General features: G+C 41.8%; 3 protein-coding genes across 8 annotated transcripts; 2 read left to right on the top strand and 1 right to left on the bottom strand.

Annotated features, from left to right (window-relative positions):
- Positions 1-28,162: 28,162 nt before the first annotated feature.
- On the top strand, positions 28,163-79,791 carry LOC124110851 (globin C, coelomic-like). Of its 2 annotated transcripts, none has more exons than XM_046470322.2 (3): positions 28,163-28,317; positions 74,428-74,692; positions 78,976-79,791. In XM_046470322.2, the coding sequence occupies exons 2-3, from the start codon at positions 74,478-74,480 to the stop codon at positions 79,394-79,396; spliced, it is 636 nt and encodes a 211-aa protein (XP_046326278.1). In that variant the 5' UTR covers positions 28,163-28,317; positions 74,428-74,477; the 3' UTR covers positions 79,397-79,791. The 2 variants fall into 2 exon arrangements, with proteins under 2 accessions (XP_046326278.1, XP_046326268.1); XM_046470312.2 differs by lacking the exon at positions 28,163-28,317 and adding an exon at positions 65,771-66,057.
- LOC124112347 (protein PXR1-like) lies at positions 44,105-45,221 on the top strand. The gene is made up of 4 exons (XM_046472422.2): positions 44,105-44,314; positions 44,408-44,500; positions 44,606-44,743; positions 44,988-45,221. The coding sequence occupies exons 1-4, from the start codon at positions 44,105-44,107 to the stop codon at positions 45,219-45,221; spliced, it is 675 nt and encodes a 224-aa protein (XP_046328378.2).
- Positions 79,792-90,060: 10,269 nt separating the features above from the next.
- On the bottom strand, positions 90,061-109,872 carry LOC124112901. 5 transcript variants are annotated; one of them, XM_048384020.1, is made up of 2 exons: positions 109,650-109,872; positions 90,061-91,955 (listed from the first exon to the last, which is right to left on the bottom strand). In XM_048384020.1, exon 2 carries the CDS (start codon positions 91,934-91,936, stop codon positions 90,458-90,460), a length of 1,479 nt encoding a protein of 492 aa, XP_048239977.1. In that variant the 5' UTR covers positions 91,937-91,955; positions 109,650-109,872; the 3' UTR covers positions 90,061-90,457. The 5 variants fall into 5 exon arrangements, with proteins under 5 accessions (XP_048239977.1, XP_046329056.2, XP_046329039.2 ...); XM_046473100.2 differs by lacking the exon at positions 109,650-109,872 and adding an exon at positions 106,783-106,983; XM_046473083.2 differs by lacking the exon at positions 109,650-109,872 and adding an exon at positions 101,691-101,859.
- Between the last annotated feature and the right edge of the window lie 202 nt (positions 109,873-110,074).

Here is a 110,074-nt window from a genome sequence, read left to right as displayed (position 1 = left end):
CTTGATTATCTGTTCAGAATATCATAAAATAGATGTAAATATATACAAACTTTTCTGCTCAAACTCCGCAGAAGAAAACGTTCTAGATCGAAATTCTAATCATTGATATTCGAAAACCAAAATGGGGGCACTGGTGGCCCAGTCGCTTAAGGCGCCGCGATTCGCTGTGCAGAGTTGCGTCCCTTGGGCACGCCAGAAACCCTATGATTGTGGGTTCGAACCGGTTCGCCCCGATTATGTTTCTAGGTTTGTCAGCACCATACCCGTGCTCGTGGGTTTCACCGAAGTGGTAAACGTCTGAGACCTGCATCACTTCGGGCTTTCCTCCCACATTAAGCTGACACGCCGCGATATAACTGGAATACTGTTAAAAGCGGCGTTAAACCTAACTCACTCACTCACGAAAACCAAAATATTGTTCTATCAACAAAATTAATTCGTCCTCTGTCCTTCATTGGGAAATAGGGTTATCCGGGTTATGCCGACCCTACCGGCCAATTACCACATGTAAAGACAACCTCTTGCTTGATTCATTAACAATGCGTTGCCGGTGTTGACCGAGTGCCTGTAGGCAAGATATTTACGTGCACCATCATGTCTGTCCGTTCATGTTCACTTTGATCGATACACCTGTAATTAATTATTTCTGTACAGGTGAACCCTCTATCGGATTACACATATTATTTCTTGTAGTTAATGTTTTAAATATATTTTTGTAAGGAATATGGATGGGTGTTTTTGTTGTTAGTTATGAGTATTTTCTGTTTCCAATTAGTGATATAGTATCCTAAAAACTAGAATTACGATGTTGACGGATGACGAGTACATTGCCATCAATGTTGCATTAATCAATACACCCTTAATGAAATGTAAAGCGACAAAACCCTTTCCATAATCATAAGCGTGAGTGAGTGAGTGAGTTGGGTTTAGCGCCGCTTTGAACAGTATTCCAGTTACATCACTGCGTGTCAGCTTAATGTGGGAGGAAAGCACGAAGTGATGCAGGTCTCAGACGTTTACCACTTTGGTGAAACCCACGAGCATGGCTATAGCCCTGACCAACCTAGAACCATAATCGGGGTGAACCGGGATTCGAACCCACGATCATAAGTTTCTGGCGCGCCCAAGGGACGCAACTCTGCAGAGAAATATCTGCTAGAAGCGGAGTCCACTGTACGATACCAACTATATCCTAGTCACGTGGTCATGAACAACTATGAAACACGGATGATACCAGGGACACCCGTCCCAAACACACGCAAAGGCAAACAGGTGCTCATCTGAACAAACACGGGAACATTTGGAACAAATCAAACCAGGCAATTGCATCTGACCTTTGTTTGTGTGACTGATGTGTGACTATTAGGACGGTGGTGTTGTACGGTGGTTAAAGGGAGGTGAAGGGGGTGGGTGGGTGGTTTTGGTGATATTTCAGGGAGGGGACACCAAGAATGGGGTTCACACATTGCACTGATGTCGTGGACCGAACTTGTGCCTTCAGTGTGGCGAACAAAGGCTTTAACTACTAGACTACCTCAGCGCATCTTTTCAGCGTGGAACATACATTATATGAATTGCGAGAGTGATAAAATAGGAACACTATATAATTAAGTAACCAAATCCACTGGTGACATTTAAAAGGTATTATATTTCTTAAAGTAAAGATTACTACGGAAGTCTTCTAGGGCAACATAGCATCTTGAAATTTCAACTATCTTGAATTTCCAAAAGTAATGGAATGGAATGTTGCATGACTCCACTGTAAACTCCATACAGACCGATCCATCCGCATATAGTTAGGTGAGGTGAGGTGAAATGGGGTTTAACGTCGCGTCCAAGATTATTGCACTTATATAGCGACGTGCATGCACGTGTGTGTGTGTGTGTGTGTGTGTGTGTGTGTTGCTGCTTGTACTAGTCCTGACTGATGCCGATTTATAGTGCTAGCTCACTGAGATACCATGCCGCAGTTTAACATGAATACCCCACTCAGACACAGTATACTGACTCCGAGCCGACCAGTCCTTGTTTTATCCCCTTAATGCCGAGCGCCAGACAGGGTAACAACAAGTACCATCTTTTAACGTCTTTTGGTATGACGCGGGCGGGGATCGAACCCCGGACCTTCCGCTCTCCGGGCGGACGCTCTACCACTAGACCACGGAGGCGGTCCCGCATAGAGTTAGTACTATAGGACGTCCATTGTTCCATGTTGAGAAAAGTGTTATTATGGTTATGATGTGATAGTCATGTGAACTAGTGAAACTATATATCCAGATCCAATATGGATCACTTCCAAATGTTACCCGAGATAAACTGAGGGTAGCCGATTGCGACGAATTCCTATTCGATGACTGTCATCGTTTCCGATTTGTGTGGATCGATGCTCATACAATAATGTCAATCACTGGCTTGTCTCGTTGATTATTTACTGTGAGTACATTACGCCGCTTTTAGAAATATTCCAGCGATATAACGGTAGGGAACACCAGAAATGGGCTTCACACATTGTACCAATGTGGAGAATCGAACCCGGGTCTTCGGCGTGACGCGCGAACGCTTTAACCACTAGGCTACAACTATAGTGGGCGAACTGTTGACGTTAAATAACAAACAACATAAGAGTTGTGATATTTCCTTCGTTTGAAGTATGAATAAGAAGGAAATTGTTTGCTCCTAGCGGCGTGCAGCTGTAATCAAGGGATTGTGTGCCCAGCTAGGTGGCGTGGTTTAGGGTATATAAAGGGTAGGTGAATTTGAATTCTTCTCTCTCGCTTCATGTGCAAGCACGGCCAGTTTACTTGTTATATATTGTAGAACTAAATAATGCACCGTAATATTGTCATATCATAATCTAATTCCCTTTTCGTGTGTTTCAGATTGTTATACTGAATATGTGGAGGCCCATGTGGGACGAGGCTCCTGTGTTTAGGATGGAGAGCCGCTAATGATCCCGTTTTTCGTATTAAAGAATACTTTCTGCTGTTCGCATTCATGTTTTGACACGTTGTTGAGCTGACAAGTCATTATAATCCTGTAATTCATTTTCTGGAATGAATATTGGTTGAAATATCGCTATCATTGATTTGATAGGTAGCGACTTGTCGTCGCTGTTGGTGAAATTGTGAACCATCGCTGATGAGCCGTTATTATACTTGCATTTTGTGCGAATTGTGTTTGCTAATTTTTCAACTTCATGTGTGTTATGTTGTAAACCCTCCGGTATTATCGCTGTTGTATTCGTTGAGGGAACACGGTTCCAGAGCTTTTCTTACAAAATGTTTTTACCTCTGGTTATACGTGTCGGACAACAGTGAGGTGTATGGGTGTACGAGTATCTTGTGATTGGTGATCACAGCCGTATGCCAGTCGGGGACTATTATGTTGTGATAAATTCCGCCGTGTATCACAGCGGCTTGTGTTGTGATTCGGTGTAACGGTTGGGTAAAGGAGAACTATGTTTTGTATTGTTGGCATCCGTGACCATTTCGTGTTATTTCAGAAAGCCTTCTGAGCACAAACGAATGACCAATTCGTGTAAATTCCGGGGGAAAGACGCGTTTAAGGAATGCCTGTGGTGTGGCAGAACGTATGAGCAAAAACTCTAAATGGATCTCAAAATGACGAGAATTGTGTGAGTGTATGTTGTATATATGAATGTATTTCTCCCCGCCAGTAAATGAACAAAATCTTCTTTAATTTATAACTATTTACATAACTACACCAGACAGTCATTACTCTCTGCGTGTTCAGACGCCAGCCAGACCAGTCGTGTTTCTCCGTTTCTTGTTCACTATCGAGTACATTCTTAACGACACAATAGCATGTCGTGGTCGTGTCATCTGTCAGGTAACACAATGCACGGTGGCTTGGAAGAACATTCCTTCAGTTGACTCTGTGTATAGAATGTAGGTCAACGATGACGTCACCGGAAGATCGACAATCAGGTGAGGTGAAATTGGGTTTAACGTCGTGTCCAAGATTTTTGCACTTATATAGCGACCTGCATGTACGTGTGTGTGTTTGTGGCTGCTTGTACTAGTCCGGACTGATGCCGATTTATAGTGCTAGCTAACTGAGATACCATGCCGCAGTTTAACATGAACACCCCACTCAGACACACTATACTGACTCCGAGCCGACCAGTCCTTGTTTTAGCCCCTTAATGCCGAAAGCCAGGCAGGGTCACAACAAGTACCATATTTTAACGTCTTTTGTTTTTACGCGACCGGGGATTGAATCCCGGACCTTCCGCTCTCCGGGCGGACGCTCTACCACTAGACCATGGAGGCGATCGGTCCGGTGATCACAGATATAAGGCGATCTGGGATCACAGAGAACATGCTGATGTGGGCTGCAATTATGCAGGGACATTTGGGTATGCTTCGTAGATAGACTGTAGTGAGTGAGCTTGTTTATGATCTCTTTTAACAATATTCCAAGAATTGCTTTGTACATTGCACCCATGAATGGACTCAAACTCGTTAATTCTGCGTAACGAGCGAACGCTTTAACCACTGGGCTAACAGGATACTGGTAGTCTGGTTTATGCTGGGGTGTTCATATATATGTGCTCCAGTTTTGCTATAAAGTACTAAAACCTACAGGAATGGTTCTTTGAGACGTCCAATGCCTGAATGCAACGATGACGACACGAGAGTTTGGGTTGTTATATTTAACTACACCGTCAGGCCAGTATGTGTTTCAGAGGATGGAGGAATTATTGGCGGTCATCAACCCATACAAAAACATCGAAAGGATGCCTCGGTGTCTCAGGACCTTTGTTCCTTTGTCAAACCCTCGAATTCGTATGATGGGGCTGCGTGACTGTGCATGAATTTCCCCTTCGATTTGGTCTGATTCCTGAATTGTTCACACCAACATTGCATAACAGTCCGTCACAATGTCAATATCACACTGCCACACTGCATAGCTCTATCTCTGTACAAGATGCGTTATATATTGTGAGTGTAAAATAACATATTATTAACGACTCACTAGTAATCTATTTAACGATTACTGAGTCTCGGTACTCCCGTTTCATGACACCTGGTTAATAGGCTTAAACCGAGCCCTTATGAAGACCAATGTGTTTCATCGAGATACAACAATACTCGGAGATTTGCGGTAGTTGGTTCTGTCTCGGGTGAATGGAGTGGATTATCCTCGGGAAATTAATGTTGTTCCCGTCACATTGCACAGCATCGACCTGTGCAGTATATTGTATACAATAAAGTGATTGTGAAGTGGAATAATCATTATCAACGAACCCGGGAAATACGGTATAGTATTCCGAGAATGAATGTGGTTGCATGACCCACACCACTTTATTCCATCAGTTGACGGACGTCCTCCGTTATTCCAACCGTAGATATGCTGTACAGAATTTAGTGACCGACAGGAAGAGTCGTATCATATAGTTGTCTCGTATTGGCAGTGTCCGGAAGTTCTAGGGGACCGACCATTTGATATTCGGAGGTTGTGGCCGTGGGGATGTTATCGTGAAAAATATAATTGTCCCCGAATATTCTTGAAAAAATATTTTTGCTTCAGACTGTTGAAAAAAAGAAGAAATGTCTGCCACAAAAATAAATTCTTAGGCTTATAGTTTTAATTAAAAAAAATATCTAGTCTGGGGGGTATAATTGTGTGTGCGTGCGTGCGTGCGTGCGTGCGTGTGGCTGCTTGTACTAGTCCGGACGGACTAAAGCCGCTTTTATGATGCTAGCCAACTGTGATACCATGAAGCAGTTTAACATAAATGGTAAACCTTCTCCGCGTTTGTGTAGCCCTGTGAGGGTTTTTTGAAATGGTTGAACTCCACCACAGAACGGATTAGTTTAAATGTAATCCCTTGCAGATGGATTTACAATGAAAAGTCGATGAAAAGTTGTTCAGTTTTACATGTCATGATTCCAGCTGGTCCATGCTGCACGTGTTTTTTCTCTCGCACGCTTTGATCGACTTCCTTTTATACGGCGACACACTGGTATTGTTTCACTATAAGGTATCTCGATGTTTTCTCATTATTTATGTGATGAGTCGCTTTATAATTGGACAAAGCACTTCTCCTAGGAATCCCTAATCCCTAGGAGAAGTGTTTTCTCCTTTACTATCCTACTCAGACACAACTTACTGACTCCGAGCCGATCAGTTCTTGTTATAGCCCCTTAATCCCGAGCGCCAGACAAGGTAACAACAAGTACCATCTTTTAACGTCTTTTGGTATGACGCGGCCGGGGATCGAACCCACGACCGTCGCTCTCCGGGCAGACGCTCCACCACTAGCCCACGGGGGCGGTCTGGTCCGCTGTAGAGAAGCACTTAGGATCTGACAAGCAGTGTACATCAATGATACGATCAAGTAGAGCACTTGTTCCGTTGCCCATCACATTGCCAGCACGTAAACTGATGAATTGGACAGCAAGTGTTATTAAGACCCAACACTGATAAAAGCCTCTAGTCCGACATTGATGGAATGCGGTTTTCCGACCCGCTTCACTTCATCAAAACAATAACTCGGTCATTACAGGATTAGGACCGATCAATGCTAATATTTTTGGAGCAGTGTGAGTGTTGCTTGTTTTAAGGAGCTCTCGCTCTCTCTCATCAACGCCTATGGTCGTCGATGCTGAAAGAATGGTTAATTTTAAGTTTTGGTACAAAGAATCGGGTATGTGATTGGAAACTATTTTGTATACTTGGATTGGGATACCACGCTATGCAGACACGAAGCCTCGAATCAGTCTTCCTGTTGTTTGTTGGTTGTTTAACGCCGCACTCGGCAATATTCCAGCTATATGACGACGCTCTGTAAATAATCAAGTCTGGATCAGCCAATGTAGTGATTGACATTATGAGCATCGATCAACGCAATGGGGTTACGATGACATGCATCAACCAAGTCAGCGAGCCTGGTGTTGAATGACCCTGTGGTAATGTAGGTTTCAGGGCTATCTGAGGAGAACCAGCCAACTCGTCCCCTATTATAACTTTGGGACAGAGGTGGCAAAGTCGTCTAAGGTGCCGCAGTTTGCTGTGCAGAGTTGCGTTCCTTAGCTGTACCAGACTCCTGTGATCGTAGGGGCCAATACATGATTCACCCTGGTTATTTCACCATGATTCACCCTGATTTGTCAGCAATATCACGTGCTCATTGGTTTCACCAAGTGGTAAACGTCTTATTATTTCCCTCCAATATCAAGCTGACAAGCCAGGGTATAATTGAAATACTAATCTCTACTCACTCACTCACTCTAACCACACTACTCCAACCCTCAAATGCAATGACCGTTTAGATTTACGGCGCCTTTGCGTGTACTTAGCTTTGCGTGTCCTAGCTTCATTCGTAACCTTAAGTTGCAGTCGCTGAACAAAATGTGGTCCAGGAACGATTGTCCTCTTTGTTATGTTGTCAAGGACTCTGTATTGGTCTCTACTCTTAATAGTTACATCAGGGGCGGTGGGGTAGCCTATTGGTTAAAGCGTTCGCTCGTCATGCCGAAGACGCGGGTTCTAGTCCATAACCAGCTGGATATATCTTGATTTACTGACGCAGCAATGATGAACTACCCATGGCAAACCACAAATTACCCATACCATTCATATTCAACACATGGTTCAAACCCATATTTCCCACTGGGTCCTCACGTTTGGTAGCACCTGGCAGTGCACACGTAAACATCCGGGATACAAAAGGTCTTCAGCAACCCATGCTCGCCATGAGAGGCGATTATTCTTGTCGTAAGAGGCGACTAACGGGATCGTGTGGTCAGGCTCGCTGACTTTGGTTGATGCATGTCATCGTATCCCGAATGAGTAGACCGATGCTCATGATGTCAATCACTGGATTGTCTGGCCCAGACTCGATTATTTACAGACCGCCGTCATATAGATGGAATATTGCTGATTGAAATAACAAACAAACAAACAAACGACACAAACAAACCTAGTGGTGATACTGCGCTCACTCGCATAACGGTTCAATTGGCACAGTGGATATGAAAATATCAGTTGTTTTCTTGTTGTCATGGTTATCTTGTGCCTTAATCAGTAGCGATTCTGATGATGAAAATGTATTAAATCAATTTGTTTTAATATTGTCTTCGGAGCCATTGTCTCTTATTTAAAGAGATCAAGAGGTTGTCCGCCCAGTGGTTAAAGCGTTCGCTCGTCACGCCGAAGACCCGGGTTCGATTCCCGACATGGGTACAATGTGTGAAGCCCATTTATGGTGTGCCCTGCCGTGATATTGCTGGAATATACTAGCAGCTAAAAGCAGCATAAATCAAACACACTCACTCACTCACTCACGAGCTCCGGATCACAACCCAACACTGGAGACTTTATGTGTACGTTGTAAATACACCTGGGCCCACTTGCACAAAGCGATCTTAGCGCTAAGATGATCGTAACTCCCATGCTTTAACATAGGCTTACAATAGTCGTAGCGCTAAGATCGCTTTGTGCAAGTGGGCCCTGAACTAAAACAGTAGGTGATGTTTACATTTGGAAGAAATAGCAGACACTCACTTGATCGCCTGATGTCTCCGGATGGATGAGATGAGTCTTTTACCAGAGTTTGAAGTGGTTTCTTCTTTGAAATCCATGATTAATATTTAATATTCACAGCAAAATAAAATGAGGAAATACGAAAACGGATTTTTGAGGGGGGCACCGAGAACGCACATCACTTTTATGGATAATTGAACCGATAAGGGCTCAGTCATATATTCAGGATTTTTACTGCCGTCTTTAGGATCATTCCCGATTACAATTTGTCAAAAGTCTGATCAAGATCCTGTGATTCGTGGCGGAAAATTCATAAACAATCACAAGGAAGTATCCCGATTCTCCCGTTCTCGATCCGAATCTGATCCGATTTGTATCTTCCGCATGGTAAATCTGTCCCGACAGCGTACCGATTCTCCTGTATGCGATCCGACAGAGATCCGACAGTGACCGGACAGTGAACTAACAAAGACGGGTTCGCATTCGGCAAGATCTGGACGCAATCTGCACTCGATCGACAAGAAACGGCAATGAACAATTCATGCCCGTTCATCACGACAGCGTCCCGATCCACAGGACAACGTCCAGACAACACAGGACATTGTTAAGATTTTGTTCCGATACAGCAGAATCTGTCACGACATAGTCACGATTGTAGTCATACTGTCGGGAGTGCTTGGCCGACCTCTTTGGACCTTTCCAGATTCGTACGAACGTATACGACTGCGTTCAGACACTGATAGGTCATTCCAGATCATTGAGGGATAGTAATACGACTTTTTCACTTTTCGTGTCGTAGCGCTGTCTGATCTCAAACGGGAGCCATAATCGGCACTGTGTGAACCTGGCCTAAGAGATCGCTTTAACCACTACCGGGAACATCTAGTATTCAAGCCCCGGGCTAATATCGCTTCCTCATTTATAATACATGTATGTTGTCCGAAATTAAGCCCAGGGCTCAATTTCGGTACCGCTAACGCTTTCGTACCTAAATAGGGGACGCCTTCTACTGACAAAATCAGTAACTGTTAAGTTGTTTTAACTGAGGAAATATACAACATGAAGTTTAAACGGGAAATAACTTCATAGAATGCAAATCTTGAACCTGCACTTGTTAAATGTACATTTAGATTTGATCGCGCTGTGCATCGCCACGTATTAACTTTCGATAGGAGTTAAGTTATGAATTTGAGGAAGATCACTCCTAAATTAATATCCGAATTTAAGTCCATGGGCCTAAATACAGAATTATAGCCGTTTTTTAGGCCAATTACGCGGGGGCCTAAATACGGGAAGTCCCGGTAGGCCACGATAAGGGGCGATTGGGTAGTCTAGTGGTTAAAGCGGTCTCTCGCCACGCAGAAGACTCCGATTTTATTCTCAATATGTCCCATTTCTTGTGTCCCCCGCGGTGATATTGCTGGAATATTGCTAAAAGCGGCGTAAAACCATACTCACTCACTCGTTTTGTCAGGAAGCGACCTATATAATGAAAGTGGCAGCCTACACCAGAACGCCCAAGCGTTAATCTTGGCGAGTCAGTTGATTCCCCGAAGACCTCAAAAGACTCAGCAGATTATGATGTTGATCATATCGATCGATACAAGGCAGGTATAAACTATTGATTAGACCGTGTTGACGTCTATAAGTGCTGAGATGTTCTTTCTTTGAATGGCTATGTTTCAATACTAAGGCTTTATCGTCATGTTTATACCTACTGTTGTAAGATCATCACGAATGTAGTATTTCGGGGTCTAAGGCTTTGCCAACCTCATGCATAACGTTCGATTAGTGTATTCGTGTTGAGGAGTACATATAGGCAATTTTAAACATTCATTTCTCAGTGAGTTTTTCGAAAGCTGCGTCTCCGATCTGTCGCCACTGCACATCCCACCTTTCATTCTGGCGTAACCCAAATTTCTCTGGCGATGATGAAGTGTTATCTGATGTCATCTTACCCTCCTCCATCCACACACACCTTCAACCACACCCACACCCTCAACCACACCCTCATCCACACCCTCCGCCCACGTCTGCCGATCCACGTCAAGGGTGCTGCCACCATACACTTAATCTACAGTAATAATTTCACGTTGTGATTTGTTTTGTCAGCCGCTTACATAATTCTGCAACCTTGACCTTATCAGTCAGTCATAGTTTCACATCTATCACCAAGGATATGTAAAAGAAACAAGCTGGTTAGATTCGTTACTGAGACGGACCAGATATGATTATTATCTATTAATAAGCATGATTTGAGCACGTGTATTGATTATTACAATAACAAGTATATGGTTTTAATATCAGCATAGAACCTGCCAGTAACGTGACAAGGACTTCACCCTGGCGCTTTCTTCCCAGAATGTATTCTATCTAGTTGTGTGGACATAGTCTTATTGCGGAGATAAAAATAAACAACAAAGTTATAAGATAAAGAGGTTTCAAATGATATGTTGAAAGTGCAGCCGGGAGCTGCTAATTCAGGAAATAACACTCTGGCATCATCAATGACGCGTTTAGAATGGGCTCAATTTCGGTACCGCTAACGCTTTCGTACCTAAATAGGGGACGCCTTCTACTGACAAAATCAGTAACTGTTAAGTTGTTTTAACTGAGGAAATATACAACATGAAGTTTAAACGGGAAATAACTTCATAGAATGCAAATCTTGAACCTGCACTTGTTAAATGTACATTTAGATTTGATCGCGCTGTGCATCGCCACGTATTAACTTTCGATAGGAGTTAAGTTATGAATTTGAGGAAGATCACTCCTAAATTAATATCCGAATTTAAGTCCATGGGCCTAAATACAGAATTATAGCCGTTTTTTAGGCCAATTACGCGGGGGCCTAAATACGGGAAGTCCCGGTAGGCCACGACAAGGGGCGATTGGGTAGTCTAGTGGTTAAAGCGGTCTCTCGCCACGCAGAAGACTCCGATTTTATTCTCAAAACGTCCCATTTTTTGTGTCCCCCGCGGTGATATTGCTGGAATATTGCTAAAAGCGGCGTAAAACCATACTCACTCACTCGTTTTGTCAGGAAGCGACCTATATAATGAAAGTGGCAGCCTACACCAGAACGCCCAAGCGTTAATCTTGGCGAGTCAGTTGATTCCCCGAAGACCTCAAAAGACTCAGCAGATTATGATGTTGATCATATCGATCGATACAAGGCAGGTATAAACTATTGATTAGTCCGTGTTGACGTCTATAAGTGCTGAGATGTTCTTTCTTTGAATGGCTATGTTTCAATACTAAGGCTTTATCGTCATGTTTATACCTACTGTTGTAAGATCATCACGAATGTAGTATTTCGGGGTCTAAGGCTTTGCCAACCTCATGCATAACGTTCGATTAGTGTATTCGTGTTGAGGAGTACATATAGGCAATTTTAAACATTCATTTCTCAGTGAGTTTTTCGAAAGCTGCGTCTCCGATCTGTCGCCACTGCACATCCCACCTTTCATTCTGGCGTAACCCAAATTTCTCTGGCGATGATGAAGTGTTATCTGATGTCATCTTACCCTCCTCCATCCACACACACCTTCAACCACACCCACACCCTCAACCACACCCTCATCCACACCCTCCGCCCACGTCTGCCGATCCACGTCAAGGGTGCTGCCACCATACACTTAATCTACAGTAATAATTTCACGTTGTGATTTGTTTTGTCAGCCGCTTACATAATTCTGCAACCTTGACCTTATCAGTCAGTCATAGTTTCACATCTATCACCAAGGATATGTAAAAGAAACAAGCTGGTTAGATTCGTTACTGAGACGGACCAGATATGATTATTATCTATTAATAAGCATGATTTGAGCACGTGTATTGATTATTACAATAACAAGTATATGGTTTTAATATCAGCATAGAACCTGCCAGTAACGTGACAAGGACTTCACCCTGGCGCTTTCTTCCCAGAATGTATTCTATCTAGTTGTGTGGACATAGTCTTATTGCGGAGATAAAAATAAACAACAAAGTTATAAGATAAAGAGGTTTCAAATGATATGTTGAAAGTGCAGCCGGGAGCTGCTAATTCAGGAAATAACACTCTGGCATCATCAATGACGCGTTTAGAATGGGCTCAATTTCGGTACCGCTAACGCTTTCGTACCTAAATAGGGGACGCCTTCTACTGACAAAATCAGTAACTGTTAAGTTGTTTTAACTGAGGAAATATACAACATGAAGTTTAAACGGGAAATAACTTCATAGAATGCAAATCTTGAACCTGCACTTGTTAAATGTACATTTAGATTTGATCGCGCTGTGCATCGCCACGTATTAACTTTCGATAGGAGTTAAGTTATGAATTTGAGGAAGATCACTCCTAAATTAATATCCGAATTTAAGTCCATGGGCCTAAATACAGAATTATAGCCGTTTTTTAGGCCAATTACGCGGGGGCCTAAATACGGGAAGTCCCGGTAGGCCACGACAAGGGGCGATTGGGTAGTCTAGTGGTTAAAGCGGTCTCTCGCCACGCAGAAGACTCCGATTTTATTCTCAAAACGTCCCATTTTTTGTGTCCCCCGCGGTGATATTGCTGGAATATTGCTAAAAGCGGCGTAAAACCATACTCACTCACTCGTTTTGTCAGGAAGCGACCTATATAATGAAAGTGGCAGCCTACACCAGAACGCCCAAGCGTTAATCTTGGCGAGTCAGTTGATTCCCCGAAGACCTCAAAAGACTCAGCAGATTATGATGTTGATCATATCGATCGATACAAGGCAGGTATAAACTATTGATTAGTCCGTGTTGACGTCTATAAGTGCTGAGATGTTCTTTCTTTGAATGGCTATGTTTCAATACTAAGGCTTTATCGTCATGTTTATACCTACTGTTGTAAGATCATCACGAATGTAGTATTTCGGGGTCTAAGGCTTTGCCAACCTCATGCATAACGTTCGATTAGTGTATTCGTGTTGAGGAGTACATATAGGCAATTTTAAACATTCATTTCTCAGTGAGTTTTTCGAAAGCTGCGTCTCCGATCTGTCGCCACTGCACATCCCACCTTTCATTCTGGCGTAACCCAAATTTCTCTGGCGATGATGAAGTGTTATCTGATGTCATCTTACCCTCCTCCATCCACACACACCTTCAACCACACCCACACCCTCAACCACACCCTCATCCACACCCTCCGCCCACGTCTGCCGATCCACGTCAAGGGTGCTGCCACCATACACTTAATCTACAGTAATAATTTCACGTTGTGATTTGTTTTGTCAGCCGCTTACATAATTCTGCAACCTTGACCTTATCAGTCAGTCATAGTTTCACATCTATCACCAAGGATATGTAAAAGAAACAAGCTGGTTAGATTCGTTACTGAGACGGACCAGATATGATTATTATCTATTAATAAGCATGATTTGAGCACGTGTATTGATTATTACAATAACAAGTATATGGTTTTAATATCAGCATAGAACCTGCCAGTAACGTGACAAGGACTTCACCCTGGCGCTTTCTTCCCAGAATGTATTCTATCTAGTTGTGTGGACATAGTCTTATTGCGGAGATAAAAATAAACAACAAAGTTATAAGATAAAGAGGTTTCAAATGATATGTTGAAAGTGCAGCCGGGAGCTGCTAATTCAGGAAATAACACTCTGGCATCATCAATGACGCGTTTAGAATGGGCTCAATTTCGGTACCGCTAACGCTTTCGTACCTAAATAGGGGACGCCTTCTACTGACAAAATCAGTAACTGTTAAGTTGTTTTAACTGAGGAAATATACAACATGAAGTTTAAACGGGAAATAACTTCATAGAATGCAAATCTTGAACCTGCACTTGTTAAATGTACATTTAGATTTGATCGCGCTGTGCATCGCCACGTATTAACTTTCGATAGGAGTTAAGTTATGAATTTGAGGAAGATCACTCCTAAATTAATATCCGAATTTAAGTCCATGGGCCTAAATACAGAATTATAGCCGTTTTTTAGGCCAATTACGCGGGGGCCTAAATACGGGAAGTCCCGGTAGGCCACGACAAGGGGCGATTGGGTAGTCTAGTGGTTAAAGCGGTCTCTCGCCACGCAGAAGACTCCGATTTTATTCTCAAAACGTCCCATTTTTTGTGTCCCCCGCGGTGATATTGCTGGAATATTGCTAAAAGCGGCGTAAAACCATACTCACTCACTCGTTTTGTCAGGAAGCGACCTATATAATGAAAGTGGCAGCCTACACCAGAACGCCCAAGCGTTAATCTTGGCGAGTCAGTTGATTCCCCGAAGACCTCAAAAGACTCAGCAGATTATGATGTTGATCATATCGATCGATACAAGGCAGGTATAAACTATTGATTAGTCCGTGTTGACGTCTATAAGTGCTGAGATGTTCTTTCTTTGAATGGCTATGTTTCAATACTAAGGCTTTATCGTCATGTTTATACCTACTGTTGTAAGATCATCACGAATGTAGTATTTCGGGGTCTAAGGCTTTGCCAACCTCATGCATAACGTTCGATTAGTGTATTCGTGTTGAGGAGTACATATAGGCAATTTTAAACATTCATTTCTCAGTGAGTTTTTCGAAAGCTGCGTCTCCGATCTGTCGCCACTGCACATCCCACCTTTCATTCTGGCGTAACCCAAATTTCTCTGGCGATGATGAAGTGTTATCTGATGTCATCTTACCCTCCTCCATCCACACACACCTTCAACCACACCCACACCCTCAACCACACCCTCATCCACACCCTCCGCCCACGTCTGCCGATCCACGTCAAGGGTGCTGCCACCATACACTTAATCTACAGTAATAATTTCACGTTGTGATTTGTTTTGTCAGCCGCTTACATAATTCTGCAACCTTGACCTTATCAGTCAGTCATAGTTTCACATCTATCACCAAGGATATGTAAAAGAAACAAGCTGGTTAGATTCGTTACTGAGACGGACCAGATATGATTATTATCTATTAATAAGCATGATTTGAGCACGTGTATTGATTATTACAATAACAAGTATATGGTTTTAATATCAGCATAGAACCTGCCAGTAACGTGACAAGGACTTCACCCTGGCGCTTTCTTCCCAGAATGTATTCTATCTAGTTGTGTGGACATAGTCTTATTGCGGAGATAAAAATAAACAACAAAGTTATAAGATAAAGAGGTTTCAAATGATATGTTGAAAGTGCAGCCGGGAGCTGCTAATTCAGGAAATAACACTCTGGCATCATCAATGACGCGTTTAGAATGGGCTCAATTTCGGTACCGCTAACGCTTTCGTACCTAAATAGGGGACGCCTTCTACTGACAAAATCAGTAACTGTTAAGTTGTTTTAACTGAGGAAATATACAACATGAAGTTTAAACGGGAAATAACTTCATAGAATGCAAATCTTGAACCTGCACTTGTTAAATGTACATTTAGATTTGATCGCGCTGTGCATCGCCACGTATTAACTTTCGATAGGAGTTAAGTTATGAATTTGAGGAAGATCACTCCTAAATTAATATCCGAATTTAAGTCCATGGGCCTAAATACAGAATTATAGCCGTTTTTTAGGCCAATTACGCGGGGGCCTAAATACGGGAAGTCCCGGTAGGCCACGACAAGGGGCGATTGGGTAGTCTAGTGGTTAAAGCGGTCTCTCGCCACGCAGAAGACTCCGATTTTATTCTCAAAACGTCCCATTTTTTGTGTCCCCCGCGGTGATATTGCTGGAATATTGCTAAAAGCGGCGTAAAACCATACTCACTCACTCGTTTTGTCAGGAAGCGACCTATATAATGAAAGTGGCAGCCTACACCAGAACGCCCAAGCGTTAATCTTGGCGAGTCAGTTGATTCCCCGAAGACCTCAAAAGACTCAGCAGATTATGATGTTGATCATATCGATCGATACAAGGCAGGTATAAACTATTGATTAGTCCGTGTTGACGTCTATAAGTGCTGAGATGTTCTTTCTTTGAATGGCTATGTTTCAATACTAAGGCTTTATCGTCATGTTTATACCTACTGTTGTAAGATCATCACGAATGTAGTATTTCGGGGTCTAAGGCTTTGCCAACCTCATGCATAACGTTCGATTAGTGTATTCGTGTTGAGGAGTACATATAGGCAATTTTAAACATTCATTTCTCAGTGAGTTTTTCGAAAGCTGCGTCTCCGATCTGTCGCCACTGCACATCCCACCTTTCATTCTGGCGTAACCCAAATTTCTCTGGCGATGATGAAGTGTTATCTGATGTCATCTTACCCTCCTCCATCCACACACACCTTCAACCACACCCACACCCTCAACCACACCCTCATCCACACCCTCCGCCCACGTCTGCCGATCCACGTCAAGGGTGCTGCCACCATACACTTAATCTACAGTAATAATTTCACGTTGTGATTTGTTTTGTCAGCCGCTTACATAATTCTGCAACCTTGACCTTATCAGTCAGTCATAGTTTCACATCTATCACCAAGGATATGTAAAAGAAACAAGCTGGTTAGATTCGTTACTGAGACGGACCAGATATGATTATTATCTATTAATAAGCATGATTTGAGCACGTGTATTGATTATTACAATAACAAGTATATGGTTTTAATATCAGCATAGAACCTGCCAGTAACGTGACAAGGACTTCACCCTGGCGCTTTCTTCCCAGAATGTATTCTATCTAGTTGTGTGGACATAGTCTTATTGCGGAGATAAAAATAAACAACAAAGTTATAAGATAAAGAGGTTTCAAATGATATGTTGAAAGTGCAGCCGGGAGCTGCTAATTCAGGAAATAACACTCTGGCATCATCAATGACGCGTTTAGAATGGGCTCAATTTCGGTACCGCTAACGCTTTCGTACCTAAATAGGGGACGCCTTCTACTGACAAAATCAGTAACTGTTAAGTTGTTTTAACTGAGGAAATATACAACATGAAGTTTAAACGGGAAATAACTTCATAGAATGCAAATCTTGAACCTGCACTTGTTAAATGTACATTTAGATTTGATCGCGCTGTGCATCGCCACGTATTAACTTTCGATAGGAGTTAAGTTATGAATTTGAGGAAGATCACTCCTAAATTAATATCCGAATTTAAGTCCATGGGCCTAAATACAGAATTATAGCCGTTTTTTAGGCCAATTACGCGGGGGCCTAAATACGGGAAGTCCCGGTAGGCCACGACAAGGGGCGATTGGGTAGTCTAGTGGTTAAAGCGGTCTCTCGCCACGCAGAAGACTCCGATTTTATTCTCAAAACGTCCCATTTTTTGTGTCCCCCGCGGTGATATTGCTGGAATATTGCTAAAAGCGGCGTAAAACCATACTCACTCACTCGTTTTGTCAGGAAGCGACCTATATAATGAAAGTGGCAGCCTACACCAGAACGCCCAAGCGTTAATCTTGGCGAGTCAGTTGATTCCCCGAAGACCTCAAAAGACTCAGCAGATTATGATGTTGATCATATCGATCGATACAAGGCAGGTATAAACTATTGATTAGTCCGTGTTGACGTCTATAAGTGCTGAGATGTTCTTTTTTTTGAATGGCTATGTTTCAATACTAAGGCTTTATCGTCATGTTTATACCTACTGTTGTAAGATCATCACGAATGTAGTATTTCGGGGTCTAAGGCTTTGCCAACCTCATGCATAACGTTCGATTAGTGTATTCGTGTTGAGGAGTACATATAGGCAATTTTAAACATTCATTTCTCAGTGAGTTTTTCGAAAGCTGCGTCTCCGATCTGTCGCCACTGCACATCCCACCTTTCATTCTGGCGTAACCCAAATTTCTCTGGCGATGATGAAGTGTTATCTGATGTCATCTTACCCTCCTCCATCCACACACACCTTCAACCACACCCACACCCTCAACCACACCCTCATCCACACCCTCCGCCCACGTCTGCCGATCCACGTCAAGGGTGCTGCCACCATACACTTAATCTACAGTAATAATTTCACGTTGTGATTTGTTTTGTCAGCCGCTTACATAATTCTGCAACCTTGACCTTATCAGTCAGTCATAGTTTCACATCTATCACCAAGGATATGTAAAAGAAACAAGCTGGTTAGATTCGTTACTGAGACGGACCAGATATGATTATTATCTATTAATAAGCATGATTTGAGCACGTGTATTGATTATTACAATAACAAGTATATGGTTTTAATATCAGCATAGAACCTGCCAGTAACGTGACAAGGACTTCACCCTGGCGCTTTCTTCCCAGAATGTATTCTATCTAGTTGTGTGGACATAGTCTTATTGCGGAGATAAAAATAAACAACAAAGTTATAAGATAAAGAGGTTTCAAATGATATGTTGAAAGTGCAGCCGGGAGCTGCTAATTCAGGAAATAACACTCTGGCATCATCAATGACGCGTTTAGAATGGGCTCAATTTCGGTACCGCTAACGCTTTCGTACCTAAATAGGGGACGCCTTCTACTGACAAAATCAGTAACTGTTAAGTTGTTTTAACTGAGGAAATATACAACATGAAGTTTAAACGGGAAATAACTTCATAGAATGCAAATCTTGAACCTGCACTTGTTAAATGTACATTTAGATTTGATCGCGCTGTGCATCGCCACGTATTAACTTTCGATAGGAGTTAAGTTATGAATTTGAGGAAGATCACTCCTAAATTAATATCCGAATTTAAGTCCATGGGCCTAAATACAGAATTATAGCCGTTTTTTAGGCCAATTACGCGGGGGCCTAAATACGGGAAGTCCCGGTAGGCCACGACAAGGGGCGATTGGGTAGTCTAGTGGTTAAAGCGGTCTCTCGCCACGCAGAAGACTCCGATTTTATTCTCAAAACGTCCCATTTTTTGTGTCCCCCGCGGTGATATTGCTGGAATATTGCTAAAAGCGGCGTAAAACCATACTCACTCACTCGTTTTGTCAGGAAGCGACCTATATAATGAAAGTGGCAGCCTACACCAGAACGCCCAAGCGTTAATCTTGGCGAGTCAGTTGATTCCCCGAAGACCTCAAAAGACTCAGCAGATTATGATGTTGATCATATCGATCGATACAAGGCAGGTATAAACTATTGATTAGTCCGTGTTGACGTCTATAAGTGCTGAGATGTTCTTTCTTTGAATGGCTATGTTTCAATACTAAGGCTTTATCGTCATGTTTATACCTACTGTTGTAAGATCATCACGAATGTAGTATTTCGGGGTCTAAGGCTTTGCCAACCTCATGCATAACGTTCGATTAGTGTATTCGTGTTGAGGAGTACATATAGGCAATTTTAAACATTCATTTCTCAGTGAGTTTTTCGAAAGCTGCGTCTCCGATCTGTCGCCACTGCACATCCCACCTTTCATTCTGGCGTAACCCAAATTTCTCTGGCGATGATGAAGTGTTATCTGATGTCATCTTACCCTCCTCCATCCACACACACCTTCAACCACACCCACACCCTCAACCACACCCTCATCCACACCCTCCGCCCACGTCTGCCGATCCACGTCAAGGGTGCTGCCACCATACACTTAATCTACAGTAATAATTTCACGTTGTGATTTGTTTTGTCAGCCGCTTACATAATTCTGCAACCTTGACCTTATCAGTCAGTCATAGTTTCACATCTATCACCAAGGATATGTAAAAGAAACAAGCTGGTTAGATTCGTTACTGAGACGGACCAGATATGATTATTATCTATTAATAAGCATGATTTGAGCACGTGTATTGATTATTACAATAACAAGTATATGGTTTTAATATCAGCATAGAACCTGCCAGTAACGTGACAAGGACTTCACCCTGGCGCTTTCTTCCCAGAATGTATTCTATCTAGTTGTGTGGACATAGTCTTATTGCGGAGATAAAAATAAACAACAAAGTTATAAGATAAAGAGGTTTCAAATGATACGTTGAAAGTGCAGCCGGGAGCTGCTAATTCAGGAAATAACACTCTGGCATCATCGATGACGCGTTTAGAATGTGCGTTTAGAATCTACAGTATGAAAATAGATGCAGCTGATATTTAAAACCCAGCTCTTGTTATTTACAAAGCGTCAAACCGACATACTCTCCATCTGTCTGCCTCTTGAACATTTTGAATGCATAGACAAACATGTTGTCGGGATTGCGACAGTGTCTGTTAGGAGTCAAGTATTTACAGACAATGTGCAAAATGGCCCGGACATTTTCACTGAGGCAATTTACAAAACGCCAAAATATATCAGTTATTTTACAATTATTTTCCCATTTATTATATTATGATAACGAATTCCAAACATCTTTATGATCTATTTCATCACCCAGTGACTGAAAATGATGGGATTAAAAGAAAAGGAAAGTCAATGTATATAGTTTAAATTGTTTGGCTTCTAATCCATAATTAGTGTATTGTGATGTTTGTATACCCCTTTAAACGTCGTGATAAATTTAAATCAATTTGAGAGGAAATTAATTGTAATTAACTGTACACCAAATGGGTCAAGCTTAAAATTTCCCTGATGTCTCGAACCCCGGATAACTCGAACTTTTTCCCAGGTCCCCACGAGTTCGACACAACGAGGTTCGACTGTAGAATGGGAATATAATACATCATGTTTCCGTCCCCGCACAAATGGGCTTAGTGAGACAAATAGCCTTGTAGCTAAACATGCATACAAACACACTTGTTGTACCGCCCTACCTGCCTGGGTGTTCTACGTGGCTATTTTGTAAAAATGACTCGGTTGCCATTTACCATTTCTTGCTATTCAGAGACCATTCGGCTTGTCCCGGAATAACACGAGTTGGTCACGAATGTTCAGAGACGTGTCTTATTGCAGGTTACGGAAATTGGCGAGAGGTCACGAATGTGTTTCCCAGTCGCCTGCATGTTGTTTCTTTCAATGAGCTCCATCACACATTTACACAGTTATGCATTAAGGTACAGGATAAGAGTTTCAATGTGAGACAGCAGTCTTAACATTTCGCTGTGTCAATGGAATGTTTTGTTACGCAGTACGCTAAATAGTATACGTTGTTTACTTCGTAGGAATGTAGGCAATCGCCCAAATTCACAGCATAAAATTACACAGTAAAAACGTGATGTACAGAGAAAAATGAAGAAATGCAGAACAAAGGTTATATCCTAAGTCTATTGGCATGAATAATGTATATGGCAAGGTTTTTAAAAACATGATCCGCCGATCGTAGGTTGGAACCCCAGCTACTTCCCCATTGTGATTTTTGTTTTCTCCGCACTAGACAACTGAACATGGTCGTCTACGACCTCAATCACCTGGGCGACAGTCAACTGAACATGGTCGTCTGCGACCTCAATCACCTGGGCGACAGTCAACTGAACATGGTCGTCTGCGACCTCAATCACCTGGGCGACAGTCAACTGAACATGGTCGTCTGCGACCTCAATCACCTGGGCGACAGTCAACTGAACATGGTCGTCTGCGACCTCAATCACCTGGGCGACAGTCAACTGAACATGGTCGTCTGCGACATCAATCACCTGGGCGACAGTCAACTGAACATGGTCGTCTGCGACCTCAATCACCTGGGCGACAGTCAACTGAACATGGTCGTCTGCGACCTCAATCACCTGGGCGACAGTCAACTGAACATGGTCGTCTACGACCTCAATCACCTGGGCGACACACACTTACACAGGTAACAGAAGACTGGTCGTATTGCTACCTACCTGTTGGTCATGTAATATACTAAACAGTAATTCGTCATTTATTCAAATATGGCCCAAAATATCGCGAACTGCCTTCTGCCAACTGGGAACACATCTTTAAAATCATTATGGATGCTGTTGAAGCGTATGTCACAAAATGGGCCAACAGTGAAGATAAGCCTGTTGAATATCTTTCGGGTGGGTTACGTCAGTGCGTGATGTTGTCATTGGCAGAATGTACTAACTGAAAACGAGGAGACAGAACTGGAATATGCCCATTCTAACCAAGCTGTCATCCAAAGTCTGCTTGCCCAACAGTTTGTAACCGTTTCCTCTGTCCAGGACTCGGATACCATAACCCATATAAATTGATGTAATTGTAAGCATCAGAAACAGAATGTGTTTGAGACAAGTGGAAAAAAAATAAAACATTGTGGATTCTCAAAAACGCAAACCATTTTCTTGGATTCTTGCAATCTCAGAAAAGAACCAAGTTAAATTTGTCAAAATCCAGATTTTTCCACTATCCCGCAAGACAAACTGAAGGCAAGATTTCATTCCTAGGTGCCCACAGATATACCTCCATCACTATCTTCAGGACAATCTCTGTCTCATCTGTGTCATCATGCATAGGAATCGGAATTTCTGTCCGGATTGACAAACTATATATATATCTCGATGATCTGATACCCTTCAACAACGGTTCAATATATATATATATCGATGATCTGATACCCTTCAACAACGGTTCAATATATATATATCGATGATCTGATACCCTTCAACAACGGTTCAATATATATATATATCGATGATCTGATACCCTTCAACAACGGTTCAATATTTGCCGAATAGCCAATCCCCTTACACTGATTTACCTACTTGAACTGGAATGAAAGAGTTCAATGAAACCACCGCACCTGTTTCATACTTAGATCGATCTATGCTTAAAGTGAGTTCGTGAGTGACAAAACTCTCCACAAAAGTGTATGACAAGTGGGATGACTTCAACTTCCCCTTGACGACGAGGAATGTCCATTTGTTGTCTCCATTTCACAACTTCCGAGAAACAATCGAGACTGCTCATTCTTCGTAGACTTTAACGGGCGTCACACAACTCTTGCTCGAAAGTTGTTGGCTTACAAAAAGTCTTCGGATAGACATTTCCAAATTTGACTCAATAGCAAACTGATGTCCGATGCAATTCGCTATATGTTCTAGTGTTTACATTTGTTCAGGTGAACACTTGACTTACCTTTTTACGGGTATCACGAGTGGGCAGAATACCCTTACCTTTTCGCGAGACCTGTGAAGATCTGTGTTGGAATAGGTCTTCAGCAACCCATGTTTGTCGAAAAAGGCGACTAACGAGATCGGGTGGTGAGGCTCGCTGACTTGTTTGATGCATGTCATCGTATAGATGCGTAGATCGCTGCTCATGACGTCAATCACTGGATTGTCTGGTCCAGACTCGATTATTTACAGACCACCGTCACATAGGTGGAATATTGCTGATTGTGACCTTAAACAACAAACAAACAAACATTCAAACCTTTTCGCGAACACCTGGCTATCCTCACTATTTGATGGCCATTACACATGCTTATGATATACTCGGAATTGTACAACAGAGGTTTCTGATTAATATGATAATGGCATCGCTGTTATTGTCCATAAGAAACGCAGGGTTTCCTCTATCGCCACCAGTGTCCAATGGCGTGTTTCAAAGATGGACAAGGTACAGTCTCCCATTGTTCCTGTACATCAGAACACGAGAATACATCAAACATTCCCTGTAAAGAAGTAGTCCCTCAAACCGACTAGATCAAACGATTCTTTGTATCAAAGTGACGGAAGTGTTTCCTTACAGCCAAGCGACGTCAGGCTGATCAGAACAGATTGTACTATTTCAGTTCAATAGTTAATTGTACACAAAAGCATTCAATAAGCCTTTGAGGCACCCAGTACATTACTGTACAGATTGAACACAGCACGACTCTAGGTAAATGTCGATATGTAAACCACGTCCCAGTGCATGCTTGTCTTAAAGAATTCATCTGTTTGTAATCATCTCCTCAAGACATCGACAGTATTCATGGGAAGCAAATAGTTAATAAAGCAAATACAATATTTCGCGATAACTCGCATTTGCTATATTGGGTGTATGGCCTTCATTCTTCTGGCCTTCTTCATCGATTGCCGATGTTGAGAACAAACAGGTCCGGTACAGGAGGCTCAAATGACCCCCCCCCCCCCCCCCCCCCCCCCCCCTCCCTCTTAGGCTCTTAGGGGGAGTAGTTTGAGCCTGATATCAAAGAATTGGGTATAGAATAGGGGGAATAGTTTGAGCCTGATATCAAAGAATTGGATATAGAACAGGGGGAGTAGTTTGAGCCTGATATCAAAGAATTGGATATAGAATAGGGGGAGTAGTTTGAGCCTGATAGCAAAGAATTGGGTATAGAATATGTTGAGTAGTTTGAGCCTGATATCAAAGAATTGAATATAGAATATGTTGAGTAGTTTGAGCCTGATATCAAAGGATTGGGTATAGAATATGTTGAGTAGTTTGAGCCTGATATCAAAGGATTGGGTATAGAATATGTTGAGAAGTTTGAGCCTGATATCAAAGAATTGGATATAGAATAGGGGAAGTAGTTTGACCCTGATATCAAAGGATTGAATATAGAATAGCGGGAGTAGTTTGAGCCTGATATCAAAGAATTGGATATAGAATATGTTGAGTAGTTTGAGCCTGATAGCAAAGAATTGGGTATAGAATATGTTGAGTAGTTTGAGCCTGATATCAAAGAATTGGATATAGAATAGGGGAAGTAGTTTGAGCCTGATATCAAAGAATTGAATATAGAATAGCAGGAGTAGTTTGAGCCTGATATCAAAGAATTGGGTATAGAATATGTTGAGTAGTTTGAGCCTGATATCAAAGAATTGGATATAGAATATGTTGAGTAGTTTGAGCCTGATAGCAAAGAATTGGGTATAGAATATGTTGAGTAGTTTGAGCCTGATATCAAAGAATTGGATAAAGAATAGGGGAAATAGTTTGAGCCTGATATCAAAGAATTGAATATAGAATAGGGGGAGTAGTTTGAGCCTGATATCAAAGGATTGGGTATAGAATATGGGGAGTAGTTTGAGCCTGATATCAAAGAATTGGATAAAGAATAGGGGGAGTTGTTTGAGCCTGATACTCAAGAAATTGATGTAGGACACAGGGAATGTTCTGAAAATATATTATAGGTTAAGAAAAGTATAGTGATTAAAGAGAGAGGCACCTGGAGTTTTCCAAATAAAGTTAGATATAAAACTGTAATAAAATAACTGGTACTAAACATCTGACACACAATATTTGGATTGTTCTTAATCTGACATTTCAGAATAGAAAATGAGAAAGAGGGGTTGAAAACATTTATAATACATGATATGTTGGGGGAGTTATTTGGGCCCAGTAGGGGAGTTCGCCGGAGCTAGAGGGAGTGTTTTGAGCCTGGCCATGTGAGCCTAGGCTCAGATGACATTAGAGTCAAATTTAGGGAAGTCGTTTGAGCCTACTACACTGGAACACATACCAACTAGAACCAGGTTTTATAATAGGTGATAGATATTGTTGAGAATTTATTCACTAGTGTTACATCTAATGTTATTTACGTTTAAGGTGTTCTTATTTATTTGTGTTTATCAATAAGCTAAGACCTTGTGCTAATGTAACCAAAGTTTTCTTCGGGATAATTAAGTGTTATCTCATATTATCCATATCCATAATCCATATTATGTAGTATGGAGATTATCATTTACAATTACTCTTTAAGGAATATATTTGTTTGTTGTTTAACGCCGCACACAGTAATATTCCATCTATATGACGGCGGTCTGTAAATAATCGAGTCTGGACCAGAAAATCCAGTGATTATATCATGAGCATCGATCGACACAATTGGGATACGATGACATGCATCAGCCAAATCAGCGAGCCTGTCTATTCGATCCCGTTAGTCGCCTCTTACGACAAGCATAGTCGCCTTTCACGGCAAGCTTTGGTTGCTGAAGACCTATTCTGCCTCGGATCTTCACGGGTTCTCACTTCTTGTAACCATACAGAGTCCAATGGCGCTCACAAACTACACATATATTTCACCAAACAGGCAACTGCTGAAACATTTCCACTGCTACACGTCGAACTGGCGTGACCTGAAATTAAAAACCTGAGTGTACCTTGGCATGTTTACCTGATATGGTGTAATTTTGTAACCATTTCAGATGTCGTCTGCTACAGAATAGCACGGGAAAGCAAAGGGCTGACCAAAGGGAAACAATATTGCAGCTTCGAAAAGAAAGCTAACCCAAAGAAATGTTGCAGATATTATGATTATAGTGTAGATGTTATTGTAACCTACAAATATGTCCCCCAAATAATAATTTGTAACGTGAGCGCATGAAAAGGAATTCGATATTTGTGTCACTGTCGGGGAGTAGAGGCTTAACGAGGTGAATGTTCTTGTACACTGCTCGACCGTCGTACACAACTCGACCGTCGTACACTGCTCGACCGTCGTACACTACTCGACCGTCGTACACTGCTCGACCGTCGTACACTACTCGACCGTCGTACACTACTCGACCGTCGTACACTACTCGACCGTCGTACACTACTCGACCGTCGTACACTACTCGATCGTCGTACACTACTCGACCGTCGTACACAACTCGACCGTCGTACACTACTCGACCGTCGTACACTACTCGATCGTCGTACACTACTCGACTATCGTACACTACTCGACCGTTGGTCTCGGACATTCAGTTCGTAACAAGTCTGACACATGTAACTTACAGTATACATAAATGTATATCACACTAATTGATGAAGGCATGTACCAATAGTTAACTCTCGGACAAATCCAAATTTGTAAAAGTCCATTTTACAAAAGGTGAGCGCATCCTGCACCACCGGTGCATTGCACCTGTCACAAACACATGCAAAGGTAAGTTAATTATTCACATGAAAATAACACGGGAACATAATGTTTTTAGTACGATTCAAAATAGGAAATTCCATCTAACATCATTTTGGCCACTGAAGTGTCATATTTGGAAATGTCTCCCATATGTCCACCATAATGTCCTGTACCATTGATAGACCACACGCGTGGCTGGTAGTGTTGAACTCCGTCATCAGTTCTTCATCCACACTCACGAACTTCTGTTCCCCGATGGACAAGTATAGGAAGAGTCACATGCAGGAAGAGTCCAATTGTTGCTTGCAATTTGGCGATTAGCGTGGACACAACAATACTGAAATAATCAACACAACTGTGAGAAAGTGAGCGGTGAGCGACATAGATGCTTCTAAGTAGATCTGGCAGACGGACTCATTGCCTGTTCAAGAGTTCAAGATGCATATTAGTTTGTTTGTTGTTTAACGCCGCACACAGCAATATTATAGCTGTATGACGGCGGTCTGTTAATAATCGAGTCTGGACCAGAAAATACAGTGATTAATATCATGAGCATCTATCGACGCAATTGGGATACGATGACATGCATAAACCAAGTCACCGAGCCTGACTACCCGATCCCCTTAGTCGCCTCTTACGACAAGCATAGTCGCCTTTTACGGCAAGCATGGGTTGCGGAAGACATATTTTAACCCGGATGTTCACGGGTTGCATATAAGTTGGAATGAGTGCAATTCAACAGCTATGCAAGTTACTGAATCAGACAAACCAACGTTTGATCGGAGCAGTGTCCAGTACAGTCACATCAATAAGTCAGATCGCACATTTTCAAACACCCCTTCCTAAATATATTCGACAATATTAAGAGCATTAAGTACACTGGAACCGGAATGCAACGAAGTCAATCCAGGTTCGTCGTCGGTGTACGAAGCAATCACGGAGATTACCGAGTCGACACGAAAATGTGTTGTACCTCCACAGCGAAGCAGGGGCGTATATATGTATACCTCCACCTGGAATAGACCTGCATCTCGTGGGGATGCCTGACTACATTGCTGCAAGACGTGCGTATACACAGTTCCACGCCGTGCTGTCAGATATCGACCGTGGCTTCGGATCTGGATTTGTGTTTCTGCTGTGCGAGCAGACGACACGAAACTAGGCAGACGACAGCATGAAGAAGATTCAGCTCTCATCAGAGACAGGTAGGTAGTCTTTTTTAAACAGCTTACTTTGTGATTTGCAATCTGATACCAAAGCCATAGCTTGTTCATGGAAATTGGTAGTTGTAAATATGTTCGAAGTGGATGTGTTGTAAAAAGATAGTCAGGCCTGATCTGTGCAGGCGAACGTTTGGGGTAAGGTATCCCTTGGAACTCGTACACAACTCGCCTTCGTTCCAACCGTGACATAGTCAAGTGTTTACATGTCAGTAAGAACGTCCGGGTTTGATTCCCAAATACAGTATTGTGACGCCCTGTATGTGTATGTCCTTGTGTATGACAACAAGGGACGTGTAACTAAACAGAGTGCGCGTATATGGATGAAACTACCTGTAGCTGGGTGCACACATACAACTTCAAACTCTTTGTCGTAAATAAGTAAAGAAGGGTGTTGGGGTGGTGGGATTTTATTAAAAAAAAGACATTGTCCGAGAATATACCTTTAACAAATTATGCTTCAGTCTATAGGAAAAAAATGAAATTGCCTGCCTCAAAAATTACGTTGTTGCAAGTATGCAGCGGTATCTGAAAAATAATGCTTAGTCTCCATACAAAATCCCCCCCACCCCGAGTAAATCATTTGTATTATAATTTTCAATATAAGCAGGAATATATATATAAACCAAATGATCATATCTGTGTATAGATTGATTATCATCGATAGTAACAATGCATCTATCTGCAGGTAGAAATAATCGAATGATAATCATCAGGTTCCTTTGTTTACAATCTCAGTGTGTGGATAGATTTGACAATACCAGTTGATTATCGGATACGAAATAGTTAATCCCTAATGTGTCTGATGTTAAATCTACGAGAAGGTAAAACATAACACTACGATCGACACCACCACTTCAACCGAGGTGCACTAGGGCAAACCGGGTTCTACGTCCGTACGATCTCCTCGCTGTCTGTGCATGTCACTACTCAGACTGCAATGCAGTTGGGAAAACCGGGGTCTGATTCCGTACGATCTCCTCGCTGTCTGTGCACGTTGTACAGGTATAATGGAAGTAGCTATAGAGTTTCTTTGAAAGGAAAATACTTAGCATAATATCGATTAACATCAAATACTTTCACTGTCCTCAAGAGTAAGGAGGACGGAGTGATGCTCAGTATAAATTCTACGTGCTTATCTACATCAAGGTTATTTTAGTGGTGAGCTATATGGGTATATATGACATGCGTGGTTTATTCTTGAAAGCGTCTTCAGACACGTGTTTTATTACGCTATTATTGTGTGCTATCAACCTCAAATTGAATGTCTTATTATAATATTCTCGTGTTGAATACAAGACCTTAGTTGAATATTTGTTCTTTCCAAAGGGAAGGGCGATTCATTTTTAGAAATACCAACATCGATTTGTTTTCGACTTTAAGATTTAGATTTTTTTCTTAAAAGATGTTAATATTTCATATGCTGATAGACTATCAGTTTTTGTCTGTCAGGTTTGGGTAGCAATTTATGGCCCAACAGCTATATTTTCTAGTACATCATTAAATACTTAACACGATAGCATCTTTTTATAATCAGAATGTACAAATCAAACTGTTTTTAAAGAAGGCAGGATAGGCCGAATGTACATTCAAAGTACACCGAATGTACACTAACTAAAACTAAATGTACACTAAATGTACATTAAATATTGGCTGAATGTACGCTAAATGTACACTGAATGTACACGTTGTGTACACTGAATGCACGCTAAATATTCACTGAATATACACTAAATGTACACTAAAAATACAATGAATGGACACTTAATGTACACTGAATATACACTAAATGTACATTGAACGTACACTAAATATTCACTGAATGTACACTTAATGTCACGAACTGTGGAGATAGAGCTTTTTGAAAAGTATTGTGTGTTACCACACTACTACCTACAAAAAGAACTGCCATTTTAGCTTTTTATGGTGTTTATGTCCAACATATGTTCGCATACGTCATATGTTAATAGATGATCACAGTCGTACTATGTATGTCGCCTATCAAACTCACGGACATAGTGGCTTCGACGTCAGTCGTCGGATCTTGCCACTCACGTTATGTCATATTTGGAAATATTGACAGAATCAGATTCAGAATAATTCATTTCTCGTAAAAACAATAAACCGTGGTGTATGATAAAGTGCAAAGACAACGAAAAGTACAAGAAGATGTTATGAAAGTGGACATGTGACTTCATGCACCGACGGCAGGACAGACTGTCAGGCGCACGTTGTGTCATGCCATGGTTCACTATGGACCCACTCTTATAGTCGCCGTTGTTTGTTCTGGTTAAATGTTGAATCCATACAAGAAACGCTTGTCAGTTGATTATATATTGTTGTGAGCAGGACATGTTACACCGTAATATGACGCAATGAATTGGTCGTGAAGTACAATGTCTTACTGATTTATGAAAATCTATTACGCTCCCAAGTTTGATGGGTGTCTATTCACGAAGCTGGCTTAACTTAGATAATCTTAGCGACTTAGTACATAAAATACGACAATTTCCTTAAACATGCATATGTGTCTTGTCCGCCCTCTTGCTCGTTCAATCCTAGGACAGTTCCTCCTACCTTAGCGGTAATACAGATTCGGGGGCAAAAATGTTCTTCCCAGGACATGACATGATCGCGTTGTCATAGCACTTCATTCAGGCTAGTCAATCAAAGAAATATAGTAAACACGAAACGGTCGCTTATCGTAATATCAGCGAGCCTGGCCATCCGATCCCGTTAGTCGCCACTTACGACAAGCATGGGTTGCAGAAGACCAATTCCAACCCTGATCTTCACGGGTCTGATACTATTACTATAATGTGGTAGATACCCTTGTGCGCCCAGCAGGCCTATCCGCTTCACTGCAGATTACCAACTTCCGGACGTAGACCATCGTGTGGCATAGGTCATTAATCCCATTGTGATTATAAGATTTACAAGATTTACAAGATTCACCGACAGCTCCACAATTGCAGAATTTACAAAATCGTTCTTCAGAGTGAATTACAGGGCGAGAAGACCTATCTAATTCAGTTTGCTAATGGAAAAGTTCCACATCGAAACTTATTAATATATACGACGCTGCGACCAAATCTTACTGACCATCTGTTTGTATCACTAAATATTCCGCTTTGGGTTACCGACTGTAACTTTCACCAAAATGTAAAATTTCTTCTTGTAGTTTTGGTTTTGTGAAAGGCGAAGCCCAGCCTATGTCACCTCCCACTTCTAAATTTGGAGTCTCATTACCAAATGCAAGAAATTTTGGCAAGCATGATTTTGAACAGTGGTGATGCATTTAAATTGCTTGGTGTCCCGTGGGGACCCGGGCTACAATGTACCCCCAGCACCCCATTGCTGGTCGAAGGAGACGACCGAATTGGACAACCAGTGAAGATCCGGGTTAGAATTGATCATCAGCACCAAATGATTATGGTAAGAGGCGACTAGGGTGGTCCTGCTCATGATTGATGCTCACGATGTCAATCACTGGATTGTGTAGACCAGGCAGATTATTTACAGACCGCCGTCATATAGCTGGAATATTGCTGAGTGCGGCTTTAAATAACAAACAAACAAAAAATGAACATGAAATTGTTTTACAGTACAGGATCGGTACTGTTAAGCTCAGTTATATTTGACATAAGCGATACACAGGAAAATACTATAATTGCCATATTTCTGCTGATAGTTAATTTCGTAATAGGCCAATACCCAAGTATTCGTTATAGACGGGGACGGTTGGGTATCCTAGTGGTTAAAGCGTTCACTCACGCCGAAGACACGGGTTCGAATTCCCACATGGGTACAATGTGTGAAGCCCATTTCTGGTGTCCCCCGCCGTGATATTGCTGAAATACCGTGATATAACTGGAATACTGTTAAAGCGGCGTTAAACCCACCTCACTCACTCACTCACTCACTCACTCACTCACTCACTCACTCACTCACTCACTCACTCACTCACTCACTCACTCACTCACTCACTCACTCACTCACTCACTCACTCACTCACTCACTCACTCACTCACTCACTCACTCACTCACTCACTCACTCACTCACTCACTCACTCACTCACTCACTCACTCACTCACTCACTCACTCACTCACTCACTCACTCACTCACTCACTCACTCACTCACTCACTCACTCACTCACTCACTCACTCACTCACTCACTCACTCACTCACTCACTCACTCACTCACTCACTCACTCACTCACTCACTCACTCACTCACTCACTCACTCACTCACTCACTCACTCACTCACTCACTCACTCACTCACTCACTCACTCACTCACTCACTCACTCACTCACTCACTCACTCACTCACTCACTCACTCACTCACTCACTCACTCACTCACTCACTCACTCACTCACTCACTCACTCACTCACTCACTCACTCACTCACTCACTCACTCACTCACTCACTCACTCACTCACTCACTCACTCACTCACTCACTCACTCACTCACTCACTCACTCACTCACTCACTCACTCACTCACTCACTCACTCACTCACTCACTCACTCACTCACTCACTCACTCACTCACTCACTCACTCACTCACTCACTCACTCACTCACTCACTCACTCACTCACCCACCCACCCACCCACCCACTCACCAAACATGTGCTGGCGATCTATAACAGAAATATTTGCTTCCTTGCATCGAAACATATTTTGGATCAGCACATGACACCAACTGAGACACTCTTCTGTGTTAATGATAATTCACGTGCTTCCTGAGTGAAATTAACCATGACGCGAAGTATCGACTAGAACTGCCTTTTTCATTGCCTGTTGGCGGACACTTACGTGTTTAGATCGCATGGGCGATGAGATAGACGCTGCATAAAACTAATAATAACTGGCCTCTGTTTTCATAAGCCTTGTACGAGACTTTCCAATCAGATCAATCTTATTATCATCGATTCCTCGTCGATTTGACACACAAACAAACATTTGCTTTGTGTATCAGTAATGATTGATATTATTGCTTTTTTTAATCCCGAGTAAGCACTAATAGGGATCGTGGATACCAAAAGACTAATTAGGTCGGAAGTGGTGTTAAGCATTGTAAAGAGATTAGTTAGCAAGTACATGTAGTCCCCCAATAGTCAGTTCATTGGCGTAACTTGAACCTTTTCTTGTCGTATACGAAAGCTAGATTGTACCGTTTGTATCGAACAAGTCATGTTTCATTATTTCTAAGTAATTTTACCCGTTGTTTTTCCGATAATGGACAGAAGATTCTGCAGGAATGTCATTCTTATTCTTCCCAATATATGACTTGTGGGCGCATTCTTGACGTTTTTGTTATGACGTTGATATAGCCTAATTATTTAAGTAAATGTTGTCTTCCGCCGTATTTTTTCTGGTGTGTCTGTGTGTGTGTGTGTGTGTGTGTCTATGTCTATGTCTATGTAGTATCGTGGACCAATACAAGCGTGGAGTATCGTGGACCAATACAAGCGTGGAGTACCGGGGACCAATACAAGCGTGGAGTACCGGGGACCAATACAAGCGTGGAGTACAGGGGACCAATACAAGCGTGGAGTACCGGGGACCAATACAAGCGTGGAGTACTCGGGGACCAATACAAGCGTGGAGTACCGGGGACCAATACAAGCCTGAATACCGGGGACCAATACAAGAATGAATACCGGTGACCTGCACGAGCGTGGAGTAACGGGGACCAATACAAGCGTAAATACCGGGGTCCAATACAAGCGTGGAGTACCGGGGACCAATACAAGCGTGAATACTGGGGACCAATACAAGCATGAATACCGGGGACCTAATGTGACGCCGAATCCCTACCGGATTCCTCAATTAAAGGAAGCCACAGGAAGATACCCAAAGGCAGGACCACTTATGTAGCATGTGACCTACATACGTCATAATGTAATTTCCCTTATGCACCAATGTTATAACTACCAGTACAACACGTTGATTGTAAAACAAAGACTGAGGGTCACAAAAATTACTTGATCCTAAAAATAGTACAATAATATAAAGCTGGTTTGCATTAAGCAGTGCTTGGAAGGTACACTCGATAATGTACTCCCTACCCGGTTAGTCTCCCCTTACGACAAGCGTAGTCGCCTTTTACGACAACCATGGGTTGCTGAAGACGTATTCAAACCCGGATCATCACTTCAGAAACGAAGCTTTGATGGGTTCGGGGTATTTATCCTCATAAAAATGGAGATTTAGTACCCTGAATAACGAGGATGATGTGGTTATGGATGGAACTACATGGGTGTGTATCAATGATGTATGGTCGTTTATAAGGTTAATTTGTCCTGCTGTTGATGTGCCATTATTTCCGATTTGCCCTTATCAGATCCGCGTCCGTCGACGATTAATCAATACAGACATTAGTCCTTGAACGCTATATAGCTGGACACCCGCCTACGCTGTCATACAAAACAAGGCCCTGACTATCCAGTCGAACATTTGTATACAGTATGTTTAAAGGTTCTACTACACCAAATCAGAACCAGCCTTCAGTGCAGATCGAGAGATATCCGTAGGCTGTGATTGGAGGATATTCTGTAAGATTTTTATGTCTTTCAAATGTACATCCATCCAGTTATTAAAACTGACCATGTTTTTTCTATATTTAGTACTGTCTTTTTCAACATGATGACTTATGCTGAATGTGACCACAGCTATTTTCAAGTAGGTGACATTTGGTGCGAAACTGGGAGTGGTGCGTTTAGCTTCCTGTACTCGGAAAAGGAGCTGGCTAAGGTAGTCATGTTTTATTTTTTTTATTGCTGCTCTAAGGCCAAACTGTTCACACACGTACAGGAAATAGCTGTTGAATGCTTAGTTATTTTAAAAAAATATGTAACGTTACTATAGAAGTCTATTGGAAAACATTTGGTTGTGTGTAACCTAAAACAATACCAATTCAGTCTCACCAGGTATCTCATCTAAATATGTTACCTCTCCCTAGCCGTGTTATAATATTCATAAGCCTTAACTCTTTGGTACAAGCGACCTTGCTCTCGTCCAAAAGAAAGACAATGACAGACGATGTGCTATAGAAACACACATGGCTAGGTCATGTATCTGTCGCACGCCTGGGTTTGTTTTGTGTGGGGTCAATGGAATCATTGATTTGAACCAAGGCCATTTTGGTGTGCACTTCAGACAGGAAGATACGACAAAGTGGCGGAGACGCGCATCAATGTTTTACAACACACTACCACTTCGTGATCTATACCGTAATAATGGCATTATTGAATTTGTAGACAACGCTGTTGCGGAGCCTAATGCCAGCCGTCATAAGTATAATCAAACAAACATTTCTAAAAACTAAGTCTATTTGGCAAGTTAGGTTACTGTCGTTTAGAGTGGACATTTCAGATCACGACGTGGCATCTACCAGGTGCCTACAAAGGATAGGCAGAGGCCTTCAGTAGGGTTGTAGATTGTCTTGACCGTGATGGTGATGGTGATGGTGTGCATTTGCTTACTTATCATGACTATCTTCATATCAAGGATCATTGTAAGACAACTGTAGTAGTTTTCATCTTGAAGAAATCCCGCAGGTAACAGACAGGACAAGTACAACATTCGAGTCTGGAGGACGGGAATGGCTAATCAACAACGATATCAATTATTTATTGTTTTTATGCTTCAGTTTGGAATGAGACCTTATCGTAATTGATAATAGAGTACCAAACAAATTTATATAAGTGTTTCCTTCCGACAACACCTCCACTGTTTTCTATGAGTGTCCTTTCCGTCCACGTGGTATTGAAGGTCACGGGTGAATACAAGTGCAAAATAGGACATAGCCAGACCCTAGACAATAAGTCAAAATGAACCCAATTCAAGTCTAGAATGATGTGGTAAGTCTAGATTGTCTCGGCGTTGTTCTGGGCTCGATATGGATTTTATATTATTATTTATTTACTTTGTGGATACATATTTTTAAATAATATCACTCTCAACTATATTTCTGGAACTAAATGTTAGTATAAATTGCAAGACATGACGATACATGGGCACATAACAGGGTTATAAAATCCAAGTTACGCGATTGTTTTTCGAACAAATAAATCGAAAAAGTAAACAAAAAAGATCTGGTAGATTGCATGTGTTATATTTAAAAATGGATATGCAATTTCACTTGGTGCGTCTTTCGGGGTACTTTCGCCGTCAGTGTCATAGGATATGATTGTAACACATCTATGTATGGGTCCAGAAAATACTGGAATAACCGTAACTTGAGCAGAAGGTACTAAAATAGCTGACGGCTGTACTGTGTTGTAAGGAAACTATCACATTGCATTTGACGAATATTATTACTAAGACTATAAACTGGTCGCACTGTAGGTTCACCAGCAAGGTTAACGCGTTTCACTTCGCCTGCAGTTTGTTTCCATTCAGTACTGAAGACCAATGAGAAGTCAGCCATCGCCTGCCTACTTGTTTAGGTGGACATGAGCCCAGTCCAACGTCCATGTTTCATTCTAGTCTACGAGACTGCGTATCTCTCATCGTATTATATACATCGCACAGTAAGACGAATCATCAGACAGGGAAGGGTGCAGTAAATTTAGAACTGCCGTATGTCTGTACACCAAGACATGTATGATGGCTTCATGAGGAAGGATTGCCTGTTTTCATGAATGATATCGGGACGTAATAAAAGGTAGCCAACGATCGCTCAGTCCAAGCGCTGCTCCATCCCACGACGACGCTTTCGTTATATTTAGCATCACTTGATTTTTCAACACATCCGTACTAACTGAAGACTAGTGGGACTCGCGTGGTATCGCTATTCACTGTGAAGAGTTGCGTCCCTTGGGCGCACAAGACTCCTTGGACTGTGATTTCGAATCCTGGTTCGTCCCGATTATGTGTCAAGGTTTGTCAGCACCGTACCCGTGCTCGTGGGTTTCACCGATATAGTAAACATCTGAGAACTGCATCACTTCGAGCCTTCCTCCCACGTCAAACTGACACCCCGTGATATAACTGGAATACTGTTAAACGCGGCGTTAAAAACCCAACTATTAACTCACTCACTGTAACACTGGTGTCGTGTGCATCAAGGAATTTAATTTATATCCTTCACTATGCTACTTTAGTACTTTGAGCCTTTGAGTATAAGTATTAGGAAAGACAGTATCGGACAACACAAGCACCTTCAGACAACACAGACAGCGTCGGAAATTCTGAAAATGAAGAATCAATTCTTGAACAATCAGACAGACAAGTTATTTTCTAAATTATTAATAAACATATTAATGAAATTGTAGGAACCATGTGGCGTTACAACGGGGTTACGCGCTACAGGCAGACACATGTATGCCTTCATGTTCGGCCACTGGGAGGGGCTCCTTCAGTGCTGTTGCAGGCTCACACTAAGCTGATGACAAATGTTTGACAGGCCGCGGACACAAGCGGCAAGTGGAAGACAGTTGACCTCGGACACGTGTCAGAGCAATGGTGATACATTAGAGCAGTTGTATTATAATGACTTTGTAGTGTAGTGTTTGCTGAGAGGATAAACGTCAATAATGGATGTCTACTTTTTTGTGGTATTGATTTGTTTAAGGATTTTTCTTTCGGAACTTTGGCTCGCTGGCTACGACTCACTCCCTCTCTCACTCCCTCATTCACTCACTCCCTCATTCACTCACTCAGTCACTGAACCATCTACCTGTCGATTATAAATGTTCCCTCTGTAAGAGTGGTTTATTAGGTGACTACCTATGCGTTGAATCAAACACGCGTTTGTCTAACAGGGAAATAACATAAGAATACCATATATACTCACCGGCAAAAGAAACGCGAACCATAGAAACATACAGAGACGTATTTTACGTAAAGAAGAGATGTTTCCGATGTGTACCGATTAATGACGAAACTAACAATCATACACGTGTCTTTATTCTTATCAGATATGCTACACGTGATTTCTAAACTTTACACGCTGATCCTGCACGAGACAAATGGTGCATCTAGAGTCATGGAAATGACGTCACATGGGATACGTTCATTAGCGTCGGTTCGCACAACATACCAGAATTTTGTTTTGTGCATCGAACCAATCTAATATCTCTTGAATGTGAGTAATACTTCATATATTAACCAACATGTATTTGCGTATCTTTTGTCGATGAGTATACATCAAGTTATACTGACATTTCTCTTAACACTGGGAACTTGACAAAGACCCTATCACATAATGTACATCCGCCGCGACTCACGAGACGGCGTTATGTAGTGGGCGGAGTGTGTGTCGGTACCGGAGACGTTACCGAGTCTTTTTATTGCCGCAAACCTCATCGACCCATATCGCCGTCACAGTTGCTGATTACACGACAACGTCGACAGGTGTGGTGAAGGCTGGATACTTACCTGATATGCCAGACAAGTCTCAGATGTATTGATTTGACCATTTGTGGAATATCATAAAGAAGTACTGTTTTTGCATATCTTTCTCCAGGCCTGATTTGTTTAGTAATATGAGGTGAAATGGGGTTTAACGTCGCGTTCATACAATACTCTACTCCAACTCTGACTCCATCCTTAAAGCTGAATGATTCATTTATGTAGTTTTTAATTTATATATTTTAATTATTATAATTAACTAGGAATTGATGGCATTCTGTATTCTGTATATTCGTGAGGGACATTTAACGTATTGATGTTTTAGAATCAATAATACAAGTTGATGATGAGTTTGCATCTCTGATTGATGTTCTACGCGGTAGTCTGAACTTTCTTCTCGTTTTATATGCAGTAAATAGAAAAGGTACAATGACAACAAAGTACCTTTTCACCTCACAATAGTGCGTTTATAGCAATGCACATGGCAGCCATTTTGTTTTATACTAAGGTTGCATTTATCTGTTTTATTTATCCCTGGTTCCCCGAGAGAGTGACCCTTTGTGTCATCCTGGCTGGTCAGAATTGTACAATGACCACTGGCTCACAGCTGGAGTGACCATGACCATGTGACCATGTGTTTAGCCGAAAATGTGAAACATGAAATATCTTGTAAGGCGGTCAGTTTGTGCGTTAGCTTCATTGAATTTACTTTAAGAATAGTCATATTAGTTTACAGAAATAACTTGATTAAAATATATTTTCTAATACGAAATTGGTGTCATAAGAAAGCTATGACACTTGGGTAACTGGTTGACTCAGTTCACTCCAATGTTAATAATGACACGCAGGTATTGCTGTGTCAATATTGCTGTGACGATTCATGCACACGGTACGTGTTGGGGATATAGCCTGAGATTATCCAATCATCGGCTAGATGTTCCCAGTACCCTATGGGCGAAGATACTGTTAGTGATCATTTTCTAATTTGAATAATAGGCTTAAATATCGTTATTTCTGACGCAAGATTCCATCGAGATAATAATGCTATTACGTTTGCCGTCTAATTTTAAGTTGCCATGGTTACTAAACAGTTCCCAAATGAAACACCTGGTGCACGACGAAGTAGAAGATTTACGCTTTCTGTCACAGATGAAAAGTTCAAACATGAAGGGGTGATTTGACGAACCGTAGTGTGAACGTGCTTCACCTTAAGCTGTATGAAGTATTGGGGATGTTAGCTGGGGTTGTGTTGGGGGGAATTTCCAAAGCTCTATAACAATGCACCAAATCCCTTTCTCGAAGATTAACCGTAATCCGCAATGGGGCAGGATACGTTCACCTTTTAGCGAACACCTCGTATCATTAACTTGTTGAGTGTGATCCATGAACAGGTGCTCATCACATGATACGAATCGTACAATTAACTGATCTTTTAGCAGAGATTTCTTATGATTATGTTTTTTGTGGCTTTTGTTCATGTTCGCGCTGATTTATGTCCACAGAATTGCTGACATCAGCGTACATCAACACACCTCATTTACCTTCGCCAGTATTCTGTTTGATTTTCACCTCCCTAGCGTGTGTTAGGTTCGATATAACTACAGGCAGTAGCAAGCATTGAATGCATGTAGCAATGTCGCAGGGTAGGCCACTAGAATTCCCAACGCTCATAATATAATGTAACTACCTGCATGGTCACACAAAGAGACATTGAGTTGGTTCGAATTCGTGTTAAATCTCCAAGGAAATCGTTCTGAAGACCTCCCAAGGTTATCGTATCTTTTGATACATTTTAAGGATTTCTATATATATATATGCATTTAGACACCTACCTCGTCCATGTCAGATGTTGGTAATTTTTATATGGAAAGTTCCCCCTGTCTCCAACATCTGAAATGGAAGAGGTAGGTGTCTAAATGCACCGTAGTCAGTAAGGACCTCTGAGCCCAGCTCATGGGGGAGAGACATGTTTCTGAAACATAATTAATTAAGGAACATTTTGAAGCAATTCCACGCATACTGTATCAATGGAGATATTGTTTTTATCGAAATATCCATATTAGTTTCTCTTTTGATTGATGTAGGTTTCGCCAAGGAAGCGGTCCGTCATATCCTGATCAATCCCATTCATTCAATCTCATTCAAATCAGATCTAAGATCTAAGAGACATTTCTTTACGGTTCATGTCAGAACGACCTTTCAACCGACCATTCAGAGCGTCGCTTACCAAACCGGGGCAGTAACAGTAAGAATACGTTTTCTAATCATACAACCTCGAAAAGGCAAACACAGGATATTCCGAAAGACAGTTACCAGCTGTACAATTTTGAATGCTAGACATCGTCTGTCTTTCGCTTCAATGGGATAAACATTTGAAACGAAAGGCTTTTCATAGCCCGTGGGAAGTACTTTTATCTAATCATACGTTACGTAAGATTTTTCTCTTTGTTCAGTTTTTTCAAATCGAGAACTGTGTCAAAATATTTTTCAAGCCTAATCTGAAATGGAACCACCATTTTGAAACTGGTGCCGTAAAGCTGGAGAAAGCTGCTTTCTGATTGGATAATGTGGAGCTTCCTGTTAGTCCATTCTTTGGTCGGTCAAAGTTTGTCAAAGGTCTTTCTGACGAGAACTGTGTCATCATATTTTTCAAGCGTAGTCTGAAATGGAAGTCGCCGGGTTGAAACGAGTGCCGTAAAGCTCGAGAAAGCTGCTTTCTAATTGGCTGATGTCGACTTCTTGTTAGTCGTTTCAGTGGTCCGTCAAAGTTCGCGAAAGGTCGTTCTGACGTGACCCGTTATTGGATGTCCTCAGATCTTTGTTTAGCGGCAGCGAGAACTTAGATCTGATTGTAATGAGATTGCCTCTCACATAATTTGACCGTGAAAAAATGTCACGTTGTCGCATTGTTGCCCTTGGGTAAAAGTCACACCAAGTACTCAAAAAGAGACAATGTTACAAATGTCGCTTTGTCGCGTTTTGGTTAAGTTTGACCCTTTTTGTTTGTTTTTGTAACGGTGATAACGCGAGAATGTCCCTTCTAGGATCCCATATTAAGCTGGTACGCCATGATATATACCGTCCAAGGTTGGCATTTAATCCCAGCTGACTGGCGTCGCCTAATCAGTCTGTTGACATTAAGTCTCCTTGTTCCAATTTTTTTGTGGCATTATCGAGTCTTACCAGACAGAAAACGGTCATTGCATAACAGGATCTGGTCCCGGTCGTTGGAATCGTGTCAGAACACCCTGTAGCTGTGCAGAAGGTTAGGGAACAAAGCCCGTGGGGGTTGGCAGTCACAGTGTCACGGCATTATCAATGGCTGTTTATACAGATTGTCACGGCTTTTGAGTTTCGATTTCTTGGGACCTCGTTTCTTCTCATTTAACTTTTTATTGTGTACAGATCTGGTCAATAATGGAATAGCCATGTTTTTTGTCACCGTAAATCAAACCCAAAGGTGAAGAGTGTTTGGTTCACATGATGTTTGTAACTAGGACTTATAAAAGGTTTAGTGGTACGAAGCTTATCAATATTCCTGCGGTTCCTGGGTTACACCCATTGTTGCCTGGCTATTGCGTCAGTAGGTTGCCTATGTTGGCTGGCTTTTGGTGGATGACTGAGTTGGTTAGTTGCCTTGGTTGTCTTTGCGGATTACCTACTATTTTAAGGGGTGCATGTCTTGATAATTTTGCTTTGGTTTTTAAGGGATACATGTCTTGGTTGTTTAGGGGTGCATGTCTTGATCCTTTTCCCTTGGTTTTTAAGGGATACATGCATTGATAATTTTGCCTTGTTTTTTGTATGGTGTACATGCCTTGATCATATTGTCGTGGTGTTTATTGGGTGCTTGTGTTGCCATTATTGTCTGTGGTGCCATCGTCTATGGGGTGCTTGCCTTGCCTTGGTTTTAAAAGGGTGCTTGCGTTAGCAATATAGCTTCTGGAGCCTTCGTTTTTATGGGGTTCTTACGTTGCTCGTTCTTCCTTTGTTTTCATGAAGTGCATATCTTGATGACATTGCCTTGGTTTTTCTCGGACGCTTGCGTTGCTTATGGTGCCTTGGTTTGGGATGCCTAGTAGTACCGTTTGCTACGTTACATTGATTGTATAGGCATTTTCGCGTTCGTTTGCTTCTTGCTCTGCCTTTGTTGCCTATATCTTGGTTCGGTTGCCTAGTTTGTCTGTAATTGACGTTACAAGAATCCGAATAGAATGGAATGGCTATGTAGACACTTCCTGCAGTATGTATGTGAAGTGATGTGATGTAGTGTCTTTGATTATTACGATGGAGCACTGAAGAACGCTGCCTGCATTTCATTATCTGCTTGTCTGCATTGTGCATCATCTGAATCACATGAAGGCCCTACCATTTCCTTGAGACGTGGTATTCATTAGAAAATACAAGGCAAGTAGGGACAAGATTAGCTTTCGTCTCATTGTAGTATCCTCGGATTTCCATGTTCCGGACTGGTGTATGGTTACCTTCCTTATCAGCGGCCAGTGATGTCGGATTTGGTCATAATCGTCTCCTATTGCTTTCCTTCGAGACCGTGAGTTGTATAGTTATCAGCCGATCATACGTCACTTCCTGTTCCTATCTCGCCTGAAGTAACCAATGAGATCCCAATGGGGCCATTGACCTACGTGCACTGAATACTACATTAGTTGATGTGGAGGCCGAGCGGTCATTTGTATGGATGACCATACTATAAGAGATTACAGATACCGAACATAATTGATTTTTCCCAGTGGGTTTTATAAACATTTATAATTGATCAACCTTTCAGATGACCACAATTTATTAATCAGTAAATGCAAACCGATTGCAACAGTGTTTTTTCATTCATACATTCGGTTTCACGCTGTAATTAAGCCCAATGAATAGAACATGTTGTATCTTTTCCCGATTACTACTGAGTTCTGAGTAAAAAACTTTTCGAACAACGATACAATGATAATTTTTGCAAAATTTCTAATGTACGTGTTCTCAACACACACAAAAGTATCAATTAGGTCACTCTTAGATAAATATAATGTAAATGTATTTTGTACCATGGGTCAAATGGCCTTATACAAATAAATCTGTCTGTCTGTCTGTCTGTCTGTCTGTCTCTTGGGTAAGATGTTAAACTCTACAACTTAAGTAACTGGTCGTGACGAAGAAGAGGAATTAGGAGGAGAACAAAAAAAGAAGAAGAAGGAGTAAGAAAATTAGATGACGATGAAAAGGGAGAAGAGAAGGAGGTGGAAAAGGAGAAGACAGATGGGAAAAGGAGGGGAAGGCGAGGAAGAGGCGAGGAAGATAATAAAAGGGGGCGGGAGAAGAAAATACGAAGGGTATTTAATTATATAATTTGAACGAAGAATGTGGAGGAGGAGAAGAAGGTGGAGGTGGGGAGGAGATGGGGAAGAAGTTTGTAGGACGTGAAGAAGGTGGGATGCAGCAGGTGAAGGTGGAGGACGAGGAGAAGGTGGAGGAGAAGAAGGAAGTGGAGAAGATGGAGCAAAAGAAGGAGGTGGAGAAGGTGGGGCAAAAGAAAGTGAAGAAGGTGGAGAAAAAGAAGGAGGTGGAGAAGCTAGAGGAAAAGAAGGAGGTGGAGGAGAAGAAGGAGGTTTAAAAGGTGGAGGGAAAGAAGGAGGTGGAGAAGGAAGTGGAGAAGGTGGAAGAAAAGAAGGAGGTGGAGGAAAAGAAGGAGGTTTAGAAGGTGGAGGGAAAGAAGGAGGTGGAGAAGGAAGTGGAGAAGGTGGAAGAAAAGAAGGAGGTGGAGGAGAAAAAGGAGGTGGAGGAAAAGAAGGAGGTTTAGAAGGTGGAGGGAAAGAAGGAGGTGGAGAAGGTGGAAGAAAAGAAGGAGGTGGAGTAGGTGGAAGAAAAGAAGGAGGTGGAGGAGAAGAAGGAGGTTTAGAAAGTGGAGGGAAAGAAGGAGGTGGAGAAGGTGGAGGAAAAGAAGGAGGTGGAGAAGGTGGAGGAAAAGAAGGAGGTGGAGAAGGTGGAGGAAAAGAAGGAGGTGGAGAAGAAAAAGGAGGTGGAGGAGAAGAAGGAGGTTTAGAAAGTGGAGGGAAAGAAGGAGGTTTAGAAGGTGGAGGGAAAGAAGGAGGCGGAGAAGGTGGAGGAAAAGAAGGAGGTGGAGTAGGTGGGGGGAAAGAAGGAGGTGGAGGATGAGGTGGAGCAGGAGAAGGTAGAAGGGAATGTGATGAGGAATGGAGAAGATGGAGGAGAGGGAGATGGAAAATGTGGAGGAGAAGAAAGAAGTGGAGAAGGTGGAGGAAAAGAAGGAGGTGGAGTAGGTGGAGGAAAAGAAGGAGGTGGAGCAGGAGAAGGTAGAGGAGAAGGTGGAGGAGAAGGAGGTGGAGAAGGTTGAGGAGAAGAAGGAGGTGGAGCAGGAGAAGGTAGAGGAGAAGGTGGTGAGTGGAGAAGGTGGAGGAGAAGAAGGAGGTGGAGCAGAAGGAGGTGGAGGAGGAGGAGAAGATGGAAGTGAAGCAGGAGAAGGTGAAAGAGGAGGTGGAATAGAGGGAGTGTAAACGGTGAAGGGGAGAAGAAGGTGGAGGAGAATAATGAGGAGATGGAGGTTGAAGAGAAGGAGGTGGAGGGGGTAGGAGAAGGTGGAGGAGAAGGTGATGAGGAGTGGAGAAGGTGGAGGAGAACATGGAGGTGGGGGAGAAGGAGGTGGAGAAGGTAGAGGACGAGAAGGTGGAGGAGTAAAAGGTGGAGCTGGAGCAGGAGAAGGTGGAGGAGAAGGAGGTTGAAGAGAAGAAGGAGGTGGAGGGAAGGGGAAGGTGGAGGGGGAGCCGGGGAAGAAGATGGAAGGGAGCAGGAGAAGGTGGAGCAGGAGAAGAAGGAGGAGAAGGAGGTCGAAAAGAAGAAGGAGGTGGAGACGGTGGAGGGGAGGAGAAGGTGGAGGAGAAGGAGGTGGAAGAGAAGAGGGAGGTGGAGACGGTGGAGGGCAGGAGAAGGAGGTGGAGATGGAAAAGGAGAGGGTAGTGGAGATTGTTTAAGTTACGTAGGGCATTAAAGGCGAAATTAATTTCCAACAGCGTTGTTACAAATTGTACATTTTCCTTCACAGTTTCAATAGTGAGCCAAATGTTGGAGTGCGTGAGTGAGTGAGTATGGCGTTTCGCCGCTTTTAATTATCAAAGCGACCAAATCAATTTCTATAATCGTAAGAATTCTCGACTAAAAGCATGCGACTATATCATAAGCATGTGTTTATGAAATACATACCAAATGATGATGATACCAGGCTTTCGCTAAAAGATGAGCGTATCCTGCTCCACATGTAAGCTCATGTCACAAACACATGCAGAGGCAAGTCAATAGTTGGCATTGTCACTGATGCGTCAAGTTTGGAAAGGTCATTCACATGTCTATCATGAAGCCTTTTGAAGGCTTTTCTGACTCCTTGAATCTTTGAACCTGGATCAAACAACTTTTGAGCAAAGCTCTTTGAAATCTTCGTAGAAAGAGCATGATCGATTGTATCTCAAAAGTTGTAAGTTAGTGGCACCAAAGCTGAAGCTGCTGGAATATTGCTTCACGTAGACCGAAAGTTGACTATTGGAAAGTTGAAGTAATCCCTCTTTTCATACAGTCTTGTGGATAGTTTTTTACTATGAATCTTTATAGCTAGATCTAAACGAATCAATGGATTGCAGCGTATCAAAAGTATGTTTTCTCCTCTATTTGTAAGAACCATGCGGGCATACTGTTGTCTAATTGGAACTTCGAAATGCTGTACCATTTGTGAACTCTTGTCATCACTTCTCAGATGCTATTATATCGATACAACAATAGTTGAAATAAATACCTTTTCCGAAACGCAGCGATTGATTAATGCCATTTGAACCAATAATGCTTGTGTTAGATCGCCGCCATGTCGTTTGTCGTTTGTCACCCGAAAGTATTTCAAGACAAATGTATGTTTTAAAATTAAAACGTCTCTTCAAAACCTGAGCAATAAATGTCATCCGTGCAACCACGTATTATTCAAATTCCAACTCGTCTTTTGAAAGAAAACAAACGTATGCATGTCGATTTATTGCTGAATCGGGATATTGAGATAGGATGGATTTCCCACTTCCCCCAAGGAAAACATGCGAATGTTGGTCAATCAATTCTGCTAATCTTCTCTGCGATTTTCACACTGAGATAAATGAGAAATCAATATGCACTAAAGAGATTAGTCAATATCGTCACAACCGCTTTCACTCATAATGGGCAGGATATACGTGCCTTTGTGGTACATAACAAACTGTGTTCAAATGGCTGCTTTCTGCTAACATATGTACAACAATAGATATCCATATTTGAGTTTCTTTTTTAAAATAAACAACACCAACTGATGTAATGTTGCCTAGGGATCGTCGTCATAACAGCCTGCAGGGATCTATGCCGATATTTCTTCACTCTTGATATCTTTGGACTGCCACAATGTAATCTGAATCATCTGGACGTCATCCCTTAACATGTTAAAAATATTAATTCCGTGTTAAATATGTCATCATCTGTGTTTCGTTAGCCAAAGTTGCTCCCTGCGTTATCAGCATACTTCATCACAGTTTCATCACAATGTTTACGTCATAGAGCCAGATCAACATCCCCGTGCTTCTGTGTTTCATCAGTCATATACGTCATAGAGCCAGAGCAACATCCCCGTGCTACTGTGTTTCGTCAGTCATATACGTCATAGAGCCAGATCAACATCCCCGTGCTACTGTGTGTCACCATAGTCATATACCTCATAGAGCCAGATCAACATCCCCGTGCTTCTGTGTTTCATCAGTCATATACGTCATAGAGCCAGATCAACATCCCCGTGCTACTGTGTTTCGTCAGTCATATACGTCATAGAGCTAGATCAACATCCCCGTGCTACTGAGTATCAGAGCTAGATCAACATCCCCGTGCTACTGTGTTTCGTCAGTCATATACGTCATAGAGCCAGATCAACATCCCCGTGCTACTGTTTTTCGTCAGTCATATACGTCATAGCGCTAGATCAACATCCCCGTGCTACTGAGTATCATCAGTCATATACGTCATAGAGCCAGATCAACATCCCCGTGCTACTGAGTTTCGTCTGTTATATACGTCATAGAGCCAGATCAACATCCCCGTGCTACTGTGTTTCGTCAGTCATATACGTCATAGAGCTAGATCAACATCCCCGTGCTACTGAGTATCAGAGCTTGATCAACATCCCCGTGCTACTGAGTATCATCAGTCATATACGTCATAGAGCAAGTTCAACATCCCCGTGCTACTGTGTTTCATCAGTCATATACGTCATAGAGCCAGATCAACATCCCCGTGCTACCGTGTTTCATCAGTCTTATACGTCATAGAGCCAGATCAACATCCCCGTGCTACCGTGTTTCATCAGTCAAAGAGCCAGATCGCCAGATTCATATTTTAGCATGAAGTGTTATCGGCGTTCAAGGTCCCTGTACTAACTCACGCGCTGGGGATAAAAAAAATAACTACCTCGAGGTAATCAGGTGTTTCAAGATAACAGAACCTGGTTCTCGTGGTGGGTTTGCTCGTCATTTAAAATCACCAAACGTAGTTTATGTTGCCCTTTAAAGTGATGTCACTTTTGGCTTCCATGTGGAAGTGTAGTCAGTGTATTACGCGATTCGGAACTTGATGAAGTCTAGATTGAACCCCATTTCACCCCCACTACATCAGCTATGTTTCTGTGACATTCAGCAGCGATATGATCCATGCCAGCCAGCCAGGCCCCTAGGACTGGCAGTTTATACTCACTGGATACTTAGTTTATCAACATGTCATATTGTTACCTGTAGACAGTGATGGATACTTTACTGCTTACATTTTCCACCGTGGTACCCTCTAAATTGTTGATATAGGAATGTTTGAATAATGTGTTCCGCCCCGAGGTTTAGCTACGTGAACAGAATACTGTTTGTGTAGTAACATTCGACCAATGTTTGTATATACTGAAACAAAATATACAGACATGTTAGTGAAGGAAGCTACGTGCTTACTTCAACCAGACACTAGGTGACCAGTTAGCATCTGGCATGTCTATAATGCATAAACAAAGGCTTGTCATCATAGGTATACACACAGTACCAATGCCAAACCAAAATAATTCCCGTTATATATGTTCCACTATTTCATTCTGTCAGTTTAATTCCCATTTACATTTGTTCTGCTGTGTATTTCTGTCAGCAAATCTCCTTTAGGTTCAGTAAACTACGGTTATAACGAACTCAAAGGGACCACTAACTTTAGTTCGTAATAACCGTAGTTCGGTATAAGCATATATACAGTATACATGTATATACAGCAAATGGCCTGGACTAAGAAATAAGTTCGTTTTATCGGTCAGTTCGTTATAAGCGTGTTCGTTATAAACGTAGTTTACTGTATGTTCCTTTATTTCTTTCTCAGTATAATCTCCTTTATGTATGTTCCCTTATTTTTTTCTGTCAGTATAATCTCCTTTACATATGTAGCCTTATTTCTTCCCGTCAGTATAATCTCTTTTATGTATTGATGTTTCCTTATTATTTTCGATTTGTTTTTGAGTGAGATATATTTTATTCAGTGGTATCCTTTACAAATGTCATATTTCTGCGGAGTTAATTACCTGAAGTAAACGTGTATGTCAGATTGTCATTTCTCCCTCATTAACATAACAGGACGTGGTATAAATGAAATAATGTTAATGTGCGATCCATAACGCGTTCATTTCTTGTTGGTTTTCTGAGATCTGCGTGTGTTCAATCCGTTTCTTCTTGATTAACAACGTTGTATTACATACAGTCTACAAGGTGTCATGACATTGCAGGTTTATGGCGGAGTGTTACCCTGGAATGTTTTTCGGAGAATGTCATACGACTCCGGGTTACAGCTTTTAAGGCGTTGGTTAAGTTTCTAAACGATTTATGGTAGACTTGGGGGGATATTTCCAAACAATTGGAATAACGTTGTTTTTTTTCTTTTACAACTTTATGTTAGACTGCGACCCATGCACACATGACTATAGAGAGCGATACCCTCATTGTCGCCCTAACAAAGGGTTGGAGCACCATTGTCAACCATAATTTACAACAGAGAATCGCCTACGTTGTGTTTTATAATCTAGCCAGCAAAGCTGAGAACCTTATCTCTTCAAGACAAACAGGTGAAATGGGGTGTAATGCTTTCAAGATTATTGTACTTATATGGCGACGTGCATTTGTCTTTTTGTATGACGCAGCCGGGGATCGAACCGCCGACCTTCCGCTCTCCGGGCGAAAGCTATATCCACTAGACCACAGAGGCGGTCGATACAAACAAAACATGACAGTAATAATCATGACTTTTTATTCGCTCATTTATCACTTATATAGCAAAGCTTTCGCAATAATTATCAATATTGAGATTTCTTAATGAGCTCACATCTCGAATTCCTCCGCGTTTCAATGACGGTGCATCATCTCGGAGTCTGACGTCACAGCTGTATGGTCTCGTTACCAACTTACACTTCCGACGTGGTGATTCCATCAAAATGCAAAGAGGCTTTGGGTAAATGGTCTTTTGTCTTAACACAATTGCAAGTCTATTCTTCCGAACACAAGGTAACGTTTTTAATGGCGTGTTCATGAAGTAATCTCTTGGTAATGACGACCCAACGTCCAGAGGGACACTCGAGAGTACCTTCTGAAAAGATTGACATTAAATTCTTAAAACATTGACTTGCTGCCATTGTTGGCCGGACTCGCCGGTATGAAGTGATGTGTTCACACAATGCAAGTACGATGGTGGATCTATATGTGTAGATGTGGCTTCGTACATTATTGAGGTTGTGGCTAACGTTGTGGTGGTTGAGTACGTCGATGTGGTTGAGTAGGGCCTCTGTGATTGATTTTGCTGGTAATTCGTGACAATGAATATTCCTTTATGTTCTTAGCCATGTTTTAGAAATGGTCCTTTTCCATGATATGCACATGTGAAGATCCAGTTTTAATTGGTCCTCAGCCACCCATGCTTGTCGTAAGAGGTGACTAGCGGGTTCGGCTGGGAAGGCTTGCTGTCTTGGTTGATGCCTGTCATCGTATCCCATCTGCGTACATCGATACTCATGATGTCATTCACTGGATTGTCTGTTTCGGACTCGGGTATTTACAGACCGCCGTCACAAACCTTGAATATTGCTGAGAGATGGGTTGTAGTAGCATTTTCATTAAGGGAAAAGGTGGGCCAAGAACAGGACTATTTTCACCCAGCTATAGATACTTACAATCGGGTTAACGCCCTTCAGTGGGCGCATGTTGTTTTACACCGTGGTCAGGAGTATTCATGCTCCAAGTGATTGAAAACATGAGCAACAGTCAGGGCAGTTATGGCACAAAACCAGACAATGACACATCGTAGCCACCCGATCCTCATTAGACGTCTCTTACGACAAGCAAACTGCTCTATTCTGACCCGGTAACCCAACTTGACATACATTTGTTTCTGGAATACACTGCTTAAGAGATTTACATTGTTGAAAATGGTTATGGGACACATGTAGCCTCGAACTACGCCATCAGACAAGAGGTGGTGTTACTTAATTTACTGATCCGTCGACCAAGCATTAAAAAATGTGGTATGACAAATGTTTCTTCCGTCGAGTCTGTTGATAACTTGCTGCTATAAACCCCATGAGAATTCACTATAGGAAGGACCTCGTCAATACTCCAAGAAGTTCGTGTCTTTCAATTCATGTTTTACCTTTACTCTGTTGTCCTCACATTTAAGATATCATTTAGAAAAATGCCTTTGGAGTTCGCATGTTGTTTTAACAAAACATATTTTAAACGTATCAATAAAAAAATCCTTGCATACTCATAGGTAAACCATGCGCTCAAATATGCGGCTGACTTTCACACGGCTGATGTTTCTAACACGCATATTCAGTGTGTGAGTGAGTTTGGTTCAAACTGTTTTCAACAGTATTTTAGTTGCCACACTTATTCGTAGACGAGGCATTTTGGGTGTGTGAGCAAGGCGTGTTGTTGTAAATAACTTGATATGAATTGGCTTATCCAATGAGGATTTGAATTATGAATGTTGGTAATTTCGTGTGTTGGTTTACGAGCCGTTACGCGTTAATGTCTAGCTACAGGACCAACAGGTGGTAGCCTTGGTGAATACATGCCTCGTGGACGATTGTAAGACTCCTGTTGTGGGACCATTAGTAACCGTAGATGCACTGCTGGTGTCGATACTGCGGAATATTTGATTCCACCCCACGCCAAGTTGGCGTTCCGCCAGTCTCAACGTTGTCCGTTGCTAAGCGTGACTACCGTCATGGGCGTTGTCTGACAATATGAATGGGTTTCCTTGAATGCTTAACGCCTCATCAGCATTCTTGCAGCCTTTCTGTCAGTATGACGTCGTGGCAGCATGATGTGTGGAGACGTCCCAGACTAAAGCTGTACACAAACCTAGGGTCTTGATCGGGAAGCGGGACCTGGCCGATTAACAGACGTTACCTTGTTTATTGTACTTTCAAGGTTATCTGTCTTCAAAAGTTATTTCTTCGCTATCGTTGCGCAAAGCTTAGACATTGCTGGTAACGATACAATATATGTAATTGCGCCTATGACGAGTCGTGGGTCTGCTTAACGTTGTATCAAAACCCTTTGTATAGTCAAAATATGTACATAAACTGTACATACTAAAACCTGATCACCAAGGAACCTCTGACTTTCACTCGTTACAGACTGAAGAGACATCATAGGGACTTGTAGCGATAGGATCAGTTCGCAAGCTAATAGGCTATCAATATACTTGTTTTAACAGTCTACCTAATGAAGCTGTTATATCGACGCAAGAACAGTTGGGCGACCAATAATGAAGATTCTGGAACCCATTAAGTTCCACAGATTCCTGTCACAACAGTTTCTAAGTGCCAATCGAAGACTTCAAAGACATCCCGGAAATGACCAGCAGTTACCTCACGTGTGTATTTCCGAATTGCAGTGCTAAGTGTATTTCATTTTCGTCTTGATGTCCGCGAAAGGTGTCTGGGATACACCTTTTAATACAAGGACGTGGGTGACTTTACTAAGGCTGGGCTAGTTGATACAATCTAGGCTTTTGTTGGCCTGGTTGACATTTTGAGTTTCTTTTTACCCATTTGATGTACTTTGAGCTTCGATGTAGAAACATTCGATGTAGTTTTCTGGTTTTGTAGGACCAATTTATGCATTCTTAACTTTTGTTAAACCATTTGATGACTTGAAGCTTCTGTTCGACCACTGCTTCCGCGATTCAAATTGGACCCTGCAATGTCGGATATAACAACAGACAGTGATTACTAAAGTCCCTGGGGCGCCGCGATTCGATGTGTGGGGTTGCGTCCCTTGGGCACGCCAGAAACCTATGATTGTGGGTTCGACTCCCAGTTCGCCCCGATTATGTTTCTAGGTTTGTCAGCACCACATCCTTGCTCGTGGGTTTCACCGAAGTGGTAAACGTCTGAGACCTGCATCACTTCGGGCTTTCTTCCCACATCAAGCTGACACGCCGTGATATAACTGGAATACTGTTAAAAGCGGCGTTAAACCCAACTCACTCACTCCTTGGGTTTAAGTCTATTTCAGAACCCGTGGCAAGATCTGTTCCTCAGTTATGATTACGCATTTGAAGCTGATTAATCTCGTGTCACAGCTGGAGCCAGGGGATACAATGAAGATACCGCACACATAATGACAGACGGAAATGGTCTACCGTGGTCTTTTGTATTTCCGACCCTGTGGGTCACGTCTGGCGCTGTTGTTAATAGGTGGCACAGAGTGTGAAAGTGTGTCACACAAGCAGACACATAGCAACGTCTATGTCATTCCGCTATATGACTTTTGGATGGCATAGCAACCACGTTATTATTGACAAGTTCAATCACACAGCATGTTACAGAAGACATCCGTCAAGATACTTACAACATACAACCACCCTTACCCCTGTGGGAGATCTTGGTTCAAATGTATCACAAGAATTGAAATAACATGATTATCCTACTCTGGCATGAATGATACATAGTTGATTCCACAAATCAGGACTGGCAGTGAAAGTCTCATCCATGTATATAACGTCTTCAGTCTCTACAGCTCACGGGTGTGCATCAGTCGCAAAGACCACCATCCTGTCTTCATCACCATCTATAAAAAGCAAGAACCTGTCTCCGTCAAGAGTTTCTGTCCACTTCTCCTCCAGTTCAGCATGGGCACGGCTCTGTGGCAGTGTGGGCACGGCTCTGTGGCAGTGTGGGCATGATGTGGCTTCTATGTCTGTGGCAGTGTGGGCATGGTGTAGCTTCTATGTTTGTGGCAGTGTGGGCACGGCTCTGTGGCAGTGTGGGCATGGTGTAGCTTCTATGTTTGTGGCAGTGTGGGCACGGCTCTGTGGCAGTGTGGGCATGCTGTGGCTTCTATGTCTGTGGCAGTGTGGCCATGATGTGGCTTCTATGTCTGTGGCAGTGTGGGCATGCTGTGGCTTCTATGTCTGTGGCAGTGTGGCCATGATGTGGCTTCTATGTCTGTGGCAGTGTGGGCATGATGTGGCTTCTATGTCTGTGGCAGTGTGGGCATGATGTGGCTTCTATGTCTGTGGCAGTGTGGGCATGCTGTGGCTGCTATGTCTGTGGCAGTGTGGCCATGATGTGGCTTCTATGTCTGTGGCAGTGTGGGCATGATGTGGCTTCTATGTCTGTGGCAGTGTGGGCATGATGTGGCTTCTATGTCTGTGGCAGTGTGGGCATGATGTGGCTTCTATGTCTGTGGCAGTGTGGGCATGATGTGGCTTCTATGTCTGTGGCAGTGTGGGCATGCTGCGGCTGCTATGTCTGTGGCAGTGTGGGCATGATGTGGCTTCTATGTCTGTGGCAGTGTGGGCATGCTGTGGCTTCTATGTCTGTGGCAGTGTGGGCATGATGTGGCTTCTATGTCTGTGGCAGTGTGGGCATGATGTGGCTTCTATGTCTGTGGCAGTGTGGGCATGATGTGGCTTCTATGTCTGTGGCAGTGTGGGCATGATGTGGCTTCTATGTCTGTGGCAGTGTGGGCATGATATGGCTGCTATGTATGTGGCAGTGTGGGCACGATGTGGCCTCTATGTCTGTGGCAGTGTGGGCATGCTGTGGCTGCTATGTCTGTGGCTGTGTGGGCATGATGTGGCTTCTATGTCTGTGGCAGTGTGGGCATGATGTGGCTTCTATGTCTGTGGCAGTGTGGGCATGATGTGGCTTCTATGTCTGTGGCAGTGTGGGCATGATGTGGCTTCTATGTCTGTGGCAGTGTGGGCATGATGTGGCTTCTATGTCTGTGGCTGTGTGGGCATGATGTGGCTTCTATGTCTGTGGCAGTGTGGGCATGATGTGGCTTCTATGTCTGTGGCAGTGTGGGCATGATGTGGCTTCTATGTCTGTGGCAGGGTGGGCATGATGTGGCTTCTATGTCTGTGGCAGTGTGGGCATGCTGTAGCTTCTATGTCTGTGGAGGGCGCTGTCGAGGGATTGATGGGATGGAAGTGGAGGTGTGTCCTGTAGACCGTACTTGAGCACTTCGTCCTGGTAGAGGGCTGGCACGGGCAGGGTCGGTTCTTGTCCGGCTCGTTTCCTCATTGTGCTGATGAACGTGGCACGGGTTGTGTCAGCTGACGAATGGCTGTGTTCACTGTGACTCTTCACAATGTCAACGACTGTCGTGCATTTCCCTGTACACGTCTTAATTGCGCATCTCCAGTGAACACATACTTTCCTAATCTTGTTCTTGCAGTAGAGGTGATGTTGAAAGAGTTCTTGGGGCGTACCTCTCTGCGATGTTACAAAGTCAACTTTCTGCAAACCTGTCATGTTTGAGACAAATTCAGATATCCCTGCCAATATATACACCATTTAGTGAAAACATATAAATTTAGAAAACTCAACATTGTCGTGAGAAGCTGAAGTGAGAACTGTGGAGAACTTACAAATTTAAGTTGTTTTCATGATAGAGTGCTTAATTAGTTCAACCTGCACCAGTAGAAAATATATCCGAGTAGATCAATTATTAACATTAACTTCAAAGGTCTTTATTTACAAGGAGTGAGTGAGTGAGTGAGTATGGTTTTACGCCGCTTTTCGCAATATTCCAGCAATATCACGACGGGGAACACCAGAAATGGGCTTTCATTTATAAGGATCATAAGTACATAGAGGGTTAAGTCTAGTATGACTGGTCCACTACCACCTCAGGGAAATATCATATGTTTTGATAAACCATCTCTACTCCACTATCTAACAACTGGGGTGTCTGACAACTGGGCTGTCTGCCATAAGGGGTATGACCCGCCGTCCAGCTGTAACAGGTGGTGTGTTCCGATGTCCCTGAAACAAAGTTTGATTGGCGTCGTCGTAATGGTATACCTTTATTAGACTTACTACCCTCTGTGTATCAGGACAGCTGTATATTAGTACTGACTCGTTTACTGTCACTGTTGCTAACTTGAGTACGTTCGCCTGACAGACGTATCTCACGGTGTGAGTTCAACATGTATCCGCTCACTTAAAGCTTTAATACTTTATTTTATTGCTTAGTGTCCAGATATCCTTGAACTTCAGTTTGGTTTCAATGCACCTTACTGCAATCGGTCTGTCTATTTATGTTTTATCTCAAGCACACAAGTACGTACGCTATTTAGATAACTGAATGTTGTTGAAGTGTCGAATCGTTAAAGACCCGGTTTCGATTCTCCATTTCTGTACAATTTGTAAATCTTGTTCTTTGTCTCACCCAGCTGGAATATTGTTAAAAGCGGCGTTAAACCAAACTGACTTGCTAAGTGCATATCAATCTTTAAAAGCAGCTCTGCCAAAATACTTCTTTACACTTATGCTCCTCAAGATAAAGTCATTGATATTTAATTCAAATATTTGAAGAACGAGATGGTGTGATCAGACCCCACCGGTCTCCATGCAACTAAAACATTGCATCCCAACACAACGGTGAGACACGGCTTGTTTGACAACCATTCATCGACAGCATCCTCTAATCGATACTCATAGGCGGTACACTTAGGTAGGTCTTACATCCGTCATTCCTTGCCCGTATCCAATGGTAACCATGGTCATCCAGCTTCTATAATCAAATGTACCTTGAGAATCATTCCATATGCGATTACCTGTGTAATTGGGACCTCTTCCTCTAGTTGAAAGATTGTGTTCAATTAAGACGACTGCAGGATGCTAGACGTCAGCGTAACAGAACGTCGTCATCCTAAACGTCAATATATCATGCCGCTGCTGCACGCTGGACTTTGTTTAATGAATAGTGTATTCAGGTGAGACCAGTGTCCCTATTATTGACGGTGTTGTGGCCAGGTGAGGCAGTGTCTCTGTCACCGGGGGTATTGTGGACGGGTCAGGTAGTATCTCTAGCGCTGAGGTTATTGTGGACGGGTGGGATAGTGTCTCTAGCACTGAGAGTATTGTAGACGGGTGGGACAGTGTCTCTAGCACTGAGGGTATTGTAGACGGGTGAGGCAGTTTCTCTAGCACTGAGGGTATTGTGGATGGGTGAGGCAGTTTCTCTTGCACTGAAGGTGTTGTGGTTCGGTGAGACAGTGTCTCTAGCAATGAGGGTATTGTAGACGGGTGAGGCAGTGTCATTAGCACTGAGTGTATTGTAGACGGGTGAGGCAGTGTCGTCTCTAGCACTGAATGTATTGTAGACGGATGGGACAGTGTCTCTAGCTCTGAGGGTATTGTAGACGGGTGAGGCAGTGTCTCTAGCACTGAATGTATTGTAGACGGGCGAGGCAGTGTCTCTAGCACTGAATGTATTGTAGACGGGTGGGACAATGTCTCTAGCTGTGAGGGTATTGTAGACGGGTGAGGCAGTGTCTCTAGCACTGAGGGTATTGTAGACGCTTGAGACAGTGTCTCTAGCTCTGATGGTAGGGTGGCTGGATGAGGCAGTGTCTCTAGCACTGAATGTATTGTAGACAGGTGAGGCAGTGTCTCTAGCACTGAATGTATTGTAGACGGGTGGGACAGTGTCTCTAGCTCTGAGGGTATTGTAGACGGGTGAGGCAGTGTCTCTAGCACTGAGGGTATTGTAGACGCTTGAGACAGTGTCTCTAGCTCTGATGGTAGGGTGGCTGGATGAGGCAGTGTCTCTAGCTCTGAGGGTATGGTGGCTGGGTGAGGCAGTGTCTCTGTCACTGAGGGTATTGTAGACAGGTGAGGCAGTGTCTCTAGCTTTGAGGATATGGTGAATTGGTGAGGCAGTGTCTCTATCACTGAGGGTATTGTGGCTGGCCTGCACGACGTCCTGTGTGGTCAGACATCAGCGTATAACTGGGATGTTACCGTGTGACATTCGGCTAGGTAGTCTTTCTTTGTTTCCCTAAGTGAGTTATTACTATAGCTGGCTGTAGAGAGTTCTTGTGTTGGACGTATGTTGTAGTTATGGTGACCTGTATTGTACTTGTTGCTGGAGTATGTTGTAGTTATGTCGACGTACGTACTTGTGGGCGTATGTTGTAGTTATGTCGACGTATATTGTTACTTGTGGGCGTATGTTGTAGTTATGTCGACGTACGTTGTACTTGTGGGCGTATGTTGTAGTTATGTCGACGTACGTTGTAGTTATGTCGACGTACGTTGTACTTGTTGTGGGCGTATGTTGTAGTTATATCGACGTACGTTATAGTTATGTCCACGTATATTGTTACTTGTGGGCGTATGTTGTAGTTAGGCTACCGTGCGTTGTAGTCATGTTGCCGTATGTTGAGCTATGTCGACGTATGTTGTAGTCATGTTGCCGTATGTTGTACTTGTTGTGGGCGTATGTTGTAGTTATATCGACGTACGTTATAGTTATGTCGACGTATGTTGTAGTCATGTTGCCGTATGTTGAGCTATGTCGACGTATGTTGTAGTTATGTTGCCGTACGCAGTAGTTATGTCGACGTATGTTGTAGTCAAACACTGTCACCGGCACACAAACCGGCACACTGTCAGGTCTTAAGCGTGTTAAGAATGCAAGAACATGTCGAGAAGACAGAACACACCTTGAATATTTCAGTTGCATGGACGTCGCGCACGGTGTCCCCTCAGCCACCATGTTGCTCTACTCATTATTTAACACAAAGGGGAAGCGAACACTGTCGCCGAGACCCCTCACATTATACGCCATGTGTTCAAGTGGTCGGTATTGTTTAATTATTCATTGTGATGGCAAACACCACAATGCCATGTTGTTATCGGAAAGCTAATAATACAAACATTGTATTGGATCTCTGAATCATTGATATTTCCAATACTGTTTAGCTGTTCATGCATACATACAAACAAACAAACAAACAAACGCGAAACGTTACCGGTAGAACAGGACAAGCTTACCTTTTCGCGTGGACCTGGTATCATCACTTATTTTCAGTGATTCATTCATACAACTTCCTACGTTGCCTTATTTATTCTCTGGCGTCGACGTTGTTGTTTTAATATAATGTATAATTGGTTCTCGTCTTTATGTATCCGAAATATTGCGATGTTCTGACGCATATTAGCAGTTCTAATTACCCCACAGTTAAATGTTTGTAAAATTAGCATTGTTGAAAAAGCAATTCAGGTAAATGTTTGTCAAGTGAACATTGTGGAAACTTAATTCAGCTTAATGTTAGTCAAAGTGAACATTGTTGAACTTGTAATTCAGCTAAATGTTAGTCAGAGTGAACATTGTTGAACTGGTAATTCAGCTAAATGTTAGTCAGAGTGAACATTGTGGAAACTTAATTCAGCTAAATGTTAGTCAGAGTGAACATTGTGGAAACTTAATTCAGCTAAATGTTTGTTAGAGTGAACATTTTTGAACTGGTAATTCAGCTTAATGTTAGTCAGAGTGAACATTGTTGAACTGGTAATTCAGCTAAATGTTAGACAGAGTGAACATTGTGGAAACGTTAATTCAGCCTAGACATACTGGCTTAGACAGAGTTCAATGCATTCAGAATGTTCACGTCTAATGCTAATAAAGCCATACTCTTTGCTCCAACATATATTGTCGGTCTGGACAGAATGACAAGTAGTACTATAGTAGTACTCAAATTCCCGTTTTGGACAAAATTCACTCATAGTTTACTCATATGGATTTCAAATCGTTTATTATCATTTCACTTTTTGTTTTCGTTGTTGTAAGGTGGGTCGATGCACAATCGCGTATTTCTTGTTAAGACCGACCTATGCCCCCGGTTTACAAAAGTGCCTTAGCTGTACGTCTGTCTTAAGACGTAAAGACACGAAGAAACAACAACAAATCTGATTTTGGAAACGAGGGCATAGTCACGAGAATGTCGCGAATGTGATTCGACATATGGACATGTGCCATTTCTCTCAGATTTACCTGGTGGTGTATGATTCACCGATTTACTACTATTCGCAATTTATGGAAAATTACAGGAGAAACCATGGTAACAATAATACAATCTTTGTGAACATGAAGGACCAACGTGAATGACATGATTTAGAAAAACAAGGCCTTTCCCCATAATGTGGTAGTAATAACCGGAAGTTGATAGTTTTGGATAGTGAGAGCTATTGCTGCCATATGCATAGAACCAATTATAACATTACCATAAATAATTGATGTTTACAAAAGACACGCAGCCTAGCATCAAGGGTCTCCTCCTGGTTGTATGTGTGATGGAGTTATGAATGAAACCATTGCCAACGTGTAATTAATCTGGTCGGATGTGTTTGTCGTGGAAGCCGTAGGCGAGAGCCATGAAAAGGCTGTACATATCAGGACTGTTGATTAGATTGGTTTTTACCTGTAATTAATGAAGCATTATGCTTGTACAATCAGCAGCGACTGCAGATCCGTGACGACTATCAATGAGCCATCCACCGCCAGTCTGTGTGTTCTAAGGTATTGGTGTCCTTTTAACCCTAAAATATACTCTCTATCACCAAACTTGTCGTGGTTCGGGGTTATACTAAATCTTCAGAGGTTTTTTGTCAGAAGATGTCCACGCACACCCATCGCGGATATTGAAATTGAGTGTGTGAATGAGTGAGTATGGTGTTACGCCTCTTTTAGCAACATTCCAGCAATATCACGGCGGGAACACCAGAAATGGTACCCATTGTACCCATATGGGGAATCGAACCCGGATCTTCGTCGTGACGAACAAACGCTTTAAGCGCTAGGCTATCCCATCACACGAAAAACGGATAGAGATACCTCGACCTTTTAATGACAGACAGTGTTTGAGGGTGAATGAATTACCTACCTGTGAAGGAAAACTATACCAAACGCAACTAAAATCAACTTTGGGTCTGCAAACTGCCCGGCAAAGGAAAGTATACACCTGGAAATTGGATTAGACCAAACGATATCAAAATGTGTTTAGGCTTGTCAACATTCGCCGAAACACTGCAAACGTAAGGTCCAAAACGCATCTGTGATACCCGTATCATATACTTCACCATCAATTAACCATATCTTGTTTGTTTAATTTTAAGCCACCATCAAACATGGGTATATATTTTCTTTTGCTGGGCACTCTGTTTTCATACACTAAATTTCTAACGTGGCATATAATATTATTATATTTCTGATTCATTTCACTTAGTTGAATTACCATCGTACCTTTGACCGGAGTGGAAAAATAGAGTTTAACAGAGGTTAAGACGTGAAAAGAATCCCGGGGGAAAATAAGTGTAGAGATAATTGTGAATGTGACCCTGTATAGTAGAACTCAACTGATACCCGATTCACAAAGAGACGTTAGTGCTAAGACGATCGTAGCTCACATAGTTTAACATGGACTACGACAGTCGCGGCCGTAAGATCGGTGTGAGGGGCTGTGCCCGTATGTTATAGTGTTGGATTTCACCCCGACGGAGTTCGCAGAGAGTAGTGCTGTGTCGGGCACTGATGTTACTGTTACTATGATATTATGAAACTTATGTCTGTGTCCGGCCCTATGGAATTATTACGTGTGTCCAGCTGCTATAAAACTTATATCCGTGTCCAGCTGTTATGAAACTTATATCCGTGTGTGTCCAGTTGCTATGAAACTTATATCTTTGTCCGGCTGTTATGAAACATATATGTGTCCAGCTGCTATGAAACTTATATTCGTGTCCAGCTGCTTTGAAACTTATATCCGTGTCCAGCTGCTATGAAACTTATATCCGTGTCCAGCTGCTATGAAACTTATATCCGTGTCCAGCTGCTATGAAACTTATATTCGTGTCCAGTTGCTATGAAACTTATATCTGTGTCCAGTTGCTATGAAACTTATATCTGTGTCCAGCTGCTATGAAACGTATATCTGTGTCCAGTTGCTATGAAACTTATATCTGTGTCCAGTTGCTATGAAACTTATATCTTTGTCCGGCTGCTATGAAACTTATATTCGTGTCCAGTTGCTATGAAACTTGTATATGTGTCCGGCTGCTATGAAACTTATATTCGTGTCCAGCTGCTATGAAACTTATATTCGAGTCCAGCTGCTATGAAACTTATATCTGTGTCCAGTTGCTATGAAACTTATATCTTTGTCCGGCTGCTATGAAACTTATATTCGTGTCCAGTTGCTATGAAACTTGTATATGTGTCCGGCTGCTATGAAACTTATATTCGTGTCCAGCTGCTATGAAACTTATATTCGAGTCCAGTTGCTATGAAACTTATATCTTTGTCCGGCTGCTATGAAACTTATATATGTGTCCAGTTGCTATGAAACTTATATCTTTGTCCGGCTGCTATGAAACTTATATCCGTGTCCAGTTGCTATGAAATATATCTGTGACCAGCTGCTATGAAACTTATATCTTTGTCCGGCTGCTATGAGACATATATCTAAGTGCAGCTGCTATGAAACATATATGTGTCCAGTTGCTATGAAACTTATATCTGTGTCCAGTTGCTATGAAACTTATATCTGTGTCCAGCTGCTATGAAACGTATATCTGTGTCCAGTTGCTATGAAACTTATATCTGTGTCCAGTTGCTATGAAACTTATATCCTTGTCCGGCTGCTATGAAACTTATATTCGTGTCCAGTTGCTATGAAACTTGTATATGTGTCCGGCTGCTATGAAACTTATATTCGTGTCCAGCTGCTATGAAACTTATATTCGAGTCCAGCTGCTATGAAACGTATATCTGTGTCCAGTTGCTATTAAACTTATATCTTTGTCCGGCTGCTATGAAACTTATATTCGTGTCCAGCTGCTTTGAAACTTATATCCGTGTCCAGCTGCTATGAAACTTATATCCGTGTCCAGCTGCTATGAAACTTATATCCGTGTCCAGCTGCTATGAAACTTATATTCGTGTCCAGTTGCTATGAAACTTATATCTGTGTCCAGTTGCTATGAAACTTATATCTGTGTCCAGCTGCTATGAAACGTATATCTGTGTCCAGTTGCTATGAAACTTATATCTGTGTCCAGTTGCTATGAAACTTATATCTTTGTCCGGCTGCTATGAAACTTATATTCGTGTCCAGTTGCTATGAAACTTGTATATGTGTCCGGCTGCTATGAAACTTATATTCGTGTCCAGCTGCTATGAAACTTATATTCGAGTCCAGCTGCTATGAAACTTATATCTGTGTCCAGTTGCTATGAAACTTATATCTTTGTCCGGCTGCTATGAAACTTATATTCGTGTCCAGTTGCTATGAAACTTGTATATGTGTCCGGCTGCTATGAAACTTATATTCGTGTCCAGCTGCTATGAAACTTATATTCGAGTCCAGTTGCTATGAAACTTATATCTTTGTCCGGCTGCTATGAAACTTATATATGTGTCCAGTTGCTATGAAACTTATATCTTTGTCCGGCTGCTATGAAACTTATATCCGTGTCCAGTTGCTATGAAATATATCTGTGACCAGCTGCTATGAAACTTATATCTTTGTCCGGCTGCTATGAGACATATATCTAAGTGCAGCTGCTATGAAACATATATGTGTCCAGCTGCTATGAAACTTATATCTGTGTCCGGCTGCTATGAAGCTTATATTCGTGTCCAGCTGCTATGACACTTATACTCGTGTCCAATTGTTATGAAACATATAATGTGTCCAGCTGCTATGAGACATATATCTATGTGCAGCTGCTATGAAACGTATATCTGTGCCCGGCTGTTATGAAACATATATGTGTCCAGCTGCTTTGAAACTTATATTCGAGTCCAGCTGCTATGAAACTTATATCTGTGTCCAGCTGCTATGAAACTTATATCTGTGTCCGGCTGCTTTGAAACTTATATCCGTGTCCAGTTTCTATGAAACTTATATCCGTGTCCAGTTTCTATGAAACTTATATCTGTGTCCAGTTGCTATGAAACTTATATTCGTGTCGAGCTGCTTTGAAACTTATATCCGTGTCCAGTTTCTATGAAACTTATATCTGTGTCCAGTTCTATGAAACTTATATCCGTGTCCAGCTGATATGAAACTTATATCCGTGTCCGGCTGTTATGAAACTTATATCCGTGTCCAGCTGCTATGAAACTTATATCCGTGTCCAGCTGCTATGAAACTTATATCTGTGTCCAGCTGCTCCGTGTCCAGCTGCTATGAAACTTATATACCTGTGCCCGGTTTTTACTTCACCTGGGTTAAACTGTGTCTGAACAAACGAAGTTAAAATTCTGCTTGTTGTTTTGTTTAACGCCGCACTCAGCAATCTTCACGCTATATGACAACGGTCTGTAGATAATCGAGTCTGGAGTAGACATCTCAAAGTTAAAAGATCATGAGCTTGGCAACGGTTCCCATAAACTATTAAAATCGATACAATTAATGGTTGTTCAAAGTTAAATTTCATGCTCGGATCAATATTTAACGTTCACGGGTTCTACTGCTTTGCTTATGTATTCAATGGATGTACTTCGTATATTCCTGTGTATATTCCTAGAGGGTGTGGTGATGTAGTCATGTATAGCGGCGCTGGTCGCTGTTGCCTGGTCGTGGGTTTGAATCCCAGATGGGACCTGACTATGAACCTTGGTTTGTCAGTACCATACCCGATAAGGTTGTTCACCAAATCGGAAAACGTATACAACTGACATCACCATAAGCTTGCCTTCAAATTTGTGTTTATTTGCGTGTGTGTTGTTTTATGCTGAGTCTGCACGCCACATCATAGCGGCCGGTAAATATTCGAGCCTGGGCCATAGAAATCAGTCGTTGTTATGTTGAACACGATCGAGGTACGATGCCACGCAATCAACCACAAGTCACCGTACCTGAGGATCTAATCCATTTTAGCTGTGTCGTATGGCAAGCATAGGCTGCTGGGAGCCAGTTGTTACCCGGAATCTCGGTCCTCCCAGTTCCAGCTGACACGGCGTGGCATTATTTAATGCTAATCGATGCAGCGTTACACCAGACATAGTCACTCACTCACCCACTCTGTCAAGCCTATGGTGTCTGCTCGAGCTGTCAGGATACTGGACTGTAGGATGTGTGTTACCTAATGTGTCTTTAAGAAACACTAGTTATTTTCTCTGAATACAAAAAAATGTTTTTATTGGAGCCATAATGCAGTGGATGACACGTATTTGGTGTTTTGTAAAACATGAAACTTACTTATTTTTATCGTCATTTACTGGAACAAATAATTGAATTTCAAAATCCCCCCTGTTAACCTATAACTGCATCTCATACCCGTGTGTTAACTTTAACTGAAACTTGCACCCGAGAGTTAACCTATAAGTTATCCTAGAACCCTAATCACATACCGTATACATTATGTCACAAACCCCCCACCAAAATTAATTAGCCTAGGCCCAATTACCTAGCCTTGTTCTTGCTATTTTCAGACCGCGCAGCTTATAAAACCCACTACAACCTATCGTCGATAGACGGTAATCATATTTTATTCATCAGCCAGGAAGGTGCCCTGTTTAGTCAGTTTACAATCATATGCAGCCATATCCATCAGTGGGGCCACATATCACAATTAACCAGCCCGCATGGAACACAACGTGATAATGATACTCCAGTACTCAATAAAAAAAATATCAGCACAGGAATGCCATGCACAGAGGCGGTCTCTTGCTTCATCCATCGATCCCCTCGATCAGGTAAGACCGGCCGCCAGGTTTGCAGATGGGACTCGCTTCCAGTGCTTCTCGTTGTAACAGGACTCTAGTGCTATTGCAGTGTTGTCTGGCCACTGGAAACTCGCCACATGGTATTTGTTCGCCGGCTTTCACGATGTGCTCAATGTGACCTGTATTGAGGAAAGGTTACGTTGTGAGGAGACTGAGGTGACGGATCTCGGATGGAGGATTAGTCTAGTTTTGCATCCTACACAGAAGTGTGATGTCAGGGTTCGTAGTGATTACAATACACGTGAGTATGTCTGTTGTCCGGATTGTACAGTGTTCTCGGGTTGTATTGGGTAGGCTTGCGGTTAAGGCGATCACTTGTAACACCGGAGGTCCTGGTTCGATTCCCTATTAGGGTACAATGTATAACATCCATCGTTGGTGCTCCGCGGTGAGGTGACCCACACAGGCTAACTAGCATTTCGAGAGGTAAGTGACAGAGAAGCCCACGCTGTTTTCACTTCTTCTGATTTTTCCTTTGTATAACATGTATATAGGATTTATTCTTTTACGGAAACCATAAACCCGTTTATCCAGACAACCTGTCGTGACGATTCTGTAAGAAAACCAACCATCTTGGTTACAGAGATGATAAATACACGTGAGTGCCTAACACCACCCCTTTACGTCAGTACTGACCAGGTGGCCTGTGGTCTAAGACGTCGCAATTCGATGACAGTGTTGTGTCCCTTGGCCGATCGAGGAACCGCTGACAATGGTTCGAGTTCCGGATTCCTGACCAGCAGCATACCTGCACTCGTGGGTTTCATCACATTGTTTAACGTGTATCATATCCTTTACTTCGGCTTGACGTTTTCCCATAGGAACAAAATAAGACCCAACCGTCACATTAAACCATCCTCGATGGTCCAGTCTATTATACATCCGTTGTATTATGGTAAGCTTCGTTTATATTATTATTATTATTTACAGAGTAAAATAAAAAATGCAGCAAAAAGGGTTTGGGTGATCCTGGCACAGTCAGGCTGGTTAGGCTCATAGGGACTTCTCCCAGGAAGCGCTGCCTAGTCAAACCCACCCAGAACTTTTCGGAGAATGTGAAGACTCCCCAACACTGCAGCCTTCTGCATTACCCAGATTGTCAGATGGACTGTATTCCGGATAGCAAACCCGGCTACTCTCCCAATGTCAGTCAACAGATTGGGAGGTACCAAACCTAAGGCACCGAGTCGGGAGTCGGACAACTTGGTACTTGGTATGCAAGCGTGACATTTCGAAAGCGAGGTCCGCATATTTGCCATGTTTTTCCTCAATCTTGTCAATCACATTAGTGTCAAAAGGGACAGAAAATTCAATGATATAAATGATTTCATTGGATTTATCAAAAAGGACAAGATCAGGTTTGTTGGCCTGGATACGTCTGAGACTGTATACGGGCCTATTCCAAAGAATTTTGTATTTATCATTCTCCATGACGCCCTGTACATATTCCGGGTCGTACCATGCATGGACCTCTGTGTCAAAACCAGAAGCATGGCGAAGACGGTAATTAAAGGATCGAGTCACCCCATCATTCGCTTAAGATACTGTGTGTGTGCCAAAGCTGGGAATCCACTGAAAATGTTTTGGACAGTCGCATTAAATTCATTACATAATCTACATTTCATATGTACATTTTGATGTAAATAAATTCGATAATCCATGCAGTGGTCGTTCAGAAATCCTCATCCTGAAAAACTTAGTCTGGGCCGATTTCATATCTTTACCGTGCAGCAGTACAGAATCATTTACAAAATCAACATTGACATTGAGATTATGACCCAAGAAAACTGTGGAATGCCTTGTGTTCATCATGAGTCTTGAAATGCGTCACAAGAGGATCATCAAAAAAATAAATGTGTGCAAAGGTGCACAATACAATATATCATGAAGAGCCTCCACGTTAATCAAACCACGCCCTCCCATTATAACTGATAAATATGAGCGGTTGAGGGAAGAGCGAGGGTGGGGTCTATTGTCGTATATAATTCTTTGTGTAAATTTGTTTGTCAGTACCCTGAATTTCTTGTTTCGTCCAATCAACAACACCAAAAGAATACGAAAGGACGGGTACAGCATAAGTTTTTGTGGCTTTGTCTTTATTGCGAGCGTTCAGCTTTGAACTGCAGCTTTTCTTAAGTCTACGTTTATATTCTGTCCGAAGTTTGTCTTTGATATGGGCATTGTGGAGTTTGTCTCTTACCTGCATTCCTAAGTACGTATAGGCCTGACCTTCCACGAGATGGTCAATAACTCCTCCCCCAAGTAAACTGATTGATTCTACCTTGCCACAGTTTCAGGTGAAGAATGTTGCATTTTGTCGAAACCAGAGGACATGCCAATATTGGAAAAGGACTCGACTAGGAGAATCTGGGTTTTTTAGAGTGGAGTCTCCTTTTGCAATAAGTTCAAGGTCATCCATGTAAAGGAGCTGAGTAGGGGGTATTGGGGATTTGTGCTGAGGAGGTCCAGGACTTACTGTTATATATATATATTACAAGAAAGTCATCATATGTTACACTGGGTCGTCGAGGGTGCCTGTAAACAAATTATGGTTTCATATCCATTAGGCATGTACAAGCTGAAATGGAAATATCGAAGTTTCATTGCCACTTATCTCCGATTTAAACTTTTGGATTTGCTAGATGATTGAATTATTGATGTCCATCAATCAATTCGGAAGGCTGGGAAGCAGGTGCGTGTTGTACCGCACATGTGCACGCTCGTTAAGGTACGGTATGGAGATTGTGGTGGGGTAAATAGTATCACTAATACGCGCCTCTCTCCAGATCAATAACACCGTGGAGGAAATGGTTAGCTCGGTAATGAGTACAACGTACAGACAACTAATGTTGTAAAGATTGTTTCATTTGAGACAACTCTCATACTAAATCACAATTTGTTCACACAAAAATCAAAAGTGAAACTGAAATCGCTTACCTAATTCAGCGAAAATGCTTATTTAATACACGTGTCTATGGCCTCATTTGCAGATGCAGATTCAAAGAACACTGAACTCATTTCATTTGAAACTTGTCCAACTTTTAATCATTTTTAACCATTTACTTACCCATCCCCCACCCAGTTAATAAATGTAGAATCCAAAATGCAGGTCAACGGATGGGATTCGAACCCATGGCCAGAGTACCCGACATGGCTAAGGGACGCAACTCTGTGAACACCGTGCCCTCATACCAGTCTCACTGAAATGTACACGACTGATTAATATTGTAAAAGGCCAAATAGCTGGCCAATTATTCAGATCACCCCACCCATTCCTTTGTAACATACGTGTGACACGAATACACTACATCTGCTGACTGAACAATGACGTATTGATGAGTGAGACTGTGATATGTGGTAAGCATTGATTACCATTTAGGTATTGACAAGCTCGGCTTTACATATTAATTTCCCACTTATTGACTCAAGTTTTCGTCATCTCGTTCACGAGGTATTGAATATTCATGTAACAGCTATTTTTGTATTTGCAACAGGTACGTCTTCGATTATTCATGGTGCTTTATGCAACAATGGTCCTCCAACAGTATACTCTGTTTGAGTACCAGTGGGTCGTAACGCGCCTGAATTTCTCGCTGGTCGAACCACTTACCCGAAAGTTGAGGCGCATCATGTTAAGAGTAAATCGAAAGTAACATCCGGATAACTACGTACGGAAAATTGTGTAGAACCTGACAAAAAACACATCAAGTGTGTGTGTGTGTGTGTGGGGGATCCATGTCGGTATATCAATATATATAGTAGATATATTACTCTCTATTTGATAAATCATTATATCACGAAAATAGACGATAGCAGTTGTAGATTCATGATGTTGATTCACACTGGTGAAAGGCGTGTCCTGATAGAGTACAATACAAGAAAGGGCAGAGAAGTTAGTCTTAAGTGTGGAATACGAAAGTACACACATTTATCTGTAAGACAGTACTCACAGATTCTCACCTTCATCATACTCTCAGGCAACACGGGGACTATAACACTTAACCATACCAATTGACATATAACACTTGGTCATACCAGTGGGCATGTAACACTTGGTCATACTAAATGACATATAACACTTGTTCATACTAAATGACATATAACACTTGGTCATACTAAATGACATATAACACTTGGTCATACCAGTGGACATGTAACACTTAACCATACCAATTGACATATAACACTTGGTCATACCAGTGGACATGTAACACTTGGTCATACTAAATGACATATAACACTTGGTCATACCAGTGGACATGTAACACTTAACCATACCAATTGACATATAACACTTGGTCATACCAGTGGACATGTAACACTTGGTCATACTAAATGACATATAACACTTGGTCATACCAGTGGACATGTAACACTTAACCATACCAATTGACATATAACACTTGGTCATACCAGTGGACATGTAACACTTAACCATACCAATTGACATATAACACTTGGTCATACTAAATGACATATAACACTTGGTCATACTAAATGACATATAACACTTGGTCATACCAGTGGACATGTAACACTTAACCATACCAATTGACATATAACACTTGGTCATACCAGTGGACATGTAACACTTAACCATACCAATTGACATATAACACTTGGTCATACCAGTGGACATGTAACACTTAACCATACCAATTGACATATAACACTTGGTCATACCAGTGGACATGTAACACTTAACCATACTAAATGACATATAACACTTGCTCATACTAAATGACATATAACACTTGCTCATACACAATGATATATAACACTTGGTCATACTAAATGACATATAACACCTGGTCATACTAAATGACATATAACACTTGGTCATACTAAATGACATATAACACTTGGTCATACTAAATGACATATAACACTTGCTCATACTAAATGACATATAACACTTGGTCATACCAGTGGACATGTAACACTTGCTCATACTAAATGACATATAACACTTGCTCATACTAAATGACATATAACACTTGCTCATACTAAATGACATATAACACTTGGTCATACTAAATGACATATAACACTTGGTCATACTAAATGACATATAACACCTGGTCATACTAAATGACATATAACACTTGGTCATACTAAATGACATATAACACTTGGTCGAACATAACACTTGCTCATACTAAATGACATATAACACTTGGTCATACTAAAAGACATATAACACTTGGTCATACTAAATGACATATAATACTTGCTCATACTAAAAGACATATAACACTTGGTCATACTAAATGACATATAACACTTGCTCATACTAAATGACATATAACACTTGCTCATACTAAATGACATATAACACTTGGTCATACTAAATGACATTATAACACTTGGTCATACTAAATGACATATAACACTTGGTCATACTAAATGACATTATAACACTTGGTCATACTAATTGACATATAACACTTGGTCGAACATAACACTTTGTCATACTAAATGACATATAACACTTGGTCATACTAAAAGACATATAACACTTGGTCATACTAAATGACATATAACACTTGCTCATACTAAATGACATATAACACTTGCTCATACTAAATGACATATAACACTTGCTCATACTAAATGACATATAACACTTGCTCATACTAAATGACATATAACACTTGCTCATACTAAATGACATATAACACTTGCTCATACTAAATGACATATAACACTTGGTCATACTAAATGACATATAACACTTGGTCATACTAAATGACATTATAACACTTGGTCATACTAATTGACATATAACACTTGGTCGAACATAACACTTGGTCATACTAAATGACATATAACACTTGGTCATACTAAAAGACATATAACACTTGGTCATACTAAATGACATATAACACTTGCTCATACTAAATGACATATAACACTTGGTCATACTAAATGACATATAACACTTGCTCATACTAAATGACATATAACACTTGCTCATACTAAATGACATATAACACTTGCTCATACTAAATGACATATAACACTTGCTCATACTAAATGACATATAACACTTGGTCATACTAAATGACATATAACACTTGGTCATACTAAATGACATTATAACACTTGGTCATACTAATTGACATATAACACTTGGTCGAACATAACACTTGGTCATACTAAATGACATATAACACTTGGTCATACTAAAAGACATATAACACTTGGTCATACTAAATGACATATAACACTTGCTCATACTAAATGACATATAACACTTGGTCATACTAAATGACATATAACACTTGGTCATACTAAATGACATATAACACTTGGTCATACTAAATGACATATAACACTTACACCCCTAGTGCTGATATGATCACATCTCCCTGATCGATACCCCATGTCGCATTGCTTACTGTATATCCCGCTGTGGGGGTCATCGAGTGCAGAGTCTACAGTCACACAGAGATTAACAGTGTTAGCTGTGTGAAAATATTACCAAATAGTATTAACTGTGCTACATTATCACTAAACAGTATTAACTGTGCAACGTTATCATCAAACAGTATTAACTATGCTACGTTATCACTAAACAGTATTAATTGTGCTACGTTATCACTAAACAGTATTAACTGTACAACGTTATCACTAAACAGTATTAACTGTACAACGTTATCACCAAACAGTATTAACTGTACAACGTTATCACCAAACAGTATTAACTGTGCTACGTTATCACCAAACAGTATTAACTGCGCTATGTTATCACTAAACAGTATTAATTGTGCTACGTTATCATTTAACAGTATTAATTGTGCTACGTTATCACTTAACAGTATTAACTGTACAATGTTATCACTAAACAGTATTAATTGTGCTACGTTATCACTTAACAGTATTAACTGTACAACGTTATCACTAAACAGTATTAATTGTGCAACGTTATCACTAAACAGTATTAACTGTACAACGTTATCACTAAACAGTATTAACTGTGCTACGTTATCACTAAACAGTATTAACTGTACAACGTTATCACTAAACAGTATTAACTGTACAACGTTATCACTAAACAGTATTAACTGTGCAACATTATCACTAAACAGTATTAATTGTGCTACGTTATCACTATACAGTATTAACTGTACAACGTTATCACTAAACAGTATTAACTGTACAACGTTATCACTAAACAGTATTAACTGTACAACGTTATCACTAAACAGTATTAACTGTGCTACGTTATCACTAAACAGTATTAACTGTCCTACGTTTTCACTAAACAGTATTAACTGTACCACGTTATCACCAAACAGTATTAACTGTACAACGTTATCACTAAACAGTATTAACTGTGCAACGTTATCACTAAACAGTATTAATTGTGCTACGTTATCACTAAACAGTATTAACTATACAACGTTATCACTAAACAGTATTAACTGTACAACGTTATCACTTAACAGTATTAATTGTGCTAGGTTATCACTAAACAGTATTAACTGTGCAACGTTATCACTAAACAGTATTAACTGTACAACGTTATCACTAAACAGTATTAATTGTGCTACGTTATCACTTAACAGTATTAACTGTACAACGTTATCACTAAACAGTATTAACTGTACAACGTTATCACTAAACAGTATTAACTGTGTGGCGTTACCACTAATCACTGCCAGTTGGTTGGCGAGTGTACTTTTCGACATCATCTAGACATACTTCAAGTGACCACAGCCCCACTTATCGAATGTTTTAAAATGAATACCACTCATAGTTATTCACGCAATCAATAAGTCTTCATTTCGTGCTGTTGTCGTGTTTGAACGCCTCGCTAGCATATCCAGACCTCAACTCAATCAAGTGTCTTTTGTAGTTTGATTTGACAAAAAGGCCTAGTTTTATAACTCAAAGGGTCGATCATTATGAATAATGAAGCAGTTCATTGTGGTGAAAGGCGTATAGAGACACACTTTCAAGCTAAAATCTATAAAATTGCTAAAATAGCTCTTAACGACATTCGGTAACATAACTCCATAACTGGTAGTGTTAGTTTTTGTGCATGGGTTTTGTGTACAGTTACACTGGTGCGTGCATAGTCAGGTCTCTGGTCCTGCAGAACATGTGAGCTCTCATAGCGAATAACGTTCAAAGTGGACATATTTGTTTGTTTTTGTTTTGTTTTTGTTTGTTTGTTTCTTTGTTGTTTAACGCCGCACTTCGCAATATTCCAGTTATATGACGGAGGTCTGTAAATAATCGAGTCTGGACCAGACAATCCAGTGGTTGACATCATGAGCATCGATCTACGTAATTGGGATATGATGACATACATTAACCAAGTCAGCGAACCTGACAACCTAATCCCGTTAGTCGCCCAGTCGCCTGTTACGGCAAGCATGGGTTGCTGTAGACCTATTCTCTACCCGGATCTCCAAGGGTCCAAAATGGACATGTACTTATATATTTCCGTGTGATATGAATATAAAATATAAATATACAACGTCACAGCCAGGGAATAACCTGTCTTAATTATCCGAGAAAACAGATTTTTAAAGCTTGAAATCTTGAGCCTGGTATAACGTTGACAATTTGTAAATGTTTTTATTTGTTTCTTTTCTTTTAGGTCGAGACTGGGTTTATTAGGGATGCCATGTGACCGGAAGTGACGTTGTTATGGGTTGCGAGAACAGCAAGCCCACAGTGGTGCCAAATGCACATGTCGAACCGGATCCGGAAGTTGTTACAAGTGACTTCAGTGATACACAAATAGACACCATCAGAAGCACGTGGCCGGTATTGTCACGTGATGTCATCAGAATAGGAGCGGAAATATTCGTTCGTATCTTTATTGATGCACCGGGTGTGAAGAAATTATTCGAAAAATTCAGGTAATATGTTTGAATATTTAGTAAAATTATTAATCGTACATGGATCATAGGACAATCTAGGGTTTCAGGTTGGATAGCCCAGTGGTTAAAACGTTGCCTCGTCACGCCGAAGATCCCTGTCCATTTCTCGTGTCCCCCGCCGGAATATTGCCTAAAGCCTTGTTGTTTTCGCTTGGCAACTCTAGTGAACATCTTGCCTCGGGAAGATGATCATAGACGCGCTGATAAAAGTACATCGATTGCCAGCTGTGGCCTTGTACCTTCAGGTGTAGAAGCCACCCAGTCTCGTGATCAGCTGGCACTGAAGACAGGCACGAACTTGTAAAACGGTAATCTAAAAAAACCCACACCAATGAACTTGTTTAACTCCCCCTGAATACTTCTAAAACAATCAATATCCATCAACAACAAGTAGATGTATAAGACATGAACGTCACCGCTACGCACTGCGGTGATTAAGGAAATCAATGGGCATGTGGTTTTCAAGACATCAAAAGTAAGTAATTAGGAATACGGTATTTTTTTCACAAATTAACATTCTTATTTAGGCCTGTTACATTGCAGACAATCGCTTGAATGCACTTGACTTTTATCTTAATCTGGTTTAGGAGAAACAATATTTGTGTAAATTCAATCATGGGCATGGCCCAGTTATGTTCTCAGTGGGAGAATGGGACATTTTTATGTACTTTTTCTTGTTCTTGTTATGACAAAACCAAAAGGTTAAAACCATAATTAAATTGATTTTAAGGTGGTTTGTTAGATGTATAGAAGGGTGCTAAAAACGATATAAAATGACAGGAAGGTGCAACTTGGAGTATATCTTGGGGTGACAAGTATTATCCCTTCTCGGGGACTTTTGGGTAGCTAGTGGGTAGCTCATCCTTGATTGGCATACTGAAGCTTGTCCGATGCCACGTTCGCTAATAATAGAACGACCAGGCCATCGAGTTTACTATTTATTTAAGGCCGTATCAATTTCGAAATGCACGTAATGTTTTCAGTTTCATTGATTTAGCAACCAAACAGAGTTATATGGTACAAACCAAACACTTACCACTCAACTCATATTTGCTTTCCAAGATCGTATCATATTTGCTTTACCAGGGCGTCAACATCCTAATCATGTACCTTCAACGCGAATGTTAAACAACTGCAAGGGGTGATGGTGTTGGTTATATGACTTTTAGATGTATCCTTGGTACTCTCGTTATTACCCGACAGTATTTATCGACAACTTTGTTGTGTGTAAAGATCCCGGGATAAATGATGAAAACAGGAAGCACTTGACAACTTCCGCAATATTTCATTAATCGTCTTTAATCAGGGCATTGATGCCATTATCAGTAGGCATACATAGAACTGTATAGCTCGTAAATATGATTTAGTTCTGCTTGGTATCCTTGCGGACGGGTCCAAATGATTGTGTATGACTTTCTTCCGTGATTCCTAAGCACCATAGGCAGTATGCCGTGGACATTATAGGCTATAAGTGTGATGAATGGATTCCACCTCACATCGCTGACTGGGGTATTGCAGCTACGACTGTAGCCAGTGTCTGTTTACTGTAGTGAACTTTGGGGAGGCCTCTATAGTGCAAGTCATCTTTAACTGGTGGAAGGGTGGAAACTGGACTTTTATAATTAGTTAACGCCCTTGACTCGAGAAGATGAGTGCAAGTAAGGGATCCTCCTCTGCTGCTTGGCGAAATTAACACTTTCATTCATAATCACAGCTTAATGTAGAAATAGTGTAGTGATTGAGTATGTTTTTACGCCGCCTTTAGCAATATTTCAGCAACATTACGGCGGGGGGCACCAGAAATGGCTTTCACACATTTTACCTATGTGGCGAATCGAACCCGGGTGTTCGGCGTAACGAGCGAACGCTTTAACCAATACATTACCCCATCACTCAGAAGGGTGTTAATAGGAAGGGTTTTTCTCACTATCTCAGTATCGGTTAAAGTTCGGGGGCGTCTAAAACCACCCTCTGTTAATTATTGTTCTTGTGAATAGGAGCTTTCAAATAGCTGTCACAGCGAGGCTGGTACAGAGAACTTGTTATATAATCTTTAATCGGAAAGTTGATTACCCATGACCTGGCTTGAAACAATACAATTCATAGACATAAACCACACTGACATTGACAGTTGTTGGTAGCCTCGGCCACTAACACATTTCATTAATCAGACTATTGTTTTGGGCTTTAGCACGCCTGTCTGTCTGGTATCTTACACAATAAGTGCAAAGCGTTAATTAGCGTTATCGATTCGATAAACCAATTCGGAAAAATTTGAATCGCGATGCGATTAATATGCAAATGAAGTCACCTCACAGCATCTACTTTCAGTAAGCTCCATTCGTCAACCCCAACAAGTGCAGATAAGTGTTTCCCAGTGAATGGGTTCCTGTAAACTGTCATGGCTACAAATAAGTTATCAGTGTAGGAGAACGGTGTGGTTTTACTTTAGTGTCGTATTCAAACCCTTTTTCTATAGTTACTGTATTGATTGGAAGTAATTATATTAAACTAAGATTATTTAAGTTACCTTCGTGTTTCAGTATCGTAAATATCATATTGTAGAAATTGTATGGTATTTTGTCGATTTTACGATACAGAAGCACCCCCGGTGAATGATGTATATAGAATAACGGATTTGCCGAGTTGTCAGGTAATGAAGCGAAAGAAGCACCCGCCCTCACCTTCAACACCTGGGCAAGATCAGCTCAGTGTCAGCCACAGAACCCCGCGGCGATGAATAATACATCCACAACCACAAGTTGCCAATTTACTTTGTCCCAGATAACCATGACGTAAGTCGGCTTTACGGTTTGAGGTAGGAACTAGAGACAAGGATCGCGTGTTGCGGTATATGAAAACAGTCTATATCAACCACTGGAGTGTAAATATTTAATGTCCTGGGCGTAATATCTTGCGTGTCCTGAATTCAGCATCTCTGTGGGGTAATGAGGTGATAGAGTGATGGTGATTGAAGTTAAAGGGGGGCTGCGATCAAGCTGCCTAGCAAGTTTCATTGAACTCCCACAAATGTCAACGTGTACCTACGTTGTGAATACACCATGCCAAATGTACACTTTCTCATTTAAAGGTGTTGTGTACTGATAGTTTTCGGCCATGGGAGCCGTGCCAATTTAAATCTATCAGAGGGGTACACAAAGTACGTGCTCTAGACTACCAGTTGTCGGACTTCGATTTTTTTTGGAAACCTTGGTGGCTGAGTGGGTGAGATCGCTGACTTTGTGTGCTGGCGATTAGGTGCCTCACTCTGATTGTGGATTCGAATACCGGATGGGACTCAACCCCCCAAAGTACTTGAATTTTTACTAAGAAATGCTATCCCAAATATAACATTTCTTCCAACGTTTATTAAACTAACAGTTAATGATTACCCACAATGAAACAAAATTTCAGGTCACACTCTTTCTATAATAGAACAAAGTTGGAAATGGACACCAGACGGGGGGTAGTAAACAACATTTTCTTCCATTAGCGCGATCAGTTTGTTGAAGATCCGGGTCAGAATTGGTCTTCAGCAATCCATGTTTGCCGTAAAAGGCGACTAACGGGATCGAGTGGTCAGACTTGGTGACTTGGTTGATGGAGGTCATCGTATGATCCCAATTGCGAAGATCGATGCTCATGATGTCATCACTGGATGAGCAAACAAACAATTGGTTTGTTGAGTTTTGTTATATCATGCAACGTCCGTCTAAACTAAACTGCCGGGAAAAATGAAAGTATGAACCCATGTTTTATGGTGACTAAAATGAAACAAACAGGGAGGGTTATTCGATGATGATGTACTGGATACGGGTATGATAGTTGTGTTGTGGAACGTACGTTTGCAGTGTTTCGGCGACATTTTAAGCAAAGTAACGTTTCGATATTTTTTTGTTATTTTGTAGTTTAATCAGTTTCATGTGCCCGGCAGTTTATATGACATCGAACTAAAGTAATTTAGCTTAAGTTGCATACAACGCTCTCGCAAACAAGGTCGGTCTTTGGCCAACAGGGCGGTCGGGTAGCCTGGTGGTTAAAGCGTTTGCTCGTCCCGCCGAAGACCCGGGTTCGATTCCCGACATGGGTACAATGTGTGAAGCCCATTTATGGTGTCCCCCGCCGTGATACTGCTGGAATATTGCTAAAAGCGGCGTAAAACCATACTCACTCAGTCTTCGGCTAACAGGTTTGATTACTTGAATTCTTCACTAACCAATTCATTACAAGATGCCTGATATATCTATTTGATCTTCTTGCAGTGTGTACAACGTGGATGATCTTCGGAAGAGCCCTCAGTTCCGGGACCATGCTGAGAAATTCATGCAGGTCCTTCAGAACATCGTGGACAACCTTGAGTGCCTCGCACCTGTCACTCAGCACGAGCTGATGGCACTCGGCGCCTCCCACGTGCTGTTCGACGGCTTCGACACCAACTACTTCGGCGTGTTCTCCAAGTGCATGCTGGAAGTTTGGGAACAAGAGCTGGGCGAAGAGTTCATTCAGGAGGTGAGGGAGTGTTGGAAGGCAGTGTTCGAGTACCTGGTCACACAGATGTCCGAGGGGTATGACATGTGTGTTCAGGAACAGAGGAAGGGCATCTCCACTATGCAAGATAATGAACACCGGAAGAACAAAGTGCAGAGGGAGTATGATGTTCTACCAGATGTAAACGCAACATAGATGGTCACGTGGTTGTCAAACAATAGAAGAGCTGGAACTGCGCATGCTCAAGTGATTCAATGTGATAACTGATGTGTTTTTTCATATTTATGTTACGAGATCCATGCTGGCCCATTCCTTGTCAACCAACATATTGATGGGATGTTCTAAGGTGGAACAGAAATGCATGTTACCACGCAGCAATTCATGGATCAACTCGTTCCTATATGATGGTGAACAGCTACCTTGTTCTCAAATAATACTCTGTGACACTCGAATTTGTTACTTTTGTCAAGATTTCAAAAGTCATGCCATTGATATGTATTGATTGTAATGAGTGAGTGAGTTGGGTTTAACGCCGCTTTTAACAATATTCCAGTCATATCGCGGCGTGTCAGTTTAATGTGGGAGGAAAGCCCGAAGTGATGCTGTTCCAGACGTTTACCACTTCGGTGAAACCCACGAGCACGGGTATGGTGCTGACAAACCTAGAAACATAATCGGGGCGAACCGGGATTCGAACCCACAATCATAGGTTTCTGGCGTACCCAAGGGACGCAACTCTTCACAGCGAATCGCGGCGCCTTAGACGACTGGGCCACCCGTGCCCCCTGTATTGATTGTAAATGTAGTTGGCTGTCAAGGACTAAAACAGCACTGGGTTTCTTTGCCGTCGTGAATTCTGATCCACAACGCCGTGGTATGACTGGAATACTGTCCAAAGCGGCGTAAAACACAACTCACTCACTCGCTGGTCCACCTATGACGTCACCCTTCCGGAGAGATGTGTATAGGTTGACCAGTATAGTAGGTACACCAGACATTCACGACAAGATGGTATATCTAGCCCGTGAATGTGTCCCCGTGGACATCTACTTGTCGCTGACACTCCGTGATATAAATGAAATGCTGTTTAAGACGGCGTGACTTACTCCACTCAATCAATTTGTCTGGACAAACCTTGAAATCATTCGTGATCGCAGACCAATGTCCTCGTGGCTGACACACCGTCTATTCCTTGTAACAAGGGTTGTTTCTTTAGACACCTTGAAATATTTTAACAAATTGTAAGTTATCACGTTTTGCGAATGCGAAAGACATATACAATCTGGATTAAAACTATACTTGAGGGGCGGTCCGGAAGCCTAGTGGTTAAAGCGTTCGCTCGTCACGCCGGAGACCCGGGTTCGATTCCTGACATGGGTACAATATGTGAAGCCATTTTCTGGTGTTCCCTGCCGTAATGTTGTTCCCCGGCGTAAAACCAAACTCGCTCACTCACTTTTGCTTGAATTCAGTAACGTACAGTAAAGGACAGACAACACCATCTCGCCTACATCAACCTGAAGGGGATGTATTCGCACCAATAGCAGCTGTATCAGTTGTTCTAGCACCGTGTCGCTTCTATTGAATAAACGTATAAGAAGAGTCATCTTTAGACCCTATGCAATTATGTGCGGTGTTGTAACATAATCATGACAAAATCTATGATGTGCTAAACATAAGATCATCCTAACAATGTCATTGGCGTTGATATTCAAGTATTTGTACAAATGGACGAGCCGCACAATATGAATTATCAGTTCGGTCAAAAAACATAAATATAAAAAATCTTTAAGTCTTCACAGACTATTGGTGTAAAATAAGTATAATAAACCGCAGAAACAGAACTTTTAAAAAAAATTGGGTTTGGCCTTACCGTGTCACAGAGTTGTATGCTTCTCTGTGGGATAAGCAGCGCGTTAAATACGTGTTCGATAGTTACCTTTAAACCACGCGCTCACACTGACCGTTACGGAACATTGTGATTATTACTTGAGTTCTATTCCATGATTTCGCACGAGCATATTTTATATATGTATAATACACTGTATATTTCACTATGTCCTTGTAATGAATCGGTGTGCACGTTACCATGGTAAACACGGTACTCTATCACATTGATACTGATACATGCTGTCACCCCTGTCGGGGCTTCGGGTTAGAACAGATCCCCGGTACCTCATGCTTGTAACGGTGAAATAGGGCTTAATGTCGCGTTCAAGGAGATCGCGTGTGATAATGCCGCAGTATACAACAAAGATAACCTCTCTGATCTAGTATACTGACACCGGGCCGACCAGTCCTTGCTGTATCCCATTATTGCCGAGCGCCAGGCAGGGTAACAACAAGTACACTATTTTAACGTCTTTTGGTATGAAGCGACCACAGACCTTCAGCTCTCCGGACAGACGGTCTATCCTTAAGCTCAAGGGGGCTTGTAAAACCCGATTAAACTGACGATCGGGAGATCAGGGTCTGCAGGTTGCCAGTCATCGTACCTGGTGGTGCGGACCGATGCTCATGCTGTCAGTCACTGGTTTGCAGGCTGCAAATGTTTTCCGATTATTTACAGGCTGCCGTGATATAGCTGACTGACATTAGACATCATTCACACTCACGTCCTATGCACATTGTATCCATGATCGATAGATGACGTTAATCAAAGAGGGTATGACGCAGGCAAGGTTTCATGGAATGAAGCTGGATTCTAAAGTATTAAACTAACCACGTCAGAAGGAAGAAAACTATTAAAGTTTAAGGTGTCAAGCCTACAAGACTTCAACTATCTATCTGTTTTATTTCGTTTTAAAAATCGGTTACATGTAAGTTGAAACGCGTGACGCACGTCCATGGTATTGTGTGGAAAGAGATCTCCTCTGCGTTAAAAAATAACGAACATTTATAGCCCGGACTTTGTGCTGATTCAAATACGTATACACATAGTTCCTAGGTCCAGATTGTGTTGTCTTTAAGAAGGAAGAATGTGGACGTGTTGGAATATACTTGAGCATCCTTGATATAAATATGCAAATTATTGACTGGTTAAAAATGCCCATCTCAGTTACTTCTGATTTTGTAACTGGGTGTATGTTTCAAATGCATAAATGTTCTTATAAAACCGCTGTGATAGTTCTTTCACGCTTTCCCTGTATATACATACTATCTACACTGCAAAGAATGGTCACTAAGTTCAGATTGCTACCAAGGCATTGTGTCGCTTACATCACAACTTGGCAGACACATTACCGTGATGGGTGCACTCTAGGAAATATAGTATATTGAATTTGCTTAATATGGCTCGTTACCAAATTCATACTTAGTAAAATGTATAAAAAGCATGGCATCGTACAACTATGTGCAAATAAGTCTTAAAAATCGGAGGACATCTTCAGTGTTTTTCGATCGTTTGAACCTATAAAGCATTTTACAACGTAAACATGTTTCCATGACAATATTATTATCTCTTCTGAGAACGTTTGCATGATTGAAGCATTATAAAATGAATATATGTCCAGACTAACGGGATCGGGTGGTAAGGCTCGCTGATTTGGCTGATGCATGTCATTGTATCTCAACTGCGTAGATCGATGTGCACGATGTCAAGAACTGGAAGGTCTGGTCCAGACTTGATTATTTACAGACCGCTGTCATATAGCTGGAATATTGCTGAATGCGCTGTGAAATAACAAACAAACAAACAAAGAATATATATCCAGGTTAATACCCTGAACTTGTTGACATTTCACAGTGAAATGGATGTTTCAGTCCATATTCATCACAGTAGGTGGGGAAATACCGTTGGTGATACTAATCTTTTCAGTTAATTATATTTACTGTATAATTATATCAATACAATACTCAATCGCATCAGCCACATAAAAACCTGGCTTACTGAAATAACCAACCCGTGAAGATCCGGTTAACAACTGATCTTCAGCAACCCAAGCATGTAGAAAGACAAACGGGATCGGGTGGTCAGGCTCGCTGAGATGGTTGATGCATGTCATCGAGTTTAATTGCGCAGAACGATGTTCATGATGTCAGTCACTGGATTGTCTAGCCCAGACTCAATTGACCGCCGTCATATAGCTGGAATGCGGCGTTCAACAACAAACAGACTGAAATAAATATTTTTAATAAGCCAAAATGAGAAAGTACGTATTGTCAAGATTGTGTTGTATATTTTCTCTGTGGTCTCATGCGCTCATAGAAGCCTAGTAATGAAAGATAACATTATTTGTATACATGTATCCATTTTTCTTAAGAACTTTTTCCGAGCTATGTTACAAAATTGTTTTCTCGTTCGTAACCATTCGTATCATTCCGGGAAAAGCCGACCTTCTCAAAAAAGGTGTCGGAAAGGGGCGAGAGGTGACGAAGGTTTTAAGTGGTGTCATAATGTTAAAACGAGATGCTTTCATTGTTTATGATTCATTATTTGACTACATTATGTATTTTCTTATTTAATCTCATGGCGATTTTTCATAACTGTAAATATATTTTTTACGGCATTTGAATTCTCTTAGTGAACAGTGCAGTGATGTTTTGCCAAACATGTTTTCTTGTTCTGTAAATAATGTAGAGTACAGGTTACATTCGGTTTAAATATATCATATTGGGCAGTTCTGTCAGAGACACACAGTTGTCTCCCTTGGACCCTGTGACGTACTTTGATGCTCAAATTGTGTGACTGTTTAAACACTTGTTGCCAAATTTTAGTTCTTTATCATAATAAACTTTGTCTTGGTACACCGAATGTGTTTTGTAATAGAAACAGTGATACATTATACTTTTGAACATGGAAATATTCGAATGAGGGAAACAAGTGAACAGCCTTTGTCAGCCTACTCTGCAGAGCTACTTCCCTTTGTCGTGCCAGGATCCGCGGATCGTGGGTCGGAATCCCAGAACTGTCCCTTTGTCATCACAATAGTATGGAATACCATTGATCAAGGGTTTGGCCAAAGCGCTGAACAAATGAAAACCTGGTCAACTGGAGCAGGGTCGGGGTTAACGTCCATCCTTACTGGTCTCAAGCTCCGTGCAGATCAGGATTAGAATAGGTCTTCAGCAACCTATGCTTGTCGTAGGAGGCAACTATGCTTGTCGTAAGAGGCGACTCATGGGATCGGGGGGGTCGACGCTCATGACACCAATCACTGGATTGTCTGGTCCAGGCTGAATTATTTACAGACTACCTTCATATAGCTGGAATATTGCTGAATGCAGCGTCAAACGACAAAGAAACAAAGAAACAAACATAGGCCTCAAACTATGGTGACCAAATACGACCTAAGCTGAAAATCAGTGGTTCTCATGAATCAAAGGAGTTTCCCTACGTGTGGAAACTACGTATACCTTTTTGTGCATTTTGTATGGATGCATATGTTTGGCAGTTGTCACACAGTTTCGACTTATGAACGCCGTGAAAGACTGCAGCATACACCAACACTCACACACTGATACAAAGTATTAGGGGTGTGTGAAATGTAAAGGGCAACCTGAAGGATACTATTAGTTCAACTGTTTAAACTAATAGAAATGGTACATACTAAAGTAATAGAGCTGTTGGAACATCCAATATCTCCGGAACTCCGTTAGGTCTTGTTTATTATCTGAAAATTCAAGATACTTAGCTGAAAATTCAAGTTGTTATCTTGAAAATACAAGTACTTAAGTTGGAAATTGTATTGAAACATCAATGTAAAACTCAAGATACAACATATAATGTGTTGATACTTCAAGCGGTGAAGTTAAAAATTCAAGATACTATCTTAAAAAATTCAAAATGAACTTAATTTTGCAAATGAGCCTCTCAAGGCTTCACTTTCCACCCTGAGCTGACACTGTTCCCAGATAAGAACTTGAAGTTTCAAGATAAAAGAACAATGTTATGGCTCTATTGAGTTTCCGTAAATACTCCCCTGACACTTCTCGGAGTGCTTGCCTGGACGCCAATAGGAATATATCACAAACTTGAACGCGTCTGAAGAGGGATCATTCATCCACACATGCAGGCTCAGTTTCACTAATTTGATGACGTGTAATATTCGACGAGTGGGGGGCCGGGGGGTGGGGGGTTGAAAACGGATTCCTACCACCCACCAATGCTTGTTGTAAGGGCTGTCTATTGTGTATTGGGTGGAAAAATGTGTGATAGCGGGTTACTGTGTGGTAGTACCCTGACGGCATGAACGGTTGCCCATACTATACTATCAACCACCCTTTTCCGGCCCAGACTCGATTATCTACTGACCATAATGATATACTATCATCGCTGGTTATAATGTCACCTTTTGTCCAGCGGAAGATATAGCATTATAACTAGGGAGCTGAAAACAAGACATAATTGATTTATGCTAGAACTTGAGTCTCATCAATCAAATTGAGAAATGCCAATCTATTCAGGCTTATAGAAAAGGATATTATCATTTACATCAAACAATCGGTTTGTTATCTTAAGAGGATTGGATGTGAAAACAACTGAATCAATCAGTTTGTTGATGGTCAAACATATTATTAAAAATGGCATTATAACCAGGGAATTGGAACTTTCGTTCTGCGAACATTGGCATTATAACTAGGATGACATTATAACCAGGGAATTGGAACTTTCGTTCTGCGAACATTGGCATTATAACTAGGATGACATTATAACCAGGGAATTGGAACTTTCGTTCTGCGAACATTGGCATTATAACTAGGATGACATTATAACCAGGGAATTGGAACTTTCGTTCTGCGAACATTGGCATTATAACTAGGATGGCATTATAACCAGGGAATTGGAACTTTCGTTCTGCGAACATTGGCATTATAACTAGGATGACATTATAACCAGGGAATTGGAACTTTCGTTCTGCGAACATTGGCATTATAACTAGGATGACATTATAACCAAGGAATTGGAACTTTCGTTCTGCGAACATTGGCATTATAACTAGGATGACATTATAACAAGGGAATTGGAACTTTCGTTCTGCGAACATTGGCATTATAACTAGGATGACATTATAACCAGGGAATTGGAACTTTCGTTCTGCGAACATTGGCATTATAACTAGGATGACATTATAACCAGGGAATTTTGCAATGAGGAAACCGTTCTGAGACAAACATTGCATTATAACCTGGGTGGCATTATAATCAGGGAGGACTGTATAGCCCAAAGTCGTTCACTGCACTTTCTGGTAAGGACGATATAATTTGTTTGTTTGTTGTTTAACGCCGCACTCAGCAATATTCCAGCTATATGACGGCGGTCTGTAAATAATCGAGTCTGGACCAGACAATCCCGTGATTTACATCATGAGCATCGATCATTGGGATACCATGACATGCTTCAACCAATTCAGCGAGCCTGGCCATCCGATCCCTAAAGTTGCCTTTTACGACAAGCATAATCGCCTTTTACGGCATGCATGTGTTGCTGAAGACCTATTCTACCCCGGATCTTCACGGGTCAAGGGCGATATATAACCATCCTAAATATCCAGCCTGTTATATCTTCATGCTGCTGTGCGGCGGCGGGTAGCCTAGTGGTTAAAGCGTTCGCATCACACTGAAGACCCGGGTTCGATTCCCCACATGGGTACAATGTGTGGAGCCAATTTATGGTGTCCTCACCTCGATATGGCTTGAAAATGGCTAAACGCGGCGTCAAACCATACACACTCATACCCCTGTGACAACCATTTCTCGTCATAGTATGGGAATAAAGTACACTGGATCACCGAGGATGGAATACAGAATGATCGGGTGAATGCGCAGGGCCGTTGTAGCTATTGTATATAGTAATTGACTCAACTCGTGTGCGACATTTGCAGGAGGAGGATTCACAGTGGAAAGCCAATGTACGAGACAGTCTCGCACATGTTCCCGCCGCATGTAACGAAGGGCTGGTGACGTCATGATGAGATGAATTACACGGTAAAGACTGCTTGCCTACGACAGCTGATCACTGAGAGAATATCAGATGGCAGCAGAAAGGACCACCGTGCAATAATTCAATATCAGTTTCTATAGAAACAAGAATTTAAAAAGGATTACGTAATCACAAAATTGAATGGAAAATGCCAATGATATAAAAAGTGTTTTTCTCAGATTTCTTTCAGCAGTAATTACATGGAAGGGTAGGGAATGACACAAAGGCGGTCAACATAAATGCCAGGATGAGTCATTTATCATTTATAATAGCATGTGTTTAATTATATACAGTCAGGACATTGATCCGTTATGCAGTGGCTACTTAGGATGGGTACAAAGTGAATGGGTGATCACTGGAAAAACCAAGTCGACTCTAAATGGGTTAGGGGATGGGTGATCACCTAAAAACACAAGTTGACTCTAAATGGGTTAAAGGATGGGTGATCACTGGAAAAACCAAGTCGACTCTAAATGGGTTAGAGGATGGGTGATCACCTTAAAACACAAGGTGACTCTAAATGGGTTAGGGGATGGGTGATCACTGGAAAAACCAAGTCGACTCTAAATGGGTTAAAGGATGGGTGATCACTGGAAAAACCAAGTCGACTCTAAATGGGTTAGGGGATGGGTGATCACTGGAAAAACCAAGTCGATTCTTAATGGGTACAAAGTGAATGGGTGATCACTGGAAAAACCAAGTCGACTCTAAATGGGTTAGGGGATGGGTGATCACCTAAAAACACAAGTCGACTCTAAATGGGTTAGAGGATAGGTGATCACCTGAAATGCCATTTCGACTCTAAATGGGTTAGAGGATGGGTGATCACCTGAAAACACAAGTCGACTCTAAATGGGTTAGAGGATGGGTGATCACCTGAAAAACCTAAGTCGGCTCTAAATGGGTTAGAGGATGGGTGATCACCTGAAAAGCCATTTCGACTCTAAATGGGTTAGAGGATGGGTGATCGTCGTATCCCGGCATTGTGATTCAAAGCTCATGCTATCAATCACTTGTTTTCCTGCTCCGATGTAATGTTGTATTGAGCAAGCTATCGAGTTATTCCGCTGACATTAACACCTAAATCACCTTTATCCCTTTAATACAAGGAGAGGGCGAAATTTAGAATGACACCTCTGCGTCATCAACATCTTAAGACAGCACGTATCACTAACATCAGCACTCTACACTGCAGCCAGGTTCTTTGTGTCAAGGTGACCTTCTTCTTTATGTGGACGTCATCTCTTAAAGAGTCTATTATCATCTTTCCAAATCTGTATTCTAATTAAACTTTAATTATTTGAAGCAAATCATCTATAAATATATATGTTAAGGGTGACATAAACCACAAGAAGGTTATTTTTGAGCATCAAATGGTTTCAGATATACATGTACTGAACCATCAAGCAGAAAGTTCAAAATACAGTGGAATCCGTCCAATTCGGACTCGATAAGTGTGAAAAGTCCGAATTAGAGAGTTGTAGGTCAATTTGAGTAATGCTAATTTATTAAGGAACTGAGAGGACTTTCACCAAAATCCTCATTTGACAGAGTCCGATTTGGACAGATTCCGCTGTCTGTATAACCATGGTTCATATATGCAGAGTAGCTGAACGCAAAATTTAAGGTCTAAAGAGTTCTCTCCCCTTGTTCACAAACTTTCAAAATACAATAAAAGTTTGTTTTTATTTACCTGTGCGTCCATTTTGGTATTTGGTGCATGAACTTTGATACAAGAGAATGCATTCTTGTTTGGAAGTGGCCATAACTAGATTATGATTATAACAAACGATGGTATGTACGAGGGGTCACCGGTTTATGGCAGAAAAACGATTTAAAAAGTTATTTTAGGGGCGCTTCGAATTCGCATCGATATTGGAAAACATCTTCGACTCATTTACCTCTTTCGAATTCCTTTCAGATTAGAATAAATGGGGTAACCGAAATGCGATGTTTTTGTTTTTGTTTTGGCTCATCCATCCTCATCCTACAGACAAAACCTGGGTTAACAAAACATTAAGTTTGTATAAAAGGTTTAGAACCACTTCCCCGGTCTGGTGGATAACACATCTGGCCGGAGAGCAGAAGGTCGGTGGTTAGATCCCCTGGCGGTGTCATACCAAAATACGTTCAAAGATGGTACTTATTGTTACCCTGCCTGGCGTTCGGCATTAAAGGGCTAAAACATGGACACGTCGGCTCGGGCCCAGTATATTGTGTCTGAGTGGGGTATCCATGTTAAACTGAGGCATGGTATCTCAGTGACCTAGCACTATAAAACCGGCATTAGTCAGGACTAGTACAAACATCAATACATACACGTCTATGCACATGTCATATAAGTGCAATAACCATGAACGAGAAATTTCACCTCACTTTAGCTTGCGTTTGGATTTAGAATATAAGCAATACATTCTTAAGTATACAAAGCAGTTACTAGGTGTAGTGAGAGGCGACTAACGGGATCGGGTGGTCAGGCTTGGTGACTTGGTTGGAGCATGTCATCGTATCCCCACTGCGTGGATCGATGCTCAGGATGTCAATCACTTGATTGTCTGGTCCAGACTCGATTATTTCCAGACCGCCGTCATATGGCAAGAATTTTCCAGAGTGCGGCGTTAAACAACAAACAAACCAGGTGTAGATATCGCATAAGCTGTGGTCTGAATTAACCATCATCAAAGCCTGGCAACTGTCAACGGCGACTGAATCTACCGACCATGTACCTGGGTGGGAGGCTAGACTGATACGATGTGTCATCGTACGATACCATGACACAGGTTCGATGCCAACAGTGACAGCTTCTGGTTCCAGACCCGATCACTGTGGTGATAACAGTGGCACACAACACTCGCTTCGTCGGCCGTGCCAGTAGAAAGAGGAACATATGACATAAAGTTCTTTTTTAAAACAGAAGACAAATCAAAGAATATGTAGCTTGGATGTAATTGGTTGTTCCTGATTTCTTTGGAAAACAAAAAACACAACATTCTCGGTCACACAAACTCTTTGGCAGTTCTTTAAATAAGTAGTCGTTAATATCTTAACAAGCAGCTAACCAGTCATTATCACGTTCTCATATGATAAATGCTCAGGACATTTAACATACTAATCGTCGAAATTAGAAACATTATGCGCCGTAACCAACATTTCTTTCATCAATAGAAATGTTGGGCATTGTCAAAAAATGAAGAAAGTTCTGTGTTGTAGCTTCAGGACACCAAAACGTTGTGCATCTTGTTGTGCATCTTGTTGTGCATCTTGTTGGTAGCCTACTTAACGACTGTAAGCTGGTGCCTGGATGTAACAGTATCTTTTCACATGAACACGCCACACTAGATAATGTTGAATCGACTAGCTATGCAGGACAACATGGCAGAACGAGACTTCATGCTACGAAGTCTCTCCTGTCTTAGAACCTCCCTTTTGTCAGGACTATTTTGATTTATGAGGTTTTCCAAGGCTTTCTTACGAGAACTTTTGGAAAACACCATAGCACTCTTCACTGCCGTCTCGGCCTTGTGCGCATCGTAGACGTGCGTTTGGTCTAAGTCCTGTTTCCGGTTACTCCTTGATGACGTCACTTCCGGTCTGACGTCTTGGTCCTCTTCATCACTAATTTCTAACACTGTAGGAGTCTGAATGCTCTCCCTTCTCTTTGTAGAATAACTGGATCTAGGTCTATGATAGAAGCTGCCTTTTGAAGATTTAGCACTATGGGGTACAACCTGTCTAGACGTTGATTGGGAAGGGGGAGAGAACTCCTCCTCTGTCAACTGGTCGAGAATACTGGGGATAGATACATGTTTTGTGAGTCTCTTTGGTGACTTGTCGGACAGTGAGCTTCTAGACGTCTCGGACAAGGCGTCTGTGTCTTGTGGTGATCTGTTGTACCGTGTCTCCGTGTACAGTCTGTCGTCAAGGAACACATCCTGGTCCGGTTCAGAGTCTGATGACAAAGGAGAGTTGGGCCTACTGAAGTCGTGGACAAAGTTATTCACCTGAGCTGCCGGAGTATCTGGTCCTGATCCTGAAATTTTGGTAAACTGCAGCCCACTATTCATATACACATCCCCCTTCGTTATCAGGAACTGGGATTTCCGGGACGTGTTGTCGACACAGGCCGACATGGGTCGCTGCGTTTGTTTCACAGCAGGAGTAGTCTTGTCGAAAGCGGTATGAGGACGTATCACGTGCTCGCTATGATGTCTCTGTCTACCATCCTTACCACCTCTTTTAACTTCTTGTTTCGCTTCGCCCTGGGACTTTCCATCCTTTTGACCCGTGTTTCCGTCCACAACATGCATGCCGCTGTGCAGGAAAGCGCTGACTCTCTGTTGAACCTCAGCCCTTTCTTTCTCGACCTTTCCACCATGTCTTTCTTTAGCGGACACAGGTTTCTTCCCGTCTTCGTCCCACGCGCTTCTACTTGACATGAGGCGGGAGTCGAGCAGTGTGTCGTCTGCTGCCACGGCCTTCTGTTTTAGGAACCTCTGCAGCTGCTTCTCACACAACCTCCACTCCATCAGCCTCTTCTCGCTCAGCCTGATGGCACTACGGCTGTGCATGGACTTCTCATACGAGTTGTCCTTAGAGCCGGCAGGGGCCACACCCATGTTGCTGGAACCAGAGGTTCTTCTCACAGATTCTATGTTGGCGTAAAGGAACTTCTTCTCCCGCTCTTGCAAGCCCCAGTTTCGGAGCCTCTCTCGCTCATAGATCTTGAGCTGGAGGTCGAGTCTTGCCCTCTCCACTCGGTTCTTCCTGTCCGCCTGGATGAAGCGTTCCCCTGTCGACGTCCATCGCATCGGCATCTCCGCCCCTGGTTGACCGCTGCCACACACAAAAGTAGAGATTGTGATAATGATGACGACACTAATAATAATAATAATAATAATAATAATAATGAATCATGATGATGACGACGACGACGAAGGCGACCACAAAAATATAATAATGATAATAAATGATAAAAATGATGATGAAGATAAATATAAAACATTATTTCAAAGATAATTACAGCTCCTACAGAGTTAGTGAGTATCGTTTTACGTGGCTTTAAATTCTATTTCAGCAATGTCCCCACTGTTGGGATCTATAGTCTGACGAGCGAACACTTTAACCCCTAGGCTACCATGACACAGGACTTATGACTCCAATTCAGATTCAAAATTTGAATTCTACTTCATTTTATATAAGTTGTGTTAATTTGAATCTTTATTCATGATGTGTCCGTTCACGGACATAAATAACCGTTTAAGAAACTTTGTCTGTTTTTACGTCTCGAAAATAAATGCACCTGTAGGCCGAAGATGAGATGTCAGCGCCGTGTCAGGGTATTGAGGGAGGAAACTCAGAAATGTCGCAGGTCACAGGCGTCACTGCAACTCTACCTTCTCCGGAGTAATTTGTGAAATAATTTCAATGATAATTTCTTCAATAATTCGGCCTTTAACTGGAATGGAACTTGAGTACAGGTACATAATTTACCTTCACAACATCCAACAATCATAATTCCCAAGATGAATGATTAGTTAAGCTTGCACAATAACTAACACGTATTTAAGTAACTACCATGGACACAGTAAATGTTTAATTTATTCACAATCCATAACATTTCCAAGCCTTGTATTTCTATAGCATTGGTAGTCCAGTGGTTTAAGTGTGTCTGGTCACAAGGAATACACGTTAGTATATGATGTGAAGCCTATTCTTGGCCTCACGTCATATTGCGGGAATAGTGCTACAGTAGTATGAAAAACACATGGTTAGATAAAAACGAATTATTTCGAAAAAACATATTCCCTTCTCAATTTCTATTTTAAAACCTGAAATTCAAAAGGACTGACGAAAGGAATAAGGTCAGCACATTTTGAATGTGCCTCGAGAGAATTGTTACAATATAAAAACAAACTATCTCTACCATGCACTACAACTTTGTCTTTATCCAAAAAACACCAGTACTGTGCAAATTTACCTTCGATGATTCCGTTTCAGAACTCCATACACGTACAGTGTAAACGCACAGTGTGGAGGAGCTGGCACTCCAGTTTGTTAAACCATGATTTCTACACTTAACACAACGACACACAGCGCCCATACACTTAAATAATATTCTTAAGAGCTTGAGGGATAACGTACTCTAAATCTAGAATTAGCATACAAACCTTATTAAGGTAGCATAGACTGAAGTTAATCCACCCCCGAGGCCTCGATTTAATTGACTGCTTGAAAACAGGTGGGCGCGCCATGTACCATGTTGTAGTGAATCGCTCCAGCTTGTGATGTGCGCTTTAGCAGGTCAAAGAGGTTCGGTGTTTAATAGGCTTTCGATGGAATTATTTCGGCATGAGAAGTTTTAACTTCACGACTTCATTGACCGTAATGAGTCGTTTGTTTTGGGAACTTTTGGAATAGTGATTCGATTTGGTGTTACAAGTGCATGTGCTTACTGAAAATTTAAATAAGTATATTTTTAAGATTCGTGGATTACATATGTAATTGGATGTACGACAACAATACTGTGTTGTGTGTATCTAGCTATACTAGACATCACAAGTTTTCTCCTTCCCTCTCATTTCATCATCATCGCCATCATATCCATCATCATCACCATCACATCTACCCCACCCACCCACCACCACCATCACATCTACCCCACCCACCACCACCACCATCACATGTACCCCACCCACCCACCATCACCATCACATCTACCCCACCCACCCACCACCACCATCACATCTACCCCACCCACCACCACCACCATCACATCTACCCACCGATCACCACCATCACATCTACCCACCACCACCACCATCACATCTACCCACCCACCACCACCATCACATCTACCCCACCCCACCCACCACCACAATCACATCTACCCCACCCACCACCACCACCATCACATGTACCCCACCCACCCACCATCACCATCACATCTACCCCACCCACCCACCATCACCATCACATCTACCCCACCCACCCACCACCACCATCACATCTACCCCACCCACCACCACCACCATCACATCTACCCCACCCACCACCACCACATCTACCCACCCACCACCACCACCATCACATCTACCCCACCCACCACCACCACCATCACATCTACCCACCCACCCACCACCACAATCACATCTACCCCACCCACCCACCACCACCATCACATCTACCCCACCCACCCACCATCACCATCACATCTACCCCACCCACCCACCATCACCATCACATCTACCCCACCCACCACCACCACCATCACATCTACCCCACCCACCCACCACCACCATCACATCTACCCACCCACCACCACCACCATCACATCTACCCCACCCACCCACCACCACCATCACATCTACCCCACCCACCCACCATCACCATCACATCTACCCCACCCACCCACCATCACCATCACATCTACCCCACCCACCCACCACCACCATCACATCTACCCCACCCCACCCACCACCCAATCACATCTACCCCACCCACCCACCATCACCATCACATCTACCCCACCCACCCACCATCACCATCACATCTACCCCACCCACCCACCACCACCATCACATCTACCCCACCCCACCCACCACCCAATCACATCTACCCCACCCACCCACCATCACCATCACATCTACCCCACCCACCCACCATCACCATCACATCTACCCCACCCACCCACCACCACCATCACATCTACCCCACCCCACCCACCACCACAATCACATCTACCCCACCCACCACCACCACCATCACATCTACCCCACCCACCACCACCACCATCACATGTACCCACCGATCACCACCATCACATCTACCCACCGATCACCACCATCACATCTACCCCACCCACCCACCACCACCATCACATCTACCCCACCCACCCACCACCACCATCACATCTACCCCACCCACCACCACCACCATCACATCTACCCCACCCACCACCATCACCATCACATGTACCCACCGATCACCACCATCACATCTACCCACCGATCACCACCATCACATCTACCCCACCCAACCACCACCACCATCACATCTACCCCACCCACCCACCACCACCATCACATCTACCCCACCCACCACCACCACCATCACATCTACCCACCGATCACCACCATCACATGTACCCACCACCACCACCATCACATGTACCCACCACCACCACCATCACATCTACCCACCCACCACCACCATCACATCTACCCCACCCCACCCACCACCACAATCACATCTACCCCACCCACCACCACCACCATCACATGTACCCCACCCACCCACCATCACCATCACATCTACCCCACCCACCCACCATCACCATCACATCTACCCCACCCACCCACCACCACCATCACATCTACCCCACCCACCACCACCACCATCACATCTACCCCACCCACCACCACCACATCTACCCACCCACCACCACCACCATCACATCTACCCCACCCACCACCACCACCACCATCACATCTACCCCACCCACCCACCACCACCATCACATCTACCCCACCCACCCACCATCACCATCACATCTACCCCACCCACCCACCATCACCATCACATCTACCCCACCCACCCACCACCACCATCACATCTACCCCACCCCACCCACCACCCAATCACATCTACCCCACCCACCACCACCACCATCACATGTACCCCACCCACCCACCATCACCATCACATCTACCCCACCCACCCACCATCACCATCACATCTACCCCACCCACCCACCACCACCATCACATCTACCCCACCCCACCCACCACCACAATCACATCTACCCCACCCACCACCACCACCATCACATCTACCCCACCCACCACCACCACCATCACATGTACCCACCGATCACCACCATCACATCTACCCACCGATCACCACCATCACATCTGCCCCACCCACCCACCACCACCATCACATCTACCCCACCCACCCACCACCACCATCACATCTACCCCACCCACCACCACCACCATCACATCTACCCCACCCACCACCACCACCATCACATGTACCCACCGATCACCACCATCACATCTACCCACCGATCACCACCATCACATCTACCCCACCCACCCACCACCACCATCACATCTACCCCACCCACCCACCACCACCATCACATCTACCCCACCCACCACCACCACCATCACATCTACCCACCCACCACCACCACCATCACATGTACCCACCGATCACCACCATCACATCTACCCACCGATCACCACCATCACATCTACCCACCGATCACCACCATCACATCTACCCCACCCACCCACCACCACCATCACATCTACCCCACCCACCCACCACCACCATCACATCTACCCACCCACCACCACCATCACATGTACCCACCGATCACCACCATCACATCTACCCCACCCACCCACCACCACCATCACATCTACCCACCCACCACCACCATCACATGTACCCACCGATCACCACCATCACATCTACCCCACCCACCACCACCACCATCACATGTACCCACCGATCACAACCATCACATCTACCCACCCACCACCACCATCACATCTACCCCACCCCACCCACCACCACAATCACATCTACCCACCCATCACCACCATCACATCTACCCACCCATCATCACCATCACATTCCGTTGTCAAGCAGAAGTTGTTATCCATAAATTGTGTCTACTTGTGTCACTCCCTTCTCGACTCACACCTAGTGCTGTGTCGTTGATTTGATTCACTGGCAACATATATTGTCTTAGCCTGTATACTACTCTGCAGTAGCGATCTATACCTCTGATAGAGTGCACTGTAGTCACAGGACCCCCACTACTGGCTCTTCTGTACATACGATCATTATCGGACCAGATATGTGACACGATAGTAATAAACGACCGACTTAGCAGACTAATCTGTAACTACAACTTTGATATTATCATTGGTAGATTACAGCAATTGAATTGGCGGCACTGAATATGTGTATAATTACTTATTACAGGGACTAAATGGCAACATGTCTGGAGGACCGCTGCTTAAACCAGCTGGATCAAAAGGACAAAGGGTCTATGCTTGGGCTCGCGACCCGGGACGAAAACATGACCCTGCAGGAGAGCTGGAGACCTGGTTACATGGTTAGACAAAATAATATGTCGGTAATTCTTGATTTTCTGATATATCGGCAAACACGAATTGTATATACTGAAGCTAACGGTCCGTTACACAAAGCGGTATTAACGCTACATCGATGACACAACTCATTCTTATGGTCATCGATGGCGCAAGTCATACTTAACCTTAAGATCATCGATGGCGAAAGTCATACCAAGATTTATGGTCATGGAAGCGAATGTAAGAGAGAGAAACACTGCCATGGAAGTATATATAAGATACATGGACACTGCCATGGAAGTATGTATAAGATAAATGAACACTACCATGGAAGTATATATAAGATAAATGAACGCTACCATGGAAGTATATATAAGATAAATGGACACTGCCATGGAAGTATGTATAAGATAAATGAACACTACCATGGAAGTATATATAAGATATATGAACACTGCCATGGAAGATATGTACGAGATGAACAATGCCGTGGAAATATGTATGAGACATATGGACACTGCCATGGAAGTATGTATATGATAAATAAACACTGCCATGCAAGTATATATATAGGATAAATGAACACTGCCATGGAAGTATATATAAGATCAATGAACACTGCCATTGAAGTATATATAAGATAAATGAACACTGCCATGGAAGTATATATAAGATAAATGAACACTGCCATGCAAGTATATATAGGATAAATGAACACTGCCATGGAAGTATATATAAGATAAATGAACGCTACCTTGGAGGTTTATATAAGATAAATGAACACTGCCATGGAAGTATATATAGGATAAATAAACACTACCATGCAAGTATATGTAAGATCAATGAACACTGCCATGGAAGTATATATAAGATAAATGAACACTACCATGCAAGTATATATAAGATAAATGAACACTGCCATGCAAGTATATATAGGATAAATGAACACTGCCATGGAAGTATATATAAGATAAATGAACGCTACCTTTGAGGTTTATATAAGATAAATGAACACTGCCATGGAAGTATATATAGGATAAATGAACACTGCCATGGAAGTATATATAATATAAATGAACGCTACCTTGGAGGTATATATAAGATAAATAAGCACTACCATGGAAGTATATATAAGATAAATGAACACTGCCATGGAAGTATGTATAGGATAAATGAACACTGCCATGAAAGTATGTATAGGATAAATACTGCCATGAAAGTATGTATAAGATATATGGACACTGCCAAGGAAGTATATATATCAGATAAATGAACGCTACCTTGGAGGTATATATAAGAAAAATGAACACTACCTTGGAAGTATATATAAGATAAATGAACACAACAATGGAAGTATATATAAGATAAATGAACATTACCATGGAAGTATGTATAGGATAAATGAACACTGCCATGGAAGTTTATATAGGATAAATGAACACTGCCATGGAAGTGTGTATAGGATAAATGAACACTGCCTTTGAAGTATATATAAGATAAATGAACACTGCCATGGAAGTATATATAAGATAAATCAACACTACCATGGAAGTACATGTATGTATAAGTTATATGGACACTGCCATGGAAGTATATATAAGATAAATGAACACTGCCATGGAAGTATATATAAGATAAATGAACACTGCAATGGAAGTATGTATAGGATAAATGAACACTGCCATGAAAGTATGTATAAGATATATGGACACTGCCATGGAAGTATATATAAGATAAATGAACGCTACCTTGGAGGTATATATAAGAAAATTGAACACTACCTTGGAAGTATATATAAGAATAAATGAACACAACAATGGAAGTATATATAAGATAAATGAACACTACCATGGAAGTATGTATAGGATAATGAACACTGCCATGGAAGTATATATAAGATAAATGAACACTGCCATGGAAGTATATATAAGATAAATGAACACTGCCATGGAAGTATATATAAGATAAATCAACACTACCATGGAAGTACATGTATGTATAAGTTATATGGACACTGCCATGGAAGTATATATAAGATAAATGAACACTGCCATGGAAGTATATATAAGATAAATGAACACTGCCATGGAAGTATGTATAGGATAAATGAACACTGCCATGAAAGTATGTATAAGATATATGGACACTGCCATGGAAGTATATATAAGATAAATGAACGCTACCTTGGAGGTATATATAAGAAAATTGAACACTACCTTGGAAGTATATATAAGAATAAATGAACACAACAATGGAAGTATATATAAGATAAATGAACACTACCATGGAAGTATGTATAGGATAATGAACACTGCCATGGAAGTAAATATAAGATAAATGAACACTGCCATGGAAGTGTGTATAGGATAAATGAACACTGCCATGGAAGTATATATAAGATAAATGAACACTGCCATGGAAGTATATATAAGATAAATGAACACTGCCATGGAAGTATATATAAGATAAATGAACGCTACCTTTGAGGTATATATAACATAAATGAACACTGCCTTGGAAGTATATATAAGATCAATGAACACTGCCATTGAAGTATATATAAGATAAATGAACACTGCCATGCAAGTATATATAGGATAAATGAACACTGCCATGGAAGTGTGCATAAGATAAATGAACACTGCCATGGAAGTATATAAACGATTAATGAACACTGCCATGGAAGTATATATACGAGATAAACACTGCCATTGAAGTATATATACGATAAATGAACACTGCCATGGAAGTATATATACGATAAATGAACACTGCCATGCAAGTATATATAGGATAAATGAACACTGCCATGGAAGTGTGCATAAGATAAATGAACACTGCCATGGAAGTATATATACGAGATAAACACTGCCATTGAAGTATATATACGATAAATGAACACTGCCATGGAAGTATATATACGATAAATGAACACTGCCATGGAAGTATATATAAGATAAATTAACGCTACCTTTGAGGTTTATATAAGATAAATGAACACTGCCATTGAAGTATATATAAGATCAATGAACACTGCCATTGAAGTATATATAAGATAAATGAACACTGCCATGCAAGTATATATAGGATAAATGAACAATGCCATGGAAGTATATATAAGATAAATGAAGGCTACCTTGGAGGTATATATAAGATAAATCAGGACACCTAATGGAAGTATATGTAAGATAAATGAACACTGCCATGGCAGTATGTATAGGATAAATGAACACTGCCATGAAAGTATGTATACGATATATGGACACTGCCATGGAAGTATATATAAGATAAATGAACACTGCCATGGAAGTATGTATAGGATAAATGAACACTGCCTTGGAAGTATGCATAAGATAAATGAACACTGCCATGGGAGATATGTACGAGATGAACACTGCCATGGAAGTAAATATAAGAGAAATGAACACCACCATGGAAGTATGTATGAGATAAATGAACACTGCCATGAAAGTATATATAAGATAATTGAACACTACCATGGAAGTATATATAAGATAAATGAACACTGCCATGGAAATATGCATAGTATAAATGAACACTGCCGTGGAAGTATATATAAGATAAATGAACACTGCAATGGAAGATATGTACGAGATGAACACTGCCATGGAAGTATATATGAGATAAATGAACGCTACCATGGAAGTATTTATAAGATAAATGAACACTACCATGGAAGTATATATAATATAAATAAACACTCACATGGACGTATTTATACGATTAATGAACACTGCCATGGAAGTATATATACGAGATGAACACTGCCATGGAACTATATATATATACGATAAATGAACACTGTCATGCAAGTATATATAAGATATATGAACACTGCCATGGAAGCATATATAAGATAAATGAACACTGCCATGGAAGTATGTATAGGATAAATGAACACTGCCATGGGAGCATATATAAGATAAATGAACACTGCCATGGAAGTATGTATAAGATATATGGACAATGTATTAATATGGAGATACATTATAAGAACGATGTACAATGTCACATATTTCCACAATGTCATAATTCTAGATCTTAAAAGATGCTACAGAACCCTATGACACAGTCCTTACCACTAGTTGCACAAATCCAAGATACCCAACCATACAAATACATAGTAGTGTGAACTATCTGGAACTATCTCCACGTATTCAGCAACATCCCCGTGTTCAGTCTGCATGATTGTCAACTTGAAAAGGCGTTTAACATATCAGCCGGAAAATATATAATGCCCCGAACAACAGCGTAGTTCATTACTTTCTCGCTTGTATGAAGAAATAACTCTTCTATACTCAGACATCATTCCTTCTAATGGCCAATCCATCGATCCACCCGACATCAAAGTGTATCTCCCTACGACATATCATGATGATATATATCCCATATAGTCAAGTTCAACCGCGTAAGCAATTATTACAGATTTTCTTCTCACCTCATGCCCAGAAAGGTGCTCCGCTCTGTCAATGGGGGCGACCCGCTAGCCTTGTTAGTCTGACAAATGACTTCTAAACATCAAAGTTTATCCAGAGGCTGTAGATATGTACTCGAGAAGACTTCATCGATTTACCTGCAATCTCCAAGTCGAGTATAAGTCTTCATAACGTCAGAGCTTCGTCAAATGAACCAGCTACAGGGCGATCTCTTGTATTGACTATGTATTGACTAACTTACCCACTTATCCCTAATAAATGAAATTACTAGTTATTGTGACACAGTTCAATGAATGGCAACTGCTAGAATTGTGTCAGGCGTATTTCATGTTTACATATAAGGATTTTCTTAGGCAAGTCATCATGCAAAGATGGAGAAATCAACGAAGGGTTTACGTAAATTACTGGAAAATATTTAGGTATGTAACCCGTGAAGATCCGGGTGGGAATAGGTCTTCAGCAACTCAAACTTGATGTAAAAGGCGACGATGCTTGTAACAGGCAACTAACGAGATCGGGTGGTCAGGCTCGCTGACTTGGTTGATGCATGTCATCATATCCAAATTGCGTGGATCGATGCTCATGATGTCAGTCACTGGATTGTCTGGTCCAGATTTGATTATTTACAGACCGCCGTCATATAGCTGGGATATTGCTGAGTGCGGCGCTAAACAACAAACAAACAAAACGTTTATAATGCGCGTGCATATTACCATAATCACAGTCAAACACTTTCTAAAATATCACAACCCCACATGTCTTTGGATGGATCAAATATACTATCATTTATTACAAGCACTACGGTACCCGAGACTCAGATTAAAGGGGCATTTCCTGGTCTTACCGTGGTCAGGGGCGGTCATCTCACCGTTACTGTGAGGATTACCCTCTCACGGCTGGATTAACACAATGGTGCCCTTAATCCATAACTCTCTTACCTTTTGAGCTGGATAATCGGATCTGGGGCATAACACCATCACAACTGTTCAGTCGTGGTTAGTCACTGCCATGGCTCCAGACAGTCTTATTTACCATTGTCAATGAGCTGTTGTCCCAACGTGGAGAGGTTTTGAAAGTCTGATATTTTTACATCACGAATATAGAAAACCCTATTTTACATACATGTAAATCGTTTCTTTTAATTGGGTATAGAAATGTTCCATCCTGGGAATTCTAGGGTTCCGATTTACAATGCCCATCAACGCTCACTTCCGGCTGTGGATTATTGTGTATATATGACAGTATTTAGCCATATATAAGTTTCCTAAAGTGTGTAATATTTACAACTCAGCTTTGATATGACTAGATTAAAATCATTACAATGTTAATATTGTTGGTCCAGTTCAATAAGGTTCTCGCTGTGTCCCTTACAGCTGTAACGATCCGCTAGTTTGACACCTTGATCCGCAGTGATCAGCTTTCTGGTCCGTCAGCACCATATCCGTGCTAGTGGGCTCGTGGGTTTTACTCCTACATTCACTCACTCACTCAACACCCGCATATACCCGCGAAGCCCTTGGGCCTGACCATCAGGCATAAGTCTCGTGGCTACATATTCATTTATCACACAGTGGAGTCTGTAGCGACATGTTGGTGACAAAGGTGGCCACGGAGGGGTATGTACAAACCACACCCTGAAGTAGCCGTCTCTCGTCTGAGTATTTGTGAAAATGTTTACACTGCACATTGTTGAAGTATTCTTGTGATCATATATATGTAATAATATCACGAACACTGCATCGTGACGAGATAACTAAGCCATCAAGCGCACACACGCATACACACACACACACGTTTCGTTTGCGGTTCAGCACACACACACACACACACACACACACACACACACACACACACACACACACACACACACACACACACACACACACACACTTATACCCCCTAATCTTTCATCCTTTGTAACACGCACACACAACTCATATTCTTCCCTTTTATACTACATTACATTCTCAAGATGCAGTATCAATCTACCCTAACGTTTTACGCGTATGTCTGAATACGCAGAGAAACATCGCCCTCGTATATCGAGACATCCGTAATACGAGACAAGCAGAGTTAAAAATGCAAGGATTCTGCCTGGACCATGAACTAACTTTGACTCCCGACATATCGCATCTAAGGGCCGTGAGTTACCATGCCGCAGTTTAACATGAATACCCCACTCAGACACAGTATACTGACTCCGAGCTGACCAGTCCTTGTTTTAGCCCCTTAATGCCAAGCGCCAGACAGGGTAACAACAAGTACCATCTTTTAACGTCTCTTGGTATGACGCGGCCGGGGATCGAACCCCGGGCCTTCCGCTCTCCGGGCGGACGCTCTACCACTAGACCACGGAGGCGGTCAGGCCACTAGGAATCACGTGTTAACACTAAAAAGCTATCAATTGCTTTCACTATTGAAAAGTCACCATACAAATTTCGAAACTTTGATAACGAGCATTTCTATTTCTTGGAGATGAAGCAATTAGACATGTAAGTATGCGACCCCGTTCTATTGCCCCATGCGTGAAGCGATGATGTTATATAAAACCTTTACAACAAACATACGGCCCATTTAACACCCCAGTAAACACAATTCAAATACAATTAGCAGGTGCGAAAGTAGGTGAATGTCCTTAACATTCAACAACAATGTGTTAATTCATCTCACTTGGTCGAGCAGGAAGCTCCAATAGTAAGGAATTCCAAGGAAGCTCCAATAGTAAGGAATTCCAATCAAACCGTTACTTATTCAGTACTAGGAAATTCTCTCGTTACAACAGAGAGCGGTACGTAATTGCCCATAATATAGCAATAGCAGCGATAATGTGTATATAATATGTACCAACTGAGACATTATGTGTCATAATAGTCTGAAAGAGACATTGAGGCCATACTATTCACTTATTTACAGTCAATAATACGGGTAATTGTTGTATCGTGGCCTATATCCTGATTGTAAGATTGAACATATAGGGGCAGTTCTTCATTAGTTCTGTGGCGTTCTCAGAGAGTATTCGTGTTACATTGACGGTATACGTGGTGGGACTATTTGAACCTCCGTCGTTACCTGCGCGTTTAATCCCTGCGTGTCGATAGTGGGGGACTTAATTAGAATTTGACACAAGGGCGGTAATATTCGCACGATATTAATTTCATAATCTTCCCTCGCTACATATAATCAGGGCCACCGACATCCAGGTGTGGGGGCAGATACAGATAAGAAAACAGAAGAAAATGACAACGTCAAGTCAGGTCTCACGTACTGATAAATATATGATATTGTGTATTGTATATGATGATATGGAGGATTGTTTATATTAATTATTTGTGGGTAATGACCTTGTTTGCATTCATGGATCTCAGTGTGTGAGTGAGTGAGTGAGTGAGTGAGTGAGTGAGTGGGTGAGTGGGTGGGTGAGTAAGGTATTAGTCTGTGTTTAGTAGAAGTCAAGACATATCACCCCCGCGGACACCACAAACGGGGTTTTCCTATTGTACCCAGGGTAAACGAACCCGGGCATTCGGCGTGACACGCGAACGCTTTAACCACTAGGCTACCCCATCGCCCCTGGCTCCAGCAGTAGGCGTACTCGCTGACTAGATTAACGACTGGGGGTAACGATGGAAATAGCGGCGGCTATGATGATGATGATGATGATGATGATGTTATGACGATAATTATGAGGATCTAGAAGCGACGGAGATGAGGAAGAAACCATTATTAAAATAATAACAACATTTATATGTGAAGGCAACTGAAAAGCAAAGCATTATAGGTTTTTTAAAGTATGAACCATCTACCCAACGATACTGATGCTGTTGTGACTCCTAATAGAATAACAAAGTTATACATTTTGAAATAATACATGTTATCACATGTTCAGAAGAGGTACTTTTCACTTTAAATATAAGTGTATAATAGCCATCAAACACTTTCTACATATAATACGTCGACGCCAGAGAATAACCAGTGTCGATTATCCACCGAAACAGATTTCGTTGACTGTATAGGGCGAAATAGCGGTGAAGATTATGTGAACGGATGACGGAAAATCAATGCTGACACCGGGTGTTCGTGAAAAGGGTAAGCTCTGCTAAAAGCTAAGACGTACCTAAAACAAAATATCAAAGATGACACCGGGTGTTCGTGAAAAGGGTAAGCTCTGCTAAAAGCTAAGACGTACCTAAAACAAAATATCAAAGATGAATTGTCCGAAACGATTATTTCGTTGTTAACATGCCGAAGTGAACACACGGTAATGTCAACTCACGGCAAGAAAGTAGAAAAATGACACAAACAAGAAATGGTTATTCAATGTTGATGTATTTGATAGGGTATCGTAGTTGTCTGTTGGACCTAATGACGGCAGTATTTCGGCGACTGTTTCCAGACGAGTAACGTTTTGATAATGTTTGTAATTTTTTTATCAAATTCATTTTATAAGTGTTTTCTCTCTTTTGCTCGGCAGTTTAGTGTGGATCCCCCATTAGTTGTGTGAATCAATACGGTTTAATGGCTGTTGCCATTTTGCAATGTTCTATGGCTTTACACCTTGCTAATTTGGATAAATGTCGATTTATTTACACGTATTAAACATAAACCGTTAAACAATAACTGACAGAAAGCCATATGCTACAAGTCTGATCGGTGATTAAGATTAATGTCACCTGCACGATATGAGTGTTTGTTGCACCGTTCAAGATTAAATCTAATATGTATTTTCAATTGCCGTGGATCATGTATGAAGCAAGGAAACATCAGTGTACGCTATCAGAATAAGTTTAACTCTTGGATCAATGATTCTGTTAACACTACAATAACGACCAGCTCACTTAACTGTGTCAGTATAAATAATATATTAGTTATTTGAATACGATACAATTGTTAAGATCATCACCTGGTGTTCGGGGGTCTATAGTATTTTTATGTACAGGAGAATGACAACCAGTCTATAATGTTTCTGGAAGGGGTCACACCGGAAATAACCTTTTGTCCAAAACGACAATCTGACATAAGATACCCTGCCAGCTTTATACAATTTTTTAAACCAGTAGACATATTTTCAGAATTAAAAAATACAATCCCACCTACCTGAGTTAAAACATACAAATGACAGACTCTTCTCCTGCGTCAGGTAGCATGTCACGTGCTATCAAGTACCAAAGACAATGCCAAAGCCAGCAAAGTCAGCAGAATGTGACCTATGACCCGACATCAACAATCAGACCTCTTGTACCGGACCAACACCAGACTGAAAAAATGTCCGCAAGTCATTCTGCTACCTTCGTCATGTGTGCCTCGGCTCGAGTGTCTGGATAAAGGACCCTATCTAAGATCACAGGCAGTATTTGTACTTCATATAGGATAATAATCTCTACCTTTCAGGCTTAAGGTGGTATATATTACTAGGTAGCGTGTCCTTCAGCAAATTATTCAGACAATGTCTGAAGTCAGTGAAACAAAACGATACGAGATCGGTCAAGCCATTTCATATACTCTTGTGACTTTGTCGCTAAAACATAGCCTTGCAAACATCGTTCTTCTACAATACTAGCTGGGTGAAGTTGAATATTATACAGTTTGAAAGACATTAAGAATTTAGACGTAACATTCCCTTTGATGAGAAGTTGAGATCATCGCAAGTCGCGTTGCATATTCAGGTTAGTTTTAAGTCCTAGAAGCAGTTGTAAGGCTACTAGTACGTCCAAACACTCTCCAACGCCGAGACTGTCGTTCTCAGTGTACCGGTGCGTTGTATTTCTTTTGAAGTGATATAATTTTTATTTGACGTATTTGACACATTTGACAGACATACAGCACGCAGTGGTGTAATACATCAAAGCAGAGAGACATGAAGAGTCAATAGTTGAAACACTGCCGGGCGTCATGAATCCAAGATGAATTCACCATTGACATAGTCTCAGTGAGTGAATGCTGTTTTACGCCACAGTTAGCAAAATAATCACGGCGGCCTGTAATAATATGGTTTCTTGGCCACCGAACAAGAAAAGCGACCCATACACTACGTCACTCGTCTGCCTCAAGTCCCTGAACCATACTATTTACCCTTCTGTCCAGTCCTTCTGTAATGATATATCTTTACATGAAGCAAGTCTAGATTTTCCACAGGTTCAGGCCTTAATCTCCTATCTCAGTGGGGCTCCTTTTCAGTGGAAATGAAGTTGCTTGGTTCTATCCAAATGATATATTTTCAGAGACTAAGCCTAAGACTAAGGACGTCACATACACAATTAACCAGGTCAATCATTGTGACCATCTAATCCTCACTAGTTGGCTATAACGACAGGCATTGTGTCCTTGTCATCACTGGACGCCTCGTGATGGTAACGTGTCCAAGTTCAGACTGAGTGAGTGAGTGAGTATGGTTTTACGCCGCTTTTAGCAATATTCCAGCAATATCACGGCGGGGGACACCAGAAATGGGCTTCACACATTGTACCCATGTCGGGAGTCGACCCCGGGTCTTCGTCTTGTCGAGCGAACGCGATAACCTTTAGGCTACCCGACCGCTCCTCCAAGTTCAGAGGTTTATGTCATTTACTCGTATAGTTTGACAGTAGTTGGCCTGTTCAAGGTTCAATAAGTCTTGATGCTATGTGCATCGATGCTCGAGTGAGTGTAGTTTGAAGTCAGCAATATCCTAGGTACACCAAAGCGACCTGCCACTGAGTCTGGGCCGGACAAACTAGTGGCTGACAGCATAAGCAACGATCCACGCCATTGAGTTGCGATGACACAAAGTAAGCAAGGCACATTGTATCCTCCTATTCGACATATACATGTACAGTCAACCACCGCGGTGTCGAAGTTGAAGGGACCTAGGTAAATACTCCGAGATTCGAATCAACCGAACATAATGAGTAAAGAAGGAATACCCAAGGACAAAGCTCAACATCAAGTTCGACACAACGGTGTTTCATTGCACATATACTGTTGGGACAGCAGAAACTATACACCTATGTTTGATGGTGTCTATAAATGAGACAAACTAGAAATAACTATTCGAGGGTGATGTATTTGATACAAGATCATAGTTGTATTTGGGACCAAAACATTTGCAGTGTTTCGGCGACTGTTTTCAGCCTTGTAACGTTTTTATGACGTTTGTAATTAGTTGACCAAATCCAGTTTTCAAGTGTATACTTTCGTTTGCCCGGTAGTTTATAGTCGCGGATAAACATGGGGTCCCAGCGAACTCACGAAGAAACTACAATCTACAAGAGGAGGTAAACCAACGGGCAAAAATACATTACCATCGAATAACAATTTTATTTATTTTTTTCATTTTAAGCTACACTCAAACATATGGGTGTGTACTTTCTTTTGCCCATAAGTTAATATTGCTGTTTACTACCTCTATGTTCGGAAAGGATTCCGTTCTGTGCCTCGTTATTTACATAAGAAAATGATTATTTTTAAGACATGATGTTGACACATGACAGCCCACCCGAATATATCCATCACTAGACGCAACGTTTCTGTACAAAACAAAACAATATTGTTGTATACGAGCTTCACAATACATCACAACACTGTATTCGTTTTTTCTCAAAACACATCACATTTTTGTAAGAAAACAAACATAACGTGTCTAACGAGGATCACACACAACCCACAGTATAACGCCTTCTAATTTCCCATCCTCTGTTATCCAGCGCAATATGTCTCCATTCTATAATCCACTGTATATTAGAGGATGAGATCCATCGTAAGATCTAGTTTTCCCTAAGATGTTGATGACGTAAATGCCGTTAAGGTGACTGCCACGTCAATGCTCTAGCCAGTGTCCAGGATATTCATCTATAATCCCTTGGCTCTCTCTGACCAAGGCATGCGATCCATTTCCCTAACGATTTTGCAATCAGAACCAAATCACACAAGGAAGCTGACTTACCGTCGACTCTATTTGAAGAAAATCTAAATATATTTGAACCTACCTTTATTAAATGTAATCCAAGGTAAATATTTTCCAGTTGACCTTGTCGCGTGACACCTTCACATTTTCCTTCGTGTTTAACGATGGTCACCGGGAAATTAGGGCTAAATTAGACCTTGCAGTATAGTGGACCAGCTCCATTCCGTTCAAGTAAGGTTGGTGTTTTTTCCTGTATTATGCCAAGTGTTTTCCATGTGGTGTTAACACTTTCAGCGCCAGGTTAGGAGCAATAAAGTTTGTGTAATAGTTAGTTTGCATGTCGTTGGGAAATGCCTCTCTGGCCTAAAACCCACGCAGCTACAAACCGATAATAACGTAAACAAATATAAATAGACACATTTGAATAGTGAATAACGTTATTGCGACACATTATTGTTATGAAACAATTATGGACATTTCTACAAAGGGAAACAAGAAAAGTTTGGG

The sequence above is a fragment of the Haliotis rufescens genome, unplaced genomic scaffold (genome assembly GCF_023055435.1).
Source record: "Haliotis rufescens isolate VD_foot unplaced genomic scaffold, xgHalRufe1.0.p SCAF_5, whole genome shotgun sequence".
In the NCBI taxonomy this organism is placed as follows: domain Eukaryota; kingdom Metazoa; phylum Mollusca; class Gastropoda; order Lepetellida; family Haliotidae; genus Haliotis; species Haliotis rufescens.
This window is presented reverse-complemented; position numbering and strand designations above follow the sequence as displayed.

Bases quoted from the DNA above. Each gene is read 5' to 3' on its own strand.
- LOC124110851 (XM_046470322.2), top strand. From the start codon at position 74,478: ATGGGTTGCGAGAACAGCAAGCCCACAGTGGTGCCAAATGCACATGTC. The intron at 74,693-78,975 runs GTAATATGTTTG...ATCTTCTTGCAG, and splicing joins AAATTATTCGAAAAATTCAG to TGTGTACAACGTGGATGATC.
- LOC124112347 (XM_046472422.2), top strand. From the start codon at position 44,105: ATGGGGAAGAAGTTTGTAGGACGTGAAGAAGGTGGGATGCAGCAGGTG. The intron at 44,315-44,407 runs GTTTAAAAGGTG...GAGGTTTAGAAG, and splicing joins AGGTGGAGGAGAAGAAGGAG to GTGGAGGGAAAGAAGGAGGT. The intron at 44,501-44,605 runs GTTTAGAAGGTG...AAGGAGGTTTAG, and splicing joins AGGTGGAGGAAAAGAAGGAG to AAAGTGGAGGGAAAGAAGGA.